Genomic DNA, 101,374 nt, shown 5'->3' on the forward strand with positions numbered 1-101,374 from the left:
GCTTTTAAGGCTTTTTCAGACATTCATTATTCATAATTTATAGTTCTGTATCAAATTAGACATGAATTTCTTTCTTTCTGCCTTAGCCTTTGGATCAGTGAAATCTTTGTGAATGAACATGTCATAAAGCCATGACTCTATTTCCTCAATCTCACAAATATAAATAAAACACTATTTATACATGAGCATAAGTACGTGGGAATCATTAAACACGAGTTAGCGCCATAGGAAGCAACTAGCTGATTGGTGCTCCAGTCGTGACCAGCTTGTAATAAGCTCCATTTAAGGCCATGAGCTGATTGTGCGTGCCCTTCTCGATCACAAACCCTCGTGACATCACTGCTATGATGTCAGAGTTCTGGATGGTGGAGAGACGGTGGGCGATGACGATGCACGTGCGGCCTTCCCTCGCTTTGTCCAAAGCCTCTTGTACTGTCTGTTCCATAAAAGAAAGATAAACACAAAGCATGATTATTTGGAAAACTGTGGAAAAAGTCACACCATATACAGTGCTCAGCGTAAATGAGTGCACCCCCTTTGAAAAGTAACATTTTAAACAATATCTCAATAAACACAAACAATTTCCAAAATGTTGAAAAGATAAAGTTTAATATAACATCTGTATAACTTATAACGTGAAAGTAAGGTTAATAATATAAACTTAGATTACACATTTTTCAGTTTTACTCAAATTAGGGTGGTGCAAAAATGAGTACACCCCACAACAAAAATTACTACACCTAGTACTTTGTACGGCCTCCATGATTTTTAATGACAGCACCAAGTCTTCTAGGCATGGAATGAACAAGCTGGCGACATTTTGCAGCATCAATCTTTTTCCATTCTTCAACAACGACCTCTTTTAGTGACCGGATGCTGGATGGAGAGTGATGCTCAACTTGTCTCTTCAGAATTCCCCAAAGAAAATAATTTCTTTACACCACAAAGGTGAAGGCTACAAGAAGATCAGCGAAGCTTTATTTATCAGTCAGAATACTGTAGCAAAATTGGTACAAAAATTGAAGAAAGATGGAACTGCAACCATCTCACAGAGACATCCAGGTCGTCCACGGAAGTTAACACCTCGACAGGAGCGTCTTCTGATGAGAAGCGTTGAGGAAAATCGGCATGCAAGTTCACTGCAGTTATCTAAAGAAGTAGAAAGCCAAACTGGGGTGACTATTTCCCGTGACACAATATGGTGTCTCTAAAGCCTCTCCTAAAGCCCAGGCACAAAAAAGCCCGCCTAGAGTTTGCCAGGGCCCATGCTGACAAAGATGAAGACTACTGGGACTCTATACTCTGGAGTGATGAGACCAAGATAAATGTTTTCGGAACTGATGGCTTCAAAACTGTACGGCGTCGCAAAGGTGAGGAATACAAAGAAAACTGCATGGTGCCTACAGTGAAACATGGTGGTGGCAGTGTCCTTATGTGGGGCTGCATGAGTGCTGCTGGTGTCGGGGAGCTGCGGTTCATTGATGGCATCATGAATTCACAGATGTATTGCTCTATACTGAAAGAGAAGATGCTACCATCACTCCGTGCCCTTGGTCGTCGTGCACTTTTCCAACATGACAATGATCCTAAACACACATCTAAGGCCACTGTTGGATTTCTGAAGAAGAACAGGGTGAAAGTGATTCAGTGGCCAAGTATGTCTCCTGATCTGAACCCAATCGAACACCTATGGGGAATTCTGAAGAGACAAGTTGAGCATCACTCTCCATCCAGCATCCAGTCACTAAAAGAGGTCATTGTTGAAGAATGGAAAAAGATTGATGTTGCAAAATGTCACCAACTTGTTCATTCCATGCCTAGAAGACTTGGTGCTGCCATTAAAAATCACGGAGGCCATACAAAGTACTAGATGTAGTAGTTTTTGTTGTGGGGTGTACTCATTTTTGCACCACCCTAATTTGAGTAAAACTGAAAAATGTGTAATCTAAGTTTATATTATTAACCTTACTTTCACATTATAAGTTAAACAGATGTTATATTAAACTTTGTCTTGTCAACATTTTGGAAATTGTTTGTGTTCATTGAGAGATTGTTTAAAATGTTACTTTTCAAAGGGGGTGCACTCATTTACGCTCAGCACTGTAAGTCTTCCTCTGTCTTTTTTCACCTTCTCACTCTCTGTGTCCAGGGCTGATGTAGCTTCATCCAGCAAGAGGATTTTCGGGTCTCGTATGATTGCCCTGGCGATGGCAATGCGCTGCTTTTGACCACGTGAGAGCTGTGATCCTTGCGAACCCACATTAGTGTCATATTTCTATCGAGACAATAACAAGAGAAGAGGGTGTGGTTATGAATAGATATCATGTATTTGGAGCAGAAGAGTAGCTAGCAGCAGAGAGCAAAATCGGATCCTATCAAATGTAAAGGCTGTTCTTTAATTACATAATTTCTTAACATCTTTAATTTTTTGGAAAGTATACCTATAAATGTGAAAATCAGGTTCGCTGATCACCTGGTTCACTGCTGCTGATTGAACTTGGATCACACGCCCTACCGTGACTTAACCTAAATATAGCTTTGAAGCTGTGTTTTAGGATGACCCAGAGTACACCTCTACTGATGATGTAGTCCACAAAGCCCTCCATCACTTCATCTTTCTTTTTTTTTGGTAAACGAACATAGAGGTGTGTGAACAAAGTTGCTGAAACTTTGGTTCATCAAAGTCACTGACACATTACATGAAGATAAGTTTTAAAGGTCCCATGGCATGGTGGTTTGTTGATGCTTTAAACGGGCTCGTGGAGGTTTCCGGATGTTATATCCGCAGCCTTTCTCGAAATGAACCCTCGGCACGTAAATATAGCCTCCTGGGAGAAAGCCCCATTTCAGCGCTTTTCCCAGTGCGTTGTTTTGCTAATGAGAAGCAGGAGGCGGGGAAGGGTAGAGGGTGGGGGCGGGCCATGGGGGGAGGGGGAGGGGCTTGACCAAGCTGCGCGCACACATACTCGCTGCTATCAGCGCCTGTAGCCACACTGCTAAGACAAAACCCCGTTCTCCCTCGGACTCCTTTCGTAAACTCAACGTGACACAGAGAACAGAGAGTGAGTGTGTTCGGAGTGGTAGTTTACGAACGTATAATACCCTAGGCTTGAACACGCACTCCATAACCAAAGAGGATAGAAGCAGCAACTACAGCAACATAGCGCTTATCCAACAGAAGACATGCATTGCGGAGCAATAGTCAAACATAAGCTCATAAGTTACAATCAATTTCCAGACTAAACTCAGTTTAACAGAGCATGCTGCATGCTCTTTAGTTTTGTAGCGCAGAGTACCTGGCTAACTGCAGGAAGCGGTTAGCTGCACAGCTAATGTAGCCATTGCTAGGCTAACGCACCGATTTTAAAACACGGCAAAACGACCAGTTATACACTTACTTGTTCGGCGTTTGTGGCTGATGCGGCAGGGATGCTTGGTACGGACCCAGGCTTCAGTGACAGTTGATGTGCAAAACCTGCCCTGTACTGTCCCAAGTTGTGGAAACATTCCTCAGGAAAATGCTTCCGACAAACATACACCGTCTTAGGTAGACTCGACGGCGTATTATTGGAGTAAATAAAATTAAGCCACTGCGTCTTCCGGGGCTCTCCCGTCAGCAGTAAAAACAGACTCTTTTCTGTGTTGTCACATCCATGTACAGCGCAATTTCCATGTTTCGCTCACTTAGGTGATGCCATGTTGTTGTGTCCTCTATGGTCTCCTCACTACAACTGGGCAGGGCAATCCATACAGTGGGTGGGAATCCAGAGGGGGGGCGTGGGGATCATCTCCCTTGCTGACGTAGTAAAGGGAAGAGCTTATCAATGCGCCGTTTTGACGCGCCATTCTCAAATGTTGGGCATAGTTTGGTTTACACATTATGAAATTTCTAGCCACTGGGGTGACTTAAGAAGGTCAGAGGAACTCATTTTAACGTTAAAAAACCTCAGAAAGTGAAAATTTCATGCCATGGGACCTTTAATGGTGTCAAATCTCATTTTATTCGTTCCAATACAATTAATCTGTATCACTTATTTTCAACTAATTTGGCGCATCATCACATAGTCGTTGAGGTTCATACAAATGGGATGTCTGGGTGGAAGCTGCAGAAATCTGACTGGAGTTTTCCATCGAAACAGCTCAGTTATTCATGATTTATATTATTCAGATCACACATTTACTTTGTTTTTGTGTTAGTTTGTTGTTTACTATTGATTTACAGTCAAATTTCTAAAAATGATAAAAGGATGAAGATTTTGAGCCATTTTTGGTTTGTTTTTAATTAATAGTCTTAATTGATTAGAGATTAGTTAACGATTTAGTTGATCATTTTCATGGATTTTAAATCATCTGGTACCTCCTTTTTATTTTATTATTGAATTATGTCAAAAGATCGACAAGTTCTAACATTTAGAATGGTACCTTTCTAGGAAAGTGGTCACACTTTCTCTGATCATTTTCCTTTTTTTTTTTTAAATGCAGAACATTGCCCGATTTTTCAACATTCAAAGTGACATCACTTTGCTCATATTTGTCACAGAAAGAAAATTTAAACTGAATTTAAAAAATTCAAGCCCTTTTCAGGAGCATTATTTATGAGCTGAGGAGGTAAGTTTCGAGACCCGTGCCCTCAGGACCATTGAGGGAGTGCATTGGTACAACCATGTCTCTAACGAGGAGCTCTGCCAGAGGATTAACCAACCAAATATCCTCTGCACCATCGCACAGCGCCATGTTTGCTGGCTCGGACATGTCCTGCGCTGCACAGATGGCCACCCCACAAGAGTCATTTACGAGTTTGATCCACCAGCGGTGGGATGGAGACGCCCATGTGGCCAACCACATACCCATTGGAATGATGCTGTTCATTAAAACGTCCAGCAGATTAATTTGAGGCTGGAGGACATCCGGGCATTCAGCCAAGACCATGAGAGATGGTGGAGTTCAGTGGCACTGGTGGGCTCAACATCATGCCGGCATGAGGTTTTGGAAGAGGAAGGACTTAAGATGAAGAACTGAAGAGGGGTTCTTTATGAAGAATATGTATTGCATTAGTGGGCACATTATGACCAAATTTAAGTGAGAGGATGCAACTGGGGTTCTTGTTCTGCACTGTTGGGATTTGAACCCACAATATTCTGAGCTGTATCCCAAAGCCTTAACCATGTAGCCACCACTTCCCATAAGAGTACACTTCTGGTTTGGAGTCTCCTGCCTACTGGAACATACTTACATGAATTCACAAGAGCGCGTCTTGTGTATCTCATCTCATCTCATTATCTCTAGCCACTTTATCCTTCTACAGGGTCGCAGGCAAGCCGGAGCCTATCCCAGCTGACTACGGGCGAAAGGCGGGGTACACCCTGGACAAGTCGCCAGGTCATCACAGGGCTGACACATAGACACAGACAACCATTCACACTCACATTCACACCTACGCTCAATTTAGAGTCACCAGTTAACCTAACCTGCATGTCTTTGGACTGTGGGGGAAACCGGAGCACCCGGAGGAAACCCACGCGGACACAGGGAGAACATGCAAACTCTGCACAGAAAGGCCCTCGTCGGCCACAGGGCTCGCACCCGGACCTTCTTGCTGTGAGGCGACAGCGCTAACCACTACACCACCGTGCCGCCCCATTTTATTTTATTTTATTTTATATTTTAAAATCCAAAAAAACCCTCCTCTATCATGACAGGTAATATCCATATAAGACATGTTCGAGTGTTCACGTGTTCATATTTGTACCTGTATACTGTGTACAGATTAAAGAAAACAATGTCCCGGGGTGCTGCTATCGTACTCTCTCCGAAGTTCAAATATCGAATTCTGAGTGCAAATCGTGATGTCACCAACTCCAAACATGACTTCTCAAGGCTAGTGGATCTCATGGACATGTCAATTCTAAATAGTTGTAAACAACTCTAAAGATGTCTGAGTGTTAAGCGTTTGGGTGTAAAAATAAGCCCGATCGTATTGTGACATGCTTTTATTTGTTTTTATTCACTGAGAAAAGCAATCTTTTTAGATGGCAAGAATCACGTTGCTATGGCAACGGGATTGCTTACTTGTATCTGTGTCAGTACTGTGTATGTGTCATCTAGCCGAGTGAGATTTAAACATCATAAAAGTGAAGTCTGTTGATCTGCATATTTTGTTGGCAGTAAAAATCACATGGTTGCAGAACATTTCTCATTACATTTTTAGACACTGAAGCCTTTGTTACATATACATTACAGCGCAGTGAAGTCCTTTCTCTGCATTTAACCCATCTGAAGTAGTGAAAACTCGCTCACACACATGCACACAGAGAGCAAGAGAGAGAGAGAGCAGTGGTGCCTGGTGATTTTTTTAAAAATTATTTTTTAATTTTTTTAGAATTAGAAGCCTTTATTTGATGGCTCTGTGTAACAAAGTTGAACGGTGTTCTAGTGTGTCGTTAACGTCACCGGCAGATATCCAGTTTCAGCGCAAATGACTGCATCCATATAAGCCTATTTTGAGCAATATCATAATTTTTAAAATGAATAAACGGTCATTATAAAGATTTGCTTTTAATTGAAACATTCGAAGGACGCATCAGAGCACTTGCCGTAATCGTCAAACGGTGTTTATTTTGAGGTTTTGTTTGACTTTAATATACCACCATAGACAATTAACTTCCAAACAACCAGAGGGCAACCTACCATATATTTTAAACAACTTCTGTTCCACTCATTTCCTCTTTTGTGTTCCCCATGTTTAGTGTCTCGAAACCAGTTGTTTTCTCCCCTTTTACTTGTTTAATGTCTGTTGGCTTTGCTAGCCTGCATTTTGCTGTTGTTGTTGAATTCTCCCTGCTGCATTTTCATTTTGCTCAGTTTTGGACTCGTCTTAACTTTGCATGTCTCATCTCATCTCATTATCCTGTTCTACAGGGTCACAGGCAAGCTGGAGCCTATCCCAGCTGACTACGGGCGAAAGGCAGGGTACACCCTGGACAAGTCGCCAGGTCATCACAGGGCTGACACATAGACAAGCATTCACACTCACATTCACACCTACGCTCAATTTAGAGTCACCAGTTAACCTAACCTGCATGTCTTTGGACTGTGGGGGAAACCGGAGCACCCGGAGGAAACCCACGCGGACACGGGGAGAACATGCAAACTCTGCACAGAAAGGCCCTCGCCGGCCACGGGGCTCGAACCCAGGACCTTCTTGCTGTGATGCGACAGCACTAACCACTACACCACCGTGCCGCCCAACTTTGCGTGTTTTCTTTAATAAAGAAAAGCCTACACTTGTATCCATCTCCAATTTCATGACCTCTCTGAGACACGTGATGCCAGCCACAGCATCTTTTCAACCCGCTACTCGTTCTGCATCACAGCGCAGCGTAACACACTCAGAGAAAAGGAAAGCACTGTCTGCCCTTTTCTGTGTACATTACTCACAGAACCGCACGATTGGCTAGTGTTGCTGTGATGGACGGGAAGAGATTGTATTCCATCCCTTCCACCCAGAGGCCATGGTCAATTTTGCTTCCTTGGCTCCCAGTCACACATGACTGTGGTATTATTGGGATTGGAACATGTGATCTCCAGTTGATAGAGCAAACTTTTTCAACTGTCCCACCCAGTAGCCCCATTACATTCTTTTTTTTAAACTATCTTGTTACAAACGTAAAATAATCTTTGTTTTAGTGAGGCAGAATATTATCCAAGCACATAGCTGAGCAGTTGAGGGTTTAGAGCCTTGTTAAAAGCACCGGTGGTGGCTTTCCCTGCAGTCCAGGAAATTCACAACCTTCCAGTCAAGAAACCTTTTTTTATTATTAAAACTGCTTTTAATATTACCTCAGGAAGGGACATGACAAAGTCATGGAGCTGGGCCTTCTTGGCTGCAGAGATGACATCATTCATACTGAGCTCCCGCTGGTTATCCCCATAGCGAATGTTCTCAGCAATGCTGCAGTCAAACAGAATCGGCTCTTGGGAAACGATCCCGATCTTAGAGCGCAGGAACGGAACGTTGATACAAGAGGAATCGTGTCCATCAATTAGCTGGATAATGATAGAAAACCCACGTGTCATTTCTCATCAATTTCTTCTCAAGTCTCAAAAACAAAAACACGAATACAATAACCAACTAAGTACATACAGGCTCTTCTTTCTTATAGCTCATATAATTCAGTAAGTAATTACTGTGTGTTTATTGTATATTAATGTATTCTCACCACTCGTCCTAAAGCTGGGTCGTAAAATCTCTCAAGCAGCTGGACACTAGTGCTCTTGCCACAGCCACTGCTGCCCACAAAAGCAAGAGTCTGACCAGGTTTCACACTCACAGTAAGGCCATTCAAAACCTGGATATCTGGCCGGCTCGGGTAGGTGAACTTACAATCTATAAACTCAATATTTCCTTTGAAATCAGCCTAAATTCAAAGAAATAGAGATTTTAGAATATTGACCAATTGTAGGTTACTGAACATATTTCATTTTCATTTGGTGTTTTCCGTATGTTGATTGTGGCTGTTTATTTTTCAAAAAAATGTTTAGTTTAATCACCCATTTGTCCCCTTTGTCACTGTTGACACTGATTTTGGGAACACGATCAAGTAGCTGGAAGAAGCGAGCTGCAGAAATCTTCGCTTTGGCATAGTCGGGTGTGTATGAGGAGGTTCTGCCCAAAGCTGTTCCACTGGTTACAATGGCAGAGATGACCCTACCAAGAGAGAAAAGAGCTGCTGCTGTCACTACATTATTGTGTAATTACTACATGTTGTAAGTATTGCCATTGCTAAACTATTAATAAATACCCACATTCAGCCATTTGCTAATCATGTCTACTCATCAAAATATGCTCAAACTCTATTACTGCATATTTTCACATGAAGCTCCCAGGAACTCTCACCTAAAAACCAAACTGAAATGAAGGTTCTCATGGTGCACCAAGTATCCACCAAACCGATAAGATGCTGAGTTTGCCATGAAGATAACACACTGGGCAAATCCATAGCAAACACCATATACGTTTGCCTTCTTCAATGCTGCCTGGTATGGTGCCTCAAGCTGAGCTTCATACAGCTCCACAAAATTGCACTCTTTACCCAGACCAGCAATGGTGCGGATATTGTTCAGCGCCTCGCCAGATATCTAGAGAAAGATGGAGGGAAACTGAATCAGTCGTTTGATAAATATGTAAAATATTTTTGGTAACACTTTACTCTAAGGTCCACAAATAAGTACTATAATGCTTTAGTAATGATGAATTGTACATAATATACTGTAGGTTCACCCAAACTAGGCTATTTAAGTAAACTAGAGTTTAGCTTAGAACCGTGATGCTGGAAAACAAAAATATAAAGGGTCTTTTAAATTCTATTATGGGTCTATAAATTCGTTAAGTGTCAATAAATTCATCATTATGAAAGCAGTAGTGTAGTATTACTATATTACTTATTTCAGCATGAACAATGTATAGAAATATATCATGATAAACTGTGTACTCACACAGTGAACAAATAGTGAGTTATTTTTCTAAAATAAATCTCATCTCATCTCATTATCTCTAGCCGCTTTATCCTGTTCTACAGGGTCGCAGGCAAGCTGGAACCTATCCCAGCTGACTACGGGCGAAAGGCGGGGTACACCCTGGACAAGTCGCCAGGTCATCACAGGGCTGACACATAGACACAGACAACCATTCACACTCACATTCACACCTACGGTCAATTTAGAGTCACCAGTTAACCTAACCTGCATGTCTTTGGACTGTGGGGGAAACCGGAGCACCCGGAGGAAACCCATGCGGACACGGGGAGAACATGCAAACTCCACACAGAAAGGCCCTCGCCGGCCACGGGGCTCGAACCCGGACCTTCTTGCTGTGAGGCGACAGTGCTGACCACTACACCACCGTGTCGCCCCTAATCTGAACATGCACTTCATTATTATAGATTATAGATATTTTTCTTGTTTTGACCAGATAATATAATAAATGTGTTGAAATTGGAAATCTTTGTAAATATGAAAAAAGGGGGGGATTTAATTTCCTGTCACATTCCCCCAGATCTTATTTGCACAGCTGGAGAACCAGGCAACCAAGCAAGTGAAGAGATTTCACAGATCTAATTTCATAAATGTTATTTCTATTAATAATAAATAAGATAAAGATAGGATGCATTGAGTAGCTTATATATACACACTACCGTTCAAAAGTTTGGGGTCACTTTGAAATGTCCTTATTTTTGAAAGAAAAGCACTGTTCTTTTCAATGCAGATCACTTTAAACTAATCAGAAATCCACTCTATACATTGCTAATGTGGTAAATGACTATTCTAGCTGCAAATGTCTGGTTTTCGGTGCAATATCTCCATAGGTGTATAGAGGCCCATTTCCAGCAACTCTCACTCCAGTGTTCTAATGGTACAATGTGTTTGCTCATTGCCTCAGAAGGCTAATGGATGATTAGAAAACCCTTGTACAATCATGTTAGCACAGCTGAAAACAGTTGAGCTCTTTAGAGAAGCTATAAAACTGACCTTCCTTTGAGCAGATTGAGTTTCTGGAGCATCACATTTGTGGGGTCGATTAAATGCTCAAAATGGCCAGAAAAATGTCTTGACTATATTTTCTATTCATTTTACAACTTATGATGGTAAATAAAAGTGTGAGTTTTCATGGAAAACACAAAATTGTCTGGGTGACCCCAAACTTTTGAACGGTAGTGTAAAAATGCTTTGATCAATGTGGCATCCATTGCTAAGTACACTTCAGAGGTTCTTCAGCTTGTCCCTCAGGGGAGAGTCCTTATTGCTTAGTGTTTTATCCAAAACCATCCGACAAACAGTTTCCTCTTCAAAAATGATTCCCCGTAGGACCCATTTAGTAAGCTAGAACCATTAACCATCCAAGGAGTGAAGTGAACAGAGTATGGAGGTTAAATGAAATATTTATACCTGACCAGCTGCTTCCATGGCTTGCTTGTCCTGTTTTGCAAAGCCGGTAAGCATCCTGGCCTGGAAGCCTCCAGAAAGTGCGAGGAAAGGCAGAAAGCAGATAATGACCAAGGTGAGCTTCCAGCTGAAGTAGAAAGCGATAATGATGGCCACACCAATGTTGGTCAGAGAGTTCAAAATCATTCCAATCTGTGAACCAGTGGCCTGCAAGATATAAGTACAAGTTAACCTTGATGGAAGAAGCAGTTAAATAAACCTGGGGGAGTTAAGTTTTAATGGATGGTGTACATGTTAGCCCCTTTACACTTACTCCTTGGACTTGTGAAGCATCTGTAGCCAGTCTAGTGGTCAAAGCACCTGGGCTATTCCTGTGGTCATCAAACCAGCCTATCTCCTGGCCTAACATGGCGTGGAAACCCAGGCGTCTCAATCTGCGTGTCAGCAACTCCCCAGATTTAGAAAATGCATAACCCTGAGAGATAAGGGAGCATGGCAGAGTGATTTAAAATGCAGATCAAACTCAAACTAAAGAGCTGAATAACTCTTCAATAATTATCAGTAATTGTGAGTTGCATTAATCTATCTTCTCTACAGATTTTTACTTGTGTTCTTGTGTTTATCTGAAAAACCACAATTAAAAAAAGACTGAAAACTGAGTTTCATCTGCACCATATGCCAGCTGTGGCCAGATGTCAGACTGAAAATGGAAGTTCAAGTGATAGTTGAGAATCAATGAGCTTCTCAGTAGACTGAGAGAATGAAAATATCGGCTGCACACACTATAGTAAAGCAAGAGTGTAAATAATTACATGAGAGTTCAACATCCTCAAGACTTGATGGCCCCCACCACCACCACCACCACCACCACATGTCTGAGAGGAGGTCCTTAAGTAATATCCCTAAAGAATGTTTTTCCGTTATGTCAGAAAAACAAGTATATTGAACATTTTGAAACACCAATACACTGGTCTTTTGACTCAAGCTTGACTCCCTCATTATATATTCATTCACTGCGAAAAGTGAAAATACAAAGCTAGGCAAAAGTTATTATGAAACGTAGCTAGTTTTGTATCGCACTTTAAATGGAATTGCTATATTGCATTAGCACTAGTTGACTGGTGTAATAGAGCAGTGGTTTTCAAAGTGGGGGCCGCCAGGGGGCGCTAGGGGGGCCTCAGAAAGTTGGAGGGACGATAAAAAAATTGCGGAAAAAAAATATACTTTTAAAAAATAATTATTAAATATATTGTAATTCGTTTTTTAATCATTATAAAATATAATTATTAATAATAATAAATCATATTGAAACGTTGTTTGCCATGCTCATCTCTCCGATTGCCTGTGACGTTGCGGTTTGCGCCATTTATCAAGCTGCTTTGCTCCTCAAGCTAGCGTATTGCTAGCGCAAAATGGACAGGTTTTTGAAGAAGAGACCGAAGGAACAAACCAACAGCCCTGCTGTGGAGGACACTGCTGCGAAAAAAACTAAGAAGTCCTGGCCAACTAAAATCCGAAAATATGAGGCAGTATACATTAAGTATGGCTTTACAGCCATACAGAAAAATGGCCAGGATTGCCCAAAATGCGTCCTCTGTCTGGAGACCCTGTCAAACGAGTGCTTAAAACCTTTGAAACTTCAGCGTCGCTTGGTACAAAAACATCCGACAGATGCTGAAAAAACAGTAGATTTCTTCAGACGCAAAGAAGAGCATTTGGTCAGGCAATCTGCTGCATTCACCCAGCAAGCTACTGTCCCCGAGCGGGCCCTGAAGGCATCATTTTTAGCCTCGTACCACATTGCTCGTGCTAAAAAACCTCACTCAATTGGAGAAGATTTGAGTTTACCAGCCACCAAAGACATTGTCCAAGAATTGTTTGGTGAGGATGCTGCCAAAAAAAATCGATGCTGTCCCACTCTCTGATAACACCGTGAGCTGATGGATCGGTGACATGGCTCAAGACGTATCTGCTCAGCTGTTGGAGCAGGTGAGAGCCAGCGAATACTTCGCACTTCAGCTGGATGAGAGCACAGATTTATCCAATGAGGCCCAACTGCTTGTGTACATCAGATTTATTTCACAGGAAAGATTTGTGGAGGAAATACTATTTTGTAAAGCACTTGAAAGAAGAACTACTGGGAAAGTCATTTTTCAAGTTTTGGATGATTTACATCGAGTCTAACGGATTGGACTGGACCCGTTGTGTGGGGGTGTGTTCGGACGGAGCCGCGGCAATGACCGGGAAGATCAGTGGAGTGACCGCTCTCATTAAGCAGAAGGCCCCGCATGTAGCGGCCACACACTGCATGCTCCATCGCGAGGCACTGGTCGCAAAAAGGATGGATAACGAGTTGAATCAGGTACTACAGGAGATTATACAGTTTATTGTTCAGTGCAAAAACATTTGTGTTGAAAACATGTTAGTTAATAATATTCTTATGCTAAACAAATGTAACAATTATTGACTACTGAATAAAAGTAAGAGAAAACATTCTAAAAGTTGATGTTTCTTTACATATTTCGTAGCATTGTCTGTGGGTTTGCAAAGGGGGTCCGGGGCCTTGGCATGGAAAAGTTTGGGAACCCCTGTAATAGAGGTTACTTGTGTCGTACAATTCCGGTATTAGGGATTACCTGCAGCATTTGTGTGAAAAAGGAGACCACACCGACTAATACAAAGAACAAACAGATTCCATCAATCTCTCTCCTCTGGGCAACAGGATCAGACATCGAGAATGTCTGTGTGGAAGAAGACACAAGTGACATTTTTCCAAATCCCACATTAATATCCGAGGAAAATACCCAAGTCTAGGTTTCCAGCCTGACAGGAACCACTGATTTAGTGAACCCTTACCGCCAGCATCTGACTGAAAAGCAAACAGTACACTGGATTGACTCCTCCATTCACAGCTGCTCCAAAAGATCCAAAAACCATGTAAGGCCATTCTGGGGCATTGTACTTCAGAATTCGAGCCACGGGAGCTGGTTCTACTTCCTCCTCATCCTCTTCAGGAATGACATCCTATACACACACACCACAAACACATTCACATACAGGAAAGGAAATGTCTCGTCAGGCTACATTATGTGAAACTGTGATTGCACTTTTGCTGTATTATAATCCAATGGAGTTGTACATGTTTAGACAACATTTTTAGGATTCTTAAGGGGTTTCCTTCCATTTTTCCTTTCAGAGAGGGTCCCAATATGGTCACTGTAGAACATGATTTATCCAAAGAACTAAAAGAAACAAAAAAAAAAAACCATTATTTTTTTTATGCACATGAACTTTTCTGTTTTATACCTTTTTATTCAACTGCTGGGAAACATAGGATTCAGAGTAGGACTGGGGACCAAGTTCCCCGGCAACTGCTATTGAGGATTCGGGAATAATGTTTGACAAACGTGATTTAGTTCCGCGACGAATGGAGGCCCTGCAGAGACATAAATAACAGAGATGTTACAATGCATAACCAAGTAAAGAGAACAATATTCATCTTAACTCCACTATCAAATAATCATATTAACTCCAACCAGCCTGTTACCCAGTCGCATAGCCAGGAAACAAGGGGGGGTGAGGAAATATGTTACATCAAATCACTTTACAGATAAACGGACAAGTACACAATCATGCAGTTTGGGTGGATGCCAGATAGTAGCAGAAACATATTAGGAATTTGTCATTTAAGGCACAGCTACTGTCAATCGCTCTTTCCAGATGAATAACATTAATAGATGTAGGAAACTGTTGAAATGAAAATGACATAAAACAGATCCACCCCTCCTGTAGTACATCAATAGCTGTTACTGGCTCGATATCCGTATGCTCACAGTTTAGCTAGCTGGTTATTAGCTTTTAGACAGAAACGGGAAAATGCATGATCCTGACTGATCTCAGCACAGCAGCTGGTAGCCAATAAGCTGTGATTAAGGATGCATTCGTGTGATTAGGGCTGTTAAATATGAAATAATCATGATGGTGACTTCATGGACCATTTTTGAACCTCTTTATAACTCACGTACTGTCGGAAAACAATGCTATTTGACACATATACTGTATATAATCAGTCAAATAGCAAATAATCATTTGGAACTGGTATAAAATATTTCGAGAGCCACCTCCCCAGCTACACCTCAGCAGCTACCTACAGATAATTCAAGTTTATGGAATAAATAAGAAATAACCATAATGGAAATGCCAAAGTCACACTTTACAACATCAGTATTTAATACATAAGCAACTTCCCTGGCCCTGCTGCACTGAGATACTTTACATGCATGAATGCTCAAGGGTCAAACTTCCAGTCATCCAGGTCATTTTCAATGTCTAACAGTAGTAAAATCAAGGAAAGTGGACTTGTGTTATAGTCTTAAAGATGTTTTGTCACTCTTCCTGGGAGATATCTAATGAAGCTAGTTGCCATGATTTGGCAATCAGACTAATCTTTTTCACACACAAGAGCACCTTAGGCTTGCACGATAACTTCCCGCCCGAGAAAGATTCATCCTCTCTACATCAGGCTCTTCAGCAGCGTCCTCTTCCACTAAAGAAAAGAAAAAAGAATGAATACTGTTTATTCTCAATATTAACTGGTGCATAGGCAAGCATTTGTGTGTTTTTTTATTTGTGCACATGTGAGTGTGACCTACACTGTTGGGCTTTCTGGCTGAGAGCTTTGTCTCCCTGGCTCTGTAGAGTGACAAGGGTGAAGTAAACACCCTTTCTGTTCATCAACTCGTCATGTTTGCCTCTTTCTACAGCTCGCCCATGCTCAAACCCCACAATCACATCAGCATTTTTTATTGTTGACAAACGGTGGGCAATGGAAATGGTGGTACGACCCATTTGGACCTTGAACAGACACATATACATTCATACATACATATACACACACACACACATATTATATATATATATATATATATATATATATATATATATATATATATATATATATATATATATCAGCCATAATATTATGACCACTGACAGGTGAAGTGAATAACATTGATTATCTCATTACAGTGGCACCTGTCAAGGAGTGGGATGTACCAGTATTAGGCAGCAAGAGGACTGTCAGTTCTTGAAGTTGATGTGTTGGAAGCAGTTAAACTGGGCAAGTGTAAGGATCTGAGTGACTTCGACAAGAGCCAAAATTGTGATGGCTAGATGGCTGGGTCTGAGCATCTCCAGAATGGCACATCTTGTGGGGTGTTCCAGGTATGCAGTGGTTAGTACCTACCAAAAGTGGCCCAAAGAAGGACAACCGGTGAAATGGCGACAGGGTCATGGGTGTCGAAGGCTCACTGATTTGCATGGGGCACAAAGGCTAGCCCATATAGTCCAGTCCCACAGACAATTTGGCCCTTGTCAAAGTCACTCAGATCCTTATGCTTGCCCGTTTTTCCTGCTTCCAACACATCAACTTCAAGAACTGACTGTTCTCTTGCTGCCTAATATATCCCACCCCTTGACAGGTGCCATTGTAATGAGATAATGTTATTCGCTTCACCTGTCAGTGGTTTTAATTTTATGGTTGATTGGTTTAGATAGGAAAGCAACAAAACATTTTGGAGACTCTCCAGTATATTATTAATTTATTATTTGTTTTGTATGTTTTGTTGTGTGATAAAAGTGTTACTGACCTTTTCAAGGGCTTCCTGTACAATAGCTTCACTCTCATTGTCAAGTGCAGAAGTTGCCATGTCCAACAAAAGGATTCTGGGATTTCGCACCAGGGCTCGAGCAATCGCAATTCGCTGCTTCTGGCCACCACTCATCTGTCCACCACCCTCACCAACCAGTGTGTCAAATTTCTGAAACCAAGTCAAGATAGAAATCCCATTACAAACGGACTTAAGTCCATCTGCACATTTATCTAATATTTTATTAGTACCTCCACCAGCTTTGTTGGAGGAGGTTACAGTGGGGCAAAAAAGTATTTAGTCAGTCACCAATTGTGCAAGTTCTCCCACTTAAAAAGATGAGAGAGGCCTGTAATTTTCATCATAGGTATACCTCAACTATGAGAGACAAAATGAGAAAAAAAATCCAGAAAATCACATTGTCTGATTTTTAAAGAATTTATTTGCAAATTATGGTGGAAAATAAGTATTTGGTCAATAACAGAAGTTCATCTCAATACTTTGTTATATATCCTTTGTTGGCAATGACAGAGGTCAAACGTTTTCTGTAAGTCTTCACAAGGTTTTCACACACTGTTGCTGGTATTTTGGCCCATTCCTCCATGCAGATCTCCTCTAGAGCAGTGATGTTTTGGGGCTGTCGCTGGGCAACACGGACTTTCAACTCCCTCCAAAGATTTTCTATGGGGCTGAGATCTGGAGACAGGCTAGGCCACTCCAGGGCCTTGAAATGCTTCTTACGAAGCCACTCCTTTGTTGCCCGGGCGGTGTGTTTGGGATCATTGTCATGCTGAAAGACCCAGCCACGTTTCATCTTCAATGCCCTTGCTGATGGAAGGAGGTTTTCACTCAAAATCTCACGATACATGGCCCCATTCATTCTTTCCTTTAGCCGGATCAGTCGTCCTGGTCCCTTTGCAGAAAAACAGCCCCAAAGCATGATGTTTCCACCCCCATGCTTCACAGTAGGTATGGTATTCTTTGGATGCAACTCAGCATTCTTTCTCCTCCAAACACGACAAGTTGAGTTTTTACCAAAAAGTTCTATTTTGGTTTCATCTGACCATATGACATTCTCCCAATCCTCTTCTGGATCATCCAAATGCTCTCTAGCAAACTTCAGACGGGCCTGGACATGTACTGGCTTAATCAGGGGGACACATCTGGCACTGCAGGATTTGAGTCCCTGGCGGCGTAGTGTGTTACTGATGGTAGCCTTTGTTACTTTGGTCCCAGCTCTCTGCAGGTCATTCACTAGGTCCCCCCGTGTGGTTTGGGGATTTTTGCTCACCGTTCTTGTGATCATTTTGACCCCACAGGGTGAGACCTTGCGTGGAGCCCCAGATCGAGGGAGATTATTAGTGGTCTTGTATGTCTTCCATTTTCTAATAATTGCTCCCACAGTTGATTTCTTCACACCAAGCTGCTTACCTATTGCAGATTCAGTCTTCCCAGCCTGGTGCAGCTCTACAATTTTGTTTCTGGTGTCCTTTAACAGCTCTTTGGTCTTGGCCATAGTGGAGTTTGGAGTGTGACTGTTTGAGGTTGTGGACAGGTGTCTTTTATACTGATAACGAGTTCAAACAGGTGCCATTAATACAGGTAACGAGTGGAGGATAGAGGAGCCTCTTAAAGAAGAAGTTACAGGTCTGTGAGAGCCAGAAATCTTGCTTGTTTGTAGGTGACCAAATACTTATTTTACCGAGGAATTTACCAATTAATTCATTAAAAATCCTACAATGTGATTTCCTGGATTCTTTCCCCCCATTCTGTCTCTCATAGTTGAGGTATACCTATGATGAAAATTACAGGCCTCTCTCATTTTTTTAAGTGGGAGAACTTGCACAATTGGTGGCTGACTAAATACTTTTTTGCCCCACTGTATGTTTTCCTCTCTGTTTGCTTGTTTGTTCCCAACAAAACAGATTTTGATGAAATTTTGAGGAAAGGTAAGCCATGTACTAAGGGACAGTTGATTAGATTTTGATGCAAATCCAGATATGCATGCAGAGCCAGGATATTTTTTTTGTCTGTTCCCAGTGTAACTCAGAAAGTAGTGAACGAATTCTGATGAAATTCGGTGTACAGCTTTAGTATTATACTTGGTTCAAGTGATTTGATTTTGATGTTGATAATATGTGGCTTGGCAGAGTTATGCACTCTATTGTGTGCCCCTCTAGTTAGATGTGCAAACTGGTCTCTGGAATGTACTAGTTTTATAGGAACCTCAAAACCTGTGACAAACAGTGATGACATTTACCAAAAGAGATCACTATTATTAGTGTAGGTGTAATAATGAACAGTGACATGGGTGCAGCACATCATTGTATGAAAAGGTTTAAAGGTCCTGTAACTACTGTAGTTAATCCAAAATGGCTCCCGATTTGGAGGATGCAAAAGCCATTAATTAGTGCAATATATTCATCTCATCACATCACATCATCTCTAGCCGCTTTATCCTGTTCTACAGGGTCACAGGCAAGCTGGAGCCTATCCCAGCTGACTACGGGCGAAAGGCAGGGTACACCCTGGACAAGTCATCACAGGGCTGATACATAGACACAGACAACCATTCACACTCACATTCACACCTACGGTCAATTTAGAGTCACCAGTTAACCTAACCTGCATGTCTTTGGACTGTGGGGGAAACCGGAGCACCCGGAGGAAACCCACGCGGACACGGGGAGAACATGCAAACTCTGCACAGAAAGGCCCTCGCAGGCCACGGGGCTCAAACCCGGACCTTCTTGCTGTGAGGCGACAGCACTAACCACTACACCACCGTGCCGCCCCAGATATAAATTTTCGATTTAAATTTATCCCTAATGAGCAAGCCAGACGCTACAGTAACAAGGAAAAACTCCATGAGAGGAAAAGAAGAAGAAACAGTGAGAGGAACCAGACTAAAAAGAGAACCCATACTCATCTGGGTGACACATGATAGTGCGATTATAAGTCATTCCACTTCTATAACTGTATTCTGTAAAGTCAAGCAGTGCTGAGTGTGTTAAAAGGTACTTGAATATAAGCTTCGTTAGTGTTTTAAGTTTACGTTTCTTGTATCAAACTGACATTTTAAACTGTTCACTGATGGAGGCTTCCATCATTATAAAGAGTTAGCAATTGCCATTGTAAGGCCATCTGTGAGGAGTAAACAACCACTGCACACTGCCCGGGTCTCAGGAATACTGTAAGATACACTCCAGACCTGTCTTCTATGAGCTGCATAGCTATGCTAAAGTTATTGATTTACAGTATGATTGCAGACTTCTGTCATAATCCTCACGTTTGGCAGTATGAGCAATGTTTTGCAACTTCAAAGTAGTGTAGTGTCTTGTTAGTTTAGAAATAATGAGACCATTTGTAAGCTTCTGAAGGTGTTTGATAATGCTGAGGATCAAAAGATTTATAGCTGAATCATGTAACAGTCTACCTGTGGTAAGTCCATAATAAAGTTGTAGGCGTTTGCATCTTTGGCAGCTTTGATGATCTCGCTGTCAGATACACCAAGCCGTCCATAGCGAATATTCTCGGCAATTGTAGTGGCGAATAAAACTGGCTCTTGCTCCACAATGCCGATGAGTGAGCGGAGCCACTGGATGTTCAGACCGCGAATATCGTGACCATCCAGAGTGACCTGGAGAGAAAAACATGGAGCAATATTTATTCATTCATTTTCTATACTGGTTATCTGTTGTGGATGAACTGGAGCTAACACTGGGTGAAAGGTTGGGTTCATCCTAGACAGGTCAGCAGTCTGGGGGGTTAACACAGAGAGCCATTCACACTCACGTTCACATCTATGGGCAATTTATGGCCCTTTTCCACTACCCTTTTTCAGCTCACTTCAGCTCACTTCAGCCCGACACGGCTCGCGTTTCGACTACCTTAGAGCAGCACGACTCAGCTCGCTTCAGCCCTGCTTAGCACCCAAAACTCGCACGGTTTTGGAGTAGGGCTGAAGTGAGCCAAACCGAGCCGAGTGGGGCTAGGGGCGTGAGGAGACACTCCCCTGTGCACTGATTGGTGAGGAGGAGTGTCCTCACATGCCTACACACGCCCCGCGAGCACGCTGGGATCTGTAAACACCATAAACCCGGAAGAAGAAGAATTACGAATTACGAGAATTTCTGAAGCCTTATGCGCCTCGCCTCATCTATACGTTCTTGCCAGTATCTGTTGGCGTTGTCGGTGACAACAAGCCACAGCACCAAGACCAGCAACACTAACGACTCCATGTTTATTGTTTACTATCCGGGTCGTGAGACTACCGCTTAAAAGATCACTGATGTCACTGTTTGCGCCGCCTAACGACATCACGTGACGTCCACCCACTTTCACTAACTCCACCCAATGTGTCCACCCACTTCCAGCCAGCACGGTTCAGCGCGGTTGTAGTCGAAATGCAACTCCAACAGCCCCACTCAGCTCGACTCAGCCCGACTCAGCACGGCACGGCTCAGCCCGACTCAGCCGCGTTGGTAGTGGAAAAGCCGCATTAGATTATCTAGTTGACCTAATCCGCATGTCTTTGGACTGTGGGAGGAAACCGAAGCACCCGGAAGAAACCCATGTAGGCATGAGGAGAACACAGATCCTGCTTGCTGTGAGGCGACAGTGCTAACCAGAACACCACCATGCTGCCATGGAGAAATATGATTTAAAAAAAAAAAACCCACAAGATCATTAGAGAACAACAAATGTTTGTGTGGGATACAATACTGAAAAGAATCATTGTTGCACAAGTAACAGCTTTAGAGTACAACCTCAATTTCAAACAAGTTGGGACGCTGTGTAAACTGTACATAAAAAGAGAATACAATAATTTGTAAATTATAGCAACCCTATATTTAATTGAAAATAGTACAAAGACAACATATCAAATGTTGAAACCTAGAAATTGTATTGTTTAAAAAAATTATATATATATATATATATATACACACACACACACTGGTGCTTGAAAGTTTGTGAACCCTTTAGAATTTTCTATATTTCTGCATAAATATGACCTAAAACATCATCAGATTTTCACACAAGTCCTAAAAGTAGACAAAGAGAACCCAGTTAAACAAATGAGACAAAAATATTATACTTGGTCATTTATTTATTGAGGAAAATGATCCAATATTACATATCTGTGAGTGGTAAAAGTATGTGAACCTTTAGGATTAGCAGTTAATTTGAAGGCAAAATTAGAGTCAGGTGTTTTCATTCAATGAGATGACAATCAGGTGTGAGTGGGCACCCTGTTTTATTTAAAGGACAGGGATCTATCAAAGTCTGATCTTCACAACACATGTTTGTGGAAGTGTATCATGGCACGAACAAAGGAGATTTCTGAGGACCTCAGAAAAAGTGTTGTTGATGCTCATCAGGCTGGAAAAGGTTACAAAACCATCTCTAAAGAGTTTGGACTCCACCAATCCACAGTCAGACAGATTGTGTACAAATGGAGGAAATTCAAGACCATTGTTACCCTCCCCAGGAGTGGTCGACCAACAAAGATCACTCCAAGAGCAAGACGTGTAGTAGTCAGCGAGGTCACAAAGGACCCCAGGGTAACTTCTAAGCAACTGAAGGCCTCTCTCACATTGGCTAATGTTAATGTTCATGAGTCCACCATCAGGAGAACACTGAACAACAATGGTGTGCATGGCAGAGTTGCAAGGAGAAAGCCACTGCTCTCCAAAAAGAACATTGCTGCTCATCTGCAGTTTGCTAAAGATCACATGGACAAGCCAGAAGGCTATTGGAAAGATGTTTTGTGGACAGATGAGACGAAAATAGAACTTTTTGGTTTAAATGAGAAGTGTTATGTTTGGAGAAAGGAAAACACTGCATTCCAGCATAAGAACCTTATACCATCTGTGAAACATGGTGGTGGTAGTATCATGGTTTGGGCCTGTTTTGCTGCATCTGGGCCAGGACGGCTTGCCATCATTGATGGAACAATGAATTCTGAATTATATCAGTGAATTCTAAAGGAAAACGTCAGGACATCTGTCCATGAACTGAATCTCAAGAGAAGGTGGGTCATGCAGCAAGACAATGACCCTAAGCACACAAGTCCTTCTACCAAAGAATGGTTAAAGAAGAATAAAGTTAATGTTTTGGAATGGCCAAATCAAAGTCCTGACCTTAATCCAATCGAAATGTTGTGGAAGGACCTGAAGCGAGCAGTTCATGTGAGGAAACCCACCAACATCCCAGAGTTGAAGCTGTTCTGTATGGAGGAATGGGCTAAAATTCCTCCAAGCCAGTGTGCAGGACAGATCAACAGTTACTGGAAACGTTTAGTTGCAGTTATGGCTGCACAAGGGGGTCACACCAGATACTGAAAGCAAAGGTTCACATACTTTTGCCACTCACAGATATGTAATATTGGATCATTTTCCTCAATAAATAAATTACCAAGTATAATTCTTTTGTCTTATTTGTTTAACTGGGTTCTCTTTATCTACTTTTAGGACTTGTGTGAAAATCTGATGATGTTTTAGGTCATATTTATGCAGGAATATAGAAAATTCTAAAGGGTTCACAAACTTCCAAGCACCACTGTATATATATATGCATGCTCATTTTGAATTTGATGTCAGCAACACATTTCAAAAATGTTGGGACAGGGGAATGTTTACCTCTTCTTTTAACAACACTCTGTAAATATTTGGGAACTGATGAGACCAATTGCTGTAGTTTTGAAAGAAAATTGTTGTCTCATACTTGCCTGATATACAATTTCAGTTGCTCAACACTTCGAGGTCTCCTTTGCCATATTTTGCACTTCATAATGCACCAAATGTTTTAAATGGGAGACAGGTCTGGACTGCAGGCAGGCCAGTTTAGCACCCGGACTCTTTTACTACGGAGCCATGCAGTTGTAATCTGTGCAGAAAGCGGTTTGGCATTGTCTTGCTGGAAGAAGGAAGGCCTTCCCTGAAAAAGATTTTGTCTGGATGGCAGCATATTGCTCTGAAACGTGTATATATCATTCAGCATTAATGATGCCTTCCCAGATGTACAAGCTACCCATGTCGTGTGCACTAATGAACCCTCATACCATCACAGATGCTGCTTTTGAACTGTGCATTGATAACAAACCGGATGGTCTCTCTCCTCTTTAGCCTGGAGGACATGGTGTCCATGATTTCTAAAAATAATTTCTACTTTTGATTCGTCAGACTTCGGGACAATTTCCCACTTTGTCTCAGTCCATTGTGAAAGAGCTCAGGCCCAGGTGACGGTGTTTCTGGATATTGTTTATGTCTGGTTTTAACTTACATTTGTGGATGCAGTAATTAACTGTTTTCACAGACGATGGTTTTCTGAAGTGTTCCTGAGCCCCTACAGTGATTTACGCTACAGACACGCCTCTGGTTTTAATGCAGAGTCTCCAGAAGGCCTGAAGATCACAGGCATCCAATGTCAGTTTTCAGCCTTGTCTTTTGCATACAGAGATTTCTCCAGATTCTCTGAATCTTTTAATGATATTATGTACCATAGATGATGTGATCCCCAAATTCTTTGCAATTTTACATTGAGGAACGTTATTCTTAAAGCATATATGCAGAGCCATGGCCTCACTTTGGTTTATAAATGCCTTGACACCTCAAGAATGGCACAGGAATAGTTTGAAGTGTTAACAATAAATCTAATATAGTAATTTTTACGATTAAAGTGATTCATATAGGTAGCGGTCTGAGTGAATGACCTTGACGTCCGTAACGTCACAGCAGGAAGTCTATCGGTCTCATCGCCATTTCCGCTATACTAAAAACACAGAGCTGACTGCAACTCCAATCCTCCATTTTGAGCTAATTTATCGCCATGCCATGTAGATGTGTTGCTGGCGGGTACAGCAACATGACAGAAGGTGAATTTGCGTTGCATTCATGGCCCGAGAATGTTCAAACTGCAAAGATTTGGACGCGTTTTGCGAGAAGTTCACAGGCACATTGGGCGCCTATGAAGTGGTCTCTCCTCTGCTCTGCACATTTTACTGAAGACTCGTACGAAACCTCTGATCTGTTGAGCAGCGTTGGCTATAAGCCCGTATTGAAAGAGGGTGCAGTACCAACAATTAAATAAAACTACAAGAAAAGGAAAGTATTTTATTTATTTATTTAATTATTTTAAAAGGAAAGTGAGTTTAGTTGCACCAGTTTTCCCGGAGTGAGCCGAGGGTTGTTGGTAAAACCCGGGACGGAACTGGACGGGACGTTTCGCTCGGGCAGTGACCTCCCCGCAGTTGTTAGTAAAACCGGTGATATCCCATTCCATCCCGGGTTTTAGTAATTGCCTGAGTCAAGCAGTAATAGCGGAGTAGTCAGTATGGAGAAAATGGAGAATGAGTGGACCAGCCATCTGATTTTCTCCACTGGATATTGCTGCCATCTCGCCCTTACGTGGAAGAAGCGAATGAATGGAGAACTGAATTAACAACTGAAAGTCAGATTGTTTCAAAACAATCGGCCACAAGATTGGCCTTCAAGAAGCGAGAACACAGACGGGTAAGCTCCGACTCTCATTTGGGTAAAAAAACAACAAAATCAACACGTTGTTTACCTGCATTTAGATTAATACATGTAACTTGTATTGTGTGTTTTTGCTTCAGAAAGTGGTTTTCAGTTCATCTGATTACTTAATGAGCCTTTTACGTTTTATCAGTGAAAATGCATGCATGTACATGTAACATATAAGTTATAACACCTATCCTGTTTTAATGAGAGTCAACCCACAATCAATGAAGTCAGATCAGTCTTAGTGGAGCAAGTCGGTAACGGCATTTCTTATTTTTATCATAAATTTTTATTTATATGACTTTGGTCTGTAGCTGTAAAAGGCCTCGGCCTTAAAACTGGTTCCCGCTGTGACGTCACGCACTCAGGGCTGGCTGGCTCAGAGGGGCAGCTCGAATGCCAACTTTGCGGTCGATTTTAACTCTCAAAAAAAAAAAAAAAAAAAAATATATATATATATATATATATATATATATATATATATATATATATATATTAATTCCCATTTATGCAGCATACAAGAGTCAAGGATGGAGATACTATCCACTCAGAAATTTATTTAAAAATAAAGGTTCTGCATATATCCTTTAAATTGTTGCACTGTTTGCTCACGCAGTCTTTCACAGAGCAATGAACCCCTCCCCATCTTTACTTCTGAGAGACTCCGCCTTTCTGGGATGCTCTTTTTATACCCAATCATGTTACTAACCTGTTGCCAATTAGTCATCTCATCTCATCTCATTATCTCTAGCCGCTTTATCCTTCTACAGGGTCGCAGGCAAGCTGGAGCCTATCCCAGCTGACTACGGGCGAAAGGCGGGGTACACCCTGGACAAGTCGCCAGGTCATCACAGGGCTGACACATAGACACAGACAACCATTCACACTCACATTCACACCTACGCTCAATTTAGAGTCACCAGTTAACCTAACCTGCATGTCTTTGGACTGTGGGGGAAACCGGAGCACCCGGAGGAAACCCACGCGGACACGGGGAGAACATGCAAACTCCACACAGAAAGGCCCTCGCCGGCCACGGGGCTCGAACCCGGACCTTCTTGCTGTGAGGCGACAGCGCTAACCACTGCACCACCGTGCCACCCGCCAATTAATCAAATTTGTTTTTTTTTTTTTAGCATTACACAACTTTTTCAGTCTTTTGTTGCCCGTCACAGCTTTTCTGAAATGTGTTGCTGACATCAAATTCAAAATGAGCATATATTTTTCAAAATACAATAAAATTTCTCAGTTTCAACATCTGATATGGTGTCTTTGTACTATTTTCAATGAGATAAAGGGTTTCCATGATTTTCAAATCTTCACATTCTGTTTTTATTTATGTTTTACACAGTGTCCCAACTTTTTTGGAATTGGGGTTGTATGTTAGTCACCAGAGAGTGGAGACAGCACACATGGCTTTCTCTCACAACTCAAAACTGATCAGTGTAAAGATTCTTACCATTCCCTCTTTGGGATCATAAAAGCGCTGAATGAGCTGTATAGCTGTGCTTTTTCCTGACCCACTTGGCCCCACGAAAGCTGTGGTCTCTCCAGACTTCACCTGTAGAGTCATCTGATCCAGGATCTGTGATAAGAAAGATTCATAACTCAGAAAATGTTCATGGGTTTCAACTCAGAGCACGCAACCTCACTCTAGCTGAGAGATTCGATGAGGCCACTCAGTGGTCAGACGGTTGTGGCTACAGAGGAAAATACTGGGTACTGAATTCTTTTACAGCTTCTCCAGTATTATTGGACCATCTTAAAGCCTCGGTCACAACCGGCCGTACATGGTCCTACTGCCAGTCTACGTGCAAAAAACGCAAGAAACGCACGGAGAGCGCACGTGAAACGCACGAAGGGCGCGCGTGTGACCTGCTGATTTTCGAGCCGTAGACTGGCCGCAGAGGTTCTTTGTCATGTCAAACAAACTCTGCGGGCGCTTACGTTTTTTCAGGTTGCAAGACAAACTTACGGCCAACGTGCGTCTTTCTCCATGAACAAAAAAATTGCAGTGATTTGGGAAATGCCAAAAATCGCACGGCCAAAAAATCGTACGTCCGGTTGTGACCTAGGCTTAACCAAGTTTCACACAAACTTCCACCCCTGACTTCAATTGTGTGTGTGTGTGTGTGTGTGTGTGTGTGTACACAGTGAACAAGTTGTTGGGAATGTTTCAAACAAATTATTTTACAACTTCTCCAGTATTATCAGACCATCTTGACCAAGTTTCACAAAACTCTCACCCCTGACTCCAAATGTGTGTGTGTGTGTGTGTGTGTGTGTGTGTGTGTGTGTGTGTGTGTGTGTGTGTGTGTGTGTGCGCGCGCGCATGTGTACAGTGAACAGGTTCTTGGGAATGTATATATGTACAGTATCTTACAAAAGTATTCATCCCCCTTGGTGTTTGTCCTGTTTTGTCGCATTGCAAGCTGGAATTAAAATAGATTGTTGGGGGGTTAGCACCATTTGATTTACACAACAAGTGGCAGCATCATGCTGTGGGCATGTTTTTCATTTTCAGGGACAGGAAAGCTGGTCAGGACTGAAGGAAAGATAGATGGCACTAAATACAGGGCAGTTCTGGAAAAAAACTGTTTGAGTTGGCCAGAGGTTTAGGACTGGGACAAAGGTTCACGTTCCAGCAGGACAATGACCCTAAACATACTGCTAAAGCTACACTGGAATGGTTTAAAGGGAAACGTTTAAATGTCTTGAAACGGCCTAATCAAATCCCAGACCTCAATCCAATTGAGAATCTGTGGCATAACTTGAAGATTGCTGTACACCAACACAACCCATCTAACTTGAAGGAGTTGGAGCAGTTTTGCCTTGAGGAATGGGCAAAAATCCCAGTGGCTAGATGTGCTAAGCTAATAGAGACATGCCCCAAGAGACTTGCAGCTGGAATTGCAGCAAAATGTGCTTCTATAAAATATTGACTTTGGGGGGGGGTTGAATACTTATGCACACTCCAGATTTCTGTTTTTTTTTTAAAATCTTAATTATTGTTCGTGTCACAATAAAATAAAAAGCAACGGACACCTTTAAAGTTGTAGGCATTTTGTGTAAATCAAATGGTGCTAACCTCCCAAAAATCCATTTTAATTCCAGCTTGTAATGCAACAAAACGGGACAAACACCAAGGGGGATGAATACTTTTACAAGACCCTGTAACTATATATTTTACTTTAGATACATATTTCATATTTTAACATTATTTAACATTTTGCTTTATTAACTAATGAGTGTAACCTACCGGTATTGAGTGTACTTATTGATATTGTTTTAGGATGTTTAATTTCTTGCATTAAAGTGTTCAGTTAAAATATTAAGTGGTGTTTCCCACCACGTAAAGTGATGGAATCCAATCAAAAATCTCATCTATGGCCCCAACACTGTCAGGGCTGAGAAAGCATTCATGCAATGATCAAATCAGCCAGCAGCTTTGGGTAGTTTTCACAACCATTAGAATAAAATGTGATCTGAGTGATTTTGACTGTGGCATGATTGTTGGTGACAGACAGACATCATCTGGGATTTACAAACACAACAGTCCCTAGAGTTTATTCAGAACATTGCATCCATCCATTATCTGCAGCCGCTTATCCTGTCCTACAGGGTCGCAGGCAAGCTGGAGCCTATCCCAGCTGACTACGGGCGAAAGGCGGGGTACACCCTGGACAAGCTGCTAGGTCATCACAGGGCTGACACATAGACACAGACAACCATTCACACCTACGGTCAATTTAGAGTCACCAGTTAACCTAACCTGCATGTCTTTGGGGGAAACCAGAGCACCCAGAGGAAACCCACACAGACACAGGGAGAACATGCAAACTCCACACAGAAAGGCCCCCGTCAGCCACTGGGCTCGAACCCAGAACCTTCTTGCTGTGAGGCGACAGTGCTAACCACTACACTGCTGTGCCACCACAGAATAGTGCAATAAAGAACAAAACATCTAATAAGGTGCAGTTTCTTTGGACAGAAATTCTTTGCCTTGTTGGTGAGACATGTCAACAGAGAATGGGCACACTGGTTCAAGCTGACAGAAAGGCAACAGTTATTTGGAATAACTCTGTGCAATGGTGGTGACCAGAAAAGCATATCAGAACAACACATCAAGCCATCTGGCAGATGGGCTACAACAACAGAAGACCACATTGTGCTCCATTTCCATCAGCCAAGAACAGAAAGCTATAGTGGCAGTGGCCACAGGCTCGACAAAACTAGATAGTTGAAAACTGGAAAAATGTAGCCTGGTCTGATGACTCTTGAGTTCTGCTGAGGCACACAGATGGTAGGGTCAGAATTTGGTACCAACAGCATGAATCCATGAACCCAACCTGCCTTATGTCAACAGTCCAGGCTGGTGGAGGTGGTGTAATGATGTGAAGAATGTTTTTTGGCACACTTTGGACACGTTAATATCAATCAATCATAGCTTGAATACCACAAACTATTCGGGTATTGTTGCTGACCATGTGGCTTCGTGGCCACAATTTACCATCTTGTAATGGCTATTTCCACCAAGATAATGTACCATGTCATAAAGCAAAAACTGTCTTAAATTGGTTTCATGAGCAGGAAAATGAGCTCTATGTTCTTCAGTGGCCTTCCCAGTGATGAGATCTGAATCCAATAGAACGCCTTTGGGATGTGGCAGAACAGGAGATTTACAGAATGAAAGTGTACCTGAAAAACCTGTAGGAATTTCATGATGCAATCGTGTCAACATGAACAAGAATCTCAAAGGAATGTTTCCAACAGCTTGTGAAATCCATGTCACCAAGAACTGAGGCTGTTTTGAGTCCCTGTTTACATTATTTCGAATCAGCGGATCATCAGATTAATTGTTTTAAAACGATTCGCGTACACACAAAATTTCTGTGCCCGCAACAAAACCGTTCCCCGTGCACACAGCAACGCCAATACATGGATACGCTAATCACATGACTAATTAAGGCCAATTTATGCTGACAACCCAGTCCTCGCAGATAGCGTCGCAGACAGTGTCTGTGTAGCCCCCCCACCTTCGCAGACGCTCTGTGCGCACCTCCCAAAAATTGTGACCACCGCAGAAGCCTCGCAGACAGTGCTGCAGACAAGAGGGCTCCGATTGGTCCACTCTACATCTGCTGTACACGCACTTCCGCTTCCCTACTTTCCCGGTTTGGTTTGTTTTCACGACCGGCATTTTTAAAAACACGAGCGAAGACGGAGCAGCATGAAGAGCGGTTGATTGAGGAAGTACGTACATCTATACGACTCCAGTTCTAGTCATTATAAAAAAAAAAAAGTTCTAGTCATTATAAGTAACCGGAGGATAAACACTCCACTAACCACACCCACCAACTACTCCTAGCGACTTCGCGCCCCCTTGCGTTGTGCCGGTGAATAACATCGCGCACGCCTATTATCCCCGCTCAACAATAAATTACAACTGTCTGCGAAAAGCTATCTGCGAAAGCCTTGTCGCACGAGCATGCAGAGGCCTTAAGACGGCACGTCACATGATCCCAGTGCATATCGGGCATGCGCAAGTCACTCACCACTTGCAAGCGTGTGAGAGATTGAGTGAGCGAGAGAGAGTGAGCAAGAGAGTGTGAGAGAGAGGAGAGAGAGAGAGAAAGAGAGAGCAAGCAAGCGAGAGAGCATAAGAATCAAAATTTGAAGTTCTTTATGGAAATCAGGGACGCCGTGTCATTGGGACTAAAGAGGAGAAGGTTTTTCAGCAGTCGCGTCACATGACCAACGTGGCATGACCAACGCCAGCGAATCAGGAAGGTGGATGTCACAGTGACGTTGTCCAATGACGACATCAGCTAGCGCTCAGCACTGCGTATCCTCGTTCCTCAATGTTTACACAGCACCGGATCAGATACGTACTGGGTTGAATACGTGGGCCCTGGCGGATTCAAACTGTTCCGCCTGTGGAGTCGTTTCCCGGTGTTTTAATGTGCACGGACAGTGCATCTACAACGACAACGATACGGATACGGTCTAATGTAAACACCACCTGAGAGCAAAAGGAGGCCCGACCCAGTATTAGTGCAGTATCCCTAATAAAATGATCAGTAGGTGTAGTTTAAAGGTGGGATCTATGATTTTTTTTTTTTAATGTTAGCACACTTTTCTCCTCACATTATTTATATTAGATTACGTTACCTTGATAAAATATTTGCTTAGGGAAAAAAAGCTGTAGAGCACCATCATCAGGATTCTGTCTTGTTCAGGTATTCCTGCCTGTTTTGTTGGTGTGGCTTCGGAAAAAAAACACTGAAGAGGGGATGTATTTGTTTGAATTTTGATTTTAGCTCTGCAGGGGTCTTATCGTTAAATGACTGAAGTTTGAATTCCATTCCTGCCAAAGCTATCCATGGCCACAAGTTCCCAAGAAAGCACAATTGGGCCTGCCTTCTGGGTGGGAAGGATGGCATTACACAGCAAAACTAACTAATCATGGACTATAATTTACAATATGTTTAAATGTTGTTGCAGCTCTCACTTCTGCGCAGACCTGATAAGCCTATTGGATGAGTGGCAAAATGCAATACACATCTAATTGGCATAACTTTCTATTTAGTAACCAGAATTACTGACAAGCTTTTTAGATTTTTACCTTCACTTCTGGTCTAGAGGGATAGTGGAAGGTCACATTGTGAAATTCCAGATCTCCTTTCACCTTGTCCAGCTTGTAGCCGGCATCAGACAGGCAGTCAATCACTGGCTCCTAGAAATAAGACACATCTGGCATAAGATGGTATTGAACAACTCTCTGCACATGTTTAGTATGTTAAATACTAGATGTTTATAATTGTTCATACATACATACACAGTACTGTGCAAAAGTCTTACGTACCTTATTTTTTTCATACAAACTTTGTTATAGATTTCTATTTTATGACTTCTACATTATCGAGTCAGTACAAAAATTAAAAAAGAAAACATAATGAAGGCTGCTGGGTTTTGGTGCAAAATGAAAAAGCAAGTGTGACAGTCAAAGTGTCCAGAAGAACTGTGGCTGGCTCTGTAAGATGCTCAGTAAAACCTACAGCTCATTTCCTTATCAAACTGCACTCACTGTACCTGAGAATACTCTTATTTTTTAAAGCAAAAGGTCGTCTCACACCAAATATTGACTCTGTTTCATTTATTATGGCTTACTGCTGTTTATCGTATTTATTTATTTATTTTAATGTTGAACCATTTCATTTCATTATTTTTAAGCCATTTTTGGTCTACAGCAGTTCTTTACACGTGCCTAAGGTGGTGTTTACATTAGACCGTATCCGTCTCGTTTTCGTCGCGGATGCACTGTCCGTTCACATTAAAACGCCGGGAAACGACTCCACAGGCGGAACAACTTGAATCCGCCAGGGCCCACGTATTCAATCCATTACGTATCTGATCCGGTGCTGTGTAAACATTGAGGAACGAAGATACGCTGTGCTGAGCTCTAGCTGACGTCGTCATTGGACAACGTCACTGTGACATCCACCTTCCTGATTCGCTGGCGTTGGTCATGCCACGTTGGTCATGTGACGCGACTGCTGAAAAACGGCGCGGACTTTCACTTCCTGCTATTTGTCCCGAATCACTGCTCGTGCGCTTCACTCGTGTGCTCTGTGAGCTGCGCAGGGCCGGAGTGCGCACCCTCCACAGGGCACTCGCTGTTCAGGGCAGAGTGATTTGGAGCGCAGGATGCCTGCGGAGCCGAGTGTATCCGTGTATTGGCGTTGCTGTGTGCACACGAATCGTTTTAAAAACGTTAATCTGATGATCCGCTGATACGGTCTAATGTAAACACCACCTAAGACTTTTGCACAGTACTGTGTATAATTTAGACAGTGATGCATTTGTCATGGTAACCTCACTTTCATTTCAAATTCACTGTGCTGTCGAAAAACAATTGTGTATATCTTCAAATAGTTAAGAACTAAGCACTTAAGTACTCCTGTGAAAGAGGTTCTTACACGGTCAATGGTCTCAAAGATGATGGTAGCTGCACCTCTGCCTGCAGCAAAGGCCTCCAAACAAGGAGATGCTTGTCCCAGGTTCAACGCGGCAATAAGCACCCCAAAAAATACCTGCGGTTAGGACATATATAGCACAGAGGGTTGTGGGGGCATTTATAAAGAAGGCTGTGTGTGTGTGTGTGTGTGTGTGTGTGTGTGTGTGTGTGTGTGTGTGTGTGTGTGTGTAACCTGAAGTAGGGTTCCAGCGCTGTACTCTTCGGTGTTGATTACTAAACTGGAGCCATACCAAAATGCCAGTGCATAACATAAAAATATAATCAACCATATGTAGCCGGTGAAGAATCCCATGATCAGGCCTTTTCTAATACCCCAGCGCTGAGCTGAGACCAGATTACGATCATACCTTAAAGAAGAGCGAGTAGAAGGAAAGTAAGGACCATAAGTGGGAGAGAAAGAAGAAAAGAGATTACAATATGAATGCATTGTACCTATTTAACTTCTGTAGCAAAATACAATTCTCTATTACAGCAAATGAACAAAGTCTAATTTTAATCTGTTTATTGTTTTTTTCTCTCGCATGCTTTTTTCCACTTCTTTTCACTTACTTAGTTTTTCACATTAATTCACTTTTATTTATTATTTGCTATTAATTAAATCACTGTATTGTGTCAGAATTGTACTGAATTATAAGTGGATGCGCTTCATTAAAATTAGCTTCAAGAAATTAGGAAAATTAACTAGAAACACAAAGTTTATTAAGAATTAATTGTCCATATTTGAATGTACCTAAAAGTTAAACGTATTTAGTAAAAATAAAAAAAAAGTATGATATATTTAATGTAAATTGTAAATGATATTAACCAAATAAGAAGTTATATAAAGAAAAACAAAGGTTGAGGTCAAGGGCAGTGTCAGAGTTCATACGATATCAAGCAGTCCTAAACCCAACCAATTTTTTTTAACTTGTACATATTTTGATGGATGAACAGAAAGTAAAAATAACCAGCAATATTTAAACAAAGATTGGTTGTTGTATTCAAAACTATCAATGTGGGTTTTTTTTTTTTGTAAATCCATCCATCCATTATCCGTAACTGCTTATCCTGTACAGGGTCGCAGGCAAGCTGGAGCCTATCCCAGCTGACTATGGGCGAGAGGCGGGGTACACCCTGGACAAGTCGCCAGGTCATCACAGGGCTGACACATAGAGACACACACTGCAAAAAGTAAAATCTAACCAAGATTAAATATCTTAAATCAAGACAAAATATGTTTGTTATTTGTCTGCCAGGATAATTCTCCTTTCCAGGCAGGTTTTGTGTAAGAGTATTTCACTTACTTTAAGCATTTTTCCCTCAATTATCTTAATAAGGTATTATAACTTGTTATTGAGATTTTATTACTGGTTATGAGTAAGTTCTGTCTTAAAATGAGAATTACCATAATTTCATCGGTGTTATATTAACCATGACAAGTTTGTCAAAGTCAGAATTTCTTATTTTAAGCATCTTATCCTTTCTTTTAATCTCTTAACACAAACCAGATAACTAAATGAAATGAATTGTTGTATTGTCAATCTGGCAACAAAAATAGGCTACAAAATGGATTGGTTTGTTGTTCTGATTTTGATTTATTTGGCGGTCACACTTGGTATAAACACTTACTTAAACAGAGCACACCAATACGCCCAGATGAAATAGTCAAACTGTTGGTTGGGGGACAAAGTATCTAGCATGTTAAATAGCACAAATCTACTTGTTTTTAGTATAAATACACTAGTTTTAAAGGAACAGTCCACCGTACTTCCATAATGAAATATGCTCTTATCTGAATTGAGACGAGCTGCTCCGTACCTCTCCGAGCTTTGCATGACCTCCCAGTCAGTCAGACGCAGTCAGACGCGCTGTCACTCCTGTTAGCAATGTAGCTAGGCTCAGTATGGCCAATGGTATTTTTTGGGGCTGTAGTTAGATGCGACCAAACTCTTCCGCGTTTTTCCTGTTTACATAGGTTTATATGACCAGTGACATGAAACAAGTTCAGTTACACAAATTGAAACGTAGCGATTTTCTATGCTATGGAAAGTCCGCACTATAATGACAGGCGTACTAACACCTTCTGCGCGCTTCGGCAGCACACTGATATCTGATTCAGATTCAGATAAGAATCTTATTATGCTCTTATCTTATTCAGATAAGAGCAGATTTCATTATGGAAGTACGGTGGACTGTTCCTTTAAGACATCTGTGGGGTTTCTAAAGCTAGATATATTTACTTGTTTTTAAAAATCTTGCCAAGTCAAATTTTCTTGTTCTGTTGGCAGATAATTTTGCTTATTTTAAGTAAAATATTCCTCATTTTATTACTTTTTTTTTTCTTGTTTTTGTAAGCCAGGTTTTTGCAGTGCACAACCATTCACATTCACACCTACGGTCAATTTAGAGCCAGCAATTAACCTAGCCTGCATGTCTTTGGAAGAAACCAGAGCACCCGGAAAAAACCCGGGCAGACCATGCAAACTCCACACAGAAAGGCCCCCATCAGCTGCTGGGTTCAAACCCAGAACCTTCTTGCTATGAGGCGACAGTGCTAACCACTACACCAATATACTGTAATCATCTGATTATATTAGTAGTCAGACAAAAACTATTTGGGTCATGACATTTAGGATCTTTGAAATTAAAATGTAAGTTAAAAATTATAGTTTGTTTTTTTTCCTTCAATGAAAAGTAATTGGATAAGAGTTTAAATATTAATTATACTAATAAGGTAAAGTACTACTGTAATACTCTAAAAGGCAACTTCAGTAAACTATTGGAGAAAAAGTAAGAGTTCTAGATCCTCCTGGGAGCCTTTAATAGTCATTTGAATAGTGTAAATATGCCAAGTTGTTCTGAGAATATATAGTAACAAAGAACAATTACTTAAATACACTGATCAGCCATAACATTATGACCACTGATAGGTGAAGTGAATAACTGATTGTCTCATTACAATGGCACTTGTTAAGGGGTGGGATATATTAGGCAGCAAGAGAACAGTCAGCTCTTGAAGTTGATGTGTTGGAAGCAGGAAAAATGGGCAAGCGTAAGGATCTGAGTGACTTTGACAAGGGCCAAATTATGATGGCTGGGTCTGAGCATCTCCAAAATGGCACATCTTGTGGGATGTCTCCTGTATGCAGTGGTTAGTACCTACCAAAAGTAGTCCAAGGAAGGAGAACCGGTGACAGGGTCATGGGTGTCAAAGGCTCATTGAGTCACATGGGGCACGAAGGCTAGCCCATGTGATCCAATCCCACAGAAGAGCTACTGTAGCACGAACTGCTGAAAAAGTTAACGCTGACACTTTTCTGCTTTAGCCAGCATTAACTTTTTCAGCAGTTAGTGGTTTTAATGTTATGACTGATCGGTGTATAGTGATAGTACATTAAAGCTGCCTTTGAATGATTAGATTTCTTGGGCACTACTGTCTCTTGTCTTCTCATTTGCACTAACTGATTCCACTGTTGTATTAACAGTTTCTTTTATTACTTCAAGCTAGAACTTTGCTTATAGCAAGGGGTCTCAGAGATTTTGCAGACACGGACCTCATTATCTGTCAAACACTACTAATGACTAGTCAAATATGTTAATAGCTCTAAAAACCTCAATAAATATAATAAATTAATGTAATGGTGGGGTGTGATTTCCACCACTGTAACAAATTAGAAAATGTAGAAACCCTAGCTATGCTTTATGGATCCGACATTGATAACTATATGCTAATAGAAATCTAGCAAACAGCTTTAACAGCCAGTCTAGCTAAAGTGGTTGTATTAATCTTCTCTAAAACATAATGTAAAAATCCAGTTAGGAATTTAGGGTGTTGGACATGGACTTAGGAATAATTTGAGATACGTACGTAAAATTGGGTTTCCACTGTCTTCTTTTCCCCATAGCCAGCAAGGGCTGTAAGGGCATCACTGATGACATTTTAACAGTCCATCATTGGTGTGTCTAGGGCATTTAAACTTGGCGGAGCCCATCCCTCTCCAAACCTGATAGCTTGATCAGTGAACAATTTAGAGTAGCCAGTTAACCTAACTGCATGTCTTTGGATGGTGGAGGAAACTAGGGCACCTGGAGGAAACCCATGCAGATACGGGAAGAACATGCAAACTCCACACAGAAAGGCCCCCATTGGCTGTGAGGTTCAAACCCAGAACCTTCTTGCTGTGAGGCAACAGTACTGATGACTGCACCACCATGCTGCCCATTTTCGTTGTAAATTTTATTTTTATTTTATTTTTTACATTTTGCTACTTGCAGAAAGGCTGAGTGGTGCAGCTGGATTAAGGAGGAGATATGAATTTTTCTTAGTTAATTCAGGAAAATAATGTGAAGTCATTATTTGAATGGAAATGACAGAACATTAAAAAAGGCAGTGTTTGGTAATTTAATGTGACTGGGGGCTGTTGTCTATCAGATACAGGTTTACTGTAGCGTGCGTGCACTGTAGTTTCTAGTCTATAGATTCTGTTCATTATATTCTTGTCACCTGCATCAGGTAGCGAGAATAAAATCAGGGATGTTTTTACAATATATAGGAAAGTCTTGATGAAATTGTCTGGAATGCAACTTTTTCAGTAGCAGGCTCGTGCAGGAAGTGACAGCACTACGGAAAGCAATTTTACTGCATAAAGTCAATGTCATTTACACGAGCCAGGTTACTTTTCTGCCACTTGGCATGCATGTCACTTACAGAGAGGAAGACAAAAAAATTACAGCATGCTAAACCGTGTGGTCCAGGTCAATAATCTAAACAGTACACACTTGCAGCAGTGCACATCCTTGTATTGTTTAAATTTAAACTGTGATTGTTCTAAAGCCCATGGAGCATGGGAGTGAAAATCCTGTTGGATTAACAAACTTTATTAATCATTTATGGGGTACATGGTACAGCAGTGTTGTGCAAATTTACACTTCACAAGAACTAGTTCAAAGTTCAATTCACAGAGATTAATGTGAACTAGTTCATAATTTTGAATTTTGAACAAGTTCACAGTCCCAAAAATGAACTAGTTCATGAGTTTTTGAACGAGGGTTTATTATTATTTTAATTTTTTTTAAATGTGCTGTTCTGACCAAAGAGAACATTTTAATTAGCATTAGAAAGCTCTTGGTATCTACACTCACTGGCCACTTTATTAGGAACACCCATCCACCTGCTGTTGTATGCAGTTCTCTAATCAGCCAATCCTTGACAGCAGCACAATGTATAAAATCATGCAGATACAAATCAAGAGCTTCGGTTAATGTTCACGTCAAACATCAGAATGGGAAAATTGTGATCTCTGCAACTTTCACTGTGGCATGGGTGTTGGTTTGAGCCAGATGGACTGGTTTGAGTATTTCAGAAACTGCTGATCTCCTGGGGTTTTCACACACAACACAGAATGAGTTTACATGAGAATGGTGCTTAAAACAAAAAACACTGAGTGAGCAGCAATTCTGTGGGTGGAAACAAACACCTTGCTGATAAGAGAGGTCAGAGGAAAATGGCCAGATTGGTTCGAGCTGCCAGGAAGGAGATACATTTTGTGGGGTGTTGAAAAACTGCTGAAAAAGTTAATGCTGGCTAAAACAGAAAGGTGTCAACATTAACTTGTTCAGCAGTTTGTGCTACAGTAGGTCTTCTGTGGGATTGGATCATATGGGCTAGCCTTCGTGCCCCATGCAAATCAGTGAGCCTTCGACACCCATGACCCTACCGCCGTTTCACCGGTTGTCCTTCCTTGGGCCACTTTTGGTAGGTACTAACCACTGCATACCGGGAACACCCCACAAGATGTGTCATTTTGGAGATGCTCAGACCCAGTCATCTAGCCATCACAATTTGGCCCTTGTCAAAGTCACTCAGATCCTTACAGTGGTGTTTGAAAGTTTGTGAACCCTTTAGAATTTTCTATATTTCTGCATAAATATGACCCAAAACATCATCAGATTTTCACACAAGTCCTAAAAGTAGATAAAGAGAACCCAGTTAAACAAATGAGACAAAAATATTATATTTGGTCATTTATTTATAGAGGAAAATGATCCAATATTACATATCTGTGAGTGGCAAAAGTATGTGAACCTTTGCTTTCAGTATCTGGTGTGACCCCCTTGTGCAGCAATAACTGCAACTAAATGTTTCCGGTAACTGTTGATCAGTCCTGCACACCGGCTTGGAGGAATTTTAGCCCATTCCTCCGTACAGAACAGCTTCAACTCTGGGATGTTGGTGGGTTTCCTCACATGAACTGCTCGCTTCAGGTCCTTCCGCAACATTTCCATTGGATTAAGGTCAGGACTCTGACTTGGCCATTCCAAAACATTAACTTTATTCTTCTTTAACCATTCTTTGGTAGAACAACTTGTGTGCTTAGGGTCATTGTCTTACTGCACAACCCACCTGATCTTGAGTTTTAGTTCATACACAGATGTCCTGACATTTTCCTTTAGAATTCGCTGGTATAATTCAGAATTCATTGTTCCATCAATGATGGCAAGCCGTCCTGGCCCAGATGCAGCAAAACAGGCCCAAACCATGATACTACCACCACCATGTTTCACAGATGGGATAAGGTTCTTATGCTGGAATGCAGTGTGTTCCTTTCTCCAAACATAATGCTTCTCATTTAAACCAAAAAGTTCTATTTTGGTCTCATCCGTCCACAAAACATTTTTCCAATAGCCTTCTGGCTTGTCCACATGATCTTTAGCAAACTGCAGATGAGCAGCAATGTTATTTTGGAGAGCAGTGGCTTTCTCCTTGCAACCCTGCCATGCACACCATTGTTGTTCACTGTTCTCCTGATGGTGGACTCATGGAGTGATCTTTGTTGGTCGACCACTCCTGGGGAGGGTAACAATGGTCTTGAATTTCCTCCATTTGTACACAATCTGTCTGACTGTGGATTGGTGGAGTCCAAACTCTTTAGAGATGGTTTTGTAACCTTTTCCAGCCTGATGAGCATCAACAACGCTTTTTCTGAGGTCCTCAGAAATCTCCTTTGTTTGTGCCATGATACACTTCCACAAACATGTGTTGTGAAGATCAGACTTTGATAGATCCCTGTTCTTTAAATAAAACAGGGTGCCCACTTGCACCTGATTGTCATCCCATTGATTGAAAACACCTGACTCTAATTTCACCTTCAAATTAACTGCTAATCCTAGAGGTTCACATACTTTTGCCACTCACAGATTAGATTAAATAAAACTTTATTGATCCCTTTGGGAGGGTTCCCTCAGGGAAATTAAGATTCCAGCAGCATCATTACAGATAAACAGAGAAAAGAAATAGAGGAAAACTTCTAGATAAATTAAGTATTTACATATACAAATATAAAAAGAATAAGATATGGGGAAGAGAGGAAAGGGAGAGGGGGGAAGGAGGGAAAAAAGGGGGGTGGCAGGAGAGATATTGCACTTTATATTGCACATTATATTGCACATTGTCCGGTATTGCTTATTGTTAGGCTAGGCTACTGCTTCTTCCCGTCCTCTGAATCTGTTCGTCCTGCTTTTGGGAAGGAGCATTCTGTCACTGAACAGGCTCCTCTGGCAGAATGCTCCTTTCCAAGTGCAGGACGAACAGATATGTAATATTGGATCATTTTCCTCAATAAATAAATAACCAAGTATAATATTTTTGTCTCATTTGTTTAACTGGGTTCTCTTTATCTACTTTTGGGACTTGTGTGAAAATCTAATGATGTTTTAGGTCATATTTATGCAGAAATATAGAAAATTCTAAAGGGTTCGCAAACTTTCAAGCACCACTGTACATTTGCCCATTTTTCCTGCTTCCAGCACATCAACTGACTCAAGAACTGACTGTTCTCTTGCTGCCTAATATATCCCACCCCTTGACAGGTGCCACTGTAATGACAATGTTATTCACGTCACCTGTCAGTGGTCATAATGTTATGGCTAATTGGTGTGTTCCACCTGTAAAGGTTCTTATCATTGCTTTGGTTGGATGAGTATGGTCATTTGTGGAGAAAAAATTCTGAAGAGGACTTAAAGCTAACCTTTCCACTTCTTTCTTCTCTCCACCGAAGGCTGCCACGGTACGGATGGAGGACAGGACCTCGTCTGCCACAGCGCCTGCTTTAGCATAGGCCTGCAGCTCCAAACCAGTTAGCTTAGCCACAAACTGAAAAACAAGCACAATCAGCACTATGACACTTAAAATAAAAATAGATTTGAATATGTTTTTGAGTAGGCTACTTATCTAAAAATGTAAAGAAAACAACTTGCTTGCTTACTTTAAGTCCCACAAATATGAATATATTACAATTTAACTAATTCTTTCATAATGATGAATTAATGCATGGACTAATCCTTAGTGCATCAGGAAATAGTGAAGTAGATTAATCGGTGTTGTCGGCTTGAGTCACATGACTTGGACTCGACTTGAGTCACAAATTTGCTCACTTTTTTGACTTGATTTGGACTTTTCAGTCTTGACTTGGAACTTGACCTGTGACTTGAATGCCAAGATTTGTGACTTATTTATGACTTGAAAAACAATTATGTGGCCCCACCTCTGGTATTAATTATGTCAATATACTGTATAGTTATTTGTAGACCTTATAGTAGAGTAGAGTGGGGTAATACGCCCCCGTGGGGTAATACGCCCCCGGCCTGTTTTACCCAAAATAACCACCAGATGGCGCAAAGTTACATTTCTACTGTTGCTATGGACTGGCTTGACAACGGGGATATACAAATATCCACTGTGGATCGCATATCAGCAACGCAGCGGAGAGAAATCAAATTTCATGGTAAGTGATATAATTTTCAGATATCAGTAAAACTGTATTTAGATAGCTGCTATTTCGTCAGATATCACAGCTGTGTATGTGGTATGAATAGATAAGTCAGTACGTTAAAAAAATACATTAGGTATAAGAAGTTGAATCACATTTTGAAAGTAAGACCCTTTTTTGTAAAAGTGTAGTCTGTGGGGTAAAACGCCCCCTTAATGGCGGGGTAAATGGCCCCCAGGGGGCATCGTTTCCTTTTATCATAATTACTGTATTTCATACATTTCTGAATAGCAGATACATAGTTTTTAATAACATCTCGCTTACCTGGTTGAGTAAAGCAAGTAATTTGAACTTAATATTAAAAATAATTGAAATTTAAAAAAAATTGAAATAAAAAAAATTGAAATTAAAATGCGAAATATAATAAAATAATGCATCTATTCATTAATTCAGGGATATTTTCTTGTTTCTTTCACATTACAGGCTTAAGTAAACACTTTTGCTATTGCCCCACCTTAGGGGGCCTTTTACCCCACTGGGGGGGTAAAAGGCCCCCATGGCACAATGTTTGTTTTTGTTAAAAAAAAAATTAAGTATTAACTTTAGGCAAACTTTAGGTGGCATTATTGTTCATGTCACTGTTGTCAAAAACTATGATTAAAACTAAACACATGGTTCATTTAAACTTGGAGAAAAACTGAATTTTCCTTAAGGGGGGCTTTTCCCCCACTCTACTCTATAGCGTAATTGTAATGTTTGACAGCTTGCCCATGCTCTGAACAATCCTCACCAAAGCCATAAAACCAGCTCCCAGTCCAATGAGTGGAGACACAGAGACGATAACCAGTGTCAACTTCCAGCCCTTTACAAAACCCATGAGGAAGCCACAGACGAAGGTGGTGAAGCGCTGAATAAAGATTCCCACCTGATCCGCTATGGCGTCATTTATCTTATTGATGTCACTGTCAAAATGAATAGATCATGCAGAACTATAAGAGAACTGCAACACACTGACACACGCATATGTAAGTGTGGCTACATATGTTTATCTTACTCAGACATGCGTGTGTTAAGTTCACCCACAGAGTTGCAGTCAAACCAACCGATCTCCATTCTCATGACTTTGCTGAAGTAGAGCTTCCGGATGATCTGGATCTGTCGAGCAGCGCTTGCCACCCACAGAGAGATCTGTCCAGGATGTAGCAAAATTATTATCATTTTATGTCTGATTTCCACATTATGGTCATTTGTTAATGTACTCAATTTAGCTACAGCTAAATCTAAACTGTCATGCCAGTAAATTACATATGATCCCACCAAAGAAAAGTCAACATTAATGGGATGGCTAGATTCCAGTCAGATTTTTTTTTTTTGAAGATGTAAAAAGGATCATCTTGGAAATACACACTGTGTCAATATGGACCAAAAAATATATGTAGGGATATAGGGGTTACATCCAGGATGTCTAGGACAATCTAATTTAACTCAGAGAAGACTGGCCCAGTAGTGGACGTCCTGGGTTAGTCATTGTTCACTGGGATCTATTACTGTATACATGACTTACTTGTATGTATCCAAGCACAAAGACAGCACACCCAATACCAATGTAGTAGTAAGCAAAGTTCGTCATCTCGTGCTCTATATCTAATAATCTAACAGAGATAAAAAAAAAGGTAATTATTAATGAAGAGTGAATATATCAGTGATAGTGCTGTGAGTATTCGTTTCCAGATTTTCAAAAACAATGTGATTTCTCACCCGCAGGTTCTGGTCATATTGTGCTCCACGTTTTCCTCAGCTGTGAGGTTCCGCCACTGAATGGTGTTATTAAGGCAGTGTTTGGCTGGATCCTGCAGTTCATTCAGCTCAATGTCATAGTCAATGAATGTGTCAGTTAATAACCCAAACACGAGCAGCACGAGTGGCTGGGCAGAGCCATGGATTATAGCACACAATGTCCCAAAAATCATCATCAAGATTTCCCGGCATGTGGCAAAGCGGAACTGAAATGAAGAAAACATGATGGACAATGAGCCTTTATTTACATGAATTAAATCATTATGTTTATTTCATGTGATAGGCTTTGTTTTATGTTTGGGTAGATGATTCTGATGAAGTATTCCAATCACATTTTAGCAAACTGACCACCTGTTAATTTTAGTGTTGTTTCAAATAGGTGTGTGACAAGATACCAGCTATGGGTGAACTAGATACACCATATTGGCCAAAAGTATATGAACATCTGACTAATCACACCCATGTGTGCTTTTTGAACATCCGGACTATCCCATGGGTGAGGCCCCTGAATTCCAGTAAAGGGAAATCTTAATACACCATACAAAGACATCCTGGACCGGTAGACAAAATACAAGTGTGATAGTCAGGTGCCCATATACTTTTGGCTAGGTAGTGCATGTGAACGCCTGAGTATCACACCACATAATTTGTCTAGAATGCCTAGAATTTCTCTTCAATGGAACTAAGGGACCCAAGCAAGGTTCCAGCATGGCAATGCCCCTGTGCACAAATACCACTTTTCGACCAACAGGGAAGGGGTTCCAGTCTGGTTCATGCACCAAATTTTGAACTGTTCAGAGCATTTCGACCAAAAATAAATCGGGTCAGAATGTGAAAATTTGGTTCCCAGCTGGAACCAAAATATAGCTGTTTTTTTCAATGTGAACCATGATGACATCAGTGGGTGTGTCATTAGTTTGGAGAGGAAGCTGAGCGCAGCAATGCAGGACGGTCCTTTTTTTCCATCTTCAGGGGAAAAAAGGACGGAAAACAAATATCTGCAATAACAGAACAAAAACTCACAGGTAATCAATGCACTCTGCCATTTTGCTACTACTGTTTACTCCTGTTGTGCATTGTGCAACAACCTCCGTTCATGATGCATCCTTGATTGCAACAGTTCTGCTTGAAACTGACAGAAATGTGGCCTAGATCACTACTTGGCACCAAGGTTCAAAGAATCCTGAATGGAACCAGTTCAAGAACCTGTTCCCTGCTGGTCAAAAAGGGGTAATGATGAGCTCCATAAAGACATGGTCTGACAACGTTGGAGTGAAAGACCTTGAGTGCCTTGCACAGAGCCCTAACTTCAACCCCACTGAACACCTTTGAGATGAATTAGAACACCGACTACACCCCAGGCCTCTTCATCCGAAATCACTGCCTGACCTCACTAATTCTCTTGTGGCTGAATGAACACAAATCCCCACAGCTACAGTGGTGATTGAAAGTTTGTGGACCCTTTAGAATTTTCTATATTTCTGCATAAATATGACCTAAAACATCAGATTTTCACACAAGTCCTAAAAGTAGATAAAGAGAACCCAGTTAAACAAATGAGACAAAAATATTATACTTGGTAATTTATTTATTGAGGAAAATGATCCAATATTACATATCTGTGAGTGGCAAAAGTATGTGAACCTCTAGGATTAGCAGTTAATTTGAAGGTGAAATTAGAGTCAGGTGTTTTCAATCAATGGGATGACAATCAGGTGTGAGTGGGCGCCCTGTTTTATTTAAAGAACAGGGATCTATCAAAGTCTGATCTTCACAACACATGTTTGTGGAAGTGTATCATGGCACAAACAAAGGAGATTTCTGAGGACCTCAGAAAAAGCGTTGTTGATGCTCATCAGGCTGGAAAAGGTTACAAAACCATCTCTAAAGAGTTTGGACTCCACCAATCCACAGTCAGACAGATTGTGTACAAATGGAGGAAACTCAAGACCATTGTTACCCTCCCCAGGAGTGGTCAACCAACAAAGATCTAGAGCCTCCTATTTTCCGTTTCAAAAAACATTAAATTCCGTTTCAGAGAATGGCTAATTCCATTTCAATTCCATTTCAGACAATTTGTTTCAGTTATATGCTCAAATGACAACTAAATTGGCATTTTTAGATTTTAAAAATACATAATTCAGAATCAGAATTCTTAAGTACATGTAATACTGTAAATGCATGAAATTTTAAGTTTCAGGTAATGTGTTGGGAGGCATCTGCATGTTTGTTGTCCTTGTGCATCTATCCCTGTAATCCTGCTTTACTGGCCTGCTGTAGTACAACTTAATATAAAGCTTTAAACTTTCTGCACACAGTCTAATATCTTAATGCACCTGAGAATGCACCTTAGAATCAACACTAAATTTCACTTCCCTGAAAATGTGTTTCTTTCATTTATTTAAGACTGTAGTTAATTAGTGCTGTTACCTTGATTGTTGACTGGCTCCTGCTATTTTCTTTAAAACTTTATATCTCATCTCATTTTCTGTAGCCGCTTTATCCTGTTCTACAGGGTCGCAGGCAAGCTGGAGCCTATCCCAGCTGACTACGGGCGAAAGGCGGGGTACACCCTGGACAAGTCGCCAGGTCATCACAAGGCTGCACATAGACACAGACAACCATTCACACTCACACCTATGGTCAATTTAGAGTCACCAGTTAACCTAACCTGCATGTCTTTGGACTGTGGGGGAAACCGGAGCACCCGGAGGAAACCCACGCGGACACGGGGAGAACATGCAAACTCCACACAGAAAGGCCCTCGCCGGCCACGGGGCTCGAACCTGGACCTTCTTGCTGTGAGGCGACAGCGCTAACCACTACACCACCATGCCGCCCCAAGCACAGAAGTCATTCTACCAAAGAATGGTTAAAGAAGAATAAAGTTAATGTTTTGGAATGGCCAAGTCAAAGTCCTGACCTTAATCCAATGGAAATGTTGTGGAAGGACCTGAAGCGAGCAGTTCATGTGAGGAAACCCACCAACATCCCAGAGTTGAAGCTGTTCTGTACGGAGGAATTCCTAAAATTCCTCCAAGCCGGTGTGCAGGACTGATCAACAGTTACTGCAAACGTTTAGTTGCAGTTATTGCTGCACAAGGGTGCACCAGATACCGAAAGCAAAGGTTCACATACTTTTGCCACTCACAGATATGTAATATTGGATCATTTTCCTCTATAAATAAATGACCAAGTATAATATTTTTGTCTCATTTGTTTAACTGGGTTCTCTTTATCTACTTTTAGGACTTGTGTGAAAATCTGATGATGTTTTAGGTCATATTTATGCAGAAATACACTACCGTTCAAAAATTTGGGGTCACTTTGAAATGTCCTTATTTTTGAAAGAAAAGCACTGTTCTTTTCAATGAAGATCACTTTAACCCTTTGGTGACTGACCCCTTGAAAATGGTTCCTCCAGGAACGATGACATTTCAGTTGTCAAGACAACGGAAAAACTAAAATACAAAAACAGAAAGATACGTCATAATGCTCTTGTGCACAAAACAAAATGCTCTTGCATTTGTATTTTAGTTTTTCCGTTGTCTTGACAACTGAAACGTCATGGTTCCTGGAGGAACCATTTTCAAGGGGTCAGTCACCAAAGGTTAAACTAATCAGAAATACACTCTATACATTGCTAATGTGGTAAATGACTATTCTAGCTAAATTCTACTAAATGTCTGGTTTTTGGTGCAATATCTCCATAGGTGTATAGAGGCCCATTTCCAGCAACTACACTCCAGTGTTCTAATAGTACAATGTGTTTGCTCATTGCCTCAGAAGGCTAATGGATGATTAGAAAACCCTTGTACAATCATGTTAGCACAGCTGAAAACAGTTGAGCTCTTTAGAGAAGCTATAAAACTGACCTTCCTTTGAGCAGATTGAGTTTCTGGAGCATCACATTTGTGGGGTCGATTAAATGCTCAAAATGGCCAGAAAAATGTCTCGACTATATTTTCTATTCATTTTACAACTTATGGTGGTAAATAAAAGTGTGACTTTTCATGGAAAACACAAAATTGTTTGGGTGACCCCAAACTTTTGAACGGTAGTGTATAGAAAATTCTAAAGGGTTCACAAACTTTCAAGCATCACTGTACATCCCAAAATCTAGTGGAAGGCCTTCCTAGAAGAGTGGAGATTATTGTAAAAGTAGAGGGGGCCCAACTTTGGAATGGGATGTTTGGCCATGTCGTAAATATGGTATGCCATTACAGACAATTCAGCATGTCTAATTGAATTTGCTACAGTTTTTAAACAAGATATCTTTCCAATTAAAATCAGGGACATTTGTATTTGTTAATAAGGAATAAGCATATGATTTAAAAAAAACTAATCCAGTGGCTAGAGATAATGAGATGAGATGAGATATTAATAAGCTTCTGCCATAGGCATCTCATATATATAAATGTTATTTACCAGCTGGGAGGTCCGTATGGTGAAATACTGTGACTGAGGTCTTGAAAGTACTGAGCGAGGCCCTCTGGGCCGAGGTCAGTATTCAAGGCCGAGGTCACGGTATTTCACCATACGGACCTCCCAGCTGGTAAATAACATTTATATATATGAGATGCCTATGGCAGAAGCTTATTAATATCTCATCTCATCACCTAACCACTACACCACCGTGCCGCCCCAAACACAGAAGTCGTTCTACCAAAGAATGGTTAAAGAAGAATAAAGTTAATGTTTAGGAATGGCCAAGTCAAAATCCTGACCTTAATCCAATTGAAATGTTGTGGAAGGACCTGAAGCGAGCAGTTCATGTGAGGAAACCCACCAACATCCCAGAGTTGTATAATTAGTAATTATATATCACTAATTTTTTTCTCCTCGCTTACCCTCCTCCTCACTGTACATGGGGGCAAAATAAACTTGGGTTCTCTTCCAGGTGAGTTTGTAACAGTTTCAGTTGGTGTCCAGTGGTTTTTTTTTGTTTGTTTGTTTTGTTAAATTGCCCTAACAGTAGAAACAGACATTTTCAGGTGAATAGCTATTTTTTAAATAACTATTCCCTGTTTTATGGAGATCAACACACTTCTCCCTCATTTGGTTTGTGTGTTCTCTTATCCTTTTTATCTTTTCCATGTTGATGGATGATTAAGGAAATTTGGTCTCAACATCACCTCATATTTGTTCCTCCGTTAATCAGGAAGTCATGGATTACAGCTTGAAAGTTCCTACACACTCTAATTAACTCAAAAATGAACATTTTAAATGGGAAACATGCTTCAGTTACGGTACATTGTCTTCACTATAATTTCCAGTGGTGCCAATAATAGTTGCACATGTGCATTTGTTAAAAATTAGTATTTCTTGATAAGGGATTTGGGCGGCACGGTGGTGTAGTGGTTAGCGCTGTCGCCTCACAGCAAGAAGGTCCGGGTTCGAGCCCCGTGGCCGGCGAGGGCCTTTCTGTGCGGAGTTTGCATGTTCTCCCCGTGTCCGCGTGGGTTTCCTCCGGGTGCTCCGGTTTCCCCCACAGTCCAAAGACATGCAGGTTAGGTTAACTGGTGACTCTAAGGCCAAGTTTACATTAGACCGTATCTGTCTCGTTTTCTTCGCGGATGCACTGTCCGTTTACATTAAAACGCCTGGAAACGCTGGGAAACGGGAATCCACCAGGGTCCACGTATTCAATCCAGATCGTGTCTGGTCCGGTGCTGTGTAAACATTAAGAATACGCGGATACGCTGTGCTGAGCTCTAGCTGGCGTCGTCATTGGACAACGTCACTGTGACATCCACCTTCCTGATTCGCTGGCGTTGGTCATGTGACGCGACTGCTGAAAAACGGCGCGGACTTCCGCCTTGTATCACCTTTCATTAAAGAGTATAAAAGTATGAAAATACTGCAAATACTGTCCATTGTGTAGTTATGATTGTCTTTAGGCTTGCCATCCTTCCACTTGCAAGTGGTAAGTGACGCGCATGCCCGATATGCACTGGGATCACACACACACAGCTGCTCAGTCCCGAATCACTGCTCGTGCGCTATACTCGCGCGCTCTGTGAGCTGCGCAGGGCCAGAGTGCGCACCCTCCAGAGGGCACTCGCTGTTCAGGGCGGAGTGATTTGGAGCGCAGGATGCCTGCGGAGCCGAGCATATCCGTGTATTGGCGTTGCTGTGTGCACGCGAATCGTGTATTGGTGTTGCTGTGTGCACGCTAATCGTTTTAAAAACGTTAATCTGATGATCCGCTGATACGGTCTAATGTAAACCCCACCTAAATTGACCGTAGGTGTGAATGTGAGTGTGAATGGTTGTCTGTGTTTATGTGTCAGCCCTGTGATGACCTGGCGACTCGTCCAGGGTGTACCCCGCCTTTTGCCCGTAGTCAGCTGGGATAGGCTCCAGCTTGCCTGCGACCCTGTAGAACAGGATAAAGCGGCTAGAGATAATGAGATGAGATGAGACGAGATAAGGGATTTGTTTTTGTCTGAAAAAATTTATTTCAATTAAAGGTTGGATTTTTCTCATTTTTTCCAGTGTGAGATGAAGCAACTTCACCAAAAGTTGTTTTTTTCCTAACTCTTTTTACTAATCTTTTCAATAATTGTGGAGGGCACTGTACATTTGTGCAGATATCACACTGTAATGGTGCTATATGTAAAGCCAATTCATATTGAAATGGTTAACATTACCAGTTCAAAGAACCCAACACGGATGGCTGCTTCTTCCTTGTTCTGGCCTGGTTTGAACCTGTGAAGAGGAAAAATGCAAATTTCCAAATCAAGCTGACAAGCAATTTCAGCCGAAAGAAAGAAAGAAAGAAAGAAAGAAAGAAAGAAAGAAAGAAAGAAAGAAAAATTATAACTTACTTTTTATGTGTTTTAGAGGATGTCATTGACCTGTGATGAGATCCAAAGTCAGTATGAATTAAAAAAAAAAAAAGATTTAATCATCAGTGTGAGGTTAACTTTGATTATATTTAATTATTTAGAGTTATTGTCCATCACAGTGGAATTTTGTCTTGGGTCATTGTTGTGTAATGGCAAATGCATAGAAAATAGTACAAAAAGGGTCTTTTCACTTTTCTAGCGTTAGCCAGTATTTCAAAGAACCTGCCACAGTCTACTGCAAGGCCTCTTAAATTTTTATATGCCATCCCAAAAATGTTTTGTCTGTATCCAAATGTTCTAATTAAGACTGAATTTTAATGTGATTTTAAGTCTAATTAAAAGTCAGGGTCTGATGAATAATTGATAACTGACTGCTTAACTACAGGTCTAGTAGATTACCACCAACCTAAAAAGATCATCTAAAAACATGCACTTACATGTATTCCGCATCTCGCTCTAAAATTGGAATCAATATGTTAATATCAGTACAGATTGACCATGTAGGCTGAATAAAAATTTACGTATTACTGTATATTTAATATGTATTATACCAAACTACTCACCTTCATTGGAAAACTCATAGCCATTGTTTTCTTGTCCGAACCTCTTAACGCTGCGCAGCTTCACAGATCCTGGCATTGCGTTTCTGATTCCAGATCAGTTTCCAAAAATTGCAGAAAGTTTCAGATATCCGTTCTAAATTCCAGATGATGTGTCTATGGTTACACAATGTACTGAGCATTTGATCAAAACAGTGTACTGCCGTCAGAGTGACACAAAGCAAGTTAACATGGAAGGTGTATATTTGTAGTGTTGGACCATGTGGTTAATTGTACCACACAAGGTAAGTGTCCAGCAGGTTGTGCTTTAAAGGGGTGAATGACCGTCGTAGGTAAATAGTGGTGAGAAACGAATCCTGAAATCAATATCAGAATAGGCATTTTCAGGAATATATTCACATAATTAAATCTGTCAGATATCTGTCATGAGAATAAAGAGGAGGAACATCATAATGTGACTTTATAATATGTCAGAACTATAATAATTTTACTAATTGGAAAAAGACATGACCTACATATATTACATAGAGATCATATTTGTGAGAGATTAGCAGGTCATACAAAATTAATCCTTTTTTGAGATTTTTTGTTTCTTTGAGTTAAGAATCCGTAACAATTATCATGCATAATGCACTATTCAGTATAAAATATTTCCTCGGTTCGTTTTACCAATGTTATAACACTTTACTGTTTATATCCTGATTAAGTTCAGAGAACGGTTTGTGCTTTAAAGTCAGGTGACTGTTCACTGGGTCATTGCACCACTTCTGTGTTTCTGGCATCACACAGTCCAGGGTGCTTTTACATAAAATACCGCCTTACTTTGCTGTCTTATACTTTATGCAGGAGAATAATAATGGGAGACAAGGTGGCGTTTATTCTAAGGGACTAAATGGCCTTAACAAATACAATCTTTTTAGGGAAATGTAGATCATCTAAGGCATGGAACGCAGTGCATTAAACTGTCAGGGGACCCAAAAATTCTTGCTGCTGCCCTTAAAAATATGCACATGGATTATTATTTCACATGAATGACTCTACGGGTGGCACGGTGGTGTAGTGGTTAGCACTGTCGCCTCACAGCAAGAAGGTCCGGGTTCGAGCCCAGCGGCCGGCGAGGGCCTTCCTGTGCGGAGTTTGCATGTTCTCCCTGTGTCTGCGTGGGTTTCCTCCGGGTGCTCCGGTTTCCCCCACAGTCCAAAGACATGCAGGTTAGGTTAACTGGTGACTCTAAATTGAGCGTAGGTGTGAATGTGAGTGTGAATGGTTGTCTGTGTCTATGTGTCGGCCCTGTGATGACCTGGCGACTTGTCCAGGGTGTACCCCGCCTTTCGCCCGTAGTCAGCTGGGATAGGCTCCAGCTTGCCTGCGACCCTGTAGGACAGGATAAGCGGCTACAGATAATGGATGGATGGATGAATGAATGACCCTTTTTACAGAACATACAAGATTTTTAATCTCACATTATTTATGAGAAACACACTTCACCTGTAGGGTCGCTGCCATGTGGACCTTGACATGTCATATTAATTATAGTTTTATGCTGGATGCCCTTCCTACTGCAACCCTCCCATTTTCCGGGCTTGGGACCGGCACCAAATGGTGGCTGGGTTCCCAGACAAATAACCGTTCAGACACACACACACACACACACACACACCTATGGGCAATTTAGAGTAGCCAGTTAACCTAACTGCCCCCATTGATCACTGGGCTCGAACCCAGAACCTTTTTGCTGTGAGACGACAGTGCTAAATACACTTCACCCTTACAGTAAATTAAAGCCTTTACTACAAATATTTTAAATGTTGGGGCGGCACGGTGGTGTAGTGGTTAGCGCTGTCGCCTCACAGCAAGAAGGTCCTGGGTTCGAGCCCTGGGGCCGGCGAAGGCCTTTCTGTGCGGAGTTTGCATGCTGTCCGCGTGGGTTTCCTCCGGGTGCTCCGGTTTCCCCCACAGTCCAAAGACATGCAGGTTAGGTTAACTGGTGACTCTAAATTGACCGTAGGTGTGAATGTGAGTGTGAATGGTTGTCTGTGTCTATGTGTCAGCCCTGTGATGACCTGGCGACTTGTCCAGGGTGTACCCCGCCTTTCGCCCGTAGTCAGCTGGGATAGGCTCCAGCTTGCCTGCGACCCTGTAGAAGGATAAAGCGGCTAGAGATAATGAGATGAGATTTTAAATGTTATGCCGCTTTACCACTACCAACGCGGCTGAGTTGGGCTGAGCTGTGCGGTGCTGAGTTGGGCTGAGTCGAGCTGAGTGGGGCTGTTGGAGTTGCATTTCGACCACAACCGCGCTGAACCGTGCTGGCTGGAAGTGGGTGGACACATTGGGTGGAGTTAGTGAAAGTGGGTGGACGTCACGTGATGTCGTTAGGCGGCGCAAACAGTGACATCAGTGACCTTTTAAGCGGTAGTCTCACGACCCGGATAGTAAGCAATAAACATGGAGGACATGGAGTCGTTAGTGTTGCTGGTCTTGGTGCTGTGGCTTGTTGTCACCGACAACGCCAACAGATACTGGCAAGAGCGTATAGATGAGGCGAGGCGCATAAGGCTTCAGAAATTCTCGTAATTCTTCTTCTTCCTGGTTTACGGTGTTTACAGATCCCAGCGTGCTCGCGGGGCATGTGTGGGCATGTGAGGACACTCCTCCTCACCAATCAGTGCACAGGGGAGTGTCTCCTCACGACCCTAGCCCCACTCGGCTCGGTTTGGCTCGCTTCAGCCCCACTCCAAAACCGTGCGAGTTTTGGGAGCTGAGTAGGGCTGAAGCGAGCTGAGTCGTGCTGCTCTGACATAGTCGAAACGCGAACCGTGTCGGGCTGAAGTGAGCTGAAAAAGGGTAGTGGAAAAGGGCCATTAGTGATAATACAGATCTGTCCTCACAGTTCCAGGCCCTCTGACTCTTACTACGACACTATTGGCCCTTTTCCACTACCCTTTTTCAGCTCACTTCAGCCCAACACGGCTCGCGTTTCGACTACCTCAGAGTGGCACGACTCAGCTCGCTTCAGCCCTACTCAGCTCCCAAAACTCGCACGGTTTTGGAGTGGGGCTGAAGTGAGCCAAACCGAGCCGAGTGGGGCTAGGGGCGTGAGGAGACACTCCCCTGTGCACTGATTGGTGAGGAGGAGTGTCCTCACATGCCCACACATGCCCCGCGAGCACGCTGGGATCTGTAAACACCGTAAACCCGGAAGAAGAAGAATTACGAATTACGAGAATTTCTGAAGCCTTATGCGCCTCGCCTCATCTATACGCTCTTGCCAGTATCTGTTGGCGTTGTCGGTGACAACAAGCCACAGCACCAAGACCAGCAACACTAACGACTCCATGTCCTCCATGTTTATTGTTTACTATCCGGGTCGTGACACTACCGCTTAAAAGGTCACTGATGTCACTGTTTGCGCCGTCTAATGACATCACGTGACGTCCACCCACTTTTGCTAACTCCACCCAATGTGTCCACCCACTTCCAGCCAGCACGGTTCAGCGCGGTTGTAGTCGAAATGCAACTCCAACAGCCCCACTCAGCTCGACTCAGCACGGCACGGCTCAGCCCGACTCAGCCGCGTTGGTAGTGGAAAAGCAGCATAAGTGCCATTTTCCTACACATGCAGCATACTTTAATTTTAATAAGTAAATAAAAGTCACTATCAGCCATTAATGGTGTATTTATGGCAAATTTAAAAAAAATAAATTAATTAAGACAATATGAGTAACTACATGGTGTCTTATCAGTTTATAATTTTTCAATCAAGGTTTTGGGATGATCCCATTTTGGTATGAAGTCAAAACTGCAAGAGATGGTTCATTATCCATAGCATAACTATATATGATAATCCCTGTGATACATAATAAATCAACATATTATATGAGTCTTCAACACTGATCATGGAAATGTGATTAAAACAATTTTTCAATATGTCTGTTTTTATCCTGAGGGCTTAATTTAACCCACTACAGATGGTTGGCCACTGGCTTCCGGGACGCTGATGGTTCCACTGAGTAGGCCGACGTGGGAGCTACGCTACCCGGTGTCACGGTCTGATTGGGCGCTGGTATAAATTTACCATGCGCAGACCGATTTTTTCCCTCGGCCAACTTCTGGGAAGTCCAAATTTACCATTTCTTGCTGCGATTTTGTACCGAGCATTCCAACACATTTGCGGACTAATAGAACACGAATTGTGAGATTTGATCATCAGTAGATAAGCTGCTGAATATGGATGAGGAAACAAAGTTCATCATTCCTGGCTGCTGGCTAGTCCTGATCAGCCTACTTAGTGCATAAACTGGAACTAAAACACAGGTCATTCATTCATTCATTCATTCAAGATAAAGTGAAAATAATTTATTTGTGGATCAAGTTTGAACATAAATCCCATATCATATTGGGCTGGTAAGTTCTGACTAGGCCCGATGACAGCAGTCTAATTATACCAAGTTGGTAAATTTGAGAGAATAACTAAATTATTATAATCATGAGGAGTCTTACTTAAATCAATATTCATCAAGATAAAGTGCAAATAATTCAAGTATGAACATAAATCTCATATTAGGCTGGTAAATTCAGACCAGGCCCGATTATACCAAGTGGGTAAATTTATACTGTGGTAAATTCAGACCGTGGCTGCTACAGTATAAATTTACCATGCGCAGACCGATCCCCCCCCCGGTCAACTTCCGGGAAGCCTAAATTTACCATTTCTTGCTGCGATTTTGTACTAAGTTGGTAAATTTATACTGTGGTAAGGTTAGACTGTGGCTGCTACAGTATAAATTTACCTGGTAAATTCAGACCGTGACACCGGGTAGCGCCACTGGTGACCCGGGAAAGTCAGTGGTTCCTCCGGCTACGAGCGAGCACCGGTAACAATCAGGGGAGCGGCCATTTTGTGCAGTACACTAAAGGCCAATTTATGCTGACAACCCAGTCCTCGCAGACACTGTCTACATAGCCCCCCCCCCCCCTTCGCAGACACTGTCTGCGTAGCCCCCCCTTCGCAGACACTGTCTGCGTAGCCCCCCCCTTCGCAGACACTGTCTGCGTAGCCCCCCCCTTCGCAGACACTGTCTGCGTAGCCCCCCCCACCTTCGCAGACACTGTCTGCGTAGCCCCCCCCCACCTTCGCAGACACTGTCTGCGTAGCCCCCCCCCACCTTCGCAGACACTCTCTGCGTAGCCCCCCCCACCTTCGCAGACACTCTCTGCGTAGCCCCCCCCACCTTCGCAGACACTCTCTGCGTAGCCCCCCCCCACCTTCGCAGACACTCTCTGCGTAGCCCCCCCCACCTTCGCAGACACTCTCTGCGTAGCCCCCCCCACCTTCGCAGACACTCTCTGCGTAGCCCCCCCCCACCTTCGCAGACACTCTCTGCGTAGCCCCCCCCACCTTCGCAGACACTCTCTGCGTAGCCCCCCCCACCTTCGCAGACACTCTCTGCGTAGCCCCCCCCACCTTCGCAGACACTCTCTGCGTAGCCCCCCCCACCTTCGCAGACACTCTCTGCGTAGCCCCCCCCACCTTCGCAGACACTCTCTGCGTAGCCCCCCCCACCTTCGCAGACACTCTCTGCGTAGCCCCCCCCACCTTCGCAGACACTCTCTGCGTAGCCCCCCCCACCTTCGCAGACACTCTGCGCGCACCTCCCAAAAATTGTGACCACCGCAGAAGCCTCGCAGACAAGAGGGCTCTGATTGGTCCACTCTACATCCGCTGTACACGCACTTCCGCTTCCCTGCTTTCCCGGCTTGGTTTGTTTTCATGACCGCCATTTTTAAAAACACAAGCGAAGATGGAGCAGCACGAAGAGCGGTTGATCGAGGAAGTACGTACATCTATACGACTCCAATTCTAGTCATTATAAAAAAAAAAAGTTCTAGTCATTATAAGTAACCGGAGGATAAACACTCCACTAACCACACCCACCAACTACTCCTAGCGACTTCGCGCCCCCTTGCGTTGTGGCGGTGAATAACATCGCGCACGCCTATTATCCCCGCTCAACAATAAATTACAACTGTCTGCGAAAAGCTATCTGCGAAAGCCTTGTCGCAAGAGCATGCAGAGGCCCTAATGCCCCTTTTCCACCAAAGCTGGTTCGGGGTCTAACCTTACCACAGTATAAATTTACCAACTTGGTACAAAATCGCAGCAAGAAATGGTAAATTTAGACTTCCCGGAAGTTGACCGGGGGGGAAATCGGTGTTTGCGCATGGTAAATTTATACGAGCGCACGATCAGACCGTGACACCGGGTTTTCTGTTTCCACTGACAAAGAACTGGCTCTGGGGCCAGAAAAACCGATTCCAGGCTAGCACCAGCTCTTTGCTGGGCCAGAGGAAAGAACCGCTTACGTCGGGGGTGGAGTTGTTAAGACCGCAAAAGGTCGCCATTTTTAAGCGACGAGAAGTCATCCATTATTGTTGTTGCTTCGATGTTCGCGCCAAGGTTTATGCAAACGCAGCGACGTAATGACGTATGGAGTGACGTAACTGACGTATACAGCGACGTAATGACGTGGCTCCCCTTAGCAAACTAGTTCTCAGCTGGCGCGCAAGTTGCACGAGTTGTGAACCAGCACCAGAACTGGTTTGGTGGAAAAGGGGTATGACTCATCTTTTCCGTCGTTTTTTTTTTTTTCTGGCTCGACTGAAAGACTATTGACAATGGAGTCGTGAGTAGTACCCAGAACTTTGAACAGGCCTGCAACGTTGTATTTGTTTTGTTTTTCCATTCATTGATTATTATGCCGGTGTTCTTATAACGTTTTGTGCTCTGCGCATGCGCAGTGGGGCTTTGTAGGACGTATTGACGTGTAGGACAGTTTATCAGAACACCGGCTGTTGTGTTCGGGTCAAATGTGACCGATTTACAACTTAAAACACTCTCTCAAATATTGTTGTTTTTTTTTTACATCTGATTGCCTCAAGACCTCCACACTGTGTACTTGAACATATAAAAGTGATTTTCAGTGCTTTAGTCAACCTTGTTACACCTGTGGTGTTCCCCATAGGAAATGAATGGGTATCCAGATTTATATTCATCCATCAGATGAGAAAACATCCCCATGCACACCACCCAGTTCAGACTGAACGACGTCTCAAATCTTCACACAGACCCCCAAAATATAGCTTGATATTTGCCTTGCACTCCTTTTACTCTGAGCACAATGAGTAGGCGACTGGCCGCGCGGTTCTCTATCAGAGAGGCTCTGGACCTGATTTTAGAAGATGATGAAGAGGGCATTGAAGTTGAACCAGAGATAGAGGAGGATGTCTCAGAAGTGGAAGACAACACTGATTTTGATCCAGACTTTGAGGAGACTGACCAGTCAACAGATGGAGAGGAAGAGGCACCTGAGGAGACATTCCAGTCCAAGAGTGGAGACCTGCTCTGGTCTACATCCCCCCAGGACAGAGGAAGTAGAGCGAGAGTGGAAAACATCATAAAGATGACGCCAGGGCCAACACGGTCTGCAACATCTTGTGTGGATGACATCAAGTCCAGCTTCCAACTCTTTTTACCAAAGTCCATTGAGGGAATTATACTGGAGATGACAAACCTGGAGGGGAAGCGTGTGTTTGGGGACACCTGGAGAGAATTAGACCGGGTAGACCTCCAAGCCTACATAGGTCTGTTGATTCTAGCAGGAGTATATCGCTCAAACAATGAGGCTACAAAAAGTCTATGGGATGCAGAGTTTGGCAGGCCTATATTCCGGGCAACTATGTCCTTACAACAGTTTCATATCCTCTCAAGAATTATTCGATTTGATAACAGAGATACACGACGCATCCGCTGGCGAAATGACAAACTGGCCGCCATCAGGAACGTTTGGGACAGGTGGGTGGCGCGCCTACCACTGATGTACAATCCAGGCCCTGAGGTGACAGTTGATGAGCGCCTGGTTCCTTTCAGAGGTCGTTGTTCCTTCAAGGTGTACATTCCAAGCAAACCAGGAAAGTATGGAATAAAGATCTGGACAGCATGTGACTCCAGGAGCAGCTATGCCTGGAATATGCAGGTATACATGGGGAAACCCAGTACTGGAAGGGCTGAAAATAACCTGGGCATGCGTGTTGTGCTGGACATGACAACTGGTCTCCAAGGGCATAATATCACATGTGACAACTTCTTCACATCATATGCTCTTGGTCAGGAGCTGCTGAAAAGAAAGCTCACCATGGTAGGGACAGTGAGGAAGAACAAGCCTGAACTTCCCCCTGCACTGGTATCAACCAGAGGAAGAGAGGCACGGTCATCAAAATTTGCTTTCACTGACACACACACACTTGTGTCATATGTGCCCAAGAAAAATAGAAATGTCATCCTGATGAGCACGCTACACAAAGATGCCACTGTCAGCACCACAGAGGACAGGAAGCCCCTTATGATCCAGGACTACAACAGGAACAAAGGAGGCGTTGCCTGCCTTGATAAGGTAATGTGTAGTTTCATCCATCATGCGTTTTATTTTATTTATGTGAATCATAGCGGAGCTCCAGCGGAGTATGGAATCAATTTTGTGCCAAAATGTTCATACAATACTTTTGAAATATCAAACAAAAACGATAAAATTAAAAAAAGTCAATTTTTTTTTTAGACTGGCAAACAAATTATTCGTGTAATCATGCAAAATATCAGTCTATTACTCTTCAGAAACCTTTTTTTTTTGTTCCGTGTCTTTCTCAGTTTTGTTTGACGTAATTTATTTTGGTTGCAATTCCAGTTTTCTCGTTTGCGCTCCCTGACTTTTTGCTTGCAGTTTTGGCACAAACTTCACGTGTGAATTATTGGTGAATTAACTGAAGGAAAACGTCCTGTTGGTCGTCCAAAGCTCAGATATAAAGACGTGTAAAAGTGTGTTGAAATGTGATGTTCTCGACCAATGGAAGACAAAAGTAGAGAATCGAACTGAATGGGGAAAGATGATTCGTCAAATATGTGACAGTCAACGAGAAAAGAGTTCATGCATACGAAAAACAGAGGGACAAGAGGAGAAGGAAAGGAAATGAATCAAATACAATCTCATGAACTTATAATTTACTGTATCTTTTTGTTAATTGTGTTATACCCGTTTTCGGGATTAGGCGTGTGTATATAATTTATTCACGTGTGGGTGGGCTGTCCAGGAATGCATTCCCATTGGCTAACTTGTGTTTGACTGACAGCTACGCTCAGCGATTCCCCCGGAAGCTGTTGTGGCCATTTCCTACTTGGATTCTGGCGGACTGTTTGACGAGTGACCGATCCATTGACGGTAAAGAAGGATCGAGTGGACTTCAGTGGCGACTATGATCTCATTCATCTCATCTCATTATCTGTAGCCGCTTTATCCTGTTCTACAGGGTCTCAGGCAAGCTGGAGCCTATCCCAGCTGACTACGGGCGAAAGGCGGGGTACACCCTGGACAAGTCGCCAGGTCATCACAGGGCTGACACACAGACACAGACAACCATTCACACTCACATTCACACCTACGCTCAATTTAGAGTCACCAGTTAACCTAACCTGCATGTCTTTGGACTGTGGGGGAAACCGGAGCACCCGGAGGAAACCCACGCGGACACGGGGAGAGCATGCAAACTCCACACAGAAAGGCCCTCGCCGGCCACGGGGCTCGAACCCGGACCTTCTTGCTGTGAGGCGACAGCGCTAACCACTACACCACCGTGCCGCCCGGCGACTATGATACTGAATTAATTCAGCAAAGTGTAAGTGCGGGACAGATGTGTTGTATGTGTTGCAGTAGTACACATTATGCAGGCGTGTTTAACGTTAGCAAGACAGCTATTATATTGGGTAGTGGAGCCAAGTCTAACATTTGACTTGCCACGAAACACCTGCATAATGTGCACTACTGCAACACATACAACACATTTGTCCCGCACAAATGTTACACTTTGCTGAATTAATTCAATATCATAGTCGCCACTGAAGTCCACTCCATCCTTGTTTACCGTCAATGGATCGGTCACTCGTCAAACAGTCCGCCAGAATCCGAGTAGGAAATGGCCGCAACAGCTTCCGGGGGAATCGCTGAGCGTAGCTGTCAGTCAAACACAAGTTAGCCAATGGGAATGCATTCCTGGACAGCCCACCCACACGTGAAGTTTGTGCCAAAACTACAAGCAAAAAGTCAGGGAGCGCAAACGGGAAAGCTGGAATCGCAGCCAAAACTGAGAAAGACGCGGAACAAAAATAAAAGTTTTCTGAAGAGTAATAGACTGATATTTTGCACAATTACATGAATAATTTGTTTGCCAGTCTAAAAAAATTGACTTTTTTTTTTTAAATTTTGATTTATCGTTTTTGTTTATTTAAAAAGTATTGTATGAACATTTTGGTACAAAATTGATTCCATAGCGGAGCACCATACCTAAGAAAAATGGTAAACCCATCGAGTCGTTTTTTTTTTTTTTTTTTTGTGGTGTGTACGTGTACCACCAGTCATACACGCCGCCTAGTGGCCAGTGTTGGTAATTAGTCATACACGCCGCCTAGTGGCCAGTGTTGGTAATTAGTCATACACGCCGCCTAGTGGCCAGTGTTGGTAATTAGTCATACACGCCGCCTAGTGGCCAGTGTTGGTAATTAGTCATACACGCCGCCTAGTGGCCAGTGTTGGTAATTAGTCATACACGCCGCCTAGTGGCCAGTGTTGGTAATTAGTCATACACGCCGCCTAGTGGCCAGTGTTGGTAATTAGTCATACACGCCGCCTAGTGGCCAGTGTTGGTAATTACCGTATTTTCCGGACTATACGTCGCTCCGGAGTTTAAGTTGCATCAGCCAGTGCTAGCCAGTAAAGAAATAAAACAAAAGAGACTGGCTATGATATAAGAGAATTCTACAACCCAGAAACAGATGGGAGCTCCGCTTTTAGGCAGTGCCTAAATCTATATATTAGCATTTTGTGTAAGACAGATACAGTATTGTTTCCATTATCTTATTTGTTGTTCCTTTCATTGCAGCTTACTGGTACATACACCTGCAAGCAAATGACAGCCCGCTGGCCTGTGGCAGTGTTCCACAACATCCTTGATGTGTCTGCATGCAACGCATATGTGGTGTGGACAGCGATCAACCCAACCTGGAATCAGGGGAAGCGTTTCAAGAGGAGACTCTTCCTAGCAGAGCTGGGGAAAGCTTTGGTGACTCCTCTTATTCAACGGCGCCAGCACATTCCCCGCACACCAGCCTCTGCCAGTCTGGTTAGGAGTGTGCAAGCCGCTGCCCTGGCCGCTCTCCCCCAAAAAGGACAGGGGCAGAAAAGGAAGCGCTGTGAGCTCTGTGCCCCGAGAGACAATAAAACAAGACTGAGATGCTGCAAATGTGATCGCTACGTTTGCAAGGCCCACTCTGACCTGAGTGTCAAATGCCACTCATGTCCATGAATTCTCTCTCTCTCTCTCTCTCACACACACACACACACACACACACACACACACACACACACACACTTCATGTTGAGGAGTTTGGTCTCTGGTTTTCCCTTTCTTTTTTACATAACATTCATTTTGTTATAAATTTTCAGTGCTTTTTTTTTTTTTTTTTTTTTTTTTGTATTTTGAATGTAGTTATTCATGTTAACCACTACTCTGAGGCATTGTTCACAGCTAAAGAGTGTTAAATACAACTTTGGTGGTGACTAATGGTTTTTGTGTTAGTTTAAGAGCAGTTAAAACAGACTGGTCAAATTTGACCGGGAACACTAAAGTAAGGGGTGGGGGGTGAACACGACAGGAGGGTTGTGGGGTATGCCATGGCAAGTAAACTAAGTTCAGGATTCTGAGTGTGGCCACACAGGTAATATTAGTGGGGTATATTGATGATTGTTGAATCATTACTGTCCAGCTATTATTAACCATGGTCTGAGTGTTGCCTATTTTGATCTTTTTGGTTTGGGGCAGTGTTTGCTTTTTAACGGGCGGTTGGATAGGACCAACTTTCCGCTAAAGGTGTGTGTGTGTATATATAAAATAAAATATTCAGCAGGGGATCAAATAATTATTTTCCCCACTCCGTGTGTGTATATATATATATATATATATATATATATGTATATCTCATCTCATCTCATTATCTCTAGCCGCTTTATCCTGTTCTACAGGGTCGCAGGCAAGCTGGAGCCTATCCCAGCTGACTACGGGCGAAAGGCGGGGTACACCCTGGACAAGTCGCCAGGTCATCACAGGGCTGACACATAGACACAGACAACCATTCACACTCACATTCACACCTACGGTCAATTTAGAGTCACCAGTTAACCTAACCTGCATGTCTTTGGACTGTGGGGGAAACCGGAGCACCCGGAGGAAACCCACGCGGACACGGGGAGAACATGCAAACTCCACACAGAAAGGCCCTCGCCGGCCCCGGGGCTCGAACCCAGGACCTTCTTGCTGTGAGGCGACAGCGCTAACCACTACACCACCGTGCCGCCCATATATATATATATATATATATATATATATATATATATAAAATATTTTACATATTACACACACACAGTGGGGAAAATAATTATTTGATCCCCTGCTGATTTTGTACGTTTGCCCGGTTACAAAGAAATGAGCAGTCTATAATTTTTATGACACTTATTTTAACAAATAGACAGAAAATCAGCAAAAAAGTCCAGGAAAAAAACCACATAGGTTATAAATTAATTTGTATTTGATTGAGTGAAATAAGTATTTGGTCCCTAAACAAAACATGACTTAGTACTTTGTGGAGAAACCCTTGTTGGCAAGTACAGAAGTCAGTTGTTTCTTGTAGTTGGTCACCAGGTTTGCACACATCTCAGGAGGGATTTTGGTCCACTCCTCTTTACAGATCCTCTCCAAATTCTGAAGGTTTCGAGGCTGTCGCTTGGCAACACGAAGTTTCAGCTCCCTCCACAAATTTTCTATAGGGATAAGGTCTGCAGACTGGCTAGGGCACTCCATGACTTTAATGTGCTTCTTCTTGAGCCACTCCTTTGTTGCCTTGGTCATATGTTTTGGGTCGTTGTCATGCTGGAAGCCCCATCCATGACCCATCTTCAGTGCTCTGACCAAGGGAAGGAGGTTCTCTTCCAAGATCTTATGGTACATGGCCCCATCCATTGGCCCCTTAATGTGAAGTTGTCCTGTACCCTTAGCAGAGAAACAGGCCCAAAGCATAATGTTTCCACCTCCGTGCTTGATGGTGGGGATGGTGTTCTTGGGATTGTATTCAGCATTTCTCTCCCTCCAAACATGACGAGTTGAGTTGATGCCAAAGAGTTCAATTTTGGTCTCATCTGACGACATCACCTTCTCCCAAGCCTTCTCTGAATCATTTAGGTGCTCACTGGCAAAATTCAGACAGGCCTGTACATGTGCCTTCTTGAGCAGAGGGACCTTGCGGGCACTGCAGGATTTCAATCCATTACGGCATAGTATGTTACCAATGGTTTTCTTGGTGAATATGGTCCCAGCTGCCTTGAGATCATTAACAAGCTCCTCCCGTGTAGTTCTGGGCTGATCCCTCACCCTTCTCATGATCATCCTTACCCCACTAGGTGAGATCTTGCATGGAGCTCCAGGTCGAGGGCGATTGATGGTCATTTTGTATTTCTTCCATTTTCTAATAATTGCACTAACAGTTGTCTCCTTCTCACCAAGGTTCTTGCTGATGGTCTTGTAGGCCATTCCAGCCTTGTGCGGGTCTACAATCTTGTCCCTGGTGTCCTTTGAAAGTTCTTTGGTCTTGCCCATGGTGGTGGAGAGGTTGAAAGAGGTTGATTCTGTTGACAGGTGTCTTTTATAACCATAATGAGTAGAAATTAGAAGTACTTTCTTAAAGTGACAGACTAATGTGTGTGCCTCATGGGCACATACAGTAACCAGTCAGTGGGAGCCAGAATTCTTGCTGGTTTGTAGGGGAACAAATACTTATTTCATTTGATCAAATGCAAATGAATTTATAACCTTTTATATAATGTGTTTTTTCTGGACTTTTTTGTTGATATTCTGTCTCTATCTGCTAAAATAAAAGTACCATAATTATAGACTGCTCATTTCTTTGTAACCAGGCAAACATAGAAAATCAGCAGGGGATCAAATAATTATTTTCCCCAATATATATATCATCTCATTATCTCTAGTATCCTGTTCTACAGGGTTGCAGGCAAGCTGGAGCCTATCCCAGCTGACTACAGGCGAAAGGCGGGGTACACCCTGGACAAGTCAGCAGGTCATCACAGGGCTGACACATAGACACAGACAACCATTCACACTCACATTCACACCTACGCTCAATTTAGAGTCACCAGTTAACCTAACCTGCATGTCTTTGGACTGTGGGGGAAACCGGAGCACCCGGAGGAAACCCACGCGGACACGGGGAGAGCATGCAAACTCCGCACAGAAAGGCCCTCGCCAGCCCCGGGGCTCGAACCCAGACCTTCTTGCTGTGAGGCGACAGCGCTAACTACTACACCACCGTGCCGCCCACTATATATATATATATATATATATATATATATATATATATATATACACACACACACACACACACACACACACACACACACACAAAACCCCGATTCCAAAAAAGTTGGGACAAAGTACAAATTGTAAATAAAAACGGAATGCAATAATTTACAAATCTCAAAAACTGATATTGTATTCACAATAGAACAGACAACATATCAAATGTCGAAAGTGAGACAAATATTGGCTCATTTGAAATTTCATGACAGCAACACATCTCAAAAAAGTTGGGACAGGGGCAATAAGAGGCTGGAAAAGTTAAAGGTGCAAAAAAGGAACAGCTGGAGGACCAAATTGCAACTCATTAGGCCAATTGGCAATAGGTCATTAACATGACTGGGTATAAAAAGAGCATCTTGGAGTGGCAGCGGCTCTCAGAAGTAAAGATGGGAAGAGGATCACCAATCCCCCTAATTCTGCGCCGACAAATAGTGGAGCAATATCAGAAAGGAGTTCGACAGTGTAAAACTGCAAAGAGTGAACATACAGTTAGGTCCATAAATATTTGGACAGAGGCAACATTTTTCTAATTTTGGTTCTGTACATTACCACAATGAATTTTGAACAAAACAATTCAGATGCAGTTGAAGTTCAGACTTTCAGCTTTAATTCAGTGGGTTGAACAAAATGATTGCATACAAATGTGAGGAACTAAAGCATTTTTTTAAACACAATCCCTTCATTTCAGGAGCTCAAAAGTAATTGGACAAATTAAATAATTGTAAATAAAATGTTCATTTCTAATACTTGGTTGAAAACCCTTTGTTGGCAATGACTGCCTGAAGTCTTGAACTCATGGACATCACCAGATGCTGTGTTTCCTCCTTTTTAATACTCTGCCAGGTCTTTACTGCAGCGGTTTTCAGTTGCTGTTTGTTTGTGGGCCTTTCTGTCTGAGAAGTTTAGTCTTTAACAAGTGAAATGCTGCTCAATTGGGTTGAGATCAGGTGACTGACTTGGCCATTCAAGAATATTCCACTTCTTTGCTTTAATAAACTCCTGGGTTGCTTTGGCTTTATGTTTTGGGTCATTGTCCATCTGTATTATGAAACGCCAACCAATCAGTTTGGCTGCATTTGGCTGGATTTGAGCACACAGTATGTCTCTGAATACCTCAGAATTCATCTGGCTGCTTCTGTCCTGTGTCACATCATCAATAAACACTAGTGACCCAGTGCCACTGGCAGCCATGCATGCCCAAGCCATCACACTGCCTCCACCGTGTTTTACAGATGATGTGGTATGCTTTGGATCATGAGCTGTACCACGCCTTCACCATACTTTTTTCTTTCCATCATTCTGGTAGAGGTTGATCTTGGTTTCATCTGTCCAAAGAATGTTCTTGCAGATCTGTGCTGGCTTTTTTAGATGTTTTTTTAGCAAAGTCCAATCTAACCTTTTTATTCTTGAGGCTTATGAGTGGCTTGCACCGTGCAGTGAACCCTCTGTATTTACTTTCATGCAGTCTTCTCTTTATGGTAGATTTGGATATTGATACGCCTACCTCCTGGAGAGTGTTGTTCACTTGGTTGGCTGTTGTGAAGGGGTTTCTCTTCACCATGGAAATTATTCTGCGATCATCCACCACTGTTGTCTTCTGTGGGCGTCCAGGTCTTTTTGCATTGATGAGTTCACCAGTGCTTTCTTTCTTTCTCAGGATGTACCAAACTGTAGATTTTGCCACTCCTAATATTGTAGCAATTTCTCGGATGGGTTTTTTTCTGTTTTCGCAGCTTAAGGATGGCTTGTTTCACCTGCATGGAGAGCTCCTTTGACCGCATGTTTTCTTCACAGCAAAATCTTCCAAATGCAAGCACCACACCTCAAATCAACTCCAGGCCTTTTATCTGCTTAATTGAGAATGACATAACGAAGGAATTGCCCACACCTGCCCATGAAAAATAGCCTTTGAGTCAATTGTCCAATTACTTTTGGTCCCTTTAAAAACAGGGTGGCACATGTTAAGGAGCTGAAACTCCTAAACCCTTCATCCAATTTTAATGTGGATACCCTCAAATGAAAGCTGAAAGTCTGGACTTTATGTCAATGTCCATTATATAACTATAACTTGAATATGTTTCAGTAAACAGGTAAAAAATCTAAATTTGTGTCAATGTCCAAATATATATGGACCTAACTGTATCATCATCTAGAGTGCATAACATCATCAAAAGATTCAGAGAATCTGGAAGAATCTCTGTGCGCAAGGGTCAAGGCCGGAAAACCATACTGGGTGCCCGTGATCTTCGGGCCCTTAGATGGCACTGCATCACGTACAGGCATGCTTCTGTATTGGAAATCACAAAATGGGCTCAGGAATATTTCCAGAGAACATTATCTGTGAATACAATTCACCGTGCCATCCGCTGTTGCCAGATAAAACTCTATAGTTCAAAGAAGAAGCCATATCTAAACATGATCCAGAAGCGCAGACGTCTTCTCTGGGCCAAGGCTCATTTAAAATGGACTGTGGCAAAGTGGAAAACTGTTCTGTGCTTCTTCAGTTCAGAAACCTGCATCTCTGATGGTATGGGGTTGCATTAGTGCGTGTGGCATGGGCAGCTTACACATCTGGAAAGACACCATCAATGCTGAAAGGTATATCCAGGTTCTAGAGCAACATATGCTCCCATCCAGACGACGTCTCTTTCAGGGAAAACCTTGCATTTTCCAACATGACAATGCCAAACCACATACTGCATCAATTACAGCATCATGGCTGCGTAGAAGAAGGGTCCGGGTACTGAACTGGCCAGCCTGCAGTCCAGATCTTTCACCCATAGAAAACATTTGGCGCATCATAAAACGGAAGATACGACAAAAAATACCTAAGACAGTTGAGCAACTAGAATCCTACATTAGACAAGAATGGGTTAACATTCCTATCCCTAAACTTGAGCAACTTGTCTCCTCAGTCCCCAGACGTTTACAGACTGTTGTAAAGAGAAAAGGGGATGTCTCACAGTGGTAAACATGGCCTTGTCCCAACTTTTTTGAGATGTGTTGTTGTCATGAAATTTAAAATCACCTAATTTTTCTCTTTAAACATTTGATATGTCATCTATGTTCTATTCTGAATAAAATATGGAATTTTGAAACTTCCACATCATTGCATTCCGTTTTTATTTACAGTTTGTACTTTGTCCCAACTTTTTTGGAATTGGGGTTGTATATGGTTTGTTTATTAGTTTAAAATTCACGGTGCTAGGCACTTAGTTAATTTTTTGGGACAGCATCAATATTTTGGGTATTGTCAATAAATACTTTATTGAGATATATTTTTTGCTTGATATTTGTCACTCACTGCTGGGATAGAAGCTATTAGGATTCAGATACAGTTTATATTTATTTATTAGTCTAGGTTACTGAACCCAAGACCAGTCCACTTATCATTTACCACATGATGGGAAGGGCTACACTAATGTTTTCAGTTTTCCTCTTTTGGCTGTTTTATAACTAATGTAAAAATATGAGTCTGTTCTAAATTATGTATGATAGAGTATAGCCTTTAATGTAAGAAAAAAATCAACCAATTTACCTTAAATGTATAAACACTGAAGAAAACATTTTACAACCTTGAAAATTTATAAAATGTACAGTGAAAGTATTTCTCCATAAATTAATTTGAAACTGGATTACATCAATATTATCACCATTATGCCATGTTAGGATTTATACTATATTTCCACCAAATTATAATACCATAGTTCACATGCCACACTCTCATAAGCTCTCCCTCCAATTAATCCCCGAGTAAATGTCATTGTGGTCAGGTATATTCATTTATTTATTACCCCCCACAGTTTACTAATTACACATGAGGGATTTTGGATCTGGTTTGTTGAGTTAAAAACCAATAAGCCCAGAACTGGGTCTGTTACACCTACTTTTTTAAAAAACCAAATACTCTTGTTTCACAACGGGTTCGTTATTAAGTTTGAGCATGGGGATAGAGTTTAAGCCCCTGAAGTCCATTGACCCCAGCACCATCTCTGTAGTAAATGTTCCCAATCTGATTTTGACACACTCTCCATGTCAGATCCAAATTGTTTGCGGTGTACACACTTGATCTGCCAATATTTTGCATGTCTTGAACTAGGCTTTTTTTTTTGTCTGTGTAGGTTGCGAAGATTAAATATTAGATACTGGTGACAATGTGGTACATTTATCTTAATTCATATCAGACCAAATTCCTTTTCAGATAACACAGCTAATGTCATAAGTATAATGTAGGCTTACACCACATCGACAGAATGTCAGTATTGGAGTGGGGGTGTTTATTTACGGTTGGAGTAAACAATGTGCTCTTTCTTCAGAGCACCAGTGAGCTAGTGGAAGACCTAACTATGACAGTAGGCTTAGCGTGAAACATCTCATCTCATCTCATTATCTCTAGCCGCTTTATCCTGTCCTACAGGGTCGCAGGCAAGCTGGAGCCTATCCCAGCTGACTATGGGCGAAAGGCGGGGTACACCCTGGACAAGTCGCCAGGTCATCACAGGGCTGACACATAGACACAGACAACCATTCACACTCACATTCACACCTACGGTCAATTTAGAGTCACCAGTTAACCTAACCTGCATGTCTTTGGACTGTGGGGGAAACCGGAGCACCCGGAGGAAACCCACGCGGACACGGGGAGAACATGCAAACTCCACACAGAAAGGCCCTCACTGGAAACATTTAGAGTGAAAACCTTTTATCAATAAATAGATACAGTGGTGCTTGAAAGTTTGTGAACCCTTTAGAATTTTCTATATTTCTGCATAAATATAACCTAAAACATCATCAGATTTTCACACAAGTCCTAAAAGTAGATAAAGAGAACCCAGTTAAACAAATGAGACAAAAATATTATACTTGCTCATTTATTTATTGAGGAAAATGATCCAATATTACATATCTGTGGGTGGCAAAAGTATGTGAACCTCTAGGATTAGCAATTTCTACCACTTCATAACTTTTATCCCCCTTTCCTTCACAATCCACCTGGAATAACATCCATCTCTTTCCATTGCTTTTCTTTCTACTATTCCTTCCCCAGACACTGATTTCCCATGTTACTTTCCAGAAAACTGCGCGCGGTGAATTGTTGTCGGTAACGCCCGGAAAACCCGGAGTGGATTTTCAGTGGTATGTGTATTCTTTTATCGATCAAGTGGAATGGATTCTTTCACGAAGCAATAGAAATGGCGCTGGGAGAATTAATATTTTATGTTAAATGACACGTCCCCTTTACATTCAATGGTGGCGACGCCCATGATTCGATAAGCCAAAGCAATAGAGTGGAAAGTTTCAACTTGTGTTTGCCTTGGATTACTTTGTCTTGTGATATTAGAGAGGGTAAGAGGATCTTGGTGGGATTGGGTCCTCTGCGTCTGTGTCTTGTGTGCATGGGAGAGCAAGAACAGACAAAAAAAAAAAAACAAGAAGATAGGGCAGGCTATGAGAGTGTGCAAGTGCGACCCCCAAAAGAACGCAGTTGTAGACATTGAGAGCGCTCATTCTAGAGCGTGTGCATGGTAACCATCAGTGCACTTGCTGAGCTGAAGAAACCAGGAATCTGGCACACACACACACGTACACAGTAGACTGGTACCAAAATCCAGAATTGTGACACCCAAAGGCATTTTTGAGACAAAGTCGGCAAACAGTCTTATTTTGTCAATTTGGGTGTGCTGAATTCAAATCTGCAATATGCCGAGCTCTATCTGACCTCTGTTGACCTCTAGAGGTCATTGAACTTTGGGCCTGTAAACGTCTCAGCTGAACCCAGTTTCTCAGCTTTCTAAGGAATGAAATGTACTAAAATGATTAATGAAGTTAGCAAATGGCCTTGTTTGTTAAATGTTTGGGTGCTGAATTCATTTTTCATTTGTAAAACGACATATGACCTCTGATAACCTCAAGGTCATTAAACTTGGCCTATAGGCCTATGCATTTAACGGCATTTTAAAACTGACTTTACTCCCCCAAAAAGAATATGAACAGACAAAAGACAAATAGAAAGGAACAAATACAACATTAAATGCCAGTCCATGTACATGTGACTTACTTTTCACAATGAGAATGCCTAGGCGATCACCTTACATAACACTGCATTACATTTAGCGGTTATTGTTTTTTGTTTTGTTTTAAACGGGGTAAAGCCTTTACAAAAAACAAACAACAAAGAAAAAAACTCTCATATATACTAACCCTGATTAACCTGTATACCCTGTATACCCCCACATTTTGTATGCTGCTGAATCTGTCCTTTTTTCAGTAGCTTTGTATAAACAATAACCGCTAAATGTAATGCAATGTTATGTAAGGTGATCGCCTAGGCATTCTCATTGTGAAAAGATAGTCACATGTACATGGACTGGCATTTAATGTTGTATTTGTTCCTTTCTATTTGTCTTTTGTCTGTTCATATTCTTTTTGGGGGAGTAAAGTCAGTTTTAAAATGCCGTTAAATGCATAGGCCTATAGGCCAAGTTTAATGACCTTGAGGTTATCAGAGGTCATATGTCGTTTTACAAATGAAAAATGAATTCAGCACCCAAACATTTAACAAACAAGGCCATTTGCTAACTTCATTAATCATTTTAGTACATTTCATTCCTTAGAAAGCTGAGAAACTGGGTTCAGCTGAGACGTTTACAGGCCCAAAGTTCAATGACCTCTAGAGGTCAACAGAGGTCAGATAGAGCTCGGGATATTGCAGATTTGAATTCGGCACACCCAAATTGACAAAATAAGACTGTTTGCTGACTTTGTCTCAAAAATGCCTTTAACTCCTTAAATAAGCACTTTTTTGAATTTTGGTACCAGTCTACAGTTGATAAGGCAAACTGTTCAACAAGTTTAAAGTTACCCCTACTCTTTATTCAAACATAGTGGTGTATACTGATTTTTTCCCCAGAATTTTTTTTTTTGTGTAGGTGTAATGGATGCCAGATTGTTAACGTATCTTAATTCCATAGGCTGCATGGTTAGGGTATCTTTTGTCCTCATTGCTTGGGCCAGATCAAACCATTAAACAAGCTTAAATTATTCCAACTCTTGCCACATACATGATTTTTTTTTTTCAAAACTGATTATATTCAGTTCAAACACCATTAAAAGTAATTTCAGGAATAGCTCTCTTGTGTGACGTGTAATTCACCCCTCTTGTTTAAATACTGTATGTCGAAAAATTTTCGGCGCGCACTTTGCGCATCACGGACCTCGTGATTTTAAAATGCTGGCTACGGCCCTGCTTTGGGCCAGTTGACCGGTGAGCCCTTTCCAGCTCAGGCGGTTCGGTAAACACGTCGGGACCCATACACTCCACCAGGAGATCGGCGATAAACTTGACCGGGTCCTTGCCGTTCTCGCTGCCCTCCAGGATGCTCACTATCCTCAAATTGGATCTGCGTGACCTGTTTTCAATATCGTCTATGCGGTCCAGCAGTGCTTGGTTTTGAGTTTGGAGAGATTTAATTGTAGCCTCGGCTGTGGTCAGTCGTTCAAAGTTCTCCTCAGTGATGGTTTCCGTCACTGTAAGGCGGGCTTGGAAAGAACCGACCATGTCCCGGAGGGCGTCTATAGCTGTCTGGAGTGGTTTTAAGGACTCTTGAATCAGCTCAGAGACATCATCTTTCAAGCCGGCTCTCTGCTTCGCCAGCTTGGCCACCAGTTGCGACACAGAGATGGAGTCAGTAGCTCCCCGGGCAGCTAAGCTAACGTTAACATCTTCGCTGTTAGCAGGTGTGTTAGCTGAGACTGTGTTGGCCGCCATGGCTGAGAATTTGCTTGCTATGCTAGTGCTGGCTCGCGTTGCAACTGGAGTTTGTACACTGGCTTTCTTTGACTTGGTATTCCTCATTTTAGTACCAAAACGTACCAAATGACTTTAAAACAAGCTGTGACAGTTCGGTGAAAGAAAGTCCGATGTTAAAGTAGAAAATTTAACAAATGTGATCGGGAGACCCGGCGCCAATGTGCTGCACCCTTACATCGATAACCGGAAGTCCGTATGTTTTTCTCATGTAAATATACGTGAAGAATATCTAATGAAATTTTGGTGGCCTTTCAGGTGTTCAACACCTCTTTCTCTTTCCTGGCAAACACAGAAATGCTTCTGTGCATGCGCAGCAGAAAACTTTCGTATTGAATATTCGCATCAGCTCTGACTTGTGATGTCATGTTGGCTTAACAACCATGCAACATCGTAAACCATATTCAACGCTCATTCTCCATTGGATAAAGTGGCGTAATACACGTAGGATAAGGGATATGCTAACAATATTGCATGCTATCAAACCAAATATATGAAACCCACTAGAAAGGAATAACAACACATGTTTTTATCCCATTGAAAAAGTGTCCTGTATGTATAATAATTCCTGATATTTCAATACGATGACGTCACTCAGTGTTTACCCGCTGACTAGACGCGTATTGTCAAAATGGCGAATTGGTTCAAAATTAAAATTTGTTTGATTAACTTGCGTATTTTATTAGTGGATGTGTCCATATAATATCAAGAACATTGCGAGGTGGTGCGAAGATGTGAAGTTTATCTTGTTTTTCGTTTCACTCACTCATGATATATGCTCACCACTCGAAGATAGTTTATATATCTTTGTGCAACCATGTAATATCCTTCACATATAATATATATATATGGGTGGCACGGTGGTGTAGTGGTTAGTGCTGTCGCCTCACAGCAAGAAGGTCCTGGGTTCGAGCCCCGTGGCCGGCGAGGGCCTTTCTGTGCAGAGTTTGCATGTTCTCCCCGTGTCCGCGTGGGTTTCCTCCGGGTGCTCCGGTTTCCCCCACAGTCCAAAGACATGCAGGTTAGGTTAACTGGTGACTCTAAATTGAGCGTAGGTGTGAATGTGAGTGTGAATGGTTGTCTGTGTCTATGTGTCAGCCCTGTGATGACCTGGCGACTTGTCCAGGGTGTACCCCGCCTTTCGCCCGTAGTCAGCTGGGATAGGCTCCAGCTTGCCTGCGACCCTGTAGAACAGGATAAAGCGGCTAGAGATAATGGATAGATATATATGGTTGTGTGAAGATACACACACACACTTCACAACATATTATTTGCCAGAAAGTGAAATGAAGTGGGAGGAAAAAAACAATCTCTGCAAACCTGTTGAAAAATTGTTGAGTAATGATAGGCTAATGTTGGCAGGTGTTTTTATTTTATTTATTTTTTTTTTAACTTGAAACTTACAGTGCCGTTTCAAGCCCTCAGGTGTTATACTAGTAACATTTCATTTTCTTTGACAGTTTGTGTGTGCGAGGATGTGGGAACAGTTCGATAGTGGATTCTATACCTGCAGGACACATACAGTGTGTGTGTGTGTGTGTGTGTGTGTGAGAGAAAGAGAGATATGTATTAATGCTAATATGTTTTGAATCACACACACACACACACACACACACACACACACACACACACACACACACACACACACACACACACAGTAGTCTGGTTCCTCTCGAGGTTTCTTCCTCATGTCGTCTGACCCATATGGAAAAGATGTAGATAAATCTTATAAAATTTGTATGTCCTTTGTCTGAAACTTGTATGTAAGGCATACAACAGTGAAACCAGATATAAAATCCTTAGTAAATTTGAACAAAATGAAACTTGTATGATTTGCGTATTTATCAGAACAATATATGACAGTAATGCAAAAGTGGCCACTTTCAGGAGTAAATCTCATCTCATTCATCTCATTATCTCTAGCCGCTTTATCCTGTTCTACAGGGTCGCAGGCAAGCTGGAGCCTATCCCAGCTGACTATGGGCGAAAGGCGGGGTACACCCTGGACAAGTCGCCAGGTCATCACAGGGCTGACACATAGACACAGACAACCATTCACACTCACATTCACACCTACGGTCAATTTAGAGCCACCAGTTAACCTAACCTGCATGTCTTTGGACTGTGGGGGAAACCGGAGCACCCGGAGGAAACCCACGCGGACAACATGCAAACGCCGCACAGAAAGGCCCTCGCCGGCCACGGGCTCGAACCCGGACCTTCTTGCTGTGAGGCGACAGCGCTAACCACTACACCACCGTGCCGCCAGGAGTAAATCATATTCCTTATATGATGCACAATACATGAAACATATAAACTGAAGGTGATGGAAAGTTATATATTTTTTATAAGTTTCTTCTATTTCTTTTCCATATGGGGAGGGAGTTTTTCCTTGCCACTGTCGCCACAGGCTTGCTCACTGGGGATAGATTAGGGATAGATTAGCTCATGTTTAAAGTCATTAAAATTCTGTAACGCTGCTTTGCAATAATGTCTATTGTTAAAAGCGCTATAAAAATAAACTTGACACACAACTAAAATATTTACCTCATCAACTAATGCACTTCCTATTTCCTCTGTTCCCTAAACTACCTTATATGCCCTCCAAAATATACATACACACACACGTCCATGCATGCCTTGAGGATGCTGAATATGCCTGTCTCCTCCCCCTCGGCCTATGCTCAAATAAAGCTCTATTTGCATCCCTGAAGCAGGCAACACACAAATGGCAGTCCTTTGAATAATCACAGCTCTGAGCAGCACATGCCTGCACTGTGTGAAGGGGGTTAGGGTGGGGGCTAATTACTAACAATTAGCAACTGGTCTACCCATATGCCTGAGACCATTAGGGCTCAGGAGAGTCCAGGGTCTTCTCTTTCAACTCTACAAACACACATGTCTGATCAGGGTGCTGTGGTGAGAAAGTTGATCCCTTGAGCTTCATAGCAGGAAATAGGGCCCAACTCACACCAGACAGACAGAATGAAAAACACAACCCACACACAGTCACATATGTACTTTAACTTGCTTTTTTAGATGGGAATGCGGAAGTGATGCAGGTAATACATGAGCATGAAAACCTGGATGGTGAAGCAAGTGAAAATGTTATTCTGATTCTAAGGTAGTTGGAATAAGATCAATTCTTTGTGTCATACTTATTTTCCAAACCGGAAGTCTGTTGTTGGATGATGTTGGATGATGATGACAACCAAGCTGGCGGCGCTTCACATGTGAGCTGATGTTCGGTGTATCACTTTCACAGTGTCTCCGACAACTGTAGCTCTGACCTTGCCCTCTCACTTTCCAAAAACAGTCCCCTTAAAACATTGAGAGTGTGTGTGAGTGTGTGTGTGAGAGAGGGAGAGAGAGAGAAATGTTGTCGGGTATATTTCCTCTTATCACAAGGTAGACTGCTATATTCACAGTGTCAAAATATCATCAGTCATTCCACTCATGCCCTTATACAGTTAGGTCCATATATATTTGGACACTGACACAAATTTAGGGTTTTTTTTTTACCTGTTTACTGAAACATATTCAAGTTATAGTTATATAATGGACATGGACATAAAGTCCAGACTTTCAGCTTTCATTTGAGGGTATCCACATTAAAATTGGATGAAGGGTTTAGGAGTTTCAGCTCCTTAACATGTGCCACCCTGTTTTTAAAGGGACCAAAAGTAATTGGACAATTGACTCAAAGGCTATTTCATGGGCAGGTGTGGGCAATTCCTTCGTTATGTCATTCTCAATTAACCCTTACATACTGTTTGGGTCAAATTTGACCCATTTTAACATTTGACAGCAATAAAAATACCCTAAATGTCTTTTTTTTGGCCTGATATCGTATGACTTTTCCTAAAGTGATCCAAAATACACAAAACTGAAAATATTTTAAACTGGTATAATTTTACAGGGGGGTTACAATTTTTTGTACACTTAGGCTGTTCTGGGGCAAATTTGACCCATATTCATTTGAATGTCTTTTAAACTTCCCAGAGTGTGTTAAATCATGGTAAAGGGTGGGAGGGGAGGGACAGTACATGCCATGTTCTTGTATATCACTTATGGGACATTTATGACAGTGTTCAAGGGGGGACTTGAACCTGTCTCGGGAACTTTACATGTTCCCACCATATTTTCTCACAGAAAATATGGTTTCCATAGGAACATGTACCTGTTAGTTTTTGAAGAGTCATGGGGAATCTCGAAACAGTGAAAAAAACAGTTGCACAGTGATCATACATAGTAAACATAAGGAACAGAGGTCATATGAGGTCAGAGGGTGCCTTGAAACAGGCGTGAGATCTGCACCTGCACCAGAAATGTAACAAAATCTATAGACCTATATAAAGAGTTAATAAATGTTATAAATGTTATAAAGAGTTATAAATGTTTTTGCAAACTGTACTTTCAATAAAATATATTAACATCATTATGACTATTATGTTTTCATGTCTTAGGTAAAAAAGAATGTGTGAAAGATGTTTCTATCCAAAATCGGGTAGTGTAAATATATAAAAAATACACTCTCTCTGCTTTCTGAAACATTGATTAAGGATTAATCAACCATTTATTAATGTCAGATTGGTCATTTATATGTTTTAAAAAGATATGGAGCTCAAAATTAGGTGTGGACTCTTATTAGTAGGGTATTCTTTGCCTGGGTCAAAATTGACCCAGACCATACCATGAAGGCATGGAATATGAACAGTATGTAAGGGTTAAGCAGATAAAAGGCCTGGAGTTGATTTGAGGTGTGGTGATTTGGAAGATTTTGCTGTGAAGAAAACATGCAGTCAAAGGAGCTCTCCATGCAGGTGAAACAAGCCATCCTTAAGCTGCGAAAACAGAAAAAACCCATCCGAGAAATTGCTACAATATTAGGAGTGGCAAAATCTACAGTTTGGTACATCCTGAGAAAGAAAGAAAGAAAGAAAGAAAGAAAGAAAGAAAGAAAGCACTGGTGAACTCATCAATGCAAAAAGACCTGGACGCCCACAGAAGACAACAGTGGTGGATAATCGCAGAATAATTTCCATGGTGAAGAGAAACCCCTCTTGGACCTGGGTATATCTGATCATTTCTGTGTTTTCTTTGATGTTTCCATTTCCCCTCACTTTCAAAACAAGTCTGTGACTGTAAAAAAGAGGGTAATTACCAATGGCACAGCAGCTCTTTTTGAGCAGGCACTCTCAGAACTCCCATGTCAATCTTCAGATTGTGCAGATGATCTAATGGAAATTTTTAATTCAAGAATGAATCATATTATGGATGCTATTGCTCCTTTAAAAACCAAAAGAGTCATAGACAAAGGAAAAGCACCCTGGAAACTAAATCCAGCAGTTAAAATGTTAAAGAGGGAATGTAGAAAGTCTGAAAGAAAATGGCGTACATCTAAACTCCAGATTCATTATCAAATCTACAAAGGGATGTTATGTAAATACAACTTAGAAATTTCTAAAGCAAGACAGTCTTTTTTTGCTGACATTATTAATAGGAATATCAACAATGCCCGTGTGCTATTTTCTACAGTTGAAAAGCTAACAAACCCATCAAAACAAATGCCTTCTGAATTTCTCTCAGTTAATACATGCAACGACTTTGCATCTTTTTTCAAAGGAAAGATTGATGAAATACGTATGAATATAGCCACACAGGTGCAAACACTTCAAAATCTGGAACCATTGGATAACGAGAGAGGGGGTCGTAATACAATGTCAACATTTAGTTTAATTGATGTTGAGACTCTGAGAAAAACAGTACAAAGTCTCAGCTCCTCCACATCTGAACTGGACATTTTACCTACAGTCTTTTTCAAATCTGTTCTTCACCTAATATCAGACGAGGTACTTCAGATTATCAACACCTCCTTACGAACTGGCATGTTTCCCTCATCTCTGAAAAAAGCGGTTGTAAAACCCCTACTGAAAAAGAATAACCTGGATGTCTCAGTACTCAACAACTACAGGCCCATATCCAATTTGCCATTCGTTGGTAAAATAATTGAAAAAATTGTTTTTAATCAATTAACTGCCTTCCTGACATTAAACAGATGTTTTGATAAGTTTCAGTCAGGTTTTCGTGCCAATCATAGCACTGAAACAGCTCTTACTAAAGTCATGAATGACCTATGTCTTAATTCTGATGCTGGTAAAACATCAGTCTTGGTGCTTTTAGACTTAAGTGCTGCATTTGACACGGTAGATCATTCCATACTGTTACATCGACTGGAGCATTGGGTTGGATTTACTGGTATAGTAATCAACTGGTTAAAATCCTACCTACAACAAAGATTTTTTTATGTGGCCATTGGAGGCCACAGTTCATCACCCGTGTCCTTGAACTGTGGGGTTCCCCAGGGCTCAATCCTGGGACCATTACTATTCAACCTTTATATGCTCCCACTTGGACAAATTATTAAGAATAACTCAATAAACTTCCACAGCTATGCAGATGACACTCAGCTTTACTTAGCTATGTCACCTAATGACTATGCCCCTTTTGAGTCTCTTCATAGATGCATTGACCAAATTAACAAATGGATGTCTCACAATTTTCTTCAGCTGAACGCAGATAAAACTGAAGCAATTATATTTGGCAAAAAGGAGGAAAGGCTTAGGATTGCCACTGTTCTTGAAACTAAGGGGCTTAAAGCAAAGGATACTGTCAAAAACCTTGGTGTCCTTATTGACAGCGAACTTAACTTCAACAGTCATATGAAAGTGGTAAAAAAGTCTGCATTCTATCACCTAAAAAACATTTCTAAACTCAGGGGTCTCATGTCAAAACATCTCATCTCATTATCTCTAGCCGCTTTATCCTTCTACAGGGTCGCAGGCAAGCTGGAGCCTATCCCAGCTGACTATGGGCGAAAGGCTTGTACACCCTGGACAAGTCGCCAGGTCATCACAGGGCTGACACATAGACACAGACAACCATTCACACTCACGGTCAATTTAGAGTCACCAGTTAACCTAACCTGCATGTCTTTGGACTGTGGGGGAAACCGGAGCACCCGGAGGAAACCCACGTGGACACGGGGAGAACATGCAAACTCCGCACAGAAAGGCCCTCGCCGGCCCCGGGGCTGGAACCCAGGACCTTCTTGCTGTGAGGCGACAGCGCTAACCACTACACCACCAATGTCAAAACATGATCTAGAAAAACTTATTCATGCTTTCATCTCCAGTAGGGTTGATTACTGCAATAGCCTTTTCACAGGTCTTCCAAAAAAGACCATCAAAGAGCTTCAACTAATCCAAAATGCAGCAGCAAGGGTTCTTACAAGAACAAAAAGGGTAGTTCATATCACTCCAATCTCTGCACTGGCTCCCAGTGAGCTATAGAATTGACTTTAAAGCACTACTTCTTCTATTTAAAACATTAAATGGGATGGGACCCAGCTACCTATTGGATATGTTTCAATTATATGCACCAACTAGGTCTCTAAGATCACAAGAGAAAAACTTGCTAGTAATACCAGCTGTCAAAACGAAGTGTGGTGAAGCAGCCTTTAGTTGCTATGCTGCTAAGCTTTGGAACCAACTTCCAGATGATATCAAAAATGCTCCTACTGTTGTTAGTTTTAAATCCAGGCTCAAGACAAAGCTGTTTTCAGATGCTTTCACTTGATTAATTTTTACCTAAGTAATTAATTTCCTTTAACATAATTTCTTTTAATTTTGATTTTAATGATTTTACTTTCTTTATTTTAATTTCTTTTTAATCTTGGATTTTAATTATTTTACTTTTACTTTAATTCTTTGTTACTGTGATCCTCGTAGATTTTGTCTGCGGGACGATTTTTTGGTGATCCTCGTAGATTTTGTCTGTGGGACGATTTTATTTGGTGATCCTCGTAGATTTTGTCTGCGGGACGATTTTTCTGATCCTCGTAGATTTTGTCTGCGGGACGATTTTATTTGGTGATCCTCATAGATTTTGTCTGCGGGACGATTTTTGGTGATCCTCGTGGAAGAGCCACGGGAAGAGCGCGCTTTATGAGTGAAACCCATAATAATAATTAATCTCGAGGCTGATTCCTTTTTTGAACTTTTATTTCATTTTATTATTTTATTTCTACTATTGTTTAATTCTTATTATTTTTCTTCCCCAATTATTTTATGTAATTTTATTTTCTATTGTTTACTGTTCTGCTTTTACTTCTGTAAAGCACATTGAACTGCCACTGTGTATGAAATGTGCTATATAAATAAACTTGCCTTGCCTTGCCTTGCCTTGCCTTAAAAAGGAGGAAACACAGCGTCTGGTGATGTCCATGAGTTCAAGACTTCAGGCAGTCATTGCCAAAAAGGGTTTTCAACCAAGTATTAGAAATGAACATTTTATTTACAATTCTTTAATTTGTCCAATTACTTTTGAGCCCCTGAAATGAAGGGATTGTGTTTAAAAATGCTTTAGTTCCTCACATTTGTATGCAATCATTTTGTTCAACCCACTGAATTAAAGCTGAAAGTTTGAACTTCAACTGCATCTGAATTGTTTTGTTCAAAATTCATTGTGGTAATGTACAGAACCAAAATTAGAAAAATGTTGTCTCTGTCTAAATATTTATGTACCTAACTGTATATCTCCTTCTGTTTCTCTGTCTCACTCTCAGGCTTATTTGCTATTTCTTTCTCTGTCTTCCTCACTGTTTCATACTATTTCTCCTTTTCTTCTCTTTCATCTTAAACTGAGAAAGCATGCACACACATACATTCACACAGACAGACGGACAGAGAGCATAGCCTGCGTACATAGCATTCCAGTTTGTGTATGTCCATAAATCCATAAGTGGACACATCCATGTCTCTGAGAGTGTGTGTGTTGATGAATGCATACTGTGTGTATGTCAGAAGGACAAAGAATAATTGTGTGTACTTGGCATGCGTTTGAATGTTTGTGAATGAGTAATGTATCAGCATGTGTTGCCAAATTTCAAGTAAGGAGAAGTGTGTGTGTGATCAGTTTGCTATGTACATGGGTGTGCATGTATGAGTGTATATTTCTTGATCAAATTGAGATTAGCTATACATTTGCTTATCATCTCCTCCTCCTCCTCCTTATGTCGAGATTCCCTCTCGAATCACAATGGCACTCCAGATGTCTTGATTTCTCATTGCAGATTCTAGGTCCTCCGGTCTCAATGCAGTATCTGATTGTAATCTGTCTATAAAAGTCATCTGTGGCCTGCCAGGGTTTCTCCTTCCATGTTTCGGCCTCCAGAGTATTAAATCGGCAATTGCCTCGCTGTCCTTCTGACGCAACGTCCTGCAAAGCGTAGTCTTCTGCCCCTGACTTTGTTTGAGACCCTTGGCAGTTCCCCATACAACTCCTTGTGGGTGATATGTTGATTCCAGTGAATGTTAAAAGCTGTTCTTAGTAACCTGGTGTAGCAGCCATCTAAGGCTACGTTTACACTAGACCGTATCTGTCTCGTTTTCTTCGCGGATGCACTGTCCGTTTACATTAACCCCCCTGAAAAAGCGGGGAAACGGGAATCCGCCAGCGTCCACGTATTCAATCTAGATCGTATCAGCTCCGGTGCTGTGTAAACATTGAGAATACGCGAATACGCTGTGCTGAGCTCTAGCTGGCGTCTCATTGGACAACGTCACTGTGACATCCACCTTCCTGATTCGCTGGCGTTGGTCATGTGACGCGACTGCTGAAAAACGGCGCAGACTTCCGCCTTGTATCACCTTTCATTAAAGAGTATAAAAGTATGAAAATACTGCAAATACTGATGCAAATACTGCCCATTGTGTAGTTATGATTGTCTTTAGGCTTGCCATCCTTCCACTTGCAAGTAATAAGTGATATGCGCTGGGATCTCACACACAGCGGCTCAGTCCCGAATCGTGGCTTGTTCACTTCACTCGCGCGCTCTGTGAGCTGCGCAGGGCCGGAGTGCGCACCCTCCAGAGGGCACTCGCTGTTCAGGGCGGAGTGATTTGGAGCGCAGGATGCCTGCGGAGCCGAGCGTATCCGCGTATTGGTGTTGCTGTGTGCACGGCTAACGGTTTTAGTGTAAACGCGAATCGTTTTAAGAACGTTAATCTGATGATCCGCTGATTCGACGTAATGTAAACGTAGCCTAATTGTTTCTCTAGTTTGGGAGTGATTGTCCAAACTTCGCATCCTTTATGGATGCTTTATGGATGCACTTTGCATCCATAAAGCAATACTGTTTCAACTGTAGATAGGAAGAGTCTCTGCTTTAGATTTCTTGATATGTTTGACCTCCATATCCTGCCCAGCTTGTTGCAGGCCGTCCACGCAGCTGCTTTGCAGGCATTGATGTCATTTGCAGTGCTTCTCATCTGAGACCCCAAGTATTTGAAATCTTCCACTTCTTCAAGTGCTGTACTGTCACTGGCTTTGAGGCAGATTTGGTCTTTCTGGTTAAAAGCCTTGTATTTGGTTTTCCCAACCTTCCCTACTGATGACTCTACATTCTTGAGTAGCCTCTGTGCTTGGTGGACCTCTTCTGACAGTAGGGCTATATCGTCAGCGAAGTCAAGGTCGGTCACTACCTTAGGGCCAACCCTTCTACTCCTCCTCTTTTCTAGTTGAAACCCCAGGTCTTCCTCTTTTCCATCTATGGCTTCTGTAAGTGCATAGTCCAGGACAATAACAAATAAATATGGTGCTAGGGTATCGCCCTGTAGCACTCCTGCTTGCAGTTCAAATGTGTCGGTTTCTCTATCAGGTGTTATCACTTTAGCCTTTATGTCTTTGTACATCCCTGCTACATCCTTGTGTCTTTGTACATCCCTGTTTTTTAGTTTTTCTGTTAAGAGACTGAGTCAGTGGTTATTTTGGTTCTGTCTTAGTTGAGTAGTTGAGTAATATGATCTTTTCACGATGGTTAGTAATATTTATATGGAAGGCTTAATATGTTTGAATGTTGATCATGTGGGTAGGCCACAGAGAAACACTATAATGGGGTGGATGGGGATCCTGAGGTCAAGGATCACAGACAGCTTGGCCATGATCTCTGCACTCTTGGCAACATAGGCATATATTCAGTGGCGTGCACAGATAGACACGAGGTGGTGCTCAAGCACCTGCCCCTCTGCCCTCTGTCCAAAAAAGTGCCCTTTTGAATTTTTTTTTACAGTTTACTGAGGCCAATCTCGACATGATCTTTTAGAAAAGCCGCGGCATTAAAAGCGTGTGAAAATAATGTCCTGATGTGTGCCCCCTCCGCGCACACACCGGACCTCTGTCTCTCTTGCTCTGTCACGTGAACAAGCGTGCAGTGCATTCAATGTGAGGTTGCAGCAGCATAGCGTCCTGGAAGCCACGGCCTTGTCGTAGCGCAGACAACACATCGGGCAGTCAGTCAGCTCTTCCCCTGCCCCACCAGCCAGGTAACACATGAATCGAGTGAAAATGTATTGTTTGCCCTCTAAGCCCAAGCTGTAATTATTTTGTCGTGAAGTAGCCCGTCGCATACAGAAACAACTGCACATGGCAGCCTTTGCCAGCTTATTTGCTCCCTTTCCATATGGAGAAACAAACTGAACAACATTTTAAATGTAGCCTAAACCATTGAGGCAACCCCACTCTCCATCAATTCCGACCTGTTTTTATAACATGATTAAGAATATCACGTTATGCTAGTATGCACGCCGTTATGCAAATAAAGGAGAGCTCCGTTGAGCCCATTGAGTGTGTATATTTCGTTACAAATTTTAAGATGATCTCACGGAAATCTGTGAATAAACAGTCTTGAGACTCAAGTCAGTGACGGGAAGATCAGACTTTCAGACTTTATCAGACTTTTTAAAGATGGAACTACAGAAAAATACCCAAAACTTTGATATGATTATGAACACAAGAGGAGGGTTAAATCTCAGACTTTTATAATAAGGTGTTCCACATGCGCAAAAAAGTGCCCTTTTTTCCCCCAGAGCACTTGCCCCCCAAAATGTCTGTGCACGCCACTGCATATATTACTGTAAATGAATCCTATATATAGAGGTTTCTATGAAGGATCTTATACTAGAGTAAAATCTTGAAGTCCTGAGAAAATCCAGAGTTCCAGTACATACAGTGTCTTGCAAAAGTATTCATCCCTCTTGGTGTTTGTCCTGTTTTGTCGCATTACAAGCTGGATTTTTGGGAAGTTAGCACCATTTGATTTACACAACATGCCTACCACTTTAAAGGTGAAAATTGTTGTTTTATTGTGATACAAACAGTAATTAAGATGAAAAAAAAACAGAAATCTGGAGTGTGCATAGGTATTCACCCCCCAAAGTCAATATTTTGTAGAGCCACCTTTTGCTATAATTCCAGCTGCAAGTCTCTTGAGGTATGTCGCTATTAGCTTAGCATATCTAGCCACTGGGATTTTTGCCCATTCCTCAAGGCAAAACTGCTCCAACTCCTTCAAGTTCAATGGGTTGTGTTGGTGTACAGCAATCTTCAAGTTATACTACAGATTCTTAATTGGATTGAGGTCTGGGCTTTGATTAGGCCATTTCAAGACATTTAAATGTTTCCCTTTAAACCACTCCAGTGTAGCTTTAGCAGTATGTTTCAGGTCATTGTCCTGCTGGAACATGAACCTTCGTCCCAGTCTCAAACCTCTGGCTGACTCGAACAGGTTTTCCTCCAGAATTGCCCTGTGCCATCTTTCCTTCAGTCCTGACCAGCTTTCCTGTCCCTGCAGATGAAAAATATCCCCACGACATGATGCTGTCACCACCAGGCTTCACTGTAGGAATGGTGTTCTCAGGGTGTTGGGTTTGTGCCACACATTGCATTTCCCATGATGACCAAAAAGATCAATTTTGTCTCATCTGACCAGAGAATCTTCTTCCATGTGTTTGGGGAGTCTGCCACATGCTGTTGGGCAAACTCCAAACATGTTTTCTTAAGCAATGACTTTTTTCTGGCCACTCTTCCATAAAGCCCCACTCTGTGGAGTGTACAGCTTAAAGTGGTCCTATGGACAGATACTCCCATCTCCACTGTGGATCTTTGCAGTTCCTTCAGTGTTATCTTTGGTGTCTTTGTTGCATCTCTGATTAATGCCCTCCTTGCCCGGTCTGTGAGTTTTGGTGGGTGGCCTTCTCTTGTCAGGTTTGTAGTGGTGCCATATTCTTTCCATTTTGCTATAATAGATTTAATGGTGCTCCCTGGGATATTCAAAGTTTGGGATATTTTTTATAACCCAACCCTGATCTATACTTCTCCACAACTTTGTCTCTGACCTGTTTGGAGTGCTCCTTGGTTTTCATGTTGCTTGCTTAGTAGTGTTGCAGAGTCAGGGTCCTTCCTGAACAGGTTGAATTATACAGACATCATGTGACAGATCATGTAACACTTTGAGTGCACACAGGTGGATCTTAAGTTTCACTCACAACCCGCCGTATGTGCTGCTACAGGCGGTCTACGGTAAAAAATTTGGCAAAACCGTGCTTGAGACTTGCGCGACACTTGCATGTGTTCAGCGCTGTAGAAGGTCACAGACTGCCCGTGGAGACTTTTGGTCCTGCACATGCAAATTCTACGGGTCTTGCGACAAATCAAGAAAGCATACACTATGTACGGGACCCGTACTCCTTTTGTACACCTGAACCAAGTCAGCAGCATGGCTAGTAGGGGCTTTTTGTGATGACAGTAAGACGCATAAGTGACGCACAGTCATTGTATGAGTGACGTGCCTCAGAAATACTACACAAGTATTCCACACTTGCTATTTGTGCGGCACGCAAGACAGAAGTACATCTCACTTTCTACCTCTATGTGTGGTGTGCACGCAGTGCACGCGACCTGCACGCAGCGCACACAACCTGCATGCGACACGAGGGGCAAGACTCTGGGTATATATATTAGGGAGGAACCAAGGAACCGATCATGTAGTGTGTAGCATTGTAGAAAGGAAGAAGACCACCTCATTTGCTGTTTTTATTTGAGTATATGTTTAATTTACCATGCACACGTCAAATAATAAAACATGAGTATAAGGGAATAATGCATTTTATTACATTGTAAAAAATCCCAACTAAATAGCCCAACAGTTTGGGCACTGAAACACACTTTGACTCTGAGCTACTGTCCTGCTCCTGCTGAGTGGTGGGACGGGGTGTCTTTGTCCTCATCACTGAGCATTGCACAATGGCCTGACAGCGATGATGGGATTGCAGTGTCTTCACTTCTGGGTGTCGTTAGCTGAAACATACATGAAAATCAGCATGAAATGCCGAAATGAACGTTTAAAGCATGTGTATTTACCTGTGAAAATCCCTCTGGCGAGGTGCTGTACCCTCTGCCGGCTTGAAGGCAAACTTCTCCCTGTCTTTGCAGGGCTCGCCGGTGCTGCTACCATCATCATCAAATTCTTCCTCCTCCTCCCCCTCTGCTGTTTCAGGCTGTTACTTCACTTTTACTCGCTTCTTCTTGGGTCCCATTTTCTAAACTTTAAACTGAAAATTTTTTAATTTTTCCCACAAAATATCCAATGTTCTTCAGTCGAAAGACAGATGCAGAATGCTGCAGACACGCTGGTTTTATACCCACTCCTGGCTTGCATCACACGCAAGTTATGAGTGATTGTCACATGCTAATCACATGCATTACACACGCTTCACAAGTACAGCCTGAACTCGTAGTGCAGGAAACTGGTAAAATGCAAGTCTCATACACTCCACACTCACTGAACACGCACTGATCATGTGCATCAGATATACGCTTTCCACGGGCTAACGGCGCAATTTTTCGCACGCCTTGAAGAAGTCAGGTGTGCGACCTGTACTTGACAAGTATTTTGCCCGTACTCCTCCCCCAAACTTTCCCCCAGGTTCACTGCGACCCTGCAGCACGCATGTTCTCCCTGTGTCCGCGTGGGTTTCCTCCGGGTGCTCTGGTTTCCCCTACAGTCCAAAGACATGCAGGTTAGGTTAACTGGTGACTCTAAATTGACCATAGGTGTGAATGTGAGTGTGAATGGTTGTCTGTGTCTACGGTATGTGTCAGCCCTGTGATGACCCGGCGACTTGTCCAGGGTGTACCCCGCCTTTCGCCCGTAGTCAGCTGGGATAGGCTCCAGCTTGCCTGCGACCCTATAGAAAAGGATAAAGCGGCTACAGATGAGATGAGATGAGATGAGAATAATAGTAATAATAATAATCATCCTCGATCCACATACTGTACAGTGGTGCTTGAAAGTTTGTGAACCCTTTAGCATGTTCTAGATTTCTGCATAAATATGACTGAACACATCATCAGATTTTCACACAAGTCCTAAAAGTAGATAAAGAGAACCCAGTTAAACAAAAGCGACAAAAATATTATACTTTGTCATTTATTTATTGGGGAAAATGATCTAATATTACATATCTGTGAGTGGCAAAAGTATGTGAACCTTTGCTTTCAGTATCTGGTGTGACCCCCTTGTGCAGCAATAACTGCAACTAAACATTTCCGGTAACTGTTGATCAGTCCTGCACACCAGCTTGGAGGAATTTTAGCCCATTCCTCCGTACAGAACAGCTTCAACTCTGGGATGTTGGTGGATTTCTTCACATGAACTGCTCGCTTCAGGTCCTTCCACAGCATTTCGATTGGATTAAGGTCAGGACTTTGACTTGGCCATTCCTAAACATTAACTTTATTCTTCTTTAACCATTCTTTGGTAGAACAACTTGTGTGCTTAGGGTCGTTGTCTTGTTGCATTACTCACCTTCTCTTGAGATTCAGTTCATGGACAGATGTCCTGATATTTTCCTTTTGAATTCACCGGTATAATTCAGAATTCATTGTTCCATCAATAATGGCAAGCTGTCCTGGCCCAGATGCAGCAAAACAGGCCCAAATCATGATACTACCACCACCATGTTTGACAGATGGGATAAAGTTCTTATGCTAGAATGCAGTGTTTTCCTTTCTCCAAACATGCTTCTCATTTAAACCAAAAAGTTCTATTTTGGTCTCATCCATCCACAAAACATTTTTCCAATAGCCTTCTGGCTTGTCCATGTGCTCTTTAGCAAACTGCAGATGAGCAGCAATGTTCTTTTTGGAGAGCAGTGGCTTTCTCCTTGCAACCCTGCCATGCACACCATTGTTGTTCAGTGTTCTCCTGATGGTGGACTTATAAACATTAACATTAGCCAATATGAGAGAGGCCTTCAGTTGCTTAGAATTTACCCTGGGGTCCTTTGTGACCTCGCTGACTATTACATGCCTTGCTCTTGGAGTGATCTTTGTTGGTCGACCACTCTTGGGGAGGGTAACAATGGTCTTGAATTTCGTCCATTTGTACACAATCTGTCTGACTGTGGATTGGTGGAGTCCAAACACTTTAGAAATGGTTTTTTAACCTTTTACAGCCTGATGAGCATCAACAATTCCTTTTCTGAGGTCCTCAGAAATCTCCTTTGTTCATGCCATGATACACTTCCACAAACATGTGTTGTGAAGATCAGACTTTGATAGATCCCTGTTCTTTAAATAAAACAGGGTGTCCACTCACACCTGATTGTCATCCCACTGATTGAAAACACCTGACTCTAATTTCACCTTCAAATTAACTGCTAATCCTAGAGGTTCACATACTTTTGCCACTCACAGATATGTAATATTGGATCATTTTCCTCAATAAATAAATTACCAAGTATATATTTTTGTCTTATTTGTTTCACTGTTTTCTCTTTATCTACTTTTAGGACTTGTGTAAAAATCTGATGATGTTTTAGGTCATATTTATGCAGAAATATAGAAAATTCTAAAGGGTTCACAAACTTTCAAGCACCACTGTACATGTCTGGATCCTGGATTTACATACATATCTGGATTTGCATCAAAATATAATCAATTATTTTTTGGCCCATGGCTCACCTTTCTTCAAAATTTCATCAAAATCCATTTACTACTTTTTGAGTTATGTTGGGAACAGACAAACAAACAAACGGAGGTGAAACCCTGTTCCAGCTGAGTAAGCACACTTGGTATTTTCTCTGCAGAAATGCAGTCTAGTTCTAGCTTGTGCTTCCTATTAGCATCATTGTGGCATATATATGCTACACAATCAGTGCGTTTACATGCACATCCAAATCGAGCTACTGTCGGTAATCGAGCTAAGGGTCCCAGCAGGGGTGCCAGAGAAATCCAATCCTACATGCACACAAGGAAATCGAGCTATTGTGTGAGGTACATTGTGCACCCGAGCCACAGGTGGCGCTACACGCCCCATCGTGTTGGTACACTTCCGGTTGTCGTCATGAAGAAGAGCTATTCAAGAGTATAAACAAAGTTATCAGTTCTGTGTTCACAAGAAGAACGACGACGAGGACAGCAACATCGATATATATATTGGCTGATTGGTTGAGAAATTCAGACTATTTGCTGGTCACATGACGTGGAATTAACATGGCCACCAGTCGGCAGCGTCGGTGTGATTCAGGTGCGTTTGTGCGCACTAAACCTGTGATTTATCACACTTTGGATGGTATAACAATTGTGGAAAATGAACTGCTAAACTTTCTCCTGATTAAGTCGAGAACTCTTGACCAAGATAACATCATTAAGTTGGTTAAATCTAGTTTCAGTCAACCACGCATTGAGGATTCAAAAGCTGTAATGGCAGAGCTGTTTCCTGACAGCAAACGCTGGTCCTCCCATAAGGGAGAGAAGAAAGACGAAATATACATCAAAATGTGTCTGGCTGTCTTCAAAGAAAATGTGGATTTACCAAGATTTGTGTCGCACTACATTGATGAATTGCCTCCTGTCTCGTTCAAGCATGTGGATGTTTCTGCGCTACTGGGACGAATAATGCAGCTTAATGGCGACATTGAATTTTTGAAGATGTCCCTTACCTCACAGGTGACTGCTTGTGAAAAACTGGTGGAGATATCTGACTCCCTCAACCAACGTCTGTTGGCGGTGGAAAACGCCAAAGTCAGTGGCATGAGCAGCGGGAATGCCGACTTCTCCATTGTAGGTCAGCCGGCAGTGCCTGCTCCTTGCCGGCCTGATGGTGAGGGCCCGCGGGGTGATGGGGCTCTTCCACGACCGGGCATGGCTTCGGCGGAGACTGCTATGTCAGAGGATATCCCCCCTATGGACGAAACCCCTCAGCGGGGTAAGGAGAGGCCGGCTAAAGGAGCATCACCAGCCTTGGCCTCTGCATGCGGGAGTGAAACAGCCCAGGAAAAGGCTAAGAAAAATAGTTGGAGTACTGTGGTGAGAAATGGCCGTAAACGTTCTGTGAAAACTCATGAAGGGAAACCTCGGAATACTCGAAAAATGCCTGGCATTACTGGGACAGCAGTGATTTCCAATGATGAACTGTCTACTGTGGGCACGAAGATGGTCAATGTTTTTGCCACTAAATTTAACGTGAACCTTGAAGCGGACACTCTCCGTCTTTTTTTACAAGAACAGATGAACCGCGAGGTTAAGTGTAGGAAAATAGAGATTCCCCACAGCAGATTCAGCTCCTTCTGTGTTACAGCAGAATGGAACAATTGGAAGGAAATGTACAATCCTGTGTTCTGGCCGGCTGGGTCAGTCATCCGACATTAAGCCACACCGTGCCAAAGGAGCAGGCGTGGCGAATTTACCCGAGTCAACCGGAGAGCAGGTGTTCTGCCCTGCTGCATGCGAGGGTCCGTCCGCTCCATCACTGATTGCGGAGATCAAGGGCCCTACTGGGAGCGACAAGAGCGCATAATGCGTGTGGTGTCTTACAACTCTTGTGGCCTTCGAGTTGGCCACACGGCAACTGACAAGGCCAGGCGTCTGGTTGTTGATGCGTTGTTGGATGACTGTGATGTACTGTGTATTCAGGAGAGCTGGTTGGCCAAACAAGACTTGGACAAATTAAATTACCTGCACCCGGATTTCCATGGTGCGGGTGAATCAACCACTGACCTCAGCACAAAGATCGTCAGAGGTAGGATTGCTGGAGGAGTGGCGATATTATGGAATGTAAAGTATGACTCCATGGTGAAAGTTTTGCGCCTTAGCGTGGACTGGGCTATTGGACTAGAATTTAACTGCAATGGAAAGATTTTTATTATTCTTAATATATATACACCATACGAATCATATGATCATGTTGATGAGTATGTAAGTAGGCTTGCTTGTATTCAGTCTTTCATCGAAGATAACAGCTCAACATGCATTTATGTTTTGGGTGATTTTAATGCAGACTTGACAGATAGCAAATCTCTGTTTTATAAACATATGTTGAGGTTTTCTAATGACAGTAACCTTGTCATCTCAAGTAAAGCCCTCTTGCCTGACAATAGTTATACATATATTAGTGAAGCTTGGAATACCACGTCATGGCTTGACCACATTTTATCTACTGCTGATGCTCATGCCTCTTTACAGAACATTGAGATTTGTTATGGGCTGGCTACTTCTGACCACATTCCTATTGCTATGGTGTTAAATGTGAAAAATGTACCTAAGGTAGTTAAAAATGAAGAGGACACTGAGGCCAAAATAAATTGGGGAAAACTATCTGAGGGTGATGTTATTAAATACTGTTTTAATTCTGATTCTGTCCTGAGTAAAGTGCAGCTGCCTATGAATGCCATTTGGTGCACCAATATCAATTGTGTGAACACGTCTCATAGGAATGGGTTATGTGATATGTATAATGATATTGTAAAAGCCTTAATTGAGGCTAGTGGGTCTTTATTCACTCAGACCAGGAAGACCAGGAATATTAAGCCTGGGTGGAATAAGTTTGTTGCTGGCTATCATACTGAAGCCAACATAACTCATAAAGCCTGGGTGTTGGCTGGACGGCCTAGACAGGGACCTGAGCTTGAGCATAAAAAGAAAATGAATGCCAAATATAAATATGCTTTACAATATATAACTAAGCAAGAACAGGCTCTGAGTGCTTCCTCTACGGCTGATCATTTGCTTAAAAATAAAATCACTTATTTCTGGAATGAGGTGAAAACCCTTTATAGAGCCAAAATTGCTCTCCCATGTAATATAGAGGGGGTAACTGCACCAGAGGACATTGTCGACCTCTGGAGGCAGCACTATGCATCTCTGTTCAATTGTATAAAGAGTGAGCCTTATGAGGTTGGTATGATAGAGGATAAAAATTTCTATTTTCACACAAATGAAGTCGTTAAGGCCATAGGGCAACTTGCAGACAGAAAAGCTTGTGGCATGGATAACATCACAGCTGAGCACTTAAAGCTAGCTGGCCCCAGATTGGCAGTACTGCTGTCTATGTTTTTCTGGTTTGGTGTGTCATGGCATACTGCCTGATTCCATGATGTCAGTAATTCTTGTTCCAGTTATTAAAGACAAGGCTGGTAAGGTTGGTAGTATTGATAACTACAGACCCATAGCCCTTGCCAGCATTATCTCTAAAGTTCTTGAAAGTCTAATTCTTGAAAGAGTAAATAACTACATAACTACCACTGACAATCAGTTTGGCTTCAAGCCTAAGCATAGCACTGACCAATGTATCTATGCACTGAAAGAGGTTGTAGAGGCATATAGGAGACAGGGTTCTACTGTCCTTGTAGGTTTTATTGATGCTTCGAGAGCTTTTGATCATGTCAATCATTTTAAATTGTTTAATAAACTCAAGCAAAGGGGAGTCCCCAGTAGCCTGGTACGAATTTTAGCTTATTGGTATTCTAACCAAAGTGTGCGGGTTAAATGGGGGAACATCCTATCTACACCTTTTAATGTCAGTAACGGGGTACGGCAGGGGGGAATTTTATCTCCAGCCTTATTCAATGCTTATATGGATGACCTGTCTAGGCAGTTGGGGGTATGCCAAACAGGTTGTATGGTTGGTGACACGTTGATTAATCACTTCTTGTATGCAGATGACCTTACCATTCTATCCCCAAGTAGCAGTGGGTTCCAACAGCTCCTCAATATCTGTTCTGATTATGGCGTAGAGTTTGACATTAAATATAATGCTAAGAAGAGTGTGGTAATGTTTTGTAGGACCAAGGATGATTTCAAAATCAAGTTCCCTCCTTTTTATCTATCTGGAGAAGAGCTGGGAGTAGCTAATGTAACAAAATATCTGGGGCATATCCTAACTGATACGCTGGAGGATGATGCCGACATTAGCAGACAGAGGAGAGTGTTATATGTCCAAGCTAACATGCTGGCTAGAAAATTCCATCACTGCACTACAGATGTTAAAGTCAACTTGTTTCGAACGTACTGCTCCCCTCTTTACACAGCTCCACTCTGGGTTAGATACAAGAAGGAGAGCTTGCTTAAGCTGAAAGTAGCTTACAATGACTGTCTTAGGATTCTTTTGAAGAAACCAAGAAGTACTAGAGCAAGTGGGTTGTTCTGCAAACTAGGTCTAACTACATTCATGGCACTGGTGAGAAATCTCACCTTTAAGTTTATGAGCAGGCTGGACCGCTCTACAAATCAACTTATTGCACAATTAGTAGATCCAAGTCATAGTTCTGTTAGGTACATGTCTGTGATTTGGGAACACTGGTATGAGTGCCTTTATTAGCTTTTTTATGTATATGAATGTGTGGTGTATTGTTTTATTGATGTATGTATTGTAATGTATTCTTTGTGGGCCTCGAGCCTGTAATAAAGTTTAATAATTATATATATATATAGTAATAGTAATAGTAAGAATTTATTGATATAAGGTGTTTTGTGGTCAGTGTACTACACCTGGGCTGCCAGCTCTCACGCAATGAGCATGAGACACACGCATTTGATTGTCTTCACACGCTCACACGTCATACCTCCGATTTCTCACGCTAGAAAAAAAAATCTAGTTTATCTATCTGATCTAGGCTACCCATTGCGTCGCGCCAACCACTTGCGATTGATCAATTATGCCTTACGCACGGCTAAACAGGCAGAGAGGTGTTCCCTTCTGTACACACTCCCCTATGGTAGGTGGTGCATCTAATGATGCTGCACTCGCCGGAAGTTGGATAATTGCCTACCATCAATTTAGAGGAAGAGTAGAGAGAAGAAGGTATCCGAGTTGAAGATGGGTGTCTCAGACAGGTTTGTACATATGCACGCCAATGTGTGGTGTTACTGGCATAATTATGAACTTATATAAAGTTTCTTAATCGTTTTAGCCTATAAGTGTTGTGAGAATATTTAATGCCATATCAAGAGCTGTGTACTAGGCATGCTAAATCACTATAGGCCTACTGACGTGCCACAGCCTCTATCTTCCCCAACAAGCAGCACGGGAGAGCACCTCCTTAGCACACATTTGTTAAGGCGCATTTTTAGTTTGTTTACTGTATGTTATCATACCTTATGACTTTATTTGAAGCCATACTGGAAATGTTGTAAAATAAAGCAAGTAAGAGATAATATTACAAATGCAAGAAGAGCCATTAGCCACCATGCCTATTGTTTATTTACAGGGTATTTATTTTTAATTATTTATGATGTATGTAATAGCTCAGTTAAAGTAAATAAAGCATGGTCACCTGTAATATCAAAGAACTTGAACTTGTGAATAATTAAAAAAAAAAGACAGAGAACAATATACTAAGGAGACAGGGTTTCAAAGAGGGCAAGACAGGTAGAGAATATTTGTCAGATAACAGGCCCTGACAAATGCTCTATTACTAATAAGAAACATAGATAAGAAATAAATTAATAAGAAATATATTAATATAGCTTATTTAAGTATGACCAAAATTTTTAAGCCCAACTTTGTGTGCACATTCCCACCTATGGCCAAGGTTCAGCTTTTTGTGTTTCAATACTGTTCAACCTTAATCATTTTAATGTTTCTTGTAGCACATGCACATTTTGCTTACTGTTTAAGCATTTTATTTGTTCTTTTGCTGTTGATATTTTTCCCCATGCCAATCTTCTGCTGAACCCAGTGCTGGGGAAAGCCCTTAAATGCATAATGAATAGTCAGTGAGGGACAATCTTATTTTTTGCAACAGTTATTAAAAACTTAACATTTAGTTTCAATTCAGAAGGTGTTTAGGCTTAGCTGATGAAATATTTTCAAACATGAACTTGCCTTTAAATCTGAAACACAGGTCTATAGGGCTACAGGAACATTGGCAGTCATCTGTAGTTTTCTAGTGTGGGGGCTTTTAAGCCAAAACTTGGTGCTTTTGTTGGCCACAAGCTGAAGGCCTGGCAAGTCAGGGTGTGTAAGAATGTAGGTATGGCACAGCAGGCCACTCCAAAAATCCACCAGAATGCAGGAACATCTACTAAATAAAAAATCTCAAACACCCCCCCCCCCCCCCCCATTGTCCATCTCCAGCTGGACGACCCACAAACAAAACACCAGAATGCAGGGGGACAAGTGAATATCAAACTGAATACAAAATTCCCACTTACTGCATGGTGTGCGGAAACATTTTGCCGTCGACCCCCCCCCCAAAAAAAATCTCACTCCAAGGAATTTCGAAAAGTTGGCAGCCCTGACTACACTGTAGTGTGTCATGTGGTATTATACGACAATGCAACTTTCATCAATATTAGCATATATCAGTTGCAATTATGTTCTACGCATATACCTGCAACTCTGACAATATTATTTTCAGTGACTGATAAAATGGTTTTGAAAGTTTGAAAGTTCATACTTTTAAAACATTTTTGATATGGTAATTTTCTGAAAGAGATTTCATTTACAACATGTCTCTGACAGCTCAACATGCATCTCTGGGCATTTAAGAACTGCAGTTTCCGGGGGCCACCCCCGACCTTACTAAGATGACGCACCCCCCTCCCATTTTGCTGGATCTGCCCCGCAGAGTGTTGTTAAAAGTAGAGGTGATACAACACAGTGGTAAACATGCCCCTGTCCAAACTTTTCTGAAACGTGTTGCTGCCATCAAATTCAAAATGAGCATGTATTTTTCAAAAAACAATAACATTTCTCAGTTGCAGCATTTTATATGTTGTCTTTGTACTATTTTCAATGAGATATAGGGTTTCCATGATTTGCAAATTATCACATTCTGTTTTTATTTATGTTTTAGACAGTGTCCCAACTTTTTTTGGAATTGGGGTTGTATATTAACAAATGAAATGAAGTTGACCAGACACAAAACATGAAATATCTTGGGTTCATACTATCTGCAGTGAAATACAAGTCAAAGTTAATTGAGAAATCACTCTGTTTTTATTTTATTTTATTTTTTGCATTTTCAATACTGTCCCAACTTTTTTCTGGTTGGGGGTTGTAAATCCTCCCTCGATGGTACACAACTGTGGATTTTGGACTGTTGGCACACACACACACACACACACATTCAAGACTACGTTTATTGCACTAGATCTAAACGATCAACATAAACTGTAGTGACACAGAACAGAGAAAATATATTTTCTATACATTGCCAGCTGGTTCGTTCAAAAATCTGATATAAAAATGTGTCAGTCCTTTCTCTAGACTTTGTCCTGCTCTGTACCATGCTAATACCTGTACCAGTGGTCATGAAGATATGAAGTGTACAAGAAACCAATCTTACACATAAGCACTATGTCACAATAAATAAACACTATAATCACAAATATAAAGCCCGTGGGTGTACCTTACAATATACAATGCTGCTTGAAAGTTTGTGAACCCTTTAGAATTTTCTAAATTTCTGCATAAATATGACCTAAAACAACATCAGAAGATTTTCACACAAGTCCTACAAGTAGATAAAGAGAACCCAGTTAAACAAATGAGATGAAAATATTATACTTGGTCATTTATTTATTGAGGAAAATGATCCAGTATTACAACCCCGATTCCAAAAAAGTTGGGAAAAAGTACAAAATGTAAATAAAAACGGAATGCAATGATGTGGAAGTTTCAAAATTCCATATTTTATTCAGAATAGAACATAGATGACATATCAAATGTTTAAACTGAGAAAATGTATCATTTAAAGAGAAAAATTAGGTGATTTTAAATTTCATGACAATAACACATCTCAAAAAAGTTGGGACAAGGCCATGTTTACCACTGTGAGACATCCCCTTTTCTCTTTACAACAGTCTGTAAACGTCTGGGGACTGAGGAGACAAGTTGCTCAAGTTTAGGGATAGGAATGTTAACCCATTCTTGTCTAATGTAGGATTCTAGTTGCTCAACTGTCTTAGGTCTTTTTGGTCGTATCTTCCATTTTATGATGCGCCAAATGTTTTCTATGGGTGAAAGATCTGGACTGCAGGCTGGCCAGTTCAGTACCCGGACCCTTCTTCTACGCAGCCATGATGCTGTAATTGATGCAGTATGTGGTTTGGCATTGTCATGTTGGAAAATGCAAGGTCTTCCCTGAAAGAGACATCGTCTGGATGGGAGCATATGTTGCTCTAGAACCTGGATATACCTTTCAGCATTGATGGTGTCTTTCCAGATGTGTAAGCTGACCATGCCATACGCAACCCCATACCATCAGAGATGCAGGTTTCTGAACTGAGCGCTGGTAACAATTTGGGTTGTCCTTCTCCTCTTTAGTCCGAATGACACGGTGTCCCTGATTTCCATAAAGAACTTCAAATTTTGATTCGTCTGACCACAGAACAGTTTTCCACTTTGCCACAGTCCATTTTAAATGAGCCTTGGCCCAGAAAAGACATCTGCGCTTCTGGATCATGTTTGGATACGGGTTCTTCTTTGAACTATAGAGTTTTAGCTGGCAACAGTGGATGGCACAGTAAATTGTGTTCACAGATAATGTTCTCTGGAAATATTCCTGAGCCCATTTTGTGATTTCCAATACAGAAGCATGCCTGTATGTGATGCAGTGCCGTCTAAGGGCCCGAAGATCACAGGCACCCAGTATGGTTTTCCAGCCTTGACCCTTACGCACAGAGATTCTTCCAGATTCTCTGAATCTTTTGATGATATTATGCACTGTAGATGATGATATGTTCAAACTCTTTGCAATTTTACACTGTCGAACTCCTTTCTGATATTGCTCCACTATTTGTCGGCGCAGAATTAGGGGGATTGGTGATCCTCTTCCCATCTTTACTTCTGAGAGCCGCTGCCACTCCAAGATGCTCTTTTTATACCCAGTCATGTTAATGACGTATTGCCAATTGACCTAATGAGTTGCAATTTGGTCCTCCAGCTGTTCCTTTTTTTGTACCTTTAACTTTTGCAGCCTCTTATTGCCCCTGTCCCAACTTTTTTGAGATGTGTTGCTGTCATGAAATTTCAAATGAGCCAATATTTGGCATGAAATTTCAAACTGTCTCACTTTCGACATTTGATATGTTGTCTATGTTCTATTGTGAATACAATATCAGTTTTTGAGATTTGGAAATTATTGCATTCCGTTTTTATTTACAATTTGTTCTTTGTCCCAACTTTTTTGGAATCGGGGTTGTACATATCTGTGAGTGGCAATAGTATGTGAACCTCTAGGATTAGCAGTTAATTTGAAGGTGAAATTAGAGTCAGGTGTTTTCAATCAATGGAATGACAATCAGGTGTGAGTGGGCACCCTGTTTTAAAGAACAGGGATCTATCAAAGTCTGATCTTCACAACACGTTTGTGGAAGTGAACAAAGGAGATTTCGGACCACCTCAGAAAAAGCGTTGTTGATGCTCATCAGGCTGGAAAAGGTTACAAAACCATCTCTAAATCTAATCTCACCGGGCGGCACGGTGGTGTAGTGGTCGCCTCACAGCAAGAAGGTTCCAGGTTCAAACCCAGCGGCCAGCAAGGGCCTTTCTGTGTGGAGTTTGCATGTTATCCCCGTGCGTGCGTGGGTTTCCTCTGGGTGCTCCGGTTTCCCCCACAATTCAAAGACATGCAGTTAGGTTGACGTGGGGTGGCCTTGGGCTGAGGTGCCCTTGAGCAAGGTACCGAACCCCTGACTGCTCCCCGGGCGCTCTGGGCTGCCCACTGCTCTGGGTGTGTGTGCGCGTGTGTGTTCACTGCTTCAGATGGGTTAAATGCAGAGGATGAATTTCACTGTGCTTGAAGTGTGCATGTGACGAATAATAAAGGTTTCTCTAAAGAGTTTGGACTCCACCAATCTGCAGTCAGACAGATTGTGTACTGTGGCAGCGGGGGCGTGGCCAAGCGTCAGTCTCTGAATTGAGGGCGGAGTCAGGGAAGGTGAGTGGTCATGTCACTACACCTGTTATCAATTAACGTGTGTTTGTGTGTCTCCTTCAGTGACTGCGCCTGATAAAAGGAAGGTGAGAAGGGGAAGACGGCGGAGAGCTTGCTTCTAGCCTGTGTGTGTATATGTGTGTGCGTCTGTGAGAGAGAGTGTGTCTAAGTTGTGTGCTGTAAAGCAGCAACATTCTCTCACATTGATGAATGTTAATGTTCTTGAGTCCACCAGCAGGAGACCACTGAACAACAATGGCATGCATGGCAGGGTTGCAAGGAGAAAGCCACTGCTCTCCAAAAAGAACAATTGCTGCTTGTCTGCAGTTTGCTAAAGATCACGTGGACAAGCCAGAAGGCCATTGGAAAATTTTTTGTGGACGGATGAGACCAAAGTAGAACTTTTTGGTTTAAATGAGAAGCGTTATGTTTGGAGAAAGGAACAAACTGCATTCCAGCATAAGAACCTTATCCCATCTGTGAAACATGGTGGTGGTAGTGTCATGGTTTGGGCCTGTTTTGCTGCATCTGGGCCAGGACAGCTTGCCTTCATTGATGGAACAATGAATTCTAAATTATACCAGCAAATTCTAAAGGAAAATGTCAGGACATCTGTCCATGAACTGAATCTCAAGAGAAGGTGGGTCATGCAGCAAGACAATGACCCTAAGCACACAAGTCGTTCTACCAAAGAATGATTATTGAAGAATAAAGTTAATGTTTTGGAATGGCCAAGTCAGAGTCCTGACCTTAATCCAACCGAAATGTTGTGGAAGGACCTGAAGCGAGCAGTTCATGTGAGGAAACCCACCAACATCCCAGAGTTGAAGCTGTTCTGTACGGAGGAATGGGCTAAAATTCCTCCAAGCCGG

The 101,374-nt window shown here is 42.0% G+C and overlaps 2 protein-coding genes across 2 annotated transcripts; one reads left to right on the forward strand and one right to left on the reverse strand.

The window, feature by feature from the left end:
• Positions 1 to 235: 235 nt before the first annotated feature.
• Positions 236 to 51,183, reverse strand: abcb11b (ATP-binding cassette, sub-family B (MDR/TAP), member 11b). The gene is made up of 28 exons (XM_060941682.1): positions 51,108 to 51,183; positions 50,982 to 51,000; positions 50,524 to 50,553; positions 50,347 to 50,404; positions 43,655 to 43,899; positions 43,461 to 43,548; positions 42,951 to 43,084; positions 42,687 to 42,858; positions 41,156 to 41,280; positions 33,322 to 33,496; positions 33,091 to 33,204; positions 31,737 to 31,847; positions 26,571 to 26,696; positions 20,026 to 20,229; positions 16,590 to 16,760; positions 15,594 to 15,795; positions 15,409 to 15,487; positions 14,248 to 14,377; positions 13,798 to 13,965; positions 13,578 to 13,682; positions 11,255 to 11,416; positions 10,945 to 11,148; positions 8,897 to 9,138; positions 8,551 to 8,707; positions 8,220 to 8,417; positions 7,840 to 8,046; positions 2,129 to 2,275; positions 236 to 436 (listed from the first exon to the last, which is right to left on the reverse strand). The coding sequence occupies exons 1-28, from the start codon at positions 51,181 to 51,183 to the stop codon at positions 236 to 238; spliced, it is 4,050 nt and encodes a 1,349-aa protein (XP_060797665.1).
• Positions 51,184 to 58,285: 7,102 nt separating this feature from the next.
• Positions 58,286 to 62,513, forward strand: LOC132899028 (piggyBac transposable element-derived protein 4-like). Its single transcript, XM_060940678.1, has 2 exons — positions 58,286 to 59,557; positions 62,091 to 62,513. The coding sequence occupies exons 1-2, from the start codon at positions 58,286 to 58,288 to the stop codon at positions 62,511 to 62,513; spliced, it is 1,695 nt and encodes a 564-aa protein (XP_060796661.1).
• Positions 62,514 to 101,374: the final 38,861 nt, after the last annotated feature.

Source organism: Neoarius graeffei, chromosome 15 (assembly GCF_027579695.1).
Source record: "Neoarius graeffei isolate fNeoGra1 chromosome 15, fNeoGra1.pri, whole genome shotgun sequence".
NCBI lineage: Eukaryota > Metazoa > Chordata > Actinopteri > Siluriformes > Ariidae > Neoarius > Neoarius graeffei.

Coding starts and splice junctions, on each gene's coding strand:
- abcb11b (XM_060941682.1), bottom strand. CDS start 51,183: ATGCCAGGATCTGTGAAGCTGCGCAGCGTTAAGAGGTTCGGACAAGAA. Junction 33,205..33,321: donor GCGCTGGAACCCTACTTCAG/GTTACACACACA, acceptor TCCTAACCGCAG/GTATTTTTTGGGGTGCTTAT. Junction 14,378..15,408: donor AGTTATCGTGCAAGCCTAAG/GTGCTCTTGTGT, acceptor ATGTCTCTGCAG/GGCCTCCATTCGTCGCGGAA.
- LOC132899028 (XM_060940678.1), top strand. CDS start 58,286: ATGAGTAGGCGACTGGCCGCGCGGTTCTCTATCAGAGAGGCTCTGGAC. Junction 59,558..62,090: donor GCGTTGCCTGCCTTGATAAG/GTAATGTGTAGT, acceptor CTTTCATTGCAG/CTTACTGGTACATACACCTG.